The following is a 122,013-nucleotide window of genomic DNA, read 5'->3' as shown; positions in this document are numbered from 1 at the left end:
CGCCGCCATTACCTCATGTTTCATGATCTGTTTCATGATCTGTACCTCATGTTTCACAGATCCTGGAAGCTGAAAATGTCACAGTTCTTCCATGGCCTGTATAATCATCAGACACCCATTGAGCATGTTTGGGATGCTCTGAATTGACATGTACAACAGCGTGTTCCAGTTCCCGCCAATATCCAGCAACTTCGCACAGCCATTGAAGAGGAGTGGGACAACATTCCACAGGTCACAATCAACAGCCTGATCAACTCGATGCGAAGGCGATGTCGCACTGCATGAGGAAAATGGTGGTCACAACAGATACTGACTGGTTTTCTGATCCACTCCCCTACTTTTTTAAGGTATCTGTGAAATCCATAGATTAGGGCCTAATGAATTCCTGTCAATTGACTGATTTCCTTATAAGAACTGTAAATCAGTAAAATCTTTGAAATTTTAGCATGTTGGGTTTATATTTTTATTCAGTATATTTTTCTTGTCTATATTAGCTGGACAGCTGTAGTCATGCCGAGAGTTTTTGAGCTCTTCCATAAACTGTCATGTCGTCGCCCATGACTTACAGCAGATCTGCACATTGTTTGTGTACTGGCAGACAGCATGACAATGCCAGATGGTCAACTTCTGGTTTGGCTTTGTAACTTTAACAACTGCTGATTGCACGATGGTGCGCTGCCAAATAGGGAAGTGGCGTCATGCCATTCAACAAACACTCACTTCAAAACACAGAGAGACATGCTTGTGAGATGGAATGCACTGAATAGTTGCAAATGCATCATTAGCAATTGTAATGATGTGTAGGAATGATTCTGTAAAAGTCCCTCAAGCAGGCAGGATAATTCCATGCAGATCTGTAAAACAATCTGTTCTAGTCTACCCTCTCACTTAGATGATCTGCCCTTAGTTTCATATCACTGAAATCCAGAGCAGCCTGGTGATGAACTGTATTAGAACATGTCTCCTCAATGACATTAGTATTGGTTCTTTAAGTGATAATGCCAGAGAAGCCGGGGGGATATACAGTACTGGCACCGGTGTTGTTCGTGGAGGGCCGGCAAACCATGCTAATATATCCTCCAAACACCGGCTTCGAGGGCATTATCACTTTTATACAACGGGTTATCAACATATTCAAATAATGATTGACATATTTTCATTAAAATATTTATTTTGATTAATTTATTCAGACTATTTCATCCTTCCATGAGATATAGTCCCGCTCCTCCGCTCTCTCCACTGGCTTCCAGTTGAAGCTCGCATCCGCTACAAGACCATGGTGATTGCCTACGGAGCTGTGAAGGGAACGGCACCTCCATACCTTCAGGCTCTGATCAGGCCCTACACCCAAACAAGGGCACTGCGTTCATCCACCTCTGGCCTGCTGGCCCCCCTACCTCTGAGGAAGCACAGTTCCCGCTCAGCCCAGTCAAAACTGTTCGCTGCTCTGGCACCCCAATGGTGGAACAAGCTCCCTCACGACGCCAGGACAGCGGAGTCAATCACCACCTTCCGGAGACACCTGAAACCCCACCTCTTTAAGGAATACCTAGGATAGGATAAAGTAATCCTTCTAACCCCTCTCGGTCCCAAAGCACAAGTTTTCTGGAGACTTGTGGGAGGAGTGCTGATGACCTCGCCCACTGTTTGTGCTTTCGGTAGCCTGATTGCATCCAGACTGAGAAGAAATCTGCACACAATGCATCCATGACCACCTCCTGAAGTGGTCAGCTAGATCTGAACACAATGCGACTTTTGTGCGTCTAGACCCGTCTTTTCAATGCGATCTTTGTGTTCTGATAGCAGAAGTTGCATGTAAGTATCAAGTGTAGACACGACCAGACAGCAAGGTTTATACAAATCTCCGCTATTGAAAACCAATTGCTAGTCTAAAAGAAATGGGAGATAATGTCTAGATGCTTTTTATAGTGGAGATCAAGTTTATAAATTGTCTGGCTGGGCTGATGAGACAGTGGATTGCACAGTGAGATGGAACAGAGTAAATAGCTTTAGCTTTAGCCGGTGGTACAGTGGGGGAAAAAGTATTTGATCCCCTGCTGATTTTGTACGTTTGCCCACTTACAAAGAAATGATCAGTCTATCATTTTAATATTAGGTTTATTTGAACCGTGAGAGACAGAATAACAACAAAAAATCCAGAAAAACGCATGTCAAAAATGTTATAAAATGATTTGCATTTTAATGAGGCCATTCCTCCTCCTCCAAACACGACGAGTTGAGTTGATGTCAAAGAGCTCCATTTTGGTCTCATCTGAACACAACACTTTCACCAGTTGTCCTCTGAGTCATTCAGATGTTCATTGGCAAACTTCAGACGGGCATGTATATGTATTCTTGAGCAGGGGGACCTTGCGGGCGCTGCAGGATTTCAGTCCTTCACGGCGTAGTGTGTTAACAATTGTTTTCTTGGTGACTATGGTCCCAGCTGCCTTGAGATCATTGACAAGATCCTCCCGTGTAGTTCTGGGCTGATTCCTCACCGTTCTCATGATCATTGCAACTCCACGAGGTGAGCTCTTGCATGGAGCCCCAGGCCGAGGGATATCGACAGTTCTTTTGTGTTTCTTCCATTTGCGAATAATCTCACCAAATATTGTCACCTTCTCACCAAGCTGCTTGGCGATGGTCTTGTAGCCCATTCCAGCCTTGTGTAGGTCTACAATCTTCTCCCTGACATCCTTGGAGAGCTCTTTGGTCTTGGCCATGGTGGAGAGTTTGGAATCTGATTGATTGCTTCTGTGGACAGGTGTCTTTTTTACAGGTAACAAGCTGCGGTTAGGAGCACTCCCTTTAAGAGTGTGCTCCTAATTTCAGCTCGTTACCTGTATAAAAGACACCTGGGAGCTAGAAATCCTTCTGATTGAGAGGGGGTCAAATACTTATTTCCCCCATTAAAATGCAAATGAATTTATAACATTTTTGACATGTGTTTTTCTGGATATTTTTGTTGTTATTCTGTCTCTCACTGTTCAAATAAACCTACCATTAAAATTATAGACTGATCCTTTCTTTGTCAGTGAGCAAACGTACAAAATCAGCAGGGGATCAAATACTTTTTTCCCCCCACTGTAACTTGTGGAATAGACACCGTCTGGAATGCGATTTTAACCAATTTGCGTCCAGGATTAGACCCACCTGTTGTATAATATATCTTAATTCTCTTCCACCCTCTAAAGACTATGAACTTTTAAAAACTTTGAATATCCTTAATTAAACATAAGAAACTTATACATGAAAAAGTGTCTCTGAAAATGCAGAGGATCAGAATGAGAAATATGAGATGTAAATGTTCAGCTGTACTCCAAAAGCCTCTGGGCTCTTTGCTCTTGACAGGTTAACACCAATATTTATTAAGGGATCAACATTCCAACACTGACTTCCTACACATGGCGCTAACACTTAGAGGACACTGCCGGGTTTGCTATAAATACACTAGCTCGTACATAAACAGTCCTGTACCCCATTTACATCCCTTCACTGGCCTATTATGAACATGTTTAGAGACAGGTCAAAATGATGAGACATTCCTCATTAACTAATTACCACTACACTGCTTTTTGTTTACCAGATTGGTTCCCAAATTTAATTCAGTTGTAAACCAATAAACCAGACACCTTGTTTTACTGTAGCATCCCAAATATAAAAAAAGGCCTCCCAAATTCATACAGAGTATGAAAAAAGGCTTCTCAAATTCATGCAGAATATAAAAAAAGGCCTCCTCAAATGGATATGACAAGTTCTGATTTCACTCCATCGACTCTGGTTTCAGAGAGGAGAGTTATTCAGGAAATGATTCAGCATGTAATATAATCTGTTTAATCTCCTGTCTGATCTCCTCTAACAATATGGCTTTGTATGGATTTGTGTAGTTTACTGTGTGATCTCTATAGTTATAAAGCATACTGGCAATTTCATCCACCAACACAGTATAGATTCTACCAAGTTTTCACTCCTGTGGAAGATTTAGAGCTCTATTCAATCTGTAATCCACGATAGAAATATCAAGGTAATGTACGATTGAGCCAACATATGCAGTGTTTAATGTGAATGTAGTCTCCGCTAAGGCGGGAATATTACTTTTAAATTTCAATCACGCTGTAAAGCTGAACTTCTGAGATGCGGATTGAATAGAGCCCTTCACTGTCATGATTACCTTTAAATCTTGTCAGCTGTCATCTTTCCTACTTTTCTTACATCGAATCACATAGGAATCAAAACAAATAACGACTAAATTAGATACTTTATTGGACAAAGAGTTAACTCTACAACTGCCAATCAATGAACAGGTGTTACTTGGATTAAGGAAATGCAGTAGTGTAGACTGAATAAAATAAAAAAAATAAAAAAAACAGCTGATGGAAAGTACAGTTCTGTGACCCAAAAACCAAGCATTCTTCAATAAGAAAAACAAAACAAAAAAAATAGCACTTAAGTCGAGGGTTGCATTCATCAATTGAGGCTGAGGGAGAAAGAACATCTTGAAACTATGCTAGGAAGAAATCACAAAAAGGAGAATGTCGAAACTCACATGGAAACTCCTCAAACCATTTCCAAAACAGACATACAACTCAGACCACCCACAGATTCTAAATATCATCTTTCTATTGTATATGAGTGGATTCTGGCTAAGGCGCAACCTCCTTTAGTCTACATCCATTGGAGAGATGGCACATGAACGATAAAGCACAGTAACAATCTATAAAATACAAAACATGTAAATATATTATCCATATTTATCCAAAATGAGGACTGGAGGGTATACTGTAGATGTTACAGTTCTATAAGACAGTCTGTGCCTGGGTATTCTGGCAGGTTCAGATCGTATTTCTTTTGGATGTCATAAGGCAGGAAGCGTCCTGCTAAGAAGTGCTTCCCCGAGAAGCTGGTGGCGCACTTCTTTGGTGCCGTGAGCGAGATGAGGACGTCTGGATTGATCCCATCTGAGGTCACCTGGTCCACATCCCAACCTTTGACAGACAAACGATGATCACCATTTAAATTCCACCTCCATAGTTAGAGCAACAAATCGGTTGACATCTACTGGCTAAATGTCATGTGACATAACAGCAAGGAGAGAGTGAGTATCTCACTTGATCTTCTCCTTTCAACTTTAAATCGGCATATTATATCTTACAGATGAGAAACCTGCTGGCTAGCAGCATTCCAAAAGAAATTGGGAGAGGGTATGATGTAATGGACAGAGCCAGATGCCAAATGGATGTACTACACTAAGCTACATGCTTTACTGTCTCAGTCCATCCAGGTTGGCCTTTACCACTCCTAGCTCGACAGTGTTGAGGTTGACTTGAGGTTGATCTGACGAAACCTATTGCAGTTGCAAATGTGGTTGTGTATTGTGGTACATGTACAGGCTTTTCTTTTTTATTACTAATGAATGTTTAGCTCAGAGGTAAACCCCATTTTGAGCAGTTTTCTGTACATTTGTGGATTTCTTCACATTTTACTGTGTTATAAAGTGAGATTAAAATTGATTTAATTGTCTGTTTTTGTCAACAATTTACGCAAAATACTCAGTCAAAGTGGAATGTTTTTTTATGGGGGGGGTTAATACAAATTAAATAACTAAAATATAGTTGTTATATAAGTGTTCATCTCCCTGAATCAATACATGCTAGAAACACATTTCACATTGATTACAGCTGTGAGTCTTCTTGGGTAAGACTATAAGAGCTTTGCACACCTGGATTGTGCAATATTTGCCCATTATTATTTTCAAAAGAATTGTTGGGGATCATGGGAAGACAGTGATTTTCAAGTCTTGCCATAGGGCGGCAGGTAGCCTAGTGGTTAGAGTGTTGGGCCAGTAACTGAAAGGTTGCTGGATCGAATCCCCGAGCTGACAAGGTAAAAATCTGTCGTTCTGCACCTGAACAAGGCAGTTAACCCACTGTTCCCCGGTAGGCCGTCATAAGAATAAGAACTGACTTGCCTAGTTATATTAAAATGTAAAAATTGATTTTCAAGCAGGTTTCAGTCAAAACTGTAACTTGGCCACTCAAGAACATTCATTTTCTTCTTGGTAAGTAACTCCAGTGTAGATTTTGCCATTTGTTGTAGGTTATTGTCCTGCTGAATTCCTCTCGCAGTCTCTGGTATAAAGCAGACCGAAGCAGGTTTTCCTCTAGGATTTTGCCTGTGCTTAGCTCCATCCCGTTTCTTTTAATCCTGAAAAACTCCCCAATATTTGCAGAGGTCAAGCATACCCATACCATGATGCAGTCACCACCATGCTTGAAAATAAGGAGGCAGTTACTCAGTGATCTGTTGTATTGGATTTGCCCCAAACATATGGCTTTGCATTTAGACCAAAAAGTGTATTCCTTTGCTGTATTTTTTTCCCAGTATTACTTTAGTGCCTAGTTACATACAAGATGCATGTTTTGGAATATTTTTATTCTTCTTTTCACTCTGTCATTTAGGTCATTATTGTGGGGTTACTACAATGTTGTTGATCCATCCTCAGTTCTCCCATCACAGCCATTGAACTCTGTAGCTGTTTTAAAATCACCAATGGCCTCAGTAACATCCCTGAGCAGTTTCATTCCTGTCCTGCAGCTCGGTTCAGAGGGATGACTATCTTCGATGTGTCTGGGTGGTTTCATATATAATCCACAGCATAATCACACACTTGACCATGTTTAAAGAGATATTCTATGTCTGATTTGTTATTGTTACCCATCTACCAATCACGCCACTTCTTCATGAGGCTTTTGAAAAGCTCCCTGGTCTTTGAAATTGAATCTGTGTTTGAAATTCAATACTTGACTGAGGAAGTCAAATTTTACTCCTGAACTAATTTAGGCTTGCCTAACTAAACAAAGGGGCTGAATACTTATGCAATGATTTTTTTTCTATAAAAAATACAATTGAAATTTTCTTCCACTTTGATATAACAGTATATAATGTATTTTTCTTCAACCAAAAAAATGACAAATACATTTTAATTCCACTTTGTAACACAATAAAATGTGATGAAATCCAAGGGGTCTGAATACTTTTGAAAGGCACTAGCTCTCAGCCTTACCTGAGGGCATATCCACACTGGCGATGGGGATCTTGACCTGCTTGAGGGTGACTAGGATGCCAGCATAGGGCTCCTTCACATCTGTGTGGTCAGTCTCTGGCCCCAGGATGGCATCGATCACCAGGTTATAGGCATCGTTGATCAGCTGCACCTGAACACACAACCCAAACTCTGATCAATATCTAGAAAAGAGCTCTACATTGTTCTCACAGCTCCAGCAAGCTCAGCCGGGGCCAAATCCTACAGTGAGATGCAGGTGCTCAACTCATGGTGCACTTGCATAAATCAGTTATATTTGCAAATGTCAAGCTTAATTCAAGGATGAATGTGTCTATAAATGTCTTATAGTCCTTTTTGATGTTGCTGACCTCTGTCGGGAGATAGGAGAGGAATGGGATGTCCATCTTCTCACACTGAACTGTGAAGTCTTGATGAATGGTGTTAGGAGTGCGTTTGGGATAGTAGATGGTGGGCTCGTACTCCTTTTGGAAGGAAGGAGAGATGCGAGAGGGGAGAAAGAGGGGGAGGTAGAGTGAGAGAGGGGTAGGTAAAGAGAGAGAGAGAGAGAGAGAGAATGACAGAGTCAGAGGAAAGGCACTGTAAGTATATAAAAATGAAGTATAGCAATAAATAAATGCCCTCTAACAAGGAGAACATTTATGAGAGGATGTACGTTGCTGTTTTTCCTGCCCTCTCTCTGGTCTGTCTGTGTATAGTATATCAGGGCTGGACAGATAGACAGACTGACAAGGCGCCCCTCTGATTAGCACAGCGCTGTAGGCCTCTAGCCCTCAGGTCTGGAGGATGACTGAATTACACCTCCATGGTTAATGATAGACGTTTAGGGAAAGCCAGAAACCTGTGGCTTGTGTTGTTAAACGATGGCCACCCGTGATCCCCACTGCTAATGGACTTCAATCCCAGCAATAAATAGTCTATGTGAAAGGGCCTCAGTGTGCTGCTGCTGTGCTTTCAGTGGAAGGCCTGGCTGGTTAGATGGTTGCGTAAGGAGGAGGTACTGTAAACTAGGCAGTGAGAGGTTTAGATCTCTCCATCGCTGACTAACTGGCCCTGGTCAGATTCAGATGGGGAAGTGGTCTGTCACTCCAGACGTCAGTCCACACGCTCCTGAGAGACATTAAACCAATCAGACCTCAACATCGGGCCAGAGAGGCCGGGGAACGGGCTACTGACGCCATCTTTCGTTGCTGCAGCTAAAGTACCCAGAGAGAGATGTCCCCTCTGGGTTGGCAGCGACCCCTATGTTGACCGCCTAGTGCCCTGACCTAGAAGAGGTTACAATCATCAACGTCAGACGTACCTCAGGGACGGAGGCACCGTCAGGATGCTCTCTAGCGTCAACAAGCGTCATGGAGCAGGAATACAGGAGACATGAGGACTATGACTACAGGTTACAGACAGGTCACAAGCCTTTTCCTGTTGATGTTAAGCATTCCCGATATTGAACTTCCTCTCACTGAAGGCTAGCATTCTGGTTGGCCATGAAGGAGCATCATCCCTTTAGTCACAGTCCGTTGAGATTCACGTGGTTTTGTCAAATTGGAAACAAAGACCACATTGTCGAATCTCGGGGATTCATGTGTCATGTGATAAACAACTTGATTCTTTCAGGCGTTGAGGCCAAGGTGTTTTTTCTTCATTAGAAACATAAAATAACCACATGATGTTCTGAAAGAACTGTGGAACATCATGTGCATCCTCCCTTGCGTGAACAACAAGTTGTAACGAACGTTCAGTCATAATGAATCATATTCAGACACAATCTGACAAAGATGAACTTTGACTCTTGGATTATTTGTCTTTTCCATATGCAATATTTTGGTTTGGCATTTAACAGTGGAAAGAACCAAGGATGCATGCCAAACACATGCTAGCTCGGTGAACACGGATGGCCAGTTCAGGGCCGCGGTGCAAATCAGTCCGGCTTAGCTAATTTGCTCCGGGGCTAAATAGTCAGCTACTCTCTGTTTAATTGAATCTACAGTTCCCAGATCAGAGCTAAAGACTGTGGTCTTATCTGCTGCGGTGCACTGCCTCTTTAAAACCTGAACTAGCAAATCCTGCAGGGAATAAGAGTAATTCCACGATCAGGAATTCATCGACTGATGATTTGTTTTCTTTGGATCAAAGTTATGTGGAAATGCTTTATGCATTCCTGGGATCCTGGTGTAAAATATATCTGTGTGTTGACCCCAGGCCCAGTCGCTGCCCCGAAAACTTCACAGACAGTCATCTTACAACTTTAACCGATTCTGTCAACATGGTTATAATCAGAGATATCGACGCTCCATAAATCTGGCATCTCAGACACATCTGGAAAAGTTATATATATATATATATATATATATATATATATATATATAAACACACACACACATTCCGTTCCAAGGCAGGGAAACCAAAACACATCTATGGTTTCCACCACATAGAATAAAGATAGTAGATCACTTGTACATCCTTATTCAGATTGTTTTTAGTTAGTGTAATCATCTGTAATATTGCAATTAATGCATTTACACCACAGAACAGCATTATCCACAGTCATGCAAACTAATGTGACCATGACATCATGTTACATTACCCCTGCCAACTGTAACCAGACAGTATTTAACGAGGGTAACGTTATTTAATGAGGGTCACAATGGAATGATGTCATTGACATTTTCAATCCCGTAATGGATCAATTAATCATGACTCAGATTACTATTTATAGGAGTTTAAATGAAAATCTCCTAATACTGCAATTAAACTGTTTTCTGATATTGTCCACATGGCCATGTGTGTGTGATGGCTGGCGGGTGAAGTCTATTGTGGTATACTTACGAATATGCGCAGGTGGCGGGCACACACCAGGCCGATGGAGCCATTCTGGTCAGGACCACAGACCACCAACACTGTCGGCTGCTTCTTAGCCAGGGATGTCAGAGGAAAGGCCTGGAGGGAGGTGATTGAGTGAGTGACGGATGGAGGGAGGGAGGGAGACAGAGAGTGAGACAGACATCACCAACTAGCCTAGCAGACTCATTGTCCAGTGGACAGGTCATTCTATCCGCGAGGCTGACCTTCCATCACTGTCAGAGACTCTCTCCTTCGCGTGCCAGGGAGGCCATGCCATGGCCAGGGGAAATGTCACCCAGGTCTTTTTTTAAAGACAGACAGCCCCAAACTCATTAAAATAACCCTGACAGGAATGGAAACAATTCCAGAGGCGGACTCCGCAGGATGCTCCCTTTAAATAACACACTACTTTCCATCAGGCCTGAGCCATGAGTTTCCCCACTAGGCCACTGGCATCTCCACCTCTCTGTTTTACAGGGGCACAGCACATATCCCAGTAAATCACCTCACACGTCCTTAAATGAGGCAGCAGGTCTCTGCCACTTTCCTGTTGACTTAAGTGGTCTAATCTTCCTCCTCACGCTAGTGGAGGCTGGCGGGAGGAGCTATAGGAGAACGGGCTTATTGTAATGGCTGGAATGGAATAAATGGAACAGGGAGACAAACATGTGGTTTCCATATGTTTGATGTGTCCAATACCGTTCCATTTTTTCCATTCCATTATAATGTGCCCATCCTCCTATAGCTCCTCCCACCAGCCTCCTCTGCTTCACACACACCTAGATAGAACCAGTGGGGGAGTGAATCATGTAGCTAGTGTTGCTAGCTACATCACAGCCAAGAGTGTCTCACCTCACAACGCCTTCAACCAACCAAATGTTGGGTAAAGGCCGCTATAACCGGAACTCTAAATGGAGGGGTATATTACCGGGCAACAAATGGAGCCGTACTCTAATTGCAGTATTCAATTAATACAGACTTGAAAGCATTAATTACAGTAATGATGCTGGGAGAGGGGAGACAGCAGCCATTATCTCTAACATAAATGTTCTGTCTGGGAGCAGATACACTCTAAATTAGATGGAAGAAGGATGGTAATGACAGCTCGGGCCCATGAGTCGGAAGCGAGAGATAGGCTCCATTTCCTTATCTGCGTGGCTGAAACAGTTTCCTGGTGTATCTCCCACTGTGCAACAGGATTTTGATGTGTGTGTATCTCGCTGCGTTGATGTGATGACACCCTCTCTGACCTGTTCCCCTGAGGTAAATGCTAACGCTAATAAGCACAATATAATGACCGGCCATCTTTGATAGGAGTGGAAGTGGCATTCAATATGAATATACTGTGCAGTGGGAAACCTGAGTGCCTTTTACAGCAGCATCCTGTCTCATCTTACCTCACCTTGTTTTAGGATTAGGATTGTATTTATATATGCATATATTATATATTAACATATTATATTATTGAGTTAATGTCAATAATGCACATCCAGTGGGAAACCAGAACAAGCTAGTTTTAGAGGAGCACGATAACCTGGTCTGGGTTTGGCTTCTCTGTCAGGGCCCTTCTGTCCAGCTCCTGGCTTGGAGGAATGCAGATACAGTGCATTTGGAAAGTATTCAGACTCTGACTTTTTCCACATTTTGTTACGTTACAGCCTTATTCTCATTTTAATTATTTTTTTTAGTACAAATCTCATCAATTTATCCATAATACCCCATCATGACAAAGTGAAGACAGGTTACCTTATTTACATCAGTATTCAGACACTTTGCTAGGAGACTCGAAATTGAGCTCAGGTGCATCCTGTTTCCATTGATCATCCATGACATGTTTCAACAACTTGATTGGAGTCCACATGTGGTAAATTCAATTTATTGGACATGATTTGGAAAGGCACACATCTGTCTATATAAGGTCCCACAGATGACAGTGCATGTCAGAGCAAAAACCAAACCATTAGGTCGAAGGAATTGTCCGTAGAGCTCTGAGACAGGATTGTGTTGAGGCACAGATCTAGCGAAGGGTACAAAAAAAAATTCTGCAGCGTTGAAGGTCCCGAAGAACACAGTGGCCTCCATTATTCTTAAATGGAAGAAGTTTGGAACAACCAAGACTCTTCCTTGGGCTGGCCGTCCAGCCAAACTGAGCATCAGAGGAGAAGAGCCTTGGTCAAGGAAGTGACTGAGAACCCGATGGTCACTCTGACAGAGCTCCAGAGTTCCTCTGTAGAGATGGGAGAACCTTCCAGAAGGACCACCATCTCTACAGTACTCTACCAATCAGGCCTTTATGGTAGAGTGGCCAGACGGAAGCCATTATTCAGTAAAAGGCACATGACAGCCTGCTTGGAGTTTGCCAAAAGGCACCTTAAGGCCAGGCACCACAGGCTAATATGGATTTTTTTCCCTTTACTCTCATCAGACTGAAACATTACCAGTTGAAAGTATACATAAATACAATATTATTGTATTACAAGTTTTATTTATAAAACATTTTAAATATGCAAATAGACAAACCCTCCTTAAATGGCGCTAACCTGTTATTCAACACATTGCTTCAAGGCAGATTTTTTGTTTTTTGTTTTATTGTGATAAGACACTCAAATGGTCAGACTTTTACAGATCAGTTCATCAAAATATTGTCATTTAATTAAATTATTTAAAAAACACTTCACATGTATGACGGATGCATATTTTGCACATATTAACACATGATATGACACTTAAAATCAAAATGACACAAGATATAAAAAAAAAGCCTCTGTAAATATGACTATAAGACCCAAGACCCTGTGTGTGGAATCATGTGAATGCACGTCCTTTGAAGCCTGAGAAAAATGAATTGGCGCACAGGGAACATGTCACTTTTAGAAAATGGTTGATAAAGATATGCTAATGCAATTAAAATGTACTTTAAATTTTGTCACATTAATTTGTCACATTAATTAAACTCTTAGATAACTTCTAAACTGACAAGTAAACATCAAATATACATTTTACAAATACATTAGCACATTTAATACATTTGTTTCAAGCAATAGAGCATATGCTTTGAATACTGGTCTGTTGGGCAGTTTTGGGCAAATTCTCATATCACTTTGCCACGTACAAGGATTTTGTATGACTGTTTAAATGTGCAGTACATTAATCAGCTATGCCTGCCCCATATGTAAGGCCCTCTGAGTTGTTGCTGGTGCCGCTTTACTCTTGACTGTGTCATGGGACCTGCGCCCACGCTTGGCACACTCCATTGAAGCAACATCAGCTCTCACAACATTCCTCACATCCTCCTCTCTGATTGCTTCCAGTGTCACCAAAGTGCTGTCAAACCACAATTTGTTCATCACATTTGATATAGCAGTGGTTACTGCCATACTGCCTGCTCCGTCAATGTGACTTTTGCCCACAAAGACAGTTTTTGGGCATCGCGACCATATTACAGAGTTCAGACAACTATTTGCATTCTGGGTTCCTCCGTGCTACATTCTTTTGAGGATGTTATCATTTGACATCCTATGATTTACAGGTACCATTTTCTGTGCAACCTCTCTATTAAAAAATTTATCCCCTCTAAGATTTTTGTGACTGGGTGGATCTTCACCATTTTCTAGGGCTCGCTGGTACCAGCACCAATGCACACACCTATCCCGTAGTTGGAAGTGAATCGTCTCGAGCCAAGTGCCATCAAAGGATACATTAAGGTCTATGATGGCATCCTCATCCAACAACTCTGCTATGTCTGGTTCTATATCTGCATATGCTCTTCTAATTAGCTTTGCAGCACTCTCCATCGACTGTAGCCCTCTCTGAATGTCTGCAACTAAAGAGGGGGGGGGGGGGGGGGATAAAGTACTTATGTCTGTCGACATTACAGTCATAACTGCAGGACTAAATATCAGCATATTACCCAATGTGAATATTAGCATACATTTACTTTATGTAAAGCCATTTTTTTTCACTAATCACATTAGGCTACAGCCCTATGACACTGTAGGCTAATGTGACAGTCTCATTGGATAGTTGTTTTCCTATCACTTTGTTCTATTAACTTTGAATACATTTGCTGGAGCAAGGAAATAAATATTATTTATACACAGCAAGTCACCTGGCAATAATGGGCTACTCTCCCTTTTTATTTATGTGTCACTCTCCGGTAATTTCTCTGATATGAGCTGAGACTCAAGGAAGGAATCCCTAGGACTTTGTTTATTTTCTTTAGATCTGCATAACTAAGTCCAAGTTTGTGGGCTAGAAGAACCATCCTCACATTTATATCAAATGCCACATCTCCCCTGGAGCACTCCTGCAGCCTGGAGGAAGTGTAAAACACTCCTCCTAAATTCATCATGATCACCTTCACAGTCTATCATGACAGAATCCCTGGTTGGTGGGGTCTATGGTGATTTTCACTCCAGTGTTTAGACACTTAGGGCAAATCAAAGCATGTACAAGTTGGTTTATTTGTGACATGTGGAATAAAAGCCACTGTTGGCTGGCTGATGACAACTATCAGCGATCAACTAGATCTTCATCTCAACTATTTTGCGTCTCAACGCGCTGCTGCGGTCTACCTCCTTTTCCTCCTCTACCTGAACTGCCACTGCCTCGATTGGCTGATCAGGCAATTTTTTTATTTCATTCACTGCTTTACTCGCATTGGCTAACTGAGATCGCCTATTTTTATTCACATATTGTAGGTATATTCTTAGAGATTTTCTCATTTAGTCTCTTTACGTGGATTCTTCGCGGGAGATATTTTCAAACAAGGAAGCCGGAAAGGGCCTTCAGATTACCGGAAAGGGCCTTTAAATGCCAGTAACCAATATGATGTCCGAAAATTACTCATCTTTCAGCACGAAGCACTACGTTTACAAAGGATATAGCCATGTATGGACTAGCTAACGATATTCTCCGGAAAACAAGCCTTTAAAAGATATATTATTCAACATGGAGAGTTTCATGTTGACCTTCAACCGCTATCAAGAACAACATTTTTGGTAGGTGTAGTTGACATAGTTGGGATAAAATAATACAAATAAAGTATGTATATACATTATTGCCAATTTATTTGTACATTTTATGAAAGTATGGAAGTTATAGTTGCAAAATATCCCAAAACCTAAAAATTTACAGATTTTGCCTGTGGTGCCTGGCCTTAAGAACTCTCAGACCATGAGAATCAAGATTGAACTATTTGGCCTGAATACCAAGCGGTCATGTCTGGAGAAAACTTTGCGCCATCCCTATGGTGAAGCATGTTGGTGGCAGCATTATGCTGTGGGGATGTTTTTCAGCGGCAGGGACTGGGAGACTAGTCAGGATCGAGGGAAAGATGAATGGAGCAAAGTACAGAGAGATGCTTGATGAAAACCTACTCCAGAGCACTCAGGACCTCAGACTGGGGTGAAGGTTCACCTTCCAACAGGACAACGACCCTAAGCACACAGCCAAGACAATGCAGGTGTGGCTTTGGGACAAATCTCTGAATGTCCTTGAGTTGCCCAGCCAGAGCCTGGACTTGAACGTGATCGAACATCTCTGGAGAGACCTGAAAATAGCTGTTCAGCGACGCTCCCCATCCAACCTGATAGAGCTTGAGAGGATCTGCAGAGAAGAATGGGAGAAACTCCCCAAATATAGGTGTGCCAAGCTTCATACCCAAGAAGACTTGAGGCTGTAATCCCTGCCAAAGGTGCTTCCACAAAGTACTGAGTAAAGTGTCTGAATACTTGCCAAGCATGTGCAAAGCTGTCATCAAGGCAAAGGGTGGCTACTTTAAAGAATCTCAAATATATTTTGATTTGTTGAACACTTTTTTGGTACTATATTTTTTCTTATGTGTTATTTCATAGTTTTGATGTCTTCACTATTATTCTACACTGCAGAAAATAGTAAAAATAAAGAAAAAACCTTGAACGAGTATGTGTCCCCAAACTTTTGACTGGTACTGTATGTTAATGTGATATGTCAATACATTTTTTTTGCAAACATTTCTAAAAACCTGTTTTTGCTTTGTTATTATGAGTTATTGTATGTACATTGATGAGGTGGCAAAAAACTGTTTAATCAATTTTAGAATAAGGCTGTAACGTAACAAAATGTCAAGGGGTCTGAATACTTTCCAAATGCACTGTATGTCAGCTCACCAGGATCCTCAGTCCTATCCTCACACATACACACACACACACACACACACACAGGAGCAATGACTGTATTGCCTCCCTGACATCCGTAGTAATGAGATACATCTGCTCTCATCAACCTGACATTCACACACTACTGCAACACACACATAGACACATGTCCCACTACACACACACACACACACACACATAAATACCTTCATACATAAACTACCGTTCAAAAGTTTGGGGTCACTTAGAAATGTCCATTAAAATAACATCAAATTGATCAGAAATACAGTGTAGACATTGTTAATGTTGTAAATGACTATTGTAGCTGGAAACAGCTGATTAATGGAATATCTACATAGGCGTACAGAGGCCCATTATCAGCAACCATCCTCCTGGCACGTTATGTTAGCTAATCCAAGTTTATCATTTTAAAATGCTAATTGATCATTAGAAAACCCTTTTGCAGTTATGTTAGCACAGCTGAAAACTGTTGTACTGATTAAAAAAGCAATAAAACGGGCCTTCTTTAGACTAGTTGAGTATCTGGAGCATCAGCATTTGTGGGTTCGATTACAGGCTCAAAATGGCCAGAAACATAACTTTCTTCTGAAAACTCATCAGTCTATTTTTGTTCTGAGAAATGAAGGCTATTCTATGCGAGAAATTGCCAAGAAACTGAAGATCTCATACAATGCTGTGTACTACTCCCTTCACAGAACAGCGCAAACTGGCTCTAACCAAAATAGAAAGAGGAGTGGGAGGCACCGGTGCACAACTGAGCAAGAGGACAAGTACATTAGAGTGTCTAGTTTGAGAAACAGACGCCTCACAAGTCCTCAACTGGCAGCTTCATTAAATAGTACCCGCAAAACACCGGTCTCAACGTCAACAGTGAAGAGGCGACTCCGGGATGCTGGCCTTCTAGGCAGAGTTGCAAAGAAAAAGCCATATCTCAGACTGGCCAATAAAAATAAAAGATTAAGATGGGCAAAAGAACGCAGACACTGGACAGAGGAACTCCGCCTGATCATTACACATGTGCACCTTGTGCTGGGGACAATAAAAGGCCACACTAAAATGTGCAGTTGTGTCACACAACACAATGTCACAGATGTCTCAAGTTTTGAGGGAGCGTGTAATTGGCATGCTGACTGCAGGACTATCCACCAGAGCTGTTGCCAGACAATATAATGTTCCTTTCTCTACCATAAGCCGCCTCCAACGTTGTCATAGAGATTTTAGCAGTACGTCCAACTGGCGCACAACCGCAGACCACATGTAACCACGCCAGCCCAAGACTTCCACATATGGCTTCGTCAACTGCGGGATCGTCTGAGACCAGCCACCCAGACTGCTGATGAAACTGAGGAGTATTTCTGTCTGTAATAAAGCCCTTTTGAGGAGGAAAACTCATTCTGATTGGCTGGGCCTGGCTCCCCAGTGGGTGGGCCTATACCCTCCGGGGCCGTGGAGGCTTTACTTGGCTCATCGAGCTCTAGCGACTCCTTGTTGCGAGCCGGGTGCCTGCAGGCTCACCTCGGTCGTCAGTTGAACGATGTTTCCTCCGACACATTGGTGCGGCTGGCTTCCGGGTTAAGCGGGCCGTCATGTTTTGGAGGATGCGTGACTCGACCTTCACCTTCCGAGCCTGTTGGGGAGTTGCAGCGATGAGACAAGTCAGAAATTGGGGAGAAAAAGGGGCTAAAATAGGAATAAATAAATAAGAATTATTTGTAAAAATTATAAAGTGTAAGAAAAATACATACACAAGGATGCACACACACACACATAAATACGGCCACACACTATTAATGAAAGCTGCGCAGGATAATGAATATGTTTTACGACGGACACGTTGACATATTGAACACATCCTGAGTAGACAGAACAGGAACCCAGGGACAACAGACTCCAGCGTTTACTGCGCCGTGGAAGCGGAACATTATTTGTCTCCCCAGGTGTTGAAAGGCTTCTGCCTGCTATCCCAACCCAGGCTGAACACAGGTGCCGCTCAACACGCACTCCAGCCCAGATCACAGAGGAACACACCGGAGATGGACCCGTCATGGCCCGTGTGGTTGCTGCCGGGGGGATTGGATGTCTTTGGACGTATGGGGGGGATTACTTGGTGAGAAATTAATCTATCTGGCAACTGCAACGACTGCAGTGAAATCACAAAGCCCTACTACTGCACTTATTCTTGAATAACAGTGATGTCATGCATGTGGGTGCAGAAGCCCCAGGCCGATCCGGGCCGAGCCAGGCGCTGTTTGTCTAGCTACGGTATGTGTGCTGCGGCTGTGTCCGCTCTGGCCATGGACCATTGGCTGCTGGTGATAATGGTGGTAAGGGGATGTGGTTGAGGTAATCAGACTTTCTCTCTCTCTGAAAGGAAAGTGTCTCATATGTCTGGAATCTCAGGGAACATTTATCACACCACACTGGGTGCCCGTGGAGCAAACGACCGCAGGGTTAAACCAATCAACCGTCTGGTCAAAGGAACCACGTGTGTTCCTGACAGCTCCACAGAGACACACTCCAGACACTGCTGCTGCTACCGCTGACTACAGGCAGTCTGACTTGGAGAACTTACACACATACTCATTACCCACAGAGGCGAACACACACACATACAACCAGACAAACACAAGCTAAAAACAGACACATGATACATAAGCAGACACATACACGTGCTAACACACACACACACACACACACACACACACACACACACACACACACACACACACACACACACACACACACACACACACACAGGTCTGATAAGGGGCATGTGGACTTGCCAGACTAGCTCCCAGCTGAGCAGATCAGTCTCTCATCAGACAATCAGGCCAGATAGTGAACAGAGGCTCTGATGTGCCTCAGGGTTTATGGAGCAGAGACACAGCATTGTTGAGGGGGACAGTTCTCCCACAACTGTAAATAAACGCCCACACTCACTGTTTTTTCAAGAATACAGAGAACAGAACAGTCCCTGTGTGTTCCCTAAATCTCTTCACAGTTCCTACTGTACATCACCAGCTATTAGAACGTTGCATGGTTTTGAAATACTATTAGGTGGAACAGCATCAGAATCTGGGGAATGAGGGATGGATGGATGAATGAATGGATGAATGGTCCCAAAAAAGGTGATTCTTGGCGAGAGAATAGGGGGATAAGGGGTACATACCTTGGTGATGGCGATGGCACAGGCGTGCCCCCAGATCTCTATGAGCTGCTGCTGGCCAAACCTGTAGTCCCTCAGCAGCTCTGTCTCAATGGCTGCTGTCTCCACTTTACTGTAAGGGAAACACAACACAGAGCAAAAGCATTAGCATCATCAATCAGATTCAGTCAATCACAATTCAATGATATACTGTACGGCAGCACTGTTTATGCATCTCTCAGCAAACTGGAAATAAACCTCAAACATATGTTGCTGTGTTGCGTGTTAGATGAAATGCTTGGTTGGGGATTGTCTGAGGCCTGAAGTCTTTCCTTTGAGCGTAAAGACGGTACCAAGTTTAAGTTTATGATGTAGGTATTTACATGGCTCTGAAAGAGGTACTGTCAGGAACAAAATGATTGGCACCCTTGATAAAGATGAGCAAAAACAACTGTATATAATAAATAATACAAATACTGAGTTATGCTAATTTTTTACTAACATAAATTGCTCAGAGAAAGAGATTTAACAAGTAATTAAAAAAAAGATAGGAGTCAAGATTATTGGCACCCCTTTTTTTCAGTACTGCAGCACCCTAACCTTGCGAGGTTAGCGACACAGTATTTTTCTAAAATGTTTAATGAGATTACAGAAGAAATTTGGAGGGATCTCAGACTGTTCCTCCATACAGAATCTTTCCAGATCCTTGATATCCTTCATCTGCTCTTATGGACGGCCCTCTTCAATTCAAACCACAGGTTTTCAATGGGGTTCAAGTCCAGAGACTTTCTTTCAATTAACTATTTCTTTGTGGATGTTGATGTGAGCTTGGGGTTGTTGTCTTGCTGGAAGATCCACTTGCGGCCAACTGCCAGCCTCCTGGCAGAGGCAACCAGGTTTTGGTTAAAATGTCATGGTACCTGGTAAAGTTCATGATGCCGCTGACCTTAACAAGGGTCACAGTACCAGTGGAAGCAAAATAGCCCCATAACATCAAAGATGCACCACCATATTTTACCCTAGGTATGAGATACTTTTTTGCATAGGCTTCTGTTTTTCGACACCAAAGCCACCATTGGTGTGTGTGGCCAAAGAGCTCTATTTTCATGTCATCTGACCATAGCACCACCTGGAGTTTGATAAACGGCATTTACACTTGGATTTGAACCGCTGCATGGTCAATTATGAATTAGGTAGTTGCATGGTTCTGAAACGGGTATATGTCAAGGCTTACAGTTGAAACAGACTGTAAACTGATGTCATAATACTGGGGTGTGCTCGTTAAACCAGAGAGGGAAGAGGAGCATTGAAAACCGATCCTACCGTAGCTACATGGCACTGCATGTGCTTGCCTGAGTGCGTGTGTGTGTTTGTGTGCAGTATGTGCCTCATTTATGTGTGTGTGAATTCTGGATGCATTGTTTCTGTGCTATTTGTCATTCTGTGCTATTTGTCATTCTGTGCTATTTGTCATTCTGTGCTATTTGTCATTCTGTGCGTGCTGGCTGTGTGACTAATGCTGCTGTATCAGAGCGAGGGAGGTAGGCCTGCTGGTTTGCTGCTGGTTTGGCCAGTCAGGTTTTAGTCTGGCTGTGTGTGTCACAGTGGGGCTTGGCCTTGGACAGGTGACAGGGACACTGCTACTGATATGTCCCCTCTCATCCACTACGTGAACAGATCCTATAAGGCAACAAAAAAAATGGCTTGTGTTGTCTGCACGTGAGCTGCTGTAGGCACACAGAAAGTACAGTATTCCTTATCACACTAGGGACACCTGGTGGAGAGCTGGAGTACTACATCACAACTTTCTCTGACTACGATGGAGAACATTATAATCGAAGCATATTGTATGATAGCATATCTAAATGGACATGTTTATAAGGTGTAATAATTTAACACATTTTATTAGAGTGAGAATTGATCGATGCAGTCACAACATTCTAATAACAACAGTCAGTAATGTCGATGTCCTATTTGCCCAAATGTTCGCAGATAAACAAAATGTTCATGTGTTACCAAGACAACATAGATTAATTTAGTTTGCAGAGTTCAGCAGAGAGAGAGGAAGAGAAGGAGGGAAAGATCATTTCCATCAATATACTGTGGAAGCAGCAGGATCGAATCCATTTCATCCAGTTGACCATTCTGCTCTCCAGCTATAGAGCTAACAGTCAGTTTACAGTGGGGGAAAAAAGCATTTGATCCCCTGCTGATTTTGTACGTTTGCCCACTTACAAAGAAGTGATCAGTCTATAATTTTAATAGTAGGTTTATTTGAACAGTGAGAGACAGAATAACAACAAAAAAATCTTGAAAAACGCATGTCAAAAATGTTATAAAATGATTTATCTTAATGAGGGAAATAAGTATTTGACCCCTCTGCAAAACATGACTTAGTACTTGGTGGCAAAACCCTTGTTGGCAATCACAGAGGTCAGACGTTTCTTGTAGTTGGCCACCAGGTTTGCACACATCTCAGGAGGGATTTTGTCCCACTCTTTGCAGATCTTCTCCAAGTCATTAAGGTTTCGAGGCTGACGTTTGGCAACTCGAACCTTCAGCTCCCTCCACAGATTTTCTATGGGATTAAGGTCTGGAGACTGGCTAGGCCACTCCAGGACTTTAATGTGCTTCTTCTTGAGCCCCTCCTTTGTTGCCTTGGCCGTGTGTTTTGGGTCATTGTCATGCTGGAATACCCATCCACGACCCATTTTCATGGTGAAGTTGTCCTGTCCCCTTAGCAGAAAAACACCCCCAAAGCATATTGTTTCCACCTCCATGTTTGACGGTGGAGATGGTGTTCTTGGGGTAGGCAGCATTCCTCCTCCTCCAAACACGGCGAGTTCAGTTGATGTCAAAGAGCTCCATTTTGGTCTCATCTGACCACAACACTTTCACCAGTTGTCCTCTGAGTCATTCAGATGTTCATTGGCAAACTTCAGACGGGCATGTATATGTATTCTTGAGCAGGGGGACCTTGCGGGCGCTGCAGGATTTCAGTCCTTCACGGCGGAGTGTGTTACCAATTGTTTTCTTGGTGACTATGGTCCCAGCTGCCTTGAGATCATTAACAAGATCCTCCCGTGTAGTTCTGGGTTGATTCCTCACCATTCTCATGATCATTGCAACTCCACGAGGTGAAATCTTGCATGGAGCCCCAGGCCGAGGGATATTGACAGTTCTTTTGTGTTTCTTCCATTTCGAATAATCGCACCAAATATTGTCACCTTCTCACCAAGCTGCTTGGCGATGGTCTTGTAGCCCATTCCAGCCTTGTGTAGGTCTACAATCTTGTCCCTGACATCCTTGGAGAGCTCTTTGGTCTTGGCCATGGTGGAGAGTTTGGAATCTGATTCATTGATTGTCTTTTTTACAGGTAACAAGCTGCGGTTAGGAGCACTCCCTTTAAGAGTGTGCTCCTAATCTCAGCTCGTTACCTGTATAAAAGACACCTGGGAGACAGAAATCTTTCTGATTGAGAGGGGGTCAAATACTTATTTCCCTCATTAAAATGCAAATCAATTTATAACATTTTTGACATGCGTTTTTCTGGATATTTTTGTTGTTATTCTGTCTCTCACTGTTCAAATAAACCTACCATTAAAATTATAGACTGATCCTTTCTTTGTCAGTGGGCAAACGTACAAAATCAGTAGGGGATCAAATACTTTCCCCCCCCACTGTATGTGTGTGCGTGTTCGCACGCGGGTGTGTCACTGCTACTTGCCCATGTATTGCATCACGTGTTTGCCTCTAAGGTGACATTTGTGTTGCCAGCAGGAGTATTTTTGTTTTCAGCATAATCTATATGTCAGCTGATGCTTTGCTCACACACATACAATATAAAAGGAGCACAAATAATCTCTTCTTCATTCTCCATTTGTGACTACAGAGACAATCTAAAGCACGTAACAGCATTAGGACTCAATTCAATCCATGGCGCTGAAGATCTGCTTTATAGCGCGATTCACAATTAAAGGCAATGTTCCCACAGTTGCAGAGATTGCATTCAAGGTGAACGCTGCATATGTCGGATCAATTGGAAATGACTTTTAACTACAATGTGCTACGGATTGAATCGAGCCCCTTGGCAGCTCAACAATGACTAAGGAGTTTGTCTCTGATGTCAAACCTTATTCAGACTTACATCTTATGACGAAACGCTTTAATAGTTATTTCAGGTCCTCAGCAGCTGAAAGTCATATGTTGAAAGCATTTCAAACGCTATCACCCTTGCAGACAACGCCACATTCACATCTCCTAACCAACAAAACAGATGGTGAAAAAAACACCATCCAAAGAAAATAAATAGCCTGCAGGCTAACAACACACAGGCATCATAAACATAACCTTCTTTCATCATAACCAGAACCTTAATTTCACTGTAACTAGTTGAATGCTAAAGGTTGGCCCAGCATTTCCTTCTCTTGTGGCTCTAGGATCACTGTGTTAAAACCCACCTCGTCCAACAGGGCTTTTGGCATTTAGCTCAGCCAATAGAGCATCACAGCTGTCACCCAGGGCTAGCCTGGGGCAGACCGCCTGGCTCACTGACACATGATGGTCTTTACAAAGATCACCTTTATCCACGATGTTGGATGGCTGCTCTTATAATAGGGCTATAGTACTTTTACAGTAAGCTATGGAGTATAATTGATCCTTGGTCACTGCCTGTACACCTAACTAAAATGTAAAACTTACCCTTGTCACCTTGGTTAGATGTTGCTAACCCTCACCCAATCCTAACCTTAACCATTAGGGTAGGGTGGGTGGGGGGGCATAAAACTGACCTAAGATCTGTGTTAGTCTGGGAAACATCATCCTACCCCACTGTGTACAGTTCTCTTGGTAGTGAGGAGCTATCACCACTAGGAAGCAGTGTAGAGCATACAGAATCCAAGACCCCTGGTCATGGCATCTAGACCAGGCCAAATTGCACCCATATTGAGTGTGCTGGGTCGACAGAATTCAATATAACTTATTGTATCTCTTTAGCTGGGTCAATAATGAGACAGAACTCCCTGTAGTTCATGTTCCCAGTGAACAGAAAACACACATTAGTACTATAGTCTTTCAAAAAGTATGTGAACCCATTGTAATTACCTGCATTTCGGCATAAATTGGTCATCAAATTTGATCTGATCTTCATCTAAGTCACAACAATAGACAAACACAGTCTGTTTAAACTAATAACGCACAAACAATTATGCATTTTCATGTCTTTATTGAACAGAACATGTAAACATTCACAGTACGGGTGGGAAAAGTATGTGAACACTTGGATTTAATAACTGGTTGACCCTACTTTGGCAGCAAAAACCTCAACCAAACATTGCAGATCAGACCTGCACAACGGTTAGGAGGAATTTTGGACCAGTCATCTTTACAAAACAGTTTCAGTTCAGCAATATTCTTAGGATGTCTGGTGTGAATTGCTCTCGAGTTCATGCCACAGCATCTCAATCGGGTTGAGGTCAGGACTCTGACTGGGCCACTCCAGAAGGTGTATTTTCTTCTGTTGTAGCCATTCTGTGGTTGATTTACTTCTGTGTTTTAGGTTGTTGTCCTGTTCCATCACCCAACTTCTGTTGAGCTTCAATTTGTGGACAGATAGCCTTACATTCTCCTGCAAAATGTCTTAATAAACTAGGGAATTCATCCATCGATGATAGCAAGCTGTCCAGGCCCTGAGGCAGCAAAGCAGCCCCAAACCATGACGCTCCCTCCACCATACTTTACAGTTGGGATGAGGTTTTGGTGTTGGTGTGCTGGGCCTTTTTTTCTCCACACATAGTGGAGTGTGTTCCTTCCAAACAACTCAACTTCAGTTTAATCTGTCCACAGAATATTTTTCCAGAAGGGCTGTGGAACATCCAGGTGCTCTTTTGCGAACTTCAGACTTGCAGCAATGGCTTCTTCCGTGGTGTCCTCCTATTAATACCATTCTTATTTAGTGTTTTACATATCGTATCCTCGTCAATAGAGATGTTAGGATGTTCCAGATGGATCAGATGAGTGAGGTGAGGGCAGAGCCACAGTCGTTACAGACGGGTCCTGTATTCCGCACGCCCACAATTAGATTTACTACAGCACTGCTCCTGCTTGCAACCTTCCACCATTTGGCTGGCAAATGGACCCAATCTGAATGTTTATTTTTGTTTCGTTTCCATGATCAACTTTGTTCCCTGAATTACAAACACAGTCAGTTTAACTTCAATGGATGCCAAATAATTTCAGAGCAATGTCAAGTATTCCCTTTTGGTTCATTTCTGAGGAGAGCTATGTTAGCCAGCTCGCTATTCTGTTCAAACCTTTCACAACCTAACTGGATACACACAAATTACCAGGTTGTTAATTCTGATCGAACCAATTTTCTTTTGGAGCCAAAAGTGGCTTCCCTACTGTGCTACAAATGTCCCTGACAAACACACCTCATTAAACCTTAGAGCCGGCCAAAGACTTTGCGCCATTTGCTGAAGACGCGGTGCTTTGTTGTTTTTCCTCACAAGCAACATCACTTTTTTCTTTGTTTAAATGTAGAATGAAACATTGAAAAACCAAGATCAATTAAAGCCCAGTACTTATGAAAATTAGTGTGTTTTCACGTATTCTGTGGTTTAGGGCAAGTTTTCACTTATAAGCCATATATAAACTACATAATGGGGACATGCAGAGTCCAGGTATTTCAAGTAACAGACAGCAGTTTTTTTTCTAAGGATCCTGTAAAAAGCAAGGCGGTTTGCCCCGACAGCTCAAGAAAGGAGCTCATACAATTTACCCCTGTTCATATAGACTGGTTTAGGTGTCGTATTATGTACACATTTACAGTACGTGACAGAAGAGACATACATTTAAAGGCTTTTTTGTTGAGCTTGATAACTCTCCACTTTCCCAAATCCAACATCCCATACAGCCTAATCCCTTGGCTGTATGTGGATTACCACAACAATAAGCACCAACTGAACGGATGCCGTCTTCAAAGTGTTAAAACCACGTGTCAATGTCAGCATGACCATAAGGAATCATACAGTCATGCATCCAAAGTCCTTCAGTGGACTACTGTATGTGTCTTTCCTTGTGTATGTTCTACAGTGCACTGTGTGTTCTTCAGTGTGTGTGTGTGTTGATTGCCCAGTGGAGCTGACAGTGACCTCCCTCACTGACTGGATCGAGGCGCAGCTGTGCTTTATTCAGGATACCATTCAACCATCACTCGGTGGCAGTGGGAGTCAACACGAAAGGACAGAAAGGTTTGCAGGGAGAAATTGTCATACTTCTAGCAACATCATAAATCTAAAGAGATTGACATTACTCTGAACAATAGTGCAAACCCCAGACCCCCACCCAGTACTAGTAATGATGCTAATGTACAGTCGTGGCCAAATGTTTTGAGAATGACACAAATATTAATTTCCACAAAGTTTGCTGCTTCAGTGTCTAGATATTTTTGTCAGATGTTACTATGGAATACTGAAGTATAATTACAAGCATTTCATAAGTGGCTTTTATTGACAATTACATGAAGTTGATGCAAAAAGTCAATATCTGCAGTGTTGACCCTTCTTTTTCAAGACCTCTGCAATCCGCCGTGGCATGCTGTCAATTAACTTCTGGGCCACATCCTGACTGATGGCAGCCCATTCTTGCATAATCAATGCTTGGAGTTTGTCAGAATTTGTGGGTTTTTGTTTGTCCACCCGCCTCTTGAGGATTGACCACAAATTCTCAATGGGATTAAGGTCTGGACAGTTTCCTGGCCATGGACCCAAAATATCGATGTTTTGTTCCCCAAGCCACTTAGTTATCACTTTTGCCTTATGGCAAGGTGCTCCATCATGCTGGAAAAGGCATTGTTCGTCACCAAACTGTTCCTGGATGGTTAGGAGAAGTTGCTCTCGGAGGATGCGTTGGTACCATTCTTTCTTCATGGCTGTGTTCTTAGGCAAAATTGTGAGTGAGCCCACTCCCTTGGCTGAGAAGCAACCCCACACATGAATGGTCTAAGGATGCTTTACTGTTGGCATGACACAGGACTGATGGTAGTGCTCACCTTGTCTTCTCTGGATGCCCCAAACAATCGGAAAGGGGATTCATCAGAGAAAATGACTTAACCCAGTCCTCAGCAGTCCAATCCCTGTACCTTTTGCAGAATATCAGTCTGTCCCTGATGTTTTTCCTGGAGAGAAGTGGCTTCTCTGGTGCCCCGATCCCGCAGCTGAATCAACTTTAGGAGACGGTCCTGGTGCTTGCTGGACTTTCTTGGGCGCCCTGAAGCCTTCTTCACAACATTTGAACCGCTCTCCTTGAAGTTCTTGATGATCCGATAAATGGTTGTTTAGGTGCAATCTTACTGGCAGCAATATCCTTGCCTGTGAAACCCTTTTTGTGCAAAGCAATGATGACGACACGTGTTTCCTTGCAGGTAACCATGGTTGACAGAGGAAGAACAATGATTCCAAGCACCACCCTCCTTTTGAAGCTTCCAGTCTGTTATTTGAACTCAATCAGCATGACAGAGTGATCTCCAGCCTTGTCCTCGTCAACACTCACACCTGTGTTAACGAGAGAATCACTGACATGATGTCAGCTGGTCCTTTTGTGGCAGGGCTGAAATGCAGTGGAAATGTTTTTTGGGGATTCAGTTCAGTTGCATGGCAAAGAGGGACTTTGCAATTCATCTGACCACTCTTCATAACATTCTGGAGTATATGCAAATTGCCATCATGGAGGCAGCAGACTTTGTGAAAATGTATATTTGTGTCATTCTCAAAACTTTTGGCCACGACTGTAGAAACTGCTTCTCCAATAGAAATCCCAAATCACGCTTGTAGGCGATGTCATGGTGACGTTGGCTCGCTAAACTCATGCGCAGAAACATGTCACCGGGACTAACGGTCGTCTCGTGACGAACTGCGCATGTGCATGCCATTAAATCAAAAGGCATTCCTTCGATATATTTTGTTTTTGACAAATGAAAAGGTGTCAGCTTGTCACTTTCACGAGGTTGGAGTAATAACATGTTCAACTACTTAAGACATTGACTCTAATCTAGGTTGTGCCTTTAGATTTCCAGAAAAGTATAAACTAAGGAATCATTTTAAAAATTCTCTCATCGACCCTGTCTGGTCAGCGGAGTCTGCTACGGAAGCGTTCTCGGAAGTCTCGCGATGTTGGGCCTCTGGGTTTAGGAAGTGTGTGCTATTAAACCTGGTGTCCCTCCTCTGTCTTTCTCTCTGTTCCTCTTCTCTGTCCTATTTCCTCTCTCAACCTCCACTGCCCTCTTTTCTGTCCTGATCTGACCCAACACATCAGAGAATAGCCACATCACATGTGGTAAAAGAGAAACAAGTTAAAATGGAGGAGCGTGTGGTGACACAGTATGTTCTCTCGTTCTCATGTTTTTTCTCTCTCACACACACACACACACACACACACACACACACACACACACACACACACAGCCTGTCTTCTTAATTTCTCCCTGTAGAACCTTGCATTAGCGTTAAGATAAGCTCATAATGACATTAAATGTGATTAAGTGGTGTAACAGCAAAAAGGGTTTGGTCATAAGAATAAAGGCGACCGGGGAAATAGAATATTGGAGTTAAGCAGCACTTAGAGACTCTGATGAGAAAAGCTGTGGAGTTGCTTCCTCTGCTGAGCACAAATTCCTGGGTTACAAATCATGGAGCCTAGTGCAGTGTTTCCCAAACTCAAACAAAACATGCACCCCTTGGGGTCCCGAGCACTGAGTTTGAGAAACACTGGTAGAGTCATCAGTATTCCTTCATTTAGCTAATGCTGCAACCTCTTCAGATCTCGGGATGTTTGACTATTGATCCAGCTATGTGTGCAGGTGTTTGTATGCACTAGTGTGCGTATGCAGGGCTGGTCCTAGCCTTTTATACGCCATTTAGCAAAGCCCCCCCCACATCACAGGCAAAACATTTTAGTGTCCCCCCTCTTGAGAAATGGAATAGAGAGAAAATGTAGCAATTATATAATGATTATCATGCAATTCTACTCATTCCGCCATGGGGCAGAGAGAAACATTTGCAGCTAATTTCGAGTAATTCTACACATTTAGCCATGGTGTGAAGAGAAATGTTTGCAGTTTTAAAGCTAATTTCCTGCGATTCTACACATTTTGTCATGACGTATGCCTTGTTAATATCTGAGTGAGAGTGACTAACAAAATCAATTGGCGGTTTCCCAAAAGCATCTTAAGGCTAAGTTCATCGTTAGACTCTTCACAAGAGCATTGTTAAATCTCCAAACTGTTTCCCTTAAAGTATCATTATTAACGTTGCACTTCACAAAACGCTGTAATCTAAACGCCTGTCGATGACCACTCAGAACAGATGTGCGTCACTTTATACACAGAAGATCCTCGCTAAACATAGAATCACATGGTTTATTCGTCTCTCTGTGACCGCCGATATCTTCAGAACAATGTTGAGTACAAATACAACGTTAAAGTCTTGCAATGGATACAAACCAGAAACGTATAAAAATATGCTTCAAATGAAAACAGAGATGACTGCATTCCAATATAAACGGTAGGCTATAGGCCTATTTCAATCATATTGAAATGCATTTCATGTTCAATCAATTGAGTTATATTTTGCTACTTGTAGGCTGCTGTCTGTAATTTGTCTCAATACATTTCATTGTGTGTAGCCTAACGTGTGCAATGATGTGCGAAATCTGTGATTTTTTTGGGGGGCATTTTTATTGGATGAGCATTAAAATAAGCCACCTCAATATTTGCAGCCATAGATGGTAATATCTCTCTAGGAGCCGATGTGTCATCAGTATTGTGAAATAATTTGAACGTTAATGTAAGATTTCAATGGAGAATGCTGATTTTGAAATTGCACCTTGTGTATTTTACTATTCTATCTCTCAACAGTACGTTGAGACCCAGACAGTTTCTAAACAATAAATATATTGATCAAAAATATAAAACGTAACATGTAAATTGTTTCATGAGCTGACATAAAAGATCCCAGAGATTTTCCATAAGTGCAAAATGCTTATTTCTCTGAAATTTTGTGCACAAATTTGTTAACATCCCTGTTAGTGAATATTTCTCCTTTGCCAAGATAATACATCCACCTGACAGGTGTGGCATATCAAAAAGCAGATTAAAAAACATAACACAGGTGCACCTTGTGCTGGGGGCAGTTAAGGCCACTCTAAAATGGGCAGTTTTGTCCCACAATACAATGCTACAGATGTTTCATGTCAAGAGGGAGCGTGCAATTGGCATGCTGACTGCAGAAATGTCCACCAGAGCTGTCAGCGAATTTAATGTACATTTCTGTACCATAAGTCTCCTCCAACATCACTTTTGAAAATTTGGCAGTACATCCAACCCGCCTCACAACCACAGACCACATGTAACCATGCCAGCCCAGGACCTGCACATCCGGCTTCGTCACCAGCGGGATCGTCTGAGACACGCCACCCGGACAGCTTATGAATCTGTGGGATTGCACAACAAAAGAATTTCTGCACAAACTGTCAGAAACCGTCTCAGGGAAGCTCATCTGTGTGCTCGTCGTCCTCACCAGGGTCTTGACCTGACTGCAGTTTGGCGTCGTAACTGACTTCAGAGAGTAAATGCTCACCTTCGATGACCACTGGCACGCTGGAGAAGTGTGCTCTTCACGGATGAATCCCGGTTTCAATTGTACCGAGCAGATGGCAGACAGCGTGTAAGGTGTCGTGTGGGCGGGTGGTTTGCTGATGTCAACATTGTGAACAGAGTGCCCCATACTGGAGGTGGGGTTATGGTATGGGCAGGCTTAACCTACGGACAACGAACACGATTGCATTTTATCGATGGCAATTTGAATGCACAGAGAAACTGAGACGAGATCCTGAGGCACATTGTCGTGCCATTCATCTACCACCATCACCTCATGTTTCAGCATGATAATGCACGGCTCCATGTCACAAGGATCTGTACACAATTCCTGGAAGCTGAAAATGTCCCAGTTCTTCCATGGCCTGCATACTCACCAGACATGTCACCCATTGATTATGTTTGGGATGCTCTGGATCGACGTGTACAACAGCGTGTTCCAGTTCCCTTCAACATCCAGCAACTTCGCACATCCATTGAAGAGTAGGACAACATTCCACAGACCAATCAACAGCCTGATAAACTCTATGCGAAGAAGATGTGTCGCACTGCATGAGGCAAATGGTGGTCACACCAGATACTGACTGGTTTTCTGATCCACGCCCCTACTTTTTTTTTTTTTTTTTTCAGATACCAACATATCCATATCTGTTTTCCCAGTCATGTGAAATACATACATTAGGGCCTAATGAATTTATATGAACTGTAAATCAGGAAAATCTTTGAAATTGTTCCATGTTGTGTTTATATTTTAATAATAAAAATGTATAATAAAAAAAATATTTGGGATTTTATGTCGCTTAGTGGATAGGGCTGGCCCTGTGTGTGTGTACATACGGTGCATTCAGAAAGTATTCAGACGCATTGACTTTTTCCACATTTTGTTACATTACAGCCTTATTCGAAAATGGATTACATTTTTAAAAAATCCTCATCAATCTACACACAATACCTCATAATGACAAAGCGAAAACAGTTTTTAATTTTTTTTTTTTACATTTGTTAAAAATAAAAAACTGAAATACCTTATTTACATAAGTATTCAGATCCTTTGCTAGGAGACTCGAAATTGAGCTCAGGTGCATCCTGTTTCCATTGATCATCCTTGATGTTTCTACAACTTGATTGGAGTCCACCTGTGGTAAATTCAATTGACTGGACATGATTTGGAAAGGCACAAACCTGTCTATATAAGGTCTCACAGTTGACAGTCCATGTCAGAGCAAAAGCCAAGCCATGAGGTCGAAGGAATGATCCGTAGAGCTCCGAGACAGGATTGTGTCGAGGCACAGATTTCTGCAGCAGTGAATGTCCCCGAAGAACACAGTGGCCTCCATCATTCTTAAATGGAAGAAGTTTGGAACCAAGACTCAGCCAAACCGAGCAATCGGGGGAGAAGGGCCTTGGTTTTAAATTTTTTTATACATTTGCAAACATTTTAAACACCTGTTTTTGCTTTGTCATTATGGGGTATTGTGTGTAGATTGATGAGGGGGGGGAAAACGATTTAATCAATTTTAGAATAAGGCTGTAACGTAACAAAATGTGTAAAAAGTCAAGGGGTCTGAATACTTTCTGAATGCACTGTAGGTATGTATGTGTGTGCGCACTAAGGCACAATGTCACTTAAGGACACACAAAAGACAAAGTACATTTTCCTCATCACTCAAGACGAGTGTGGTTACAGGAAGCATCCCATCTGAGAGAACAGGAAGGGAGAGGAAGAAGAGGCAGGGGTTATTAGACGTTAGCAGTGCGCAGAACAGAGAGAGAGAGAACAGAGATTAGTGAGGCCATCCATCTCTGGCTCAGTCCAGCCTCAGCCTGAGGGGAACAAGATGATTTAGTGGTGTGAGGGCTTTAAGCGAGGAAAGATGGAAAGAAAGATATATATATATTTATAGAGTGCGTGCTTGTGTGTGTGTATGTGCACGCGTTCGCATGCGTGCGTCTGATCAGGGCCAGAGTAGAAAACATCAGGTGTGTGTGTGTTCGCTTTTGGCTGTCGGCAGTCAGTGAAGCCGGAGCAGGTGCTGTAGCAGCCGTGATGTACCCCCACAGCCACACCTACAGCCTCAGCTGGCACAGAGAAGACTGTATTATACCTTCAATTTCCTCAGTTCAAATCTAATAGAAAGATTCAGTTTGTCACACATCTCCCCCATGAACGATGCACTGGGATATCTTGGATATCAGGGTCTTAAATCTATAGTCACAGTGCCACTCACAACAGTGAGTCATAATTCAATTCATTTCAGGGCTATAATGGATCCTGGGGGTGGATGTAGGTATTGTATGGACATTTATGGACAATATACAGTATGTATTGTATGGACAATGTATGCACTCATGACTGGAAGTCGCTTTGGATTAAAGTGTCTGCTAAATGGTATATATTATTATTAATATATATTATTTATATTCCACCAGGTGCCGGGTATCTCATATCCTGATTAATTGCCAGGTGCAGGCAGCATACAGCGTGTTCAGGGCCTTAGCACCTTGTGGTGATCTGCAGGGCAATGACTGATGTTCAGTCAGGTCTACTTAATAAGGCAGAGAGAGTGGAGGGTGTGTGTGTGTCCGGTGCACCTGGAAATCCTATTAGGCTTCAGCTCAGCTGGCTAACTCACCACAGAAGGACTTTTATCTGGATGGATGACTACACAGAACACAAGAGTGAGCCACATCAATAGAGTAATCATTTTAGCGGGCGATGCTAGCGCTAACTTCTGGCTTCTGTTACAATACCCTATACCGATCAGCAGTAACACAATTCATCAGCCACAAGGCATCGGGAATCAACAGATACATTCAATTAAAGACAAAGTCTTGTCACATCCCATAGAGTTAGTGACCCTAAAACAAGCTGCAGGTACTGAACCAGTGAGCAGGATCGCTAACTCAATTTAGAAAGCTATTGGCCTGGATACAGCCGACTGACGATGACCCTTCTCTACTTCTACCCAACCTGAAACATAACAATACGTTTACTGTCCTGTTTTCATGAAAAGACCGTCTGGGTCAGGCTATGTGTCAGTGTCTGAGTTTCTCATTTTCTCCCTCTCGCTGCCGACTCTCTCTCTCTGCTGTGGCTGAATCACTTCTTTCATTATTTTCTTATTTCCCTCTCTCGCTCACTCCCCCCTCTTCCCCCGGCAGTGTTTCCAGACACCCAGGTCTGAGATAAACAGAGAGAAGCCAGACTGTGTGGTGGGCCGTGTGCCCGTCTGGATGGCAGCAGGAGGCATACACCCTGATTAGAGGGGCTGAGCTGGGCTTTCAACCACCACCACTTTGACCACACAACAACCACTGAACCATAGCTGCACTTAACCATGAACCCAGACTGGATAGGTTAGGTCAGGTCGATTTTTGAGAACATTTCCCACATCTGCCGCATCCAATGCTTTCAGATCTATACGTGCCTTTAGAGGCTAGAGTTTGTAGTTCACCAACTGTGCTGCTGGATGTAATTTCAACATCATATTGTCTGATGCAAAGCGTCAATACCGGACTAAGATCGAGTCGTTCTACACCGGCTCCGACGCTTGTCGGATGTGGAAGGGCTTGCAAACCATTACAGACTACAAAGGGAAGCACAGCCGAGAGCTGCCCAGTGACACAAGCCTACCAGATGAGCTAAATTACTTCTATGCTCGCTTCGAGGCAAGTAACACTGAAACATGCATGAGAGCATCAGCTGTTCTGGACGACTATGTATTCACACCCGCCGCAGCCGATGTGAGTAAGACCTTTAAACAGGTCAACATTCACAAGGCCGCAGGGCCAGACGGATTACCAGGACGTGTACTCCGAGCATGCGCTGACCAACTGGCAAGTGTCTTCACTGACATTTTCAAATTCTCCCTGACTGAGACTGTAATACCAACAAGTTTTAAGCAGACCACCATAGTCCCTGTGCCCAAGAACACTAAGGAGACCTGCCTAAATGACTACTGACCCGTAGCACTCACGTCTATAGCCATGAAGTGCTTTGAAAGGCTGGTCATGTGTCACATCAACACCATTATCCCAGAAACCCTAGACCCACTCCAATTTGCATACCACCCCAAAAGATCCACAGATGATGCAATCTCTATTGCACTCCACACTGCACTTTCACACCTGGACAAAAGGAATACCTATGTGAGAATGCTATTCATTGGACTACAGCTCAGCGTTCAACAACATAGTGCCCTCACAGCTCATCACTAAGCTAAGGACCCTGGAACTAAACACCTTCCTCTGCAACTGGATCCTGGATTTACTGACGGGCTGCCCCCAGGTGGTAAGGGTAGGTACCAACACATCCGCCACGCTGATCCTCAACATGTGGGCCCCTCAGGGGTGTGTGCTTAGTCCCCTCCTGTACTCCCTGTTCACTCATGCACGGCCAGGCACAACTCCAACACCATCATTAAGTTTGCCGACGACACAACAGTGGTAAGCCTGATCACCGACAACGACAAGACAGCCTATAGGGAGGAGGTCAGAGACCTCAACCTCCCCCTCAACGTGATTTAGGCAAAGGAGATGATTGTGGACTACAGGAAAAGGAGGACCGAGCACGCCCCCATTCTCATCGACTGGGCTATAGTGGAGCAGGTTGAGAGCTTCAAGTTCCTTGGTGTCCACATCACCAACAAACTACCATGGTCCAAGCACACCAAGACAGTCGTGAAGAGGGCATGACAAAACCTATTCCCCCTTAGGAGACTGAAAAGATTTGGCACGGGTCCTCCGATCCTCAAAAGGTTCTACAGCTGCACCTTTGAGAGCATCCCTGCCTGGTATGGCAACTGCTCGGCCTCTGACCGCAAGGCACTATACAGAGGGTAGTGCGTACGGCCCAGTACATCACTGGGGCCAAGTGTCCTGCCATCCAGGACCTCTATACCGGTGTCAGAGGAACGCCCTAATTATTGTCAAAGACTCCAGCCACCCTAGTCATATTCTCTCTGCTACCGCACGGCAAGTGGTACCGGAGTACCAAGTCTAGATCCAAGAGGCTTCTAAACAGCTTCTACCCCCAAGCCATAAGACTCCTGAACATCTAATCAAATGGCTACCCAGACTATTTGCATTGTCCCCCCCCCCCCCTTTTAAGCTGCTGCTACTCTGTTATTATCTATGCATAGTCACTTTAATAACTCTACCTACATGTACATATTACCTCAATTATCTCGACCAATTGGTGCCCCCGCACATTGACTCTGTACCGGTACCCCCTGTATATAGCCTCGCTATTGTTATTTTACTGCTGCTCTTTAATTACTTGTTCCTTTTATTGGCAGGGTATTTTTCTTAAAACTGTATTGTTGGTTAAGGACTAAGGACTCGTAAGTAAGCATTTCACTGTAAGGTCTACACCTGTTGTATTCGGCGCATGTGGCAAATAACATTTGATTTGACATCAGCTCAAACAGTAGGAAACTACAGGTGTGATTGGGAAAGTGCAAGGTAATTATGGAATATTCAATCTAACTAAATGCAATGGGTTAGAAATCAGAGAGCTAAAATGCTCTTTAATGACATTGCAAAAAGGCTTAAATACCTCCTGCTGGTTGGCACATGGCCCTCTGTGGTCATGTGACTAAATGCAGGAGCAGTGGAGAATGTGTAAGTGGCTTGGTAATGAAAGTAATTGTAAGAAATACTGAGTCCATGCCGGGAGATGCAGAAGCGAGTGCTTGATTCCATGGCAACGGAGGGAGAGAGCAAGAGAGAGAGAGAGCAGTAGAGCGGGAGAGCTGTCAGTGCATGGAGATTTAACAAAAGAGGAGAAGGAAGGAAGGAGTGGGTGAAGGAAAAGAAAGAGAAGGTGTCACTACCTCAAACCCAATTAACACTACCACCTCAGGGGCTCTGAGAATATAAAGGAATTAAAGTAAAATAAGTCAACCAATCAACCTCTCCAGCCAAGTGGACAATTATTCTAGAATTGGCCTCAACAGCTGTGTTTAGATGGGAAACAGCCCCTGGAATACAAAGCTAATAGCATGATTATTCAGGATGCCCTACAAATACTACTAAAAACTGTATTATTGACTGTATGTTTTGTTTATTCCATGTGTAACTCTGTGTTGTTGTATGTGTCGATTTGCTATGCTTTATCTTGGCCAGGTCGCAGTTGCAAATGAGAACTTGTTCTCAACTAGCCTACCTGGTTATATAAAAGGTGAAATAAATCAAATAAAATTGTAATGGAAATTATATGATTAAAGGTTTGACTAAATGATTTCACTCAGAAACCATATAACCTGTTGAAATGTATTAGAAATTACAAGGCTATAATAAGGTGTTAAAGACTATAATCCAATGCTGTGTGCGAGTAGATTTTAAACACTAGGACACTGTTACTACTTCAAAATGAGCAGGGCAGAGTTGATAAGACGACCTTGGGAAAGGAACAGGAGAAGAGGCCTCCCTAGTTAGGGAGAGAAACAACGGCCTGAGAACGGCTTAGCTGTCATGAGATTAGAAGACAGGTTGAAATGTTTGATAATGAATGTATGTGTACTGTGGAAAAATACAGCTGCCTAAAGCGGGGTGGAGTTCTCTAATGATGTAAGTTCATTTGTATGACGAAATGTGTAACATAAAAGGCTGTGTGCATTGTATGGATTTCAGAGCTCTCGTAAATAAACGTTCTGACCATTGTTAGCTGGGCCTCAGTCTGTTTCTTTCAACCGGAACCTTACACCTTCTGGTATACAAACTGAGTAGTTAAATTGAAGTTTGGTTTAAGAACATTGATAACTTAATTCACGTAACAAAAATAAAAATACATATATGAGCTCCTAGAATGACATCCATCCATTGACAGACCAATACACCTGGCTGAACAGCTACAGTTGAAGTAGGAAGTTTACATACACTTAGGTTGGAGTCATTAAAACTCGTTTTTCAACCACTTCACAAATTTCTTGTTAACTTTTTAAGGTATAGGGGGCAGTATTTTCATTTTCAGATGAAAAGCGTGCCCAAATTAAACTGCCTAATACTCGGGCCCAGAGTAAATATTTGCATATTATTAGTAGATTTGGATAGAAAACACTCTGAAGTTTCTAAAACTGTTTGAATGATGTCTGTGAGTATAACAGAACTCATATGGCAGGCACAAACCTGAGAAAAATCCAACCAGGAAGTGGTAAATCTGAGAATTGTAGTTCTTCTTTTGAATCACTATCGAAACTACAGTGTCTGTGGGGTCACGTTGCACTTCCTAAGGCTTCCATTGACAGCCTTTAGAAACGTGTTTCATCCTTCTCCTGTTACTGGGCAGAAAATAGGAGCTCAGTCAATGAGTGGACTGCCCGAGGACAAAGGACTTGGTGATGCGCGAGCCCGCCAGCGCGCCCCTCCTTCTTTTTCTTCTTGAATGAATACGCTATTGTCCGGTTGGAATATTATCGACGTTTTATGTTAAAAAAAAGACCCTAAGGATGGATTGTAAACAACGTTTGACATGTTCTACGAACGGTAATGGAACTATTTGACTTTTTGTCTCTGGTACTGCGCTCGCGCGTTATGCCTTTGGATAGTGATCTGAACGCACAAACAAAATGGAGGTATTTGGACATAAATATGGAGTATTTCGAACAAAAATAACATTTCTTGTGGACGTAGGAGTCAGGGTAGTGCATTCTGACGAAGATCAGCAAAGGTAAGAGAATATTTATAATACTAATTCTGAGTTTAGTTGACCCCAGAACTTGTCGGGTATCTGTATAGCTTGCTTTGATGGTTGAGCTATGTACTCAGAATATTAAAAAATGTGCTTTCTCCGTAGAGCTATTTTAAAATCTGACACAGTGGTTGCATTAAGGAGAAGTATATCTGTAATTCTTGCAATAACTGTTGTAAATTTGATCAACGTTTATGATGAGTATTTTTGTAAATTGATGTGCACATTCACTGGAAGTTTTGGTGGGAATACATTTTCTGAACATCACGCGCCAATGTAAAAAATTGGGTTTTTGGATATAAATATGAACTTTATCGAGCAAAACATACATGTATTGTGTAACATGAAGTCCTATGAGTGCCATCTGATGAAGATCATCAAAGGTTAGTGAATATTTTAGCTGTATTTTTGTTTTTTGTGATGCATGTCCTTGCTTGGAAAATGGCTGTGTGGTTTTTCTTGTGAAGTTTATGTCCTAACATAATCAAATTTTATGTTCTCGCCGTAAAGCCTTTTTGAAATCGGACAATATGGTTAGATTAACGAGACGTTTATCTTTAAAATGGTGTAAAATAGTTGATTGTTTGAGAAAATGAAATTATGAGATTTTTGCTGTTTTTTATTTTGCGCCATGCTATTTCACTGGCTGTTGAATAGTGTGTCCCATAGAAGTTAACAAACTATAGTTTTGCCAAGTCGGCTAGGACATCTACTTTGAGCATGACACAAGTAATATTTCCAACAATTGTTTACAGACAGGTTATTTCACCTCAGAAAAAAAATTGTAGACCTATACAAGTTTGGTTCATCCTTGGGAACAATTTCAAAACACCTGAAGGTACCACGTTCATCTGTACAAACAATAGTACGCAAGTATAAACACCATGGGACCACGCATGCGTTCGGTCTCCTAGTGACGAACGTACTTTGGTGCGAAAAGTGCAAATCAATCCCAGAACAATAGCAAAGGACCTTGTGAAGATGCTGGGGGAAACAGGTACAAAAGTATCTATATCCACAGTAAAACTAGTCCTATATCGACATAGCCTGAAAGGCCGCTCAGCAAGGAAGAAACCACTGCTCAAAAACCGCAGAAAAAAAGTCAGACTACGGTTTGCAACTGCACATGGGGACAAAGATCATACTTTTTGGAGAAATGTCCTCTGGTCTGATGAAACAAAAATAGAACTGTTTGGCCAGAATGACCATCGCTATGTTTGGAGGAAAAAGGGGGAAGCTTGCAAGCTGAAGAACACCATCCCAACCGTGACACACGGGAGTGGCAGCATCATGTTGTGGGGTGCTTTGCTGCAGGAGGAGCTGGTGCGCTTCACAAAATAGATGGCTTCATGAGAAAGGAAAATTATGTGGATTTATTGAAGCAACATCTCAAGACATCAGTCAGGAAGTTAAAGTTTGGTGGCAAATGGGTCTTCCAAATGGACAATGACCCCAAGCATAATCATAAAGTTGTGGCAAAATGGCTTAAGGACAACAAAGTCAAGGTATTGGAGTGGCCATCAAAGCCCTGACCTCAATTCTATAGAACATTTGTGGGCAGAACTTAAAAAGCGTGTGCGAGTAAGGAGGCCTACAAACCGGACTCAGTTACACCAGCTCTGTCAGGAGGAATGGGCCAAAATTCACCCAAATTATTGTGGGAAGCTTGTGGATGGCTACCCGAAATGTTTGACCCAAGTTAAACAACTTTAAAGGCAATGCTACCAAATACTAATTGAGTGTATGTAAACTTCTGACCCACTGGGAATGTGATGAAAGAAATAAAAGCTGAAATAAATCATTCTCTCTACTATTATTCTGACATTTCACATTCTTAAAAAAAAAGTGGTGATCCTAACTGACCTAAGACAGGGAATTTTTACAAGGATTAAATGTTAGGAATTGTGAAAAACTGAGTTTAAATGTATTTGGCTGAGGTGCATGTAAACTTCCGACTTCAACTCTATATGATAAACACAGAGTAGCAGCAGGGTAAAAGAGGGGTTGGGGGGGGCACAATGCAAATAGTCCAGGTAGCCATTTGATTACCAGTTCAGTTGTCTTATGGCTTGGGTTAAAAGCTGTTGAGAAGCCTTTTGGTCCTAGATTTGGCGCTCCGGTAGCGCTTGCCATGCGGTAGCAGAGAGAACAGTCTGTGACTGGGGTGGCTGGGGTCTTTGACAATTTTTAGGGCCTTCCTCTGACTCGGCCTGGTGTAGAGGTCCTGGATGGCAGGCAGCTTAGCACCAGTGATGTACTGGGCTGTACGCACTATCCTCTGTAGTGCCTTTGAAGCCAACTAAACGTTGGTTAAAAGTGGAACGATGCGACACTACACTTCGAGGGGTCACTCAGACTACCTCGCCTCTCACATTGAGAGTCATGCTGAAACTACACTTCCAGGACATCTTGCTCGTTCACCCTGTGTATGTTACCAGCCTCAACTGTACCCCTGCTACTGGGAGCAGACTAGATGGATCGGTTACTCCCATTGATGGATTGGAAAACCAACCAGGTATGGTCACAGGCTACAGTGTCTTCTCCACTGACCACAGTGTCTTCCCCTAACGCTAGCTGCAACGCAGTCATTCACGAGGGGTATCTGTCAAAAGCACCCCTTGGGAAAAAGACGTTTAGAAACCTCTTGGTGCAGAATCCGATCCAAGCAGATATTACGATATCTCGACACATTCCATCAGCCAATCTGATTGACCATTCTTTTCATGATTTTGAGCCAGCTATCTCTGTGAATGAGCAACTTCCCTCCTCCTTGCAGTCGTGCAATACGGTAGTTGAGATGAACTTCTCTTGCCCTTCGGACACTTCCGCAAGCACTGCGGCCATCTCAGCAAGAAAAACATCGATGTGCGGAGTATACTCTGCTTCCGATGATACACCTTCCGCTTTGTGGGGGACTGTCAACCCTTACAATGACACTAATGGCGTCAGTCCAGCAACTGACCCGATGACTCCCACTGGTGAAACACTTTGCGATATCACAGACCGATATCCTCGTCTCAGTTTGCAGGTACTGAAGAGGTTTCCCCACGCGGACGCGGTGGTGACTGACAGACCTCGACAGCCACTAAGGGTGTTGAAGCACAAACACCAGGAGATTTGGTTGAAAGGTTACAGCGATTCTCATAATAACGCGGCCACTGACAACTCGTACATAGGGTCCAAACTTTTTGTTTGCGCCTTGGATACCAACACCACACGCTGGTGGGGGGGTCCCGAGACACAAAGGGGGGGGGGAATAGTAGCCCAGACCCATGATGAGCCTTATCGAGGCCGGGGGGGGGTCGAGCCTACGGACAACACCGTACGAGGCCGCCAGAGCATAAATCAAATCTAGTTGTAAACTCCCCCTTGAGAACAGTGAGGAGCAGACAGGCCCCTAGACGGGGTTTATCTTAGAACACATCTAAGATAGTACTGAGGTGTACCACACTGGTCGTAAAGGAAATCCAGTGGACTTGTCCACCTCCAAAACAAATGGCAACAATAATCATTCCTTGCCATGTGTAGTAGCACCTACAAGACAACTAATAAAATGCTCTAATCATGTATTCCTGTAGGATAACATTTCAGAATATATCGGTAGGACAACTGGACCCCTTGAGTACCAGTACCAATACCACAGTCAGTCCAGCAACACTCAGTAAGAGGATTAGTAACCTCACAAGTTAAATTGCTATTGATAATAGCGACATAGGAGTCACTCAGAGTGCAACACGGGGAAGGGAATCTCCATTGCACTCTTCCAATGGTTAACACACATGTCACTAATAAATAGAACACTCCGTTCAGGAGAAAATTTATTAGAAGTCATGAACCATGATCACACCACGTACGACTGGTCTAATACTTAGAGTACTTCCGTCGTGAGGTTAGCTCCTCCGTGGACAACATAGCTATGAAGTAGACTTCTTCATACCTACCGTCCCTACAATAGTGGAAGACAGTGACTGGTAGTAAAACCACTACAGACTCCCTCGACACCAATTCTGACTGACCTCCAGGCATTGACCTGAAAATTACCTGACTACGTCAGACTCATTCTGAACAAGTTGTAATCTGCCAGGATACTTGGTTTCCTTCCCTTGACATGTGCTCTTGCGTAAGCATAAACGCACATGCACAACGGAACATCCAATTAGGATTTATGCTAGGATCACTTAAGGGTCCGGGCAAAATACCAGCCTTAGTAAAGTTGAACATTTATTTTGAGGCCTTTAACTCTACAGCTACAGCACTCACCAGTTTCTTCTCAGAAGTCCATAGGTCATCCCTGTAGACTGCCCAAAACTAGTGCCTTACAGCTGTAGACTTATCATATAGTTATCAACTTAGGATAGTACCCTAAGCAACACCCCGCAAATTAGGAAAGCCCTAGATATGACATTAGACAATGCCATGATAGGGTCATTTTGCCAAGACCATAGACGTAGATAGAATACAGTCCAATTAGATGATTAAGGTAGCATAACTATATTTTGTTTTGTTTATGCTTTCATTCATTTTGTTTCATTTTCTTCGGCACATAGAAAGTGATAGAGCCATAAACAACTCCCCCATACAACCATCAGTTAGTGCCACAACGCCGCTCATTTGGGAGGAAATGTAATGATATATTTCATGAGTGTGTGCGCGCGTTGTTAACATCTGCCTAAGTTACTACCCAGATCTTTCAGTCTGGACGACCAGACGACGGGTCTGGAACGGCGATCCCACTCCGGACATCCACTGCCCAGCCTTGGAGCGGACTTCTTCATTTGAAGACACCCTACCCGGGTCGACCACCAGAGGGGGGACTGCAACAGCGATCACCAACTGGACATATGCTGCCCAGCCTTGGATCGGACTTCTTCATTCGCATAAACCCTACCCGGGTCGACCACCAGATGGGGATCACAACGATGGTCCACAACCAGGACAACCCACGGTAATTTTTATGTTGGTTTGCAACATGCAGGTTAATCGCAAGATTGAACCCAACATGGGAGTACTGTCATGACGTTGGCCTGTGGGTAAGGTTTATGACCCCCCCCCCCCATAAATACCTTTCTCCCTTCCCTCTCTCTCTCTCTGACTCTACTGAAGGACTCTTGAATAGCCTTTGTTAAACATAGAGAGTATGGGAACATCAAACAAGTGGGGGGAAAGGAACCATATTGCAGTAATAGAACCAGTTGAAAATATGCGTTGGTACTTAATGAATATGATGTCAGTTCGGTTGTCATCTGAGACATTATGACTGATGACAGGACGACATAAACTGTATCTGGGAAAGTCTACACATTATAGTTATCAGATTCACATGGAATTGTTGTGCAATTTAAATGCAACTTAAATGAAACTGTTTGTGAACAGATTAAATTTAATTTTAGCTTCCAAATGAGAGAATTGGGTTTTCATAAGGTTAGAGCTCTGTTCAATCAGTGGCCCGCCCCTGTGAAGAGACATGGGTTATAAACTATGAAACACACCCTTCTCTCCCTCCACTATATAAGCCCTTGACGAAAATGTAACCTCCTGTTCTGAGGACGATAGGACGACGGTCCATACGTTAAAATGGACTAACATGTCAACTACAGAACTAAGCCAACCTCAGTGTGAGCTTTGGTTGTGAATGGTATGAACTCTGAACTCTTATTCACTAAAGAAGTGAGACATCCTAGCCGTTGAGTTAGCAACAGCAGCTGTAAACGTGGGCTAGGAAAGGACGGACGACGTACCAGTCTAACACACAACGAAGATACTACAACGTATCCAATTTACCACCAGAGACATTCTTCAGAGGAAAGGAAGATCTCTGTTGGCCAACACGGCCAGCATCTACGCCAACCTACCGAAGCGCAGTAAATATTTATTACATTTTCCTTTTCCAAATGGGCGGTAATTTAGAATGCATAAGATACTGTATTTATGATAGCACAGCTTCTCCCTTTGTTCCTCAGTCTTCCCGCTCTTTCATTCAAGCCCAACCCCCTTTCTTTGTGTAACAAGCCATCATACAGGTTCCATCCACCAGGGACGTTTTCTGTATGACATAATTTGCATTCTGTGTGATTAGTTAGGTATTTAGTAAATAAATAATTAAACCCAATTTTGTATTGCTGATTCAACTTGTTATCCAGGGTTCGTGAAGATAACCAAGAATTTACAACTTTCAGATGAGACTGAAATAAGGTGATGATTAATATTGACTGCTATTGATGTAAAATATTACTAGGTCTTTAAGAGTTTATTCGGAAGATAAAAGCTCTATAAACACTCTTTTGTGGTGCCCCGACTTTCTAGTTAATTACATTTACATGATTAGCTCAATCAGGTAATATTAATTACAGAGAAAGGATTTTATAGAATAGCATGTCATATCACTTAATCCGGCATAGCCAAAGACACGACACCTGCATTAAAGTCCCCAGCCACTAGGAGCGGCGCTTCTGGGTGAGCGGTTTCCTGTTTGCTTATTTCCTTATACAGCTGACTGAGTGCGGTCTTAGTGCCAGCATCCGTCTGTGGTGGTAAATAAACAGCCACGAAAAGTATCAATGAAAACTCTCTTGGCAAATAGTGTGGTCTACAGTTCATCATAAGATACACTACTTCAGGTGAGCAAAATCTAGAGACTTCCTCAGATTTCGTGCACCAGATGTTGTTTACAAATATGCACAGACCGACCCCCCTCGTCTTACCGGACTGTGCTGTTCTATCTTGCCGGTGCAGCGTATATCCTGCTAGCTGAATATCCATGTCATCATTCAGCCACGATTCCATGAAACATAACATGCTACAAATCAAATCAAATGTATTTATATAGCCCTTCTTACATCAGCTGATATCACAAAGTGCTGTACAGTTTTTGATGTCCCGTTGGATGGAAATTCGTGATCGTACCTCGTATAATTTATTGTCCAATGATTGTATGTTGGTGAGTAATATTGACGGCAACAGCAGCTTTCCCACTCGCCTTCTGCGGATCCTTACGAGGTACCCCGCTCTGTGTCCTTTGTACCTGCGTCTCTTTCTCTTGCCAATAACGGGGATGTTGGCCTTGTCAGATGTTGGGAGAATGCGTCCTGCTTGTTGAAGAAAAAATCTTTCTCTAATCCGAGGTGAGTGATCGCTGTCCTGATATCCAGAAGCTCTTTTTTGCCTCAAGATATGGTGGCAGAAACATTATGTACAAAATAAGTTACAAATAACGCAAAAAAAAAAACACATAATAGCACAATTGGTTAGGTGCCCGTACAACTGCTGACATTTCTTCCGGTGCCATTTTACAGTGGTTTGAAGGCTATGCATGGCAGCCAGGAGATGCTAAAAGTGTTTATGTTAATCAACAGTCAATTACCGTGAGGCCGGCAGTTAGTTGCTTGACAATCACCGGCTTACAAAATTGAATGGCCGCCACAGTCCTAGTTGAACCCGAACCCGGCTTGTTAGCCTTTTTGGTTGCGCTAGCCATCTTACTCAGCCAGTTAGTTCTTCTGCCTGTTTAGCCTGGCTAACAGATTCAGTAGGAAACTCACAAAATCATATACCAAGTTTTAACACACAACGCCCAGAAGAAGCACACCCTCAAGTGGGATTGTTAAGTTAGAGTAAAGCCTGATAGATTTCGGGTTCCCATGTTATTTTAAAGAATGTGAGAAATTGTTCTGCTCAGCTCGAGGTGAAGAGCTAAAGAATTTAAGGAATTAATCCGTGCCTTGGGTTTATCACCGGTGGAAGGCAGGGCATTCGGTGAGGCACGGTGATATTGGCCTTGTCTGGCGTGAATCTAATGTTCTTCATTAGAGTGCGAACTCCCCATAGCTGTGTTGTACTAACTGAAAGGGAACCCCTCCATTTTGTACTCTATTCTTATCTAGACTCTTCCCCCCCCCCCCCTCCCCTCCATCTCTACCTACCTCTCTCCTGTGACATTCTCCTATCCCCTGGCAGTTCCTACTAGAGAAGCAGATTAATATGCTCATTGGGAGTCAGTCCTACGGTGTCTTTCCCCAGTAGGTCTCTGTGTGACATTATCATATCGACTCGTCTTTTCAAACCAAAACAGTCTGTCAATGTTGGCTCATGCTTGCCCATGTGTTCCATTCAAACATATCTGATTTCATGGGATTGTTTATTTTGAATGTTATCTGACGGGTTTTGTGTGAATGTGTGAATAAAAAAAATAATTGTGCGAATCTGAAGAAATTAAAGGTGTTGTCATTCTCAGATATAGCACTGTCAGATAATCCTATGAAAAGGCAATTCCAGATAATCCTATGAAAAGGCAATTCCAGATAATCCTATGAAAAGGCAATTCCAATGCTATGCAGCAAAGGCAATAACACGTCATTCACACAGAACATAACGTTTCCTTTATTCCAGACTCTTCAAGCCACCAGCAGAACGACAACAAAGAGAAAGGTATTGAAAGAGGTGAGACGCGTACTGGGTCCAAAAAGCTTATTCTTTGTCAGGAAATTCCCAGATTCAAAAAAAGAAGGTTCAGAAACTGAGGGTAAATTGCTGCATTTTGATTACTTCAGCAACGCTGAATCACCTCTCTGCAGTACCTATGGGCCTGTATCAAATGCATTTCTCTCATCACTGGCCTTCTACTTTATGGCCCTGTTCGGTTCTGCAGTCCAATCTCCAATAAAGGGGAAAATGTGAAATTCCTGGGTTTGGTCCAGGAGAATGTCTTGGGTGGTGGACTGAAAACCATGCTGGTACAGATACACAGGCAGAACACACACAATACAACCCCCAACACACACACACACAATCACCACACCCCTCCCAAAACACACACGCCAGGTGCTGGGTTTCCTCCACCTCTGCCTGGCCTGTGTATAATTGATGAGAGGAGCAGTAAGGGGGATCATGACAGAGCGCGGGGGCCCGGGGTGTCTACCCTGGCAAGGCGCTGACCTTTGACAGCCGCTGGCAGATGGGTGGAGGGCAGATGGAAGCCAGTTAAGCCACAAAGAGAACAGGACTGAAATGGAGAGGAGAACGACAGTATAATGCTCCAGAGATGCCTGGTATCTAAGGTTTCTCCTATGAGCAATGGGGAGAGGACCATTAGATCTCACTGCATCTAGAGGAGATGTTTAACGTTTCATTGTTAATAGTAGAAAGATGGCGTTGGTGGGTGTGACAGCAAGGCAATCAACTGGTCAACCCACCACCCACACAACAGTGATTCAATACTTGGCCACAACAAGTGAATTACAATTACCTTCCAGGTAGATAACCTTTACATAATCAAATTATGCTTCAAAGAATGTCCAGTTAAAAGGCCTGTTAAAGACCAATTACGATCCTTTTTAAAGTCTGTTCTGCTCCCCTCAACGTATATAAGATGACGGGCGAGAGCACTTGCTGAGAACATGTTTGTACTCCTAACCTTAACCTCAGGGCACCTCTGATCTTTTCAAAGCTCGACTCTCATAAACCTTCTACTAAACCTGTGGTGCTCACTTATAAATGTAGGCACACTTTCCATTAGGACACATTATGCAAAGAATGTCACCAGCAGAGGTGCTTGGGGAGCCAGAGGGGGTAGTAAAGGGGGAGTGATAGAGGGACAGGGGAGGAAGGATCTACCACACCTGGCACCCCTCTGATGATTAGGAGGGGAAGCAGCAGGGAGGGACAGGTACAGGAATGTGTACATCACTTGCCATAGGAGGGGGTACGGCGGGGGGTAGAGGGGTGGGAGGGATGAGGGAATACCTACTGAGCCTGGAACCATTTCCCTACATGACCTGATCTATCATCAGAGACCCAGGGAGTGACATTAGCTCCCATCCAGTGCAATCACCACCATGTCACCACTTCAGGCCCAGCCCCACTGGCCCTTACTCAGGCTGGGAGGATCAGTGATGTAGTGGATACATAGGGTGGTCCCAGGTCCAAGGCCTAAGCCCTGATATGGCTGTAGCCTGTTACATTATTAGATTACAGTTATAGTAGGGCAAGGGCAGCCCCAAGCCCAGAGGACAGAACCTACAGTACAGTATCATTCTGAGTGAGGACGTTTATGGAAGAAACCCAAATCACATGACCTCCAATCCCCAATAGGCCAAGAGAAGATGAGCTAACGCGATTACTCCTCATCTTTCAACAATGACGAAGGCATTGCGTGTCAAAACACTGGTTCAGTCATTCAATAAATATCTGGGAGTGTTTATTTAACCTTTATTTAACCAGGTAGGCCAGTTGAGAACAAGTTCTCATTTACAACGGCGACCTGGCCAAGATCAAGCAAAGCAGTGTGAGAAAAACAACACAGAGTTACACATCAACAAACGTACAGTCAATAACAAAAAAGAACAATAGAAAGATCTATGTACAGTGTGTGCAAATGTAGAAGAGTAGGGAGGTAGGCAATAAATAGGCCCTAGAGGCCAAAATGTAGCATTAATACTGGAGTGATAGATGTGCAGATGATGATGTTCAAGTAGAGATACTGGGGTGCAAAAGAGTAGAGTGTTGGAGGCTATTTTGTAAATGACATCGCCAAAGTCAAGGATCGGTAGGATAGTCAGTTTAACGAAGGTAAGTTTGGCGGCATGAGTGAATGAGGCTTTGTTGCAAAATAGGAAGCCGATTCTAGAGTTAATTTTTGATTGGAGATGCTTAATGTGAGTCTGGAAGGAGAGTTTACAGTCTAACCAGACACCTAAGTATTTTTAGTTGTCCACATGTTCTAGGTCAGAACCGTCCAGAGTAGTGATGCTAGTCGGTTGAAGGGGCAGGTCGCTGCAGGACGTGCTGAGATGTTGGCCAGGGTAGGGGTAGCCAGGGGGAAAGCATGGCCAGCCGTGGAAAAATGCTTATTGGTGGTGACAGTGTTTCCTAGCCTCAGTGCAGTGTGCAGCTGGGAGGAGGTGCTCTTATTCTCCATGGACTTTACAGTGTCCCAAAACATTTTGGAATTAGTGCTACAGGAAGCAAATTTCTGTTTGAAAAAGATAGCCTTAGCTTTCCTAACTGACTGAGTATATTGGTTCTTGACTTCCCTGAAAAGTTGCATATCGTGGGGGCTATTCGATGCTAATGCAGAATGCCACAGGATGTTTTTGTGCTGGTCAAGGGCAGTTAAGTCTGGGGTGAACCAAGGGCTATATCTGTTCTTAGTTCTACATTTTTTGAATGGGGCATGCTTATTTAAGCATTTTTGAAGAGCAACCAGGCATCCTCTACTGACGGGATGAGGTCAGTATCCTTCCAGGATACCCGGGCCAGGTTGATTAGAAAGGCCTGCTCGCTGAAGTTTTTTAGGGAGCGTTTGACAGTGATGAGGGGTGGTCGTTCGACCGCGGACCCAGTACACACGCAGGCAATGATCGCTAATATCCTGGTTGAAGACAGCAGAGGTGTATTTAGAGGGCAGGTTAGTCAGGATGATATCTAAGAGGGTGCCCATGGTTATGGATTTAGGGTTGTACCTGGTAGGTTCCTTAATGATTTGTGTGAGATTGAGGGCATCTAGCTTAGAGGACGGCCAGGGTGTTAAACATGTCCCAGTTTAGGTCACCTAACAGCCAGGGTGTTAAACATGTCCCAGTTTAGGTCACCTAACAGTACGAACTCTGAAGATGGATGGGGAGCGATCAATTCACATATGATGTCCAGGGCACAACTGGGGGCCGAGGGGGTCTATAACAAGCGGCAATGGTGAGAGACTTGTTTCTGGAAACGTGGATTTTTAAAAGTAGAAGCTCAAATTGTTTGGGCACAGACCTGGATAGTATGACAAAACTCTGCAGTAGATTGCAACTCCGCCCCCTTTGGCAGTTCTATCTTGTCAGAAAATGTTATAGTTAGGGATGTAAATTTCAGGATTTTTGGTGGCCTTCCTAAGCCAGGATTCAGGACATCCGGGTTGGCGGAGTGTGCTAAAGCAGGGAATAAAACAAACTTAGAGAAGAGGCTTCTAATGTTAACATGCATGAAACCAATGCTTTAACGGTTACAGAAGTCCACAAATGAGAGCGCCTGGGGAGTGGGAGTGATGCTGGGGACTGCAGGGCCTGGGTTAACCTCTACACCACCAGAGGAACAAAGGAGGAGTAGGATAAGACTACGGCTAAAGGCTAAAAGAACTGGTCGTCTAGTGTGTTCGGAACAGAGAATAAGAGGAGCAGGTTTCTGGGCGCGGAAGAATAGATTAAAGGCCTAATGTACAGACAAGGGTATGGTGGGATGTGAGTACAGTGGAGCTAAGCCTAGACATTGAGTGACGATGAGAGAGATTTTGTCTCTAGAGGCACCATTTAAGGCATATTGAGCAGGGTTGGGGGCTCTACAGTGAAATAAGACAAAAATGACTAACCATAACAGCAATAGACAAGGCATATTGACATTAGGGAGAGGCATGTGTAGCCGAGTGATCAGAGTGTAATAGAGTGTGTGAATATCTTTAGTTTTTCAAGCACTTCACCTCGCCAGCCCCATTCACCAACAGCTTCATTCATCAAACCAACCTCAGTGTAATTGTTACAGGCTTTGGTTTTTCCATTTATGTTTTGAGGTTGGACTTTAGCACGTATAGCTCGTTAGCGCATAGGCCGCACCGATTGTGCCTCATTAGTCAGTATGTAGCCGAGTGATCATATATCATTATATTTTTCATCCTGTGCTGGTTGCCATCTCATTAGTGGGAAGGTGTTTCACCTGAGCTGTGATATTTAAGAGTGGCTGGCCCAGTGCTCCAGTTGTCTTGATAGATGTGGAGGGTTAACACCTTTAGTTGGCACTCCCTATTTTGATTTCCTGACAAACAATTATTTGTCTGATCTTCCCTGTTTTTTTTTGCTCAACTTTGTTGTTTGCTTCCTGTCTTTAAGTTTGGTGTTGGTTTTATTTTGTTTGCCTCTTCTTGGGCAAATTTAGTGGGCGCTAATGGTGGGTGTCTTTTAGGTTCCAGTTTTTGTAGTCAACTTTCAGTGGACACCCCTATGAGTGTATTTCAGAACCCCTCCTTAAACCCCACCTGTTTCGTTTTGGTTGTTATCAGTGACTGTTAGTTCCTTCTGTTTGAGCGACATTATTTGGTTTTCTTGCTGGGGAACGTAATAGTAATATCCACTGACACCTGGGACTGAGAGTACAATACAGAATTAATTCATGTTCATCACAAGTGGGATGTTATTACACAAGTAGGGCCAACGGCATCAGTCAGACAAATTAAATAGCCATATGATATCACAAATGTCAACCGTTACAGCGAATTAAACATCTGCAAAACTACTCTCAACCTCCTTGAAGATAAGGAAACACCCCTCATGTGTTTATATTGACAAGGAGGCAATGGAGCACCCCTTACTTGAAAGAGAGAGAGATAGATGCAGAGAATTATCTGTAATTGAAGGTCGTGCCTGCGGGCTGCTGTAAGACGGTTGTCTCTGGTGTGTTTGAACTGGATAGTAGTCTATTGGTCACGCTGGGAACAGAGAGATGAGCAAAGTCATGGTTAATGGATTGAGCCACAGGAGTACAGCCATGAGGTTATAGTTAGCTTTCCACCTATAGACCAACACCAGTCTATATCGATCCAGACTGGGCTAGAAGAGCTGTGGAGTCTCTCTTGGGCTTCTATGACATTAGGATTATATTTTTCATCATTAGGCAGTAGGCAGATGCTCTTAAACAGACTGCTTAAATACATAAATACAGGGGCATAAAATGTGCCAAAGCTTCAAGGCCCAATGCAGTTTTTTTAATTTCAATATCAAATAATGTCTGGGTAACAATTAAGCACCTTACTGTAATAGTTTTCCATAAAAAATGTCAGTAAACCTTTTTTTCCTCAAGCAAGAATTTTGCTAGGGCTGTCTGGGAGTGATCTGAGTGGGGAGGGGAAAACTTAAAACCTATTGGCAGAGCGGTTTGGAACTCTTTGTTATTGGTTTATTAACTAATTTACCGCTTGGTGATGTCACCAACTCCACCCATGCAAAACAAGCTGATTCTGATTCTGGTCCTATGTAGATTGTATTTTCAACCAGGCCTTTAAGTTTTTAAAAGCAAGTGTTGACAGAAGTTTTCTGACTACAATAAAAAAAAGTGACTTATTAACCCTTAACACTCACGGGAATTGGCCAATATGGCTACAGCTAAATTAAAATGTTTCTTAAGGAAGAAATATGAAATGGATATGCATCAATATGGTAGCAATTGAAAGGAACAGTTTAGAGATAATGGGAAATTATTAGAACAAAGGTGAGTACACAACAGTTCACCTGACAAGACTGAATCCAAACATTACACTGTTGTGCATTTGACATTTACTGTACTTTTCGACGCATTTGTTGATAACGTAATCTGAAAATACTCTGGATACATTCAGTAACATGATAAGACTATTCCTGGAAAATGTGAGGTAGGTGCAACATAAAACAAAAAAATAAGGGTTTGTGTCTCCAAGTGGCCACCTACCTCTCCAAAGTGTGCACAGTTCATACGTCATTTCAATGCACTTTTATAACTCAAAGAAGAGTCTTCAACTGTAAGGTACTTTTTTGACCTCCCTAGCTGTGCCATTGAGGAACTAGAGCAAGCACACTTGTATTGGTTTAATTTGGAACACAACCCTGCATCCCTGCCGTCACACAATTACTGTTGTTTACGAAATCCAAAAACAGTCCATTATAAATCACAATCTGGGTCAGGTGGGCATGATTTTAAAGCGTGTTGTATTGCCAACATGACTAGCTAAGTTATAAAATACGATCTTAATGTATCAGAGAAAAAGATTGTAATTTTGGTGCACATAGAAAAGAGACATGAGTGCATTCAGGTGCATGTGCCACAGTGAATTTTCTTCAAACAAATAAACATAGGCTCATTCTGTTCAGAATAACCTAGGGTATGACGACATGTCATCTTGTAAATGTACATCAAACATAGTGATCATAAACGTTGACACTATATGACATGAGTTTTATGATTTGGGAATTTTAAGTGCACATTTGAACAGGTTTTTGGCTTGCTTGTATTACATAAAAGCGGTATTTATTATAATCCTCACCATCTCATCTTTCAAAATGCACCGAGTCATCTTAATTTACAGCATTTCTCTCACTCAGACAACAAAAAAATTACAAAAGTTGCCAAATTAGTGGGAGGGATGGTGGCAACCTCTTGTCACACGCGGTGCTCAAGTTTAGAACCGCTGTCAGTCAAAACCCATACAGCGCTATTTTAATTTGACCTTTATTTAACTAGGCAAGTCAGTTAAGAACAAATTCTTATTTACAATGACGGCCTAGGAACAGTGGGTTAACTGCCTTGTTCAGGGGAAGAACGACAGATTTTTACCTTCAGCTCGGGGATTCGATCTTGCAACCTATCGGTTGCTAGTCAACTTTCAGTGGACACCCCCATGAGTATCTTTCAGAACTCCTAAAACCCCACCTGTTTCGTTTTGGTTGTTATCAGTGACTGTTAGTTCCTTCTGTTTGAGCGACATTATTTAACGCTCTAACCACTAGGCTACCTACCGCCCCAAATACTCTGGAGTAAAAGCTGTGAAGCGCTGACGTCCTGTATAGCATGTTACTGTACAGCCACTACGTTCCAATTTAGGCACTTATTAGTGCCCAGGTCTTCAATTTTCAACCCATATATGGTTACGAGTGTAAAGGGGTTTAACAACTCCTATGGAATTAGATCTCTGCCAACCCTCTCTGGATTCAGTATTATCATCTGGCTAAACTATAGGATGGTTATTATGGTTTCTCAACTCAGACAGAGATGATTGTTCAAATGAATGACAAATCAGTCATATGTTAAATTGGAATAATATGATGATATGTGAGAACCAACCAAATAGTGAATTAAAATTGTCACTCCCTTGAAATAAAATATTTGAATTTGTGCTAACTGGCATTGATGCTCTATCATGCACAGGCCTGCTTTTAGCACAAGAAAGATAAGGAGGATCATTGATTAACTTGGTTTGAATAAATCCAATTGTGACTTGGCTAGTGGCTATACTACAAACTGTTGTGTTAACGTTCATACCGGCCATTTACTGCAAGCTCATAGCACCTGCTGAAACCTCAAGGCCTGAGCAGCAGTAATGATTATATTCATTCAGCTGGGTGATAAAAGGCTGATGCTCGCTCGAAAAGCTTTAAATGCATCTATTTACTGCCAGAAAACAGGAGAGGAATATGGAGCTCATGCAAATGAGAGTGGCACCTTCCATTCTATGTTAGTCCGACAAATGGCTTATGTAAATAGGGTCCTGCCCTTCACAAGTCATGAGCCGGTATTCCTTGAGCAGGAACAAAACAATGCAACAATCAAAGCTCAGCAGAGCAAGACATTGAACCCAATTATGGGCTCTGTCTCCTGTGACACACACACACACACACACACAGTACAAGACACGTATGCACACACAGTGGTGGAAAAAGTACCCAAATGTCATACTTGAGTAAAAGTAAAAGATACCTTAACAGAAAATGACTCAAGTAAAAGTGAAAGTCACCCAGTAAAATACTACTTGAGTAAAAGTCTAAAAGTATTTGGTTTTAAATATACTTAGGTATCAAAAGTAAATGTAATTGCTAAAATATACTTAAGTATCAAAAGTATAAATCATTTCAAATTCCTTATATTACGCAAACCAGATGGCACCATTCTCTGGAGGCGAAGGTCGAGTCATGCATCCTCCGAAACATGACCCGCCAAACTGCGCTTCTTAACACACGCCTGCTTAACCCGGAAGCCAGCCACACCAATGTGTCTGAGGAAATGCTGTTCACATGACGACCGAGGTGAGCCTGCAGGCACCCGGCCCGCCACAAGGAGTCGCTAGAGCACGATGAGCCAAGTAAAGCCCCTCCGGCTAAACCCTCCCCTAACTCGGATGACGCTGGGCCAATTGTGCGCTGCCCTATGGGACTCCTGATCACTTCCGGTTGTGATACAGCCTGGGAACGAACCAGGGTCTGTAGTGACGCCTCTAGCACTGCAATGCAGTGGGAGGTTCCTGGTAGAAAGCCAGATACGATCCCCAGAGTGGTACACGGGCGTCTCACTGCAGTGGTGGTCTGCCTGCTCCTTTTGATGGTGGACGGGGCGCTGGAGTCTCGTGAGCATCACTCCACACTTCACGCCTGAACCACTCATCAACCGCAAGAGCTTTTGTCTGGCCCGGTGTCCACGGAGCCAGGGCCGGCTGAAAACCCAGAACATACTGGAAGGGGGTCAACCCAGTGGAGGAGTGACGTAGCGAGTTCTGGGCATACTCCGCCCATGGAAGGAATCGAGCCCACTCTCCCTGCCGGTCCAGACAGTGACTCCTCAGGAACCTCCTGGTTCATTCTCTCCACCTGCCCGTTGGACTGAGGCTGGGCGTGACCCCGAGCATCTCCATAAAGGCTCTCCATATCCGAGATGTGAATTGGGGGCCACGGTCGGAGACGATGTCCTCCGGAAGGCCATAATGGCGGAAGATCTGCTGGGATAGTGCCTCAGCGACCTGGAGAGCAGTATGAAGACCAGAAAGAGGGATTAAACGACAGGATTTTGAAAATCTATCCACAACCACCAAAATGGTGGTGAAACCATCAGAGGAGGGGAGATCAGTAACAAAGTCAATGGATAGATGGGACCAGGGACGCTGAGGCACGGGAAGGAGTTTCCCTGCTGGAGCGTTCCGGGGGGATTGGTTTGGGCACATACGGAACAGGAGTTGACGTAACGAGTGATGTCCTGCGCCAAGGTGGGCCACCAGTACTTCTCAGAGATGGATTGGGTAGGGCGAGGAATACCTGGATGTCCAGCGACGACAGCTGTGTGCGCCCAGTTCAGCAGCTGATCCCTTATCGCCATGGGAACGTAGATGCGCTCGGGAGGACAGTTAGTGGGTGCGGGGTCCCTCTCCAGAGCCTGGCGAATGTCCACAAATACGATCCATACCACAGGAGCTACGACTCGGGAGGATGGGATTATAGGTGCATTCTGGACAGGACCCTCTCCCGAATTGTAGAGACTGGACAGGGCATCGGCCTTGGTGTTTTTTTTTACCTGGGTCAGTGTGAAGTCTAACCTTGTGAAGAAAAGGGCCCACCTTGCTTGGCGCGGATTCAGCCTCGTTGTCTGTATGTACTCCGGGTTCCGATTGTCGGTGAGGATGACGAATGGTTCCTTGGCGGTAATGGTACTTTGTGGTGATTTAATTGAGTCCTCTGTAATCGATACATGGACGTAACCCTCCATCCTCCTTGGCCATGAAGAATCCTGCAGACGCAGGAGAAGTGGACGTGCGGATGAAACCTTGTTGGAGCGCCCCTTGGATGTAATCCTCCATGACCTGGGTCTCAGCCACCGACAGAGGGTAGATGCGTCTGCGCGAAGTAGGTTATCCAGACGGATGGCCATCACAATGAGTGCGTCCAAGGAGAGATTGTCGTCTCGACAGGCCAGTTCCTTCTCGCACAGGAGGTCCAGATGGCCGTGGCCCATTCCAACGCGTCTCCCAGACGGCCGTGGCCCATTCCAACGCCCACCCATTGAGCAGAGAAATAACCGTGGCAACCTTGGATCTCTTGGTGGAGGGGGCTCCCATCTGGTGTGTAAAGTAGACGGAGCACTGAAGTAGGAAGCCACAACATTTAGATGGGGGTACCGTCATATTTATCCAGGAGGGACAAACGGGCATTGCTGACCTGAGCGCGTTGCTGAATGGGCTGTTGTGCTGGTTGTAGAGTATCCTGCGCCAGTTGACGGCAACAGCTCCCGGGTATGTTCGAGACGTTGCACACTGTGAAGAACCTCTTCCATAGCCATCCCCAGTTGTGCTAGCTGGTCACAATGTTGACGTAGAAGATATCCCTGCTCGTCGACTGTCTGGGAGACATTCTGTGTTGCTGCTGCTTCCATTCTTGGAGTCAGTATTCTGTAAAGTATACCCTGGGAGTCAGAAAGCAAGTGCAGGTGGTGAGTTTAATAATAATTGGAACATTGAACAATATAACAAGCACAAATAGCGTATAGACATGAAACACAAACCATACTGACTGGGGAAAGAACCGAATGGCGTGTCAGATATAGGGGAGGTAATGGAGTCCAGGTGTGCCTGATGATGACGTCCAGGTGTGCGTAATGATTAACCTCTTACATCTAGATGTTCCGCTAGCGGAACACCGCTCCAATATCCAATGATAGGGCGTGGCGCGAATTACAAACTCCTCAAAAATCCCAAAACCCATTTTTCAAACATATGACTATTTTACACCATTTTAAAGACAAGACTCTCCTTTATCTAACCACATTGTCCGATTTCAAAAAGGCTTTACAACGAAAGCAAAACATTAGATTATGTCAGGAGAGTACCCAGCCAGAAATAATCACACACCCATTTTTCAAGCTAGCATATCATGTCACAAAAACCAAAACCACAGCTAAATGCAGCACTAACCTTTGATGATCTTCATCAGATGACACTCCTAGGACATTATGTTATACAATACATGCATGTTTTGTTCAAGCAAGTTCATATTTATATCAAAAACCAGCTTTTTACATTAGCATGTGACGTTCAGAACTAGCATACTCACCGAAACTTCCGGTGAATTTACTAAATTACTCACGATAAACGTTCACAAAAAACATAACAATTATTTTAAGAATTATAGATACAGAACTCCTTTATGCAATCGCTCTGTCAGATTTTAAAATAGCTTTTCGGTGAAAGCACATTTTGCAATATTCTGAGTAGATAGCCCGGCCATCATGGCTAGCTATTTTGACACCCACCAAGTTTGATACTCACCAAACTCAGATTTACTATAAGAAAAATTTGATTACCTTTGCTGTTCTTTGTCAGAATGCACTCCCAGGACTTCTACTTTACACCCAATGTTGTTTTGGTTCCAAATAATCCATAGTTATATCCAAATAGCGGCATTTTGTTCTTGCGTTCAAGACACTATCCGAAGGGTGACACGCCGGCGCATATCGCGACAAAAAATTTAAAAATGTTCCATTACCGTACTTCGAAGCATGTCAAACGCTGTTTAAAATAAAATTTTATGCGATTTTTCTCGTAAAATAGCAATAATATTCCGACCGGGAGACGTTGTTTTCGTTGAAAGACTGAAAATGTAAAATGGACTCTTCACGTGCACGCGCGCACCCGTGTCATTGTTCTCAGATCGACCACTATCCAAATCCCCTACTGTTTTTCGCCTAGGGACTGCAGAGTCATCATTCCCCGTTCTGGCTCCTTCTGAGAGCCTATGGGAGCCTTAGAAAATGTCATGTTACAGCAGAGATCCTCTGTTTTCGATAAAGAGGCTATAGAAGGCCAAGAAATGGTCAGAGGGCACTTCCTGTATAGAATCTTCTCAGGTTTTGGCCTGCCATATGAGTTCTGTTATACTCACAGACACCATTCAAACAGTTTTAGAAACTTTAGGGTATTTTCTATCTAGTTTCTGGGCAGGAGTAATAACCAGATTAAATCGGGTTCGTTTTTTATCCGGCCGTGGAAATACTGCCCCCTATCCTAAACAGATTAATGCCAGGTGTGCATAATGATGGACACCAGGACCAGTGGTCAGTATACCGGCAACGTCGAACACCGGAGGGGAGGAGCGGGAGTAGACGTGACACCGCCAGATCAGAGGCAGTAGAGATGACCAGGGATGTTCTCTTGATAAGTATGTGAATTTGACAATTTCCCTGACCTGCTAAGCATTCAAAATGTAACGAGTACTTTTGGGTGTCAGGGGAAATGTATGGAGAAAAAGTACATTATTTTCTTTAGGAATGTAGGGAAGTAAAAGTTGTACAAAAATATGAGAAGTACAGATACCCCCCAAAAATACTTAAGTAGTACTTTAAAGTATTTTTACTTAAGTACCTTACACCAATGCACACAAATGATGCACACACACAATCACATGCACAGACACACAGGGGCAGAGAAGAGAGACAGATGAAGAGAAAGAGGATAGTCGAACAGGCAAATGTAATGCAGTGCATGCACCTACTGCAACATAACACACATAACATAACACACTGATGTCCTCCTACTGTCTCGTGTCTTCTTGGACATTGCAGTTGAAGATTACACAATACCACAATGTTCTTACAAAACATACTTGCTTTTATCTTAAACTGAATAACTGTGTTTGACTAAAAAGAATGAAAAGCCATATAGAAATATGAAAGGAGAAAACACACACTTACAACCTACTTTTCCCTCCCCCACCCAACTGGTTGCACGCCCACAGTTCTATGGTGACTCAATGAAATACAACACGTGAGTGGCAAGTGTTAAAAGCTCATAAGATACGACATCTGCTGACAAATGATCTACACAGATCTTATTAACTGATGCCTGCTTCTCTCAGCTCCTGGATGTGTCCTATCTCTCTGGGAAGGTGTGATGTGTGTGTGTGATGGCCATCAGCTACACAGTAGTGGCCGTCAGCTACACAGTACATCAGTGGACAATGCTCTCATTCGGTCAATATGAGAACATCTTGTTGCAGACATTTATTTTTGACCCATTTGGATTATAGTTGCGCTGGTCGGTACGACTATATTAGGGATTGATTGAAGCGCAAGGTTAAATTCAAATCTCCCTACGGTCATATCTAAGCCAATATGACACCAATGTCAATGTAAATTCGCAACACAGATCCCTGCCTCTCGTCATGAGCCGTCCGTCCGGCCGTTACCGAAAACCACTATACTGGATTTTTGACAGGGTTGTTAGCATTAGGGTCGTCATACAATTTTTTGCCCAAACCTAGCTCAAATTCTAGACGTTGGATTAAAACAAGACTACGGTGTCCATAAAATGACAATTAGACTTGGATCCATTTGTACTGAATACGTTTGTACTGAATACGTTTGTAAGTGCAACAGTTTTGATTCAAATGTATAATTAAAACATTTTTAAAAAAATACAAAAAATACAAAAAAGAAAAATCGCTCTCACTTGCACATTTCAGTCCATTAAGAACCAACAATGTGCTGCCTTTTTGTAGCATCTTTTCAGGCGAATCTCAGAGTTCTAAAAACTGGGACCATCAACCTCTGTTGCTGTGCAACAGCAACTGTAGCTAGCTAACACTAGTAAAAATAAAAAAAGGACGTATTGTCAAGTACCAGATAGGTGCAGTGAAAGGGATTGTTTTACAGGGTCAGCTATAGTAGTACGGCGCCACTGGAGCAAATTATGTTTAAGTGCCTTGCTCAAGGGCACAGACAGATTTTCACCTTGTCGGCTTGGGTATTCGAACCAGCGACATTATGGTTACTGGCCAAACACCAACCGCATCTAGAAGCAAGCTACAAACAAAGGAAGCTAGATAGGTAGGTACATTTTGCAATGGAACGTTTTTTTAGATATGGCTGACGTCATCTGTGTAAACTAAATCAAAGCATAAACAAATAAGATAACAAACGTCCTTGACTGCTATTATTGCTAGTTAGCTAGCCATCTAGTAGCTACAAGCCAATGAAACTGTACCATAGCTGTATAGATCGTGCACCAACCACAATTCAATGTTGTCAATATATCATAGCTAGCTACATTCTTCCATAAAGCATAGTTTGCTAGCTAACTAAGTAAAGTTCATAATCAACACCAAACTTTGAGAAACTGCCATGCTGCTAACTTATGATACATGCAATGGGCATTGCTCATCTAGCTACTCCAGCATGATACTTCAGCTAGATAGCTACATGTGCAGCCAGATGTCAGTTTCAGCCCAAATACTGCTAGCTAGCCAACATTTCCTCAACCAATACCAACCTCTCACAACACAGACTGTAGTTGATAAACGAATTGTCTTGCTAAGAAACAGTTAGCTATGTTGAATCTAAACCCGGGCAATGCACATGCAAGTAGCGCTGTGCATTGCATTGAGTCTACACATGCTAGCTAGCTAGCTAATTAGACAGATCAACACACATTGGACAGAAGACACGTCGCTGTTCGAGCATTCAGAACAAATTCCAGCCCTTGCTGACATTGAAGTTTGGTTCATTTTAGGTTCTGAATGAAAGGTGAAAAGAAGGCTTTTCAGGAAGTTTAAAAGATGTATTTTCCGAACATTGAAAATACATATTTTTTTCCGGATGTTAAAAATGTGTTTTCAAGACATTGAAATCAGGTTAATTTTCAGTTCTGAATTAAATGTTGAAAATACTTTTTCTACTTTTTTTATTTTACTGTACTCTGCTCTACTGCAGTGGTTCTAAAACCTCTCCTCGGGGACCCCCAGACGTTTCCCAATTTTGCTGTAGCTTTGAACTAGCTATTCAAGAGAATGAGGATTAGTTGACAACTTTAATCAGGTGTCCTAGCTCTGGAATAGATAAATTACATGGAATGGCCTGGGGTCCCATTGGAGAGGTTTGAGAACTACTACTCTACTGTGCTGTGCTCCAAACTTGTGAAACATAGATGTCTATGATTGGTTCAGATTTGGTCCGAGCCAGACCAACCTTGAGTTGGCTCAAACAAAGTTTGGAACAAGTCTCGGCATGTCCTTGAGTGGCCCAGCCAGAGCCCAAACTTGAACCCAATCGAACATCTCTGGAGAGACCTGAAAATAGCTGTGCAGCGATGCTCCCCATCCAACCTGACAGAGCTTTAGAGGATCTGCAGAGAAGAATGGAAGAAACTCCCCAAATACAGGTGTGCCAAGCTTGTAGTGTCATACCCAAGAAGACTTGAGGCTGTAATCGCTGCCAAAGGTGCTTCAACAAAGTACTGAGTAAAGGATCTGAATACGTATGTAAATGTATATTTCAGTTCTTTCATTTTTAATACATTTGCAAAAATGTATAAAAACCTGTTTTTGCTTTCTCATTATGGGGTATTGTGTGTAGATTGATGAGGAAAAACAACAATGCAATCCATTTTAGAATAAGGCTGCAACGTAACAAAATGTGGAAAAAGTCAAGGGCTCTGAATACTTTCCGAATGCACTGTATGTAGCCTACTGTATTTTAATGCAGTCATCTCGGTTTTCATTTGAAGCGTCTTTTTACCCTTTGCTTGTTTATAATTGCAAAGAGAACAAAGTCAACTTTGTTTTGTAGTCAACTTCGTTCTGAAGTTATCGGTGGTCACAGAGACAGATAAACATTGTGATTCTAAGTTCAGCAGAGACCTTCTGTGTATATAGTAACGCGGAAGGGCAAAAAAAGCAGTTGTTCTGAGTGGTCTGAGGCAGTCAAAAAAATAACACTTGTTTTCAAGTGTAACTTTAATAATAATGGTTTTGGGAAACAGCTCGGAGATTTTACCATGCACCTACGAAGGTTCTAATGATGAACTTAGCCTTAAGATGCTTTTGCGAAACCGGACCCTGGACAATAAATTGTGAGACAAAACACGTTTTTTTTATATCATTTGAAGCGCAAATTACATTTTCAAAAGACACCTTTTGCACGTGGAAATGTTGTATAAATCCCGTTGTAAAAACAATGGAAATTAAAAACAAAAACTACGTTTTAAGTGAGAAACAAGCATTGGTCTGAAGCCAAAAAAGACAGAAAATTCAGAGCACCACAATGCCTACTCCACCCATGCTCTACCAAGGTCTATCATACTTCAAACAATGTGTATGCAGGTTGCTTAGGATTCAAACCTTCTCAAACAGCCTAATTCATACTTTTCAGTTGAATAATCGACTGTGTCCTGCTACTGAGTGTACAAAACATTAAAGAACAACTGCTCTTTCCATGACATCGATTGACCAGGTTAATCCAGGTGAAAGCTATGATCCCTTATTGATTTCACTTGTTAAATCCACTTAAAATCAGTGTAGATGAAGGGGAGGAGACAGGTTAAGAAGGATTTTTAAGCCTAGAGACAATTCGGACATGGAGTGTGTATGTGTGCAATTTAGAGGGTGAATGGGCAAGACAAAAAATGTAAGTTCCTTTGAACGGGGTATGGTAGTAGGTGCAAGGCGCACCGGTTTGTGTCAAGAACTGCAACGCTGCTGGGTTTTTCATGCTCAACAGTTTCCTGTGTGCATCAACAATGGTCCACCACCCAAAGGACATCCAGCCAACTTGACTCAACTGTGAGAAGCATTGGAATCAACATGGGCCAGCATTCCTGTGGGGTGCAACTCAATATTAGGAAGGTATTCCTAATGTTTTGTATACTCATAAGGCTGTATATATTTATAGATTTCGGCCTAATGTAAATGTGTATTATTTTAGCGTTTCCATCTTCATTGCAAAAATAAATGCAAATACACACAACTTTAAGCTACGTATTCATTTGACAGAAGTAATGAACTGTCCATTGATCAGCACAGCAATTAATAAAACAGGACCATGTTAGTAAAACAAGTGTTTCTTAGCCTATGTCAATATTACACAGGGAAGCTAACAGTTCCAGGAATCAGGAATGGAGATAGGCTCTATAGACATCTATATATGAGTGACTGTTATGTTGGGAATCTACTGACCCCAAAATAATTTTCTCGCTGACATGTATTGCCAAAATAAAGGTTTAAGGAAATACAGGCAGGCACCACATTACTACAAGAATAAAAACAGATCAAACAGCTATGCACAGTTTATTAGGTACACCACCCCGTTCAAGAAAATGGTTTGCTTCTACAGACAATAAGTCACGTGGCCGTCGCTTGCTAAATAAAGCAGACAGACGGGCATCGAGGAATTCAGTTACTGTTCAATTGAACGTTAGAATGGGCAAAACTAGTGACCTAAGCAACTTTGAGAGTGGTATGATCATCGATGCCAGGGGCGCCATTTTCAGTATCTTAGCGATGGTTGGCCTCCTGGACTTTTCATGCATGACAGTGTTTCGTGTTTACCGAGAATGGTGCAACAATCAAAAAAACATCCAGTTAGCGGCAGTCTTGTGGGCGAAAACAGCTCGTTGATGAGAGGTCGAAGGAGACTGGCAAGAATCGTGCAAGTTAACAGGTGGGCCACAAACAGGCAAATGGGCGACTGGCCGGGCAACACCGGCCAGTCGGATAACGACAAATGGCAAGACGGAGATGCATCCAACATGTGCCAACGCCATCCAGCCACCGGTGTAGAAAAGGTAAACATTCCACTCTGCGTTTTTCCCAGTTTCTTACGTAAGCTGGCTACCTGCGTAGCCACCTCAAGCCTATAATCCTCGGCAAGCAAACAATAGCCACATTGGAACTCTGAGTGATCCAGGTTGTCCTGAAACAAAGCATAGTAGATACAGCTCCTACAGCGCTGGAACCGTTCATTTACTTCTCCAGACAGAGGGCTACATTGGAAAACTCATCTGGGACTAACTTCGTTAGCAGCTTATCTAGGTTCAAGCAGACTATAACCTGTCAGTTAAGCAGGATTCCGGGACAAAAAAAATAGCAGTCCTAGCTGTTAAAAGCTAACTGCAAAAACAAGTTTGGTATTTATGTTTAACAAAGATTTATTATGTTTTAGTTAAAATAACAAACCAAGTGTTTCCAGTACACAGTGTTCAGCTGCGCACTCTGATGACTTAATGTCGTGAAAGGGGGCAAAAACGTTCCACTCCTTTCAGCTAAAAACAAGAAAGTGTATCTCCAGTTGACCAACACTGGACAATTGAGGAGTGGAAAAACAATAATTTTTCAAGATGGCGCAGCAGTAAGACGTGTTTGTTTTTGTCCCATGTAAATATTCAGTCTTTTTCATTTTTTGTATACATTTCATTATATTTAAATCTCTTTTTTCCATTTTTGAATTAAATATACCTTCCTGCAACCCGCCTCACCCAATGTGGTACGGATCTGCTATTTCCTAGACCTAACAACTGGAACATCCATCAGAAGCTAGCCATCAGAAGCTAGCCAGCTAATTAGCTATTAGCTATTTAGTCATTGTTAGCCACTACTAGAGGTCTTTACCTTTAGCTCAGACACCAGCCGCTTTAGCCTAGATAGCCTGGATAATAATACCTGCCAGTCTGCACAGCGCGATATCAGCCCTGAGCATATCAGACTGCTTTTTTTCTCTACTACATCACCGGATTCCTGCCGCAAACTCTGGAACATTACACCGAATCTTCGCAGCTAGCAAGCTGCTACTGAGTGGCTATTGTGGCTAACGCCCTTGTCCAGAAGCATGCACCAGTTAACCTTCGAGCTAGCCTTAAGCTAGGCCCATCTCCAGGCTGGCAAACGAAGTACACCAACTACAATACCTCTCTTGCCAATTGGCCTAGACCCTTTGTCGACACGGAGCCCCGCCGATCCATCACGACTGGTCTGCTGACGTAATTCGGCCGATGTGCTCTCAACCGGCCTCTGCGTTGTGGATGTTGGTGATGATCCATCTGCTAGCCCCGGCCCGCTAGCTTCCTAAACGCCGTGTCTCCCGCTCGCCTAGCGCAGTAATTGACTACCAAACGTTTCATCTATTGCTGCTCATTGGACCCTATGATCACTCGGCTGCACAGCTGATGCCTGCTGGACTGTTCATTAACACGGTACTTCATTTTGTTTATCTGTCGGCCCCAGCCTCGAACTCAGGCCCTGTGTGTAGCTAACTGACCCTCTCTGCCCATTCATCGCCATTTACCCGTTTTTGTTGTCTTAGCAGTTTACCCATTGTTGTCTCACCCGTTGTTGTCTTAGCTCTCCCAATCAACACCTGTGATTGCTTTATACCTCTCTCTAATGTCAATATGCCTTGTATACTGTTGTTTAGGGCAGCTCTCATTGTTTTATTTTTACTGCGGAGCCCCTAGTCCTGCTCAACATGCCTCTGATAGCTTAATGGGCGCCTCCAGAGATGCAACCCCTCTCATCGTCACTCAATGCCTAGGTTTCCTCCACTGTACTCGCACCATACCATACCCTCATCTGTACACTATAACCTGAATCTATCCTACCACGCCCAGAAATCTGCTCCTTTTATTCTCTGTTCCCAAAGCACGAGACGACCAGTTCTTATAGCCTTTAGCCCTACCCTCATCCTACTCCTCCTCTGTTTCTCTGGTGATGTAGAGGTTAACCCAGGCCCTGTGTATCCCCAAGCGCTCTCATTTGTTGACTTATGCAACCGTAAAAGCCAACCTTCAAACTCAGTGCCTCTTTGCTTGACATCATGGGAAAATCAAAAGAAATCAGCCAAGACCTCAGAAACAGAATTGTAGATCTCCACAAGTCTGGTTCATCCTTGGGAGCAATTTCCAAACGCTTGAAGGTACCACATTCATCTGTACAAACAATAGTACGCAAGTATTAACACCATGGGACCACGTAGCCGTCATACCACTCAGGAAGGAGACACATTCTGTCTCCTAGAGATGAACGCACTTTGGTGCGAAAAGTGCAAATCAATCCCAGAACAACAGCAAAGGACCTTGTGAAGATGCTGGAGGAAGCAGGTACAAAAGTATCTCTATCCACAGTAAAACGAGTCCTATATCAACATAACCTGAAAGGCCGCTCAGGAAGGAAGAAGCCACTCCAAAACCGCCATAAAAAACAGACTACGGTTTGCAACTGCACATGGGGACAAAGATCCTACTTTTTGGCGAAATGTCCTCTGGTCTGATGAAACAAAAATAGAACTGTTTGATAATGACCATCGTTATGTTTAGAGGAAAAAAGGGGGAGGCTTGCAAGTTGAAGAACACCATCCCAACCGTGAAGCACGGGGGTGGCAGCATCATGTTGTAGGGGTGCTTTGCTGCAGGAGGGACTGGTGCATGTCACAAAATAGATGCCATCATGAGGACGGAAAATTATGTGGATATATTGAAGCAACATCTCAAGACATCAGTCAGGAAGTTAAAGCTTGGTCACAAATGGGTCTTCCAAATGGACAATGACCCCAAGCATAGTTCCAAAGTTGTGGCAAAATGGCTTAAGGACAGCAAAGTCAAGGTATTGGAGTGGCTATCACAAAGCCCTGACCTAAAACCTATAGAAAATGTGTGGGCAGAACTGAAAAAGCATGTGCGAGTAAGGAGGCCTACAAACCTGACTCAGTTACACCAGCTCTGAGGAATGGGCCAAAATTCACCCAACTTATTGTGGGAAGCTTGTGGAAGGCTACCTGAAACATTTGACCCAAGTTAAACAATTTAAAGGCAATGCTACCAAATACTAACTGAGTGTATGTAAACTTCTGACCCACTGGGAATGTGTTGAAAGAAATAAAAGCTCAAATAAATCATTCTTTCTACTATTATTCTGACATTTCACATTCTTAAAGTAAAGTGGTGATCCTAACTGACCTAAGGCAGGGAATTCTTACAAGGATTAAATGTCAGGAATTGTGAAAAACTGTGTTTAAATGTATTTAGCTAAGGTGTACGTAAACTTACGACTTCAACTGTATATCCATCCTGCCCTTTCTTTCTAAAGTCTTCGAAAGCCAAGTGAACAAACAGATCACCGACCATTTCAAATCCCACCGTACCTTCTCCACTATGCAATCTGGTTTCCGAGCTGGGCACGGGTGCACCTCAGCCACGCTCAAGGACCTAAACGATATAACCACCATCAATAAAAGACAGTACTCTGCAGCCGTCTTCGTCGACCTGGCCAAAGATTGACTCTGTCAATCACCGTACTCTTATTGGCAGACTCAAAAGCCTTGGTTTCTCTAACGACTACCTTGTCTGGTTCACCAACTACTTCTCAGTTAAAGTTCAGTGTGTCAAATCGGAGGGCCTGTTGTCCAGACCTCTGGCAGTCTCTATGGGGGTGCCACAAGGTTCAATTCTCGGGCCGACTCTTTTCTCTGTATATATCAAGGATGTCGCTCTGGTGCAGGTGATTCTTTGATTCCTTGGCCTCCAACTGCTCTTAAAATGCTAGTAAAACGAAATGCATGCTCTTCAACTGATCGCTGCCCGCACCCGCCTGCCCGACTAGCATCACTACTCTGGACAGTTTTGACTTAGAATATGTGGACAACTATAAATACCTAGGTGTCTAGCTAGACTGTGAACTCTCCTTCCGGACATAAGCATTTCCAATCCATTTTTAAATCTAGAATCGGCTTCCTATTTCAAAACAAAGCCTCCTTCACTCATGCTGCCAAACATACCCTCGTAAAACTGACTATCTTACCGATCCTTGACTTCGGCGATGTCATTTACAAAATAGCCTCCAACACTCTACTCAGCAAATTGGATGCAGTCTATCACAGTGCCATCCGTTTTGTCACCAAAGCCCCATATACTACCCACCACTGCGACCTGTATGCTCTCGTTGGCTGGTCCTCGTTACATATTCGTCGCCAAACCCACTGGCTCCAGGTCATCTATAAGTCTTTGCTAGGTAAAGCCCCGCCTTATCTCAGCTCACTGGTCACCATAGCAACACCCACCCATAGCATGCGCTCCAGCAGGTATATTTCACTGGTCATCCCCAAAGCCAACACCTCCTTTGGCCGCCTTTCCTTCCAGTTCTCTGCTGCCAATGACTGGAACAAATTGCAAAAATCACTGAAGTTGGAGACATGTCTCCCTCACTAACTTTAAGCGTCAGCTGTCAGAGCAGCTTACCGATCGCTGCAACTGTACACAGCCCATCTGTAAATAGACCATCCAACCACCTACCTACCTCATCCCCATATTTGTTTTTCTGCTCTTTTGCACACCAGTATTTATACTTGCACATCCTCATCTGTACATATATCACTTCAGTGCCAACTGCTAAATTGTAATTACTTCGCCACTATAGGCCTATTTATTGCCTTACCTCCTTACTTCATTTACACACTGTATACAGATTTTTCTATTGTATTATTGACTGTACGTTTGTTTATCCCATGTGTCACTCTGTGTTGTTTTTGTCGCACTGCTTTGCTTTATCTTGGCCAGGTCGCAGTTGTAAATGAGAATTTGTTCTCAACTGCCCTACCTGGTTAAATGAAGGTGAAATATATTTATTTCTTAAATCACCTGGTAAGACAAATCCCGGTTCCTGTTGTGTCAGGCTGATGACATAATTAGAATTTGGAGTAACGGTACAGGCTGGTGGCGGTGGTGTAATGGTGTGGGGAATGTTTTCCTGGCACATGTTAGGGTTCCTTGATACCAATTGAGAAATGTTTCCATGCCTGTTTTTGGAGGCGGGGGGGGGGTCCGGTACTAGATAGGTATACATAATAAACCATCCACTGAGCGTATGTATATACCTTACTGGTTCTTATAGGCTTTTGTACAAAATCGCCACACTATTTATCTTTGCCTGGTTGGGCTCTTGTATAAACCCTCAATTGAGAGTACTGAGTTTATGTTTACTGCATACATGATTAAAACCTGTTGGGGATAGGGGGCAGTATTTGCACGGCCGGATAAAAAACGTACCCGATTTAATCTGGTTACTACTCCTGCCCAGTAACTAGAATATGCATATAATTAGTAGATTTGGATAGAAAACACTCTAAAGTTTCTAAAACTGTTCGAATGGTGTTTGTGAGTATAACAGAACTCATATGGCAGGCCAAAACCTGAGAAGATTCCATGCAGGAAGTGGAAATCTGATTTGTGGAATCACCTTCAACACTTTGCCTATGAGAAACACCGTGAGTTAGGATTCATTTAGCACTTCCTAAGGCTTCCACTAGATGTCAACAGTCTTTACAAAGTGGTTTGAGTCTTCTATGGTAGAAACTGACCGAAAGAGAGGCTTGGAAAGTTGGTCACAGGGGGAGGGCCATTACTACTATGACGCGGGCGCCCATGGGTAGCCTCATCTTCCGAAACGTTTAGTAAGACAATGCAATCGTCCGCCTTGAATATTATTGAAGCTCTGGTTGAAAAAGGCCCTAAAGATTTATGTTATACAACGTTGACATGTTTGAACGAACGTAAATATATATTTTTTGCTCTTTCGTGGCGACAAGTCCCGCGCGCTACAGTACATTTTGAGTAGCCTTTGGAACGCGCTAACAAGAAGGAGCTATTGGGACATAAATTATTACATTTTTCGAACAAAACTACATATGTTGTGGACCTGGGATTCCTGGAAGTGCCTTCTGATGAAGATAATCAAAGGTAAGGGAATATTTACAATAGTATATTTGATTTTAGATGGTTCCAAGATGGCGCTAATCTGTATCGCCTAGCCTATTTTTCTGAGCATACCACCTCGTTTATTGCAAAGTGTGATTTCCCAGTAAAGTTATTTTTAAATCTGGCAATGCGGTTGCATTCACGAGATGTTAATCTATAATTCTTTGAATGACAATATTACATTTTAACAATGTTTTCGAATAGTAATTTTGTAAATAGCGCTGATTCACCAGAAGCATTTGAGGGAAAATATTTTCTGAACGTCACGCGCTGATGTAAAATGCTGTTTTTATATATAAATATGAACTTTATCGAACAAAAAAATGCATGTATTGTGTAACATGATGTCCTAGGAGTGTCATCTGATGAAGATTGTCAAAGGTTAGTGCTGCATTTAGCTGTGTTTTGGGTATTTGTGATGCATGCTAGTTGCTTTGAAAATGGCAGTGTGATTTTTTTGGCAGGGTACTCTCCTAACATAATCTAATGTTTTGCTTTTGCTGTAAAGCCTTTTTGAAATCGGACAACGTGGTTCGATTCAGGAGAGGTGTATCTATAAAATGGTGTAAAATAGTCATATGTTTGAGAAAATGAAGTTATAGCATTTATGAGGTATTTGTATTTCGCGCGACGCGATTCCACTGGCTGTTGACTAGGGTGGGACGCAAGCGTCCCAGGTTCCCAGATAGGTTAAATATGGTCAAATGTTTGTTGGAATGGAATGTTGAAAAGGGACAATGTTTTAATCAAAACTGAACCAAAAGACATTCAACTTCAGGCACAGGTTAAACTCTGGTCTTCTTCTGGAGTACAAGACTCCTTGGAAAACGATCCCGTTATACACCATTATAAATCTGAGGTACGTAAAAAGAAAATCAGAGACCTCCCTAAAATAACCCTGGGCAAGCTAGAATGTTCCTGTGCTCACCGTGCTGGAATTTGGCCTCCTGTTGTCATGGAGATGAAAAAAATTAGGGGGGGTGGTTGCTCCCAATCTGTATCCAACTGTTCCCCTTACTGCTTCTTCACACCTCTCTATGCTATCCATGTACACATGGAAACAAACACACATGGAAACACACACACACTTCAGTCCTGCCCACTATCTCTTAAACCCTCTCGTGACGGTACGATGCATTCCACTCTCAGGAAGATATGGAGCTAACAACATGCTGGAGCTGAGAAAACGTCTCTCACCGAGGGAGGTGCTCGTACCCTCCACAAGGGTTGTTACGCAGGCAGTAGCCTGAGTAAATACTGCCAAGCTTTATCCTGAGCCCCTGGCATCAAAGGGACAAGGAGCTGCTCTCATTGGTCCTGCCTGTCCTATTAACCCCACCTATCACTATGCGTAATGTTAGCAGGGGTCCATGCACATACTCAGGTACCAAAACGTCTGCGAATACACTACTACTCATACCGTATTCATGCTAATGATCAAGGAAAAAGGGGTTATGCTGCACTTTTTCCTCTCCAAGAACTGATTCAGTCACTACAGCAAGAAATGTGATATCTAGTCTGCAAGTTTCCATGGAACCAATATATAATGCTATTTCAAGTATCCCACCTTATCAATATATGAAGAGAGGGTGAAAGGGAATTTTAAATTAGTTATTTTTGGTTGGAAGGCACCTCTAAGCTCTGTGAAATCGTCCCAGGCTCTGCACATTATAATGTACTTTGCCTCTTGAAAGTGGAATAATGAGGAGGACACTGATTGGGAGAGGACAGAGAGCAACAACAATGGAGGGAGTATGGGGGGAAGGAGAGGGCATTTTCTCAAGGGCATCTCAAATCACATTACATTTTCCAGGATGTGAAGAGCCTGTACTGAGTTGTTTTCTTCCGTCACAAACAATCTCTCTGATTCCCACTCCTCTCCTCTACCTGTCCCCCGCAGCACACACACTCGCTCTCTCCATTACAAAGACTTAGCCTCTACTGACGCTTATTAGAGGGGTTCGGAAGAGAAAAGAATCTGTCCATCTTACTTATCCTGCTGACTCCTGCTGAGTAGCATCACCCTTTACTTCCTTAATCACCTTCATACACACCAGCCCCCCCCCGGTTTTACAGATTGTCAAATAATGGATCTCTACAGGCAACAACCAAATTATAATCTAGCCTATTGCATCGGCACACACACACAAATATATATACACACACACACACACACACACACACACACACACACCAGGCTAGCTCAGTGTGTCCACGGAGAATGCACACAGGTGTTTTGGCCAGGGCATCATTAAAAAAAATCGGATATTTAGAGGTCAGATAATTCAAATGACTGAGAAAAATCTTGTTTATCTAAAACAAATGTTTGCCTTTTTGAACAAGCTCATTTGTACAAAGAAAGCATTTTCCCTGCCCTTTTCTCATTCTCTTTTTCTCCCTCCCTCCCTCCCACCCTCCCTTTCTCTTTCTCCCTGCCACCCTCCCTCCCTCTTTCTCTCTCTCTCCCTCTCATGCTTTCTCATTCTCTCTTTCTCCCTCCCACCCTCTCTCTCGCTCTCTCTCATTCTCTTGTTCTACTGCGTTGAAAGCCTGGACACCCTGCTGAATGAAGCTTTGGGTCTAATATAAACCAGACTCAGCAGTGTTCTGTCAAGGGTAGCTAAAGAAGACAGGAACTATCCAGAATTTAAACATTCATAAGAACAAAAGCTCCCATCTCAGCAAATGTTGGGCAGCTGTGTCCCTCATTCCACCCTGCCCAGGGGACTGGGAACAGCTAGCTAGCTCTGCCCAGAATGGATGTACTGCTGTTGGCAAAGACAGTGTCCCTCTCCCTGTCTGCGGGTCTCTTAACCCTGCACACGATCAGCAGGCCACAGTAAACCAGAGACTGTATGAAAAACCAGATCAGAGAAGGCATCCTTTTTCACTCCCGTAATTCAATTGAAATGGGCCTATCTGCAGCTCCGCGCGCACCCACACACCCCACCTCCTCACCACACAGCCCACCTCCTCACCCCACCTCCTCACCCCTCACACCCTCTCACTTCAAACACAATAAATCAAGTGCTTGTTACACCTAATTTTACTTTAATGGCCTGCAACCATTACAGATGATATATCATCCCTCTTTCTGAGTTTCCACCCTCCTTCCCTCCTCCTCAGTCTCCATTATTACGTTTGGAACCATCTATAAATAAACCCTTCAGCTCAGCCGCCCCTCAGTCACACAGAGAAATTGAGCTTTATAGCAGAGCTGCTGCCAATGTGGCAACGAACGGGAGGCAAGCCAGAGGAATAACAATCAGGCCTTCGCTGCAGTCGAGACAGATGGACAAGACCGACGGCTGGACAGGCAGGCAAAGCTGTCTGGGACAGCAGTGTTACGCAGGTCGACTGGCTCTGACACACAGAGAGAGAGAGAGACAGAGAGAGAACTAGCCCAGCTGATTAAACTGACAACACTCCACTCTAAACAACATCTATCATTGCCATCACATATCCCTCCCATCCTCGAAGATAGTTGCTATGACAATAACAGTTCCGGTGGTCAGGACTGTACAACACTGGTCCGATCAATCAGAATCCATTCTCCAAGACTGTTTTGATCAGGGGGACTGGAATGTGTTCTGGGTCGCCGTGGATTGATGTCAGTCTTGTCAGTAAACTGAAGGAGAGAGATGCTGCTGATAAACATGGCAAGGTGACCGGGGACAATTGTATGGTTAAACAGTACAAATACGACATACGCAGATTGATCAAGATGGCGAAACACAGGTATAGGGGAAAAGTGAAGGAGCAAATCAGCGGGTCAGACATGAGGCGTATGTGGCAGGGACTTCTAACGATCACGGATTACAAAAAGATAGCCAGTCACGTTGCGGACACCAACACCACCCTACTGGACGAGCTTAGCATCTTTTTCTCATGCTTCGAGCAAAACGACTCTTCACTGTCGAGGAGAGCCCCTGAGGACAATGAGGGCTACGTGCTGACGGTCTCCACGGAGGACGTCTGGAAGTTATTGACACATGTTAATCCTCGCAAGACTGCTGGCCCAGACGGCATTCCTAGCCGCACCCTCAGAGCATGTGCTGACCAGCTAGCTGTTGTGTTTTCCGACATTTTCAATCTGTCTCTAGCTCAGGCTGTTATCCCCATCTGCTTCAAGTTGTTCACTGTCATCCCTGTGCCCAAGAAAGGGAAAGTAACTGAACTGAATGACTACCGACCCGTAGCAATCACTTCCGTCATCATGAAGTACTTTGAGAGGCTAGTCAAAGACCACATCATCTCCTACCTCCCCGACACAACCGACCCTCTCCAATTCACCTACCGTCCCGACAGATCCACGGACTACGCAATAGCCATTGCACTGCACACTGCCCTCATCCACCTGAACAAAAATAACGCATATGTGAGGAAGCTCGACTACAGCTCGGCCTTCAATACCATAGTGCCCTCTAAGCTCACCACAAAGGTCATGGCCCTGAACTCCTCCCTATGCACTGGGTCCTGGACCATAGGCAACATTACCTCCTCCACACTGATCCTCAACACGGGGCCCCACAAGGGTGCGTCCTCAGTCCCCTCCTGTACTCCCTGTATACCCACTGCGTGGCCTCACACAGGTCCAACTCCATCATCAAGTTCGCTGACGACACGACAGTAGTAGGTCTGATTACCAACAACAAAGAGATGACCTACAGGGAGGAGGCATTATGACCGCGTGGTGCTAGGTAAACAACCTCTCCCTCAACATCAGTAAAACAAAGGAGCTGATTATGGACTTCAGGAAGAACCAGGCTGGGCATGCCTCCATCCTCCGAGGAGCTGAAATGGTCAAACCACACGGACACCAGGAGGATGAAGAAATTGGTGTTGCAGGAAGACCAGGTGTTGCAGGAAGACCAAGAAGGTCCTCAGGGACCCCAGCCACAGTCTGTTCTCCCCGCTTCCATCACTCTGGCAGTATAGGAGCACCATGGTAAAAACTGAAAGACTGGCCAATAGCTTCTACCCCGAGATTATCAGGCTGCTGAATAACCACCCTAGTCATCAAAATGTTTACATTCTAGTCATTTAGCAAACACTCTTATCCAGAGCGATTTGCAGGAGCAATTAGGGTTAATTTATTTTCTCTTTATTTAACTAGGGAAGTCATTTAAGAACAAATTCTTATTCTTATTCTTACATAATGCAACCTATCTCTATGCATTATGAAGAGAGTTATTGGTGTTTGGTAAATGAACCACTTTCATCAGCATGGTTATGCGAGTGGCTGTTTCCCTGCAGTATACCTAAAGCCCAGAGGTAAGGACTATAAAAGCAGTGTAATCTGATACTGGCATGGCTTCATATAGCTTAATTAACAGCATTATCCTGCACAGGCAGCAAACAACCAGGGGAGATCAGTGAGACTGGAGCTCTCTCTCCAGGGTATGAGGCTCTATGAGGCTCACGTCTGGAAGGCAGTGGCACAGTGGCACTACAGGACTCATTACAATGAGAGTGTGTTAGAAAGAGTGGCAATTAGGTTTACCATAGGGGACATGGGCAATGTTGAGACAACATTACTCTGAGGCTGAAAGACTGACACTAGTGAATGTGAGGATAATGTAAACCAACCTCACTAGTCTAGTTCATTACATGCTAATGCAGACAAAATGAATACAGCATGGCAAGTAATGCATATCAATGGGCTGTCAGCTACACTATATATACAAAAGTATGTTGACACACCTTAGTGGATCCGGCTATTTCAGTCACACCCGTTGCTGACTGGTGTATAAATATGAGCACACAGCCATGCAATCTCCTTAGAAAATCATTGGCAGTAGAATGGCCTTACTGAAGAGCTCAGTGGCTTTCAATGTGGCACCGTCATAGGATGCCACCTTTCCAACAAGTCAGTTCATCAAATTTCTGCGTTCTCTGAAGTGATGAAACACGCTTCACCATCTGGCAGTACGACGGACGAATCTGGGTTTGGCGCTACCTGCCCCAATGCATAATGCCTTTTCTTGTTTCTGCATGACAATGCCCCCACGCACAAAGTGAGGTCCATACAGAAATGGTTTGTCAAGATCGGTGTGGAAGAACTTGACTGGCCTGCACAGAGCCCTGACCTCAACCCCTTCGAACACCTTTGGGATGAATTGGAACGCCGACTGCAAGCCAGGCCTAATCGTCCAACATCAGTGCCCAACCTCACTAATGCTCGTGGCTGAATTGAAGCAAGTCCCTGCAGCAATGTTCCAACATCTAGTGGAAAGCCTTCCCAGAAGAGTGGAGGCTGTTATAGCAGCAAAGGGGGACCAACTCCATATTAATGCCCATGATTTGAGAATGAGATGTTCGACCAGCAGGTGTACACATACACTACATGACCGAAAGTATCAGGCCAGTAGCGGTGACAGTGTGACAGACCAACCTCATGTTTCATGCCAGGCTAATACATACAAATGAATGCAAATAGAATGTCTGTTGGTAATGCATATGAATGAGCCATAGCTATCAAGGCTGGTGACAGTGTGACAGGCCATCAGGACATAAAGACAGGACACAGGGGTGTGACAGTGACAGGGAGGGTAGAAATCTCCCCAGCATCCATACATTAAGGCTGTAATATCCCCATTGTGTTCTATCCAACACCATGTAATTGACCATATTCCTCACTGACTGCATGGTGCTTAGATGTCAGTATGTGTCAGTCAGCGTGTGTGCGCATTTCTGTTAATGTGTGTCTCTGCGTGTATGTGTCTATGTGCAGCGTGTGTTCGCAAGCCTGTATGTGTGAGGAGAAGCCCCTTCAAAACACCTATTTTGGCAGCGCTAAGCTGCCTCCTGCTCTATAAATAGAGGAACAAGCCCTCTCTGTGTGAACTATGAGGACATGTGGCTGAGTGCAACCTGCTGTGTTGCCCACCGCCAGGTACCATTGTCATGGTCTTATGTAATGGACTGATTAACTAACAGGGCCGATTTACAAGTGATGAAATGACATTAGGATGGCAGCAGGGACATGGTCAGCATAACAACACTGAATTAAACATGAATAGCTGACTCAATCACAGAAACAGTCATTATAATTCAATCAGGCATCTTGATCCCGCTAAAGTGGAAAGGAGGAGGAGAGAGAATGGACCTAGCTAGAACACTCGCAGCAGATTTTCTAGGATGGGGGGGGGGGGTTCCATGTCTCTGCCGAAGTCTAATCAATGTCAACGCCAGGTCGCAGTTGTAAATGAGAACTTGTTCTCAACTGGCCTACCTGGTTAAATAAAGGTGAAATAAAAAATTAAATAAAAACATGTACTAAAAGCAATGCTCAAAAGATAATTGTCTGCTAATTGTCTTTAGAGAAACCATTTGATATTCATATATTCAAAAAAAAATCCATATATTTATTCATCATAATGTAAATTATACAATACATTATCTTAGGGGATTTGCTCATGCAACACCTCTATAGCCCTACCTATGCACTGTAGCATAGGCATCCTCTGTGTCAAGTCACAATAGGGAGCCAAAGGTTTTTGGACACACGTTTATCTTTCATTCCAACACAGAGTGTAGGTAATTACAAATCAGCCTGGAACTTTGTCTTTTGTCTTAGACAGACAGGGGATCTCCGGCAGGTGATTACACATCCTGCTCCTCAACAGTACCTGACAGGCAGGCAGAAAAATCAAGCACCAGCAGGTGTCATTGCAGCCTTGATTTGAGCCCCTCATCTCTTTCTCAGACACCGTCTTGTTTGCTCTCTTTTTTTCTCACGCTCTCTCTTTCACTCACACACACACACACACACACACACACACACACACACAGATGCGGAAGGCAGAGATAGAAATATGAGTTGGTACGACAGGTTCCGTTATCTGTTGCATACAGTGAGGGAAAAAAGTATTTGATCCCATGCTGATTTTGTATGTTTGCCCACTGGCAAATAAATGATCAGTCTATAATTTTAATGGTAGGTTTATTTGAACAGTGAGAGACAGAATAACAACAAAAAAATCCAGAAAAATGCATGTCAAAAATGTTATAAATTGATTTGCATTTTAATGAGGGAAATAAGTATTTGACCCCCTCTCAATCAGAAAGATTTCTGGCTCCCAGGTGTTTTTTATACAGTTAACAAGCTGAGATTAGGAGCACACTCTTAAAGGGAGTGCTCCTAATCTCAGCTTGTTACCTGTAAAAAAGACACCTGTCCACAGAAGCAATCGATCAATCAGATTCCAAACTCTCCACCATGGCCAAGACCAAAGAGCTCTCCAAGGATGTCAGGGACAAGATTGTAGACCTACACAAGGCTGGAATGGGCTACAAGACCATCGCCAAGCAGCTTGGTGAGAAGGTGACAACAGTTGGTGCGATTATTCGCAAATGGAAGAAACACAAAAGAACTGTCAATTTTCCTCGGCCTGGGGCTCCACGCAATATCTCACCTCGTGGAGTTGCAATGATCATGAGAACGGTGAGGAATCAGCCCAGAACTTCACGGGAGGATCTTGTCAATGATCTCAAGGCAGCTGGGACCATAGTCACCAAGAAAACAATTGGTAACACACTACACCGTGAAGGACTGAAATCCTGCAGCGCCCGCAAGGTCCCCCTGCTCAAGAAAGCACATATACATGCCCGTCTGAAGTTTGCCAATGAACATCTGAATGATTCAGAGGACAACTGGGTGAAAGTGTTGTGGTCAGATGAGACCAAAATGGAGCTCTTTGACATCAACTCAACTCGCCGTGTTTGGAGGAGGAGGAATGCTGCCTATGACCCCAAGAACACCATCCCCACCGTCAAACATGGAGATTTAAACATTATGCTTTGGGGGTGTTTTTCTGCTAAGGGGACAGGACAACTTCACCGCATCAAAGGGACGATGGAAGGGACCATGTACCATCAAATCTTGGGTGAGAACCTCCTTCCCTCAGCCAGGGCATTGAAAATGGGTCGTGGATGGGTATTCCAGCATGACAATGACCCAAAACACATGGCCAAGGCAACAAAGGAGTGGCTCAAGAAGAAGCACATTAAGGTCCTGGAGTGGCCTAGCCAGTCTCCAGACCTTAATTCCATAGAAAATCTGTGGAGGGAGCTGAAGGTTTGAGTTTCCAAACGTCAGCCTCGAAACCTTAATGACTTGGAGAAGATCTGCAAAGAGGAGTGGGACAAAATCCCTCCTGAGATGTGTGCAAACCTGGTGGCCAACTACAAGAAACATCTGACCTCTGATTGCCAACAAGGGTTTTGCCACCAAGTACTAAGTAATGTTTTGCAGGGGTCAAATACTTATTTCCCTCATTAAAATGTAAATCATTTTATAACATTTTTCACGTGTTTTTCTTGATTTTTTTGTTGTTATTCTGTCTCTCACTGTTCAAATAAACCTACTATTAAAATTAGACTGATCATTTCTTTGTCAGTGGGCAAACGTACAAAATTAGCAGGGGATCAAATACTTATTTTTCACTCACTTTAAAAGTAAGGTGAATGAATGCAGCCACTGGCAGGACTGCTCTGGACACCTGTCTCTACACAGAGAACCTCTCTGGATGGAAAACTGCGTCACACACCCAACTTTGTCTACCACATAAAAACATGCACAAGAGCTCATACACCATCAGCGATCAAAGGTCAGTTCATATTTATAAGCAGGATGCAAAACAGAGTTCAGAAGCCATAATAAACTACTGCCAGAGGGTCTTGGAGAATTTAAGTGAATTGAGAGCAGGAATAGCTGTGTTGTCCTGATTTTGTTGGTGCCTACCTGAGATAGCGCAGGGGCTCGATGGTCTCCGCCGGTTCAGTCGAGCTGTGGTTCATCTTGTCAGCCTGGGAGGATTCAGCACAGAAGAAGAAGAAGGGAAGAATGAGCTGCACTGCTTTACAGAATACACTCTCTTGTTCTCTCTCTCACTGCCTGCTATCTCCCACTCAGAACCTTCCTCTCTCTCTCTGGCTCCTGTTCTCTCTCTCTGTGATGAAACCTGCTAGCTGTTTGTATCAGTAGCCCTTCTCTAGAAGAGGCAGCCAATTAAGAGGCAGGGAGACACGGGAGTAGCCAGCTTATTGGCCCAGCCTCCGGTGAGTCATAGCAGCTCAGTCAGCCAGAAAGTGGCTGAACCAACAAACCCTCTGTGGAGAAACGGGAGCAGAGTGGGGAATGACTTAAAGCTCTGCAAGTGGCACTCACACATAATAACAATGCCAATCACTTTATAGAGGAGGCAGGAAATGCATATGGATTTAGATAGAATAATTAGAATTGTACATATTTGCTGGCATTGAACATAATGTAACATTCACAAGGTCATATGTACGGTATATTCTATCATACTAGATAAATGTATTGCATTTAATTAATTTTTGGATTCCTCTGCATTCCCTGAAACTTGAAATAGATGGGATTTGACATCAGGTTTAAATGTGTTTGAAGCATCAAAGAGAAGTTAAAAAAATGTAAAGGAAATCCCCAACAGCACACATACACACAGCCACACATTATGCATGCAAGTGTATGACACAGACACGCAGAACCTCCATAAGCAAAATTGTATACAGTACAGTTCACTCTCATAACTCTTGCCAATAGCTGCCAAGCCAAGGGCTGCAGCTCCTAACTGGGTCATGTTAACAAACAATAGCTCACATTCTTCAGGAAAGGTCAGTGCTGCGCTCAACATTCTAGCCGGTTTGTTCAGCGTTCTAGCAGGCCTGCTCTATGAAATCTGCTCATTTTATGAACAATTGAAAGGCCAGTTTTTTTGGTCAGTTTGTAGAGTGGTGAGTGAGAGGACAATTGGAAGACACTCTTCTGGACACCAATTTTAAGGTCAATTTAGATTGGACTACATCCTTTTTGTTCCTCCTATTGAGTTATGTAAGCCCTTGTTAAAAAGGAACCCCAAACAGCTGTACCAGTATATTGAGAGAGACGTTGATAAGGCGAAGGAGATTCTTGGTGCAGTCTGCCATCTTGAGGTCATATGAAGACATTACAGCCAACAACAGTATCCAATTATCGGAAGTCTACTCTAGACGATGGAATAGGACTGTCATTTTGTTTCATTTCATACAGTTAAATAGTCCAAATAAGGTGATAGAAATGTAGTTATTATTGTTCAGATACAATAAATCATAACACGAATATAGTACTGTAAGAGAGGAGGACTACAGCAGCCTAGGCCCGCCGCTGAAGCTTAGCGACTCTCAGAATGCCGTCAGGGTTTGTCACAATGTCGTCATAATGCAAGCGCTAACACGCCCGTGACCTTATTGATAAGTGTGTCTAGTATATCACAACGTTGTCACCGCCACCTGAGAAACATCCCAACGTTCCTCAAATTGGTCGAAGAGCTTGTGACCACTCAGGGGTTTATGCCCTGATGGAGCAGCAGCAAGACAAATTTTGAAGAGCAGTAAGTCAACCATACCTTTTTGAAAATGTACACAGAGAAAGTTCTGCGCGAGATGGGCTACAAGTTGGGCGCAACAATCGGCGAGGGAAGCTACTCCAAAGTGAAATTAGCCAGCTCCCAGAAACACAATTCTGAGGTGGCCATAAAAATTGTGGACCGCAAAAAGGCTCCCCACGACTTCGTCCACAAGTTTCTACCCAGGGAGCTGACACTTTTGAGGGGAGTGAGACATAACAATATTGTACATGTGCACGAATTCATTGAGATTTGCAACGGCCGACTATACATAGTGATGGAGGCGGCAGCGACAGATCTTCTCCAAAAAATCCAAGAGGTCAATTCCATCCCCATAGCCCAAGCCAAGACCATGTTTTCCCAGATTGTCAGCGCTGTGAACTATCTCAATCAAAACAACATCGTCCATCGAGACATGAAATGTGAGAATGTGCTGCTGACTAGGGACAACCAGGTGAAGATCACAGACTTTGGTTTTGGGAGGTTTGCTATGGGCTACCCTGAGCTGAGCAGCACCTACTGTGGTTCAGCGGCCTACGCCCCACCGGAGGTACTCCTCGGAGTTCCATACGACCCTAAGAAATATGATGTGTGGAGCTTGGGTGTGATTCTCTATGTCATGGTCACTGGGTGTATGCCCTACGACGATTCCAATGTCAGCAAACTCCCGCGGGCTCAGCGCAAGGCCTTGGTCTACCCGGACGACGTCACGGTGGAAGAGCCATGTCAGCAGTTAATTGCCTATCTGATGCAGTTCAGCCCTTCTAACCGCCCGACAATCCAACAGGTGGCAGAGCAGTCTTGGTTGCAATAAGCAAGAGGCCAGGCCAATGTGAGTAATTAAATCATGTGCAATTGAAAATCTCTTGACTTTCGTTTGTTCCCCATGTAGGCTAATAAAAGTTATTAGCGGTCAGCTGCTGGAAATATTGCAGGTCTAGCCTATTCATCACGGACAGTGATTTTATCATCTCTCAAACAATATAATGGTATAAGTAGACTCGGGAGACCAAAAACACTGCAATCTAAAAGTAAAACATTCAATAGTTCGTAGGTCTGGCTACTTTGCCTAGCCTACTTTTTTCATCCATTCATAATCAACACACATGGAGCAAACCGTTCACAGATTAACTGTTAACCTGGCAACTGTCCTGTTGAAACAGAAAACGGTCTAATTCCATGGTAACAATATCTGAAGGTTCGTTTACACCTGTAAATCAAAAAGGATGACAGATGCACTGGCCGCGTTGTCTACACAGGCACACGCCACACCTTCAAAATGTCGAGCACAGAGAGACGCAGGTCTCTTACCTTGAGCCAGAAACATGCTCACAAAGCGAACCCAAGAACGCACGGCAGGTGGAAAGATACTCTGCTTTGGAGCGGCATGACCAGACGGCCAACGCGTACCTCTCCAAACGGGCGAGTATTTTACGCACACCTATGCGGTCTTAATATTGATGGAAAATGTAGATTCTATGCTGAATTCTAAATCATGCCTTTAGATCATTTATGAATAATGTGCTGCTGCACCTATTTGATGGATTTCCAAGATAACGACAACAGTTGTACTGCCTTTTTCCATATACTGTTTCTAATGAACTAAGACCCAAACATCTGATCACTAATCATTTAAACATCTATGGTAACTCTTGGGCAATTTCAATGAGGTATGTGAGTGGTATAACATTAAATCCCTGATGACCTTATATGGTTTTGAAAAGGACAGGGCAATAAGCCTGATCATGTTATAATGAACTACAAGGTAATCCAATTAGGTTTTGTATAGGCCTACAAAAATCATTAAAACATTTCAGTCAGGAAAAGTAATTCAAATCAACATTATTCAATCTATAACAAAGCCTGGAATAAAAAGTAAAAGGGGTTAAATTGTTTATTTTTTACTTGATAGAGCAAGAAAACAATTCTAAACAAATAGGAACATTTTTTTTTTTTAGGGTGAGGCGCTACACGGTAAACAGTGCTAGCACCCCAGATAAAACGGAATGGTGTTAGTCGTCAAACAGCAGCAGGCAGTAGTCAGGACAGCACACTAATGGCTGCTGCACCTGCAGCCTGGAACCAGAGAGATAGACAGAGGACTCATCTTTATCTGTGCCATTATAGTGTCTGTCATCATGGGCAGCACCATGGAGGCTCTCTCCATTTTGAAGTAGTCAATTTATTTTCTTCACAATTAGCTGATCCCTCTAGGTGACCCGGTTGGACATGACTCCAAGTGTCACCAGGAGGGATCAGCCAGTTAAGTTGGAAGTCCCACTGAGTTGACTACATTAAAATGGTGGAAGCCCTCAATGGCGCTGTGCATGCTAATATAGCCTTTTGGCGACTTAGAGGCCTCAATCATTCCCTATGCCTGGAACGCAGGCCAAGGACCTCAACCATCATGACTCTGAGCAGGGCTCCATAAGATGAACAGGCAAATCTCAAATGACACCCTATTCCCCATATAGTGAACTGCTTTTACCCAAAGCCCTATTAAGTAGTGCACTATATGGCGAATGTGATGTTCGAGATGAACGCCCATTTATCCCTCTGAAATCTAATAGGGTAGGTATGGAGGGGGGGAAAAAAGCTCAATCTATAACAATGGGAGATCAGCCAAATAGCTTGGTGGTTACAGAAAACAATGAGATTCATATGAAAAGGACAAGCTGGGGAGTTGCTGTATGAACCAGCACTTTATTAATTAACACTTACGGTGTCTCATTGTTAACACAAACACACTTGGTTTATCCGGAGGTCTGGAACACCACACACTGCTATCAAAACATATTAATCAGGGGAAAGCATACTCCACATTTGTTGGAGGGGGGAAAAAAAGAAAGTGTGGCAGCACAAGATGGAACCTAAATTCAAAGCATTGTTTGATCATTTCCTTTCAGTTTAATTTCTATTAGGCCACTGAACTGTTGTGTAGCTCTGAACCATGTTTGGATACAGAAGCTCGACCTCATAAGACCTCATACTGACACAGCACCATCTTATTCCTTCTGAGAGGGAGCTTTGTAAGCATGGTGCATATTTCAACACTTTCTTACCCTGTACTGCACCACCTATATAAATGCAATACCGCTGGCCTTTCCACCAGATGGGCTAGCAAGCTAGCTAATTAAGGGATCTGACATAACTCATACTCTCGCTTGTAAAAGAAAACACAAATAAAAGTATAAATGTCTCTAGGGTTTCGCATAACTACATTCTGAAAGCTGTCCAGCTTTTTAGACCAATGAATGGGTGCGTAGAAAACACTGGACACACAAGAAAATAATCTAAAGTGGAGATCCATTGGAACTGTGGGCATAAGCATACATCTTAACTAGTGACCCTATAAATATACCCAGAGACAGCATGTCTGTAAGAAAAGTAATGCCCCACAACCTATGACTAAAAGCAAAATGGCTTCATAAAATGAAGTCCCTTTCCCAACCCCTTTTGCATTTCAGAAAAAAAGCACATCCTGTCTATTTTGAACACCAAGGGTTTAAAACAAGAGTAGAAAGAAAAGATCATTTGGGCTGCACTATTTCTTTGGAAGGTTCCATTTTTAGTTTTTTTTTTAACCATTTACAAGAATAGTCCTCCCACAATGTGTTCCGTGTTTGTACATATTAAAAGTCAAGTTAGTTACTTAATCCTTTTTCAGCTTAGAAAACAAAGTCTTTCAAAATGAAACACTAAACCAACAGATGTAAAACCACCTCAACAGTAACGTTACCTTTCAAACAAACAGACCTCCACGAAAAAGTCCAGTTCCAAAATAGAAGGGAGCAGAATCCTTTGACTTACAAAAAAAATATTCTAACATTCAGCCATACAAAATAACCAGACACACTCCGGGCTGCTCCTCTGTTCTGCACACAGTCAATTCAAAGACAAGGCAGTCTAGTCTGTGGATAGATTTTGTTCTTCTTCCAAAAGTCTTTATTTTTGCAAAGCTGAAGCTATTTTAGTATTCCTTGGATGGTCCTCTAGGCTCACACCTTGATCACACCGATAGTGTCATTGCGCAAATTAGTACGCAGTATCATCTGGATGTGTGCAACAAAAATTCAACATTCACCTCCTACCATTTCTGTCAAGCTGTCTATGTATACAGTTTGATGCATAAGTTAAATCCAACGTATGCACCACACAGAACGCACTGCAACTGCCTCTGCAACGCTGCAAGGCAAATGCAGCGTTCCATTGGAAATGAATGTACTTCTGGTGTAACAAAATGCAAAAAAGCTGTCGGTGTGATCGAGGCATCACCCACAGTCCCTGCCATGACATCTGTCTGTCTGCAGTCTTGTGCCACCAGCCCTGCCAGGCTTCCACTGAGGCCAGAGAGACCCGGTCCTGGCTCTCCCAGGTAGAAGGGGGGGAGATTAAGTAAGTCGCATCATTCACAGTGGACAATGTTGACTGTCGCGTCACCTGGATAGCCAATCAGAGCCACAGACACAGCTGGACTGGGACATCCCTCCCTCTCGGTGCGAATGTGAGAAGATCAAAACTGACCAGGAAAGAAAGGGGGCACCAGAAATGTTTGAGATTGATTAAGTCCATGCCACCCTTTTGGATGTAGCATCTCATAGCCCTGTAGTCTCCCAGTACAACACCAGTGCTCCATACTAGAACTGAAGACTCAAAGGAAGATAGATGGCGGAGGGAGAGAACATAAGGAGAGGTGCGTTTTAGTTTTTATTTCATTGGTCGATGGTAGATTATGTGATATTGTTTTCCCGAGAGGAGTCCTTTGTTAAATTGATAATGAGTGACTATTATTCAGATTAATAAGGGTTGATAGAGGGGTGGTGCTATTTCCATGTGTTGGCTGTCTGGGAGATGGAGCGGGAGGGGATCATGTCCAGGAGGTACTCTCTCTGGCGCTCCAGGTTGGCTGAGGTGGTGGTCTTGTTGACAGACAGGCTGGGGTTCACATAGGCCATGGTCAAACCTAGAAGGAGACAACCACAGCAGTGAGTACAGAGGACTGGAACCAGGGACACAAAACATCTCAAACACCCTCTACCATCCTTTAGCCTGTCTGCAGCCAGTACAGCAAAAATCAAGGACACACATTTTTTTTATTGGAATGAATGGATTCTGCATTTTAAAAACACAAATGAGTTTGATCCACAACCAGGGAAAAAAAACGAGAAGGCAAAGAGAGAGAAAGGGTCAGCTAGCTAAAGCCTATCTACATCTCAGACTAACAGTCACCCCATTTGTATTTATTTATTTAACTACGCAAGCATACAGTCACCCCATTGAAGTAGTAATGCACCTTCCACAACCTTTTGTGACACTAGAATGTATTTTAGGTCGCAAGGGAGAGAGAGAAGAGAAAGAGAAGCACGTGTGCAGGTGAGGACAGGGTCTTGTCTCTGTCCTGTAGAGGTTCATCTACCTGAGTTCCCGGTGGTCTGCTTCCTCCAGGCGTTGGGGTTGGCCGAGGGGTTACTGCTGCTGCCCTTTGTCCCCTGCGCCGGGCGCATGGCATGCTTACCTGGCCTGCTGGCCAGCGCGGCCGCCGTCACAGCGTTCTGCAGCTGCTGAGAGGATGTGGGGAACGAGTGACTGACACTGCGAGACCCCACCGCCTGCTGCACACTACGGGACAGTTGACCAGGGCTCTGAGAGAGGGAGAAAACATTAAGTTTAGTAATTAACAAATGTGTTAATATAATTAAAAAGGATGCCACCGGTTTTTTAAGGTATCAAAATGTACAGACAAACTTCCCCTTTCGTACAAGTTAGTTGTGTGTAGTGTTGCGTCCCAGTGCTGACCTGCTTGATGGAGGAGTGGTGGCGGGCCACAGGCGTGCCTCTATGCTGCTGCTGAAGTTGGGCTCTGGCCTGCTTGTACTGCTGTGACACCAGCACGTGCTGCTGGTGCTCGCTCTTCATCCCAGAGGAAGAGGGTGTTTTGGAGACGGGGGAGGCGGCCTGATGGAGGATGCGCTGCTCTATCTCCTGCTCCTGCTGCAGGGCCTTGACGAAGGCCGCCTTCAGCCGGTTGGTGTGCTCTGCCTTCAGGGCCTTCTTCAGGTTGGACGACATGCAGTGGTCGCACAGGACGGGGCCGCTCTTCTCCGAGCGCCAGCGCGACGTGAAGTCAGTCTTGCACTGGGCGCAGGTGTGTGGCTCCTTGGGGACGGGGGTCTCTGGGGCAACAGACTGACCCTGCTGCTTGCCTGAGAGAAACACAGAAAAGTGATATGCCAGTATTACGTACCTTATGCCAGCAGCTTTCAAATAGAGCAAGGGAGGTAGAATGAAAAGAGATTAGCTACTACTACTACCATTAAAGCATATAAAACTGCTGATGCAAGGAATCAATATTTCTGAATGAAAGTATAAACTCACCCCGTCCCAGTGTGTCCAGCAGGTTCTGCACCACCTCCTCCAGGCCCACCAGGTAGATGAACTCGTTGTTGGCTGCTGACGGCAGGAAGTTGAATTCAGGGGCAGGAGGTTTGGGAGGAGGGATATCCAGCAGGGTCTTCTCCAGCTGCTTACGCAGAGCCAGCTTGGCAGCTGCCTGGCGAGCAGCCGGGGACTCGTTGGCCTGGACCGTGGACACACTGCTGCCCATCCCGGCCTGGGACGTGACGGAGGAGCCCTTCTGAGAGCCCTGTGGAACAGAGACACATATTAGTCAAGATGAAAAGCGATGGAGAAGTAATGCTGTTGGAAGTCGAAGGGGTCTTAATGTAAGATGCTGGCCAGTACGTTTAGTGACCTGTGTTTCTGACTGTCCTGGATGATAGTGGTCTGACCTGTGGTATGTTGACCAGGACGTTGGTGTTTGGGACGTTGGCTACCCTGATGAGGCCCTGCTGGATGATCCTCTGGCCCTGCACCTGGACGTTGGGGACCGAGGCTCTGGGGGCCAGCAGCAGGGGAGGTGGGCCCGACCCAGAGTGCTGCTGCTGCTGCTGCCGCAGGGACGCGATCTGCTGGGGAGATACCGCGATGGGCTGACAACGTCACACACACACACACACACACACACAGGAAGATAGGGTACAGCATGGACATAAGGGAGAAGGGAGTCACACACACAGGGAGAGGGACAGAGGCAGGAGAAGGCATGGAGAGAGAGATTGAGAGAAGATATGCAAAATATCATTGTAAAATGAATTTACTGGAAAAGACTGACAAGCGTGCGTGTTATGCATTTGGTCTATTGGTTGCAGAGTTCACATCCAAGGAATTTGTTTAGAAAGCAGCATAGAAATGTATGAAAATACACACTGATCATACAAAGAATGTTAGAATTCGTATTTCTTCATTTTTTTAATGTATTTAACCTTTAACTAGGCAAGTCAGTTAAGAACAAATACTTATTTACAATGACGGCCTACCGGGGAACAGTGTGTTAACTGCTTTGTTCAGGGGCAGAACGACAGATTTTTACCTTGTCAGCTCGGGGGATTCAATCTAGCAACCTTTCGGTTACTGGCCCAACGCTCTAACCACTAGGCTACCTGCCTTATTAATAACTCACATTGCACAAGTACCAAAGGGGCATACTCAACAGACAACAACAAAAGTATGTTTAAAAAAGGTAAGTACCAGAGTATAAGTTACCTGCGCCCCTCTGACCAGGGGTGGCATGGTGGCCTGGGAGTTCTGCTTGGACGGGACATGCTGCCCACCCCGGACCAATGGAGGAGGGATCACTGTGCCTGAGCTACGGACTGATGACACCTGGACACAAAAACAACAGGGTTTACACGCAACACAACCACATGATGAACCCATACGATGAGGGACGATTCCCAACTCAAGATCCACACGTGTAACTCAGACCTTTGGCTAAATCATGATTTAATGGCAACGAGATTTGCCCATGAAAGCATCACGTGCTGATATCACATGATCAGTGTTGACATTTGCTGGCAAGTGGCCAGTCCCTGTCATGTCATATTTACAATCGATCTGTCAAGTCACATAAAGTAAATGTTAAACAGAGCCATTTCACATCAGCTGTAGTGTGTCACCGCTAACTGCATGTGATTACCTCAGACAGCACAGCATGGTTGAACAGATGACACACTGACAACAAGCTAGTACAGAGAGCGTGAATGTGCTTAGTGGCTGAATGGATGCACTGGTATACTATTATAAGGAGCGTGAATGTGTTGTACACAACAGCAGCAATGCACATCTGTATGATTGCATTGTGTAGTGGTGGTGAGCAGTAGCTGCCTGTACCTGTAGCACTCCTTTGCCTGATGTCATGCTGCCTCTGACCAGAGGTGGAGGAGTGGCTACAGAGCCAGAGGTTGGCTGGAAGAGAGAGAGACCAGACTATTCAGCAATCTAGGGGTTTAGCGCAAACAGTGTGTGTGTGTGTGTGTGTGTGTGTATTTGTTTAGATACCTTCTGTACAGTGCTCTCCTTCTGTGTCTGGCTCTGTCGTAGTTTCTTCAGCAGCACCAGCTTGGCCTCCTGTAGTCTCAGCTCCTCCATCAACTGTTTGATGATGCACTCCCTCTCATCTGGCCTGCTCTTCTACACAAGGGAAGACAGCAGTGGGTCATACACACAACTACATTAGAATTTATTTGCATCCATGGTAGATAAAGAAACATTGTGAATAGTACAAAGGAGAGGAGTCGCTGTGTGTGTGTGTGGTCATACCATGAGCAGGTCAGTGTCTGTCTTCCTGAAGTGGTTCAGGCCGTTCATGACGGGGCTGGACGGCTCGTTGTCTGACAGCACTATGACCTCATTGTTTGGTGACAGGGGCTGCCTCTCTTTCTTTAAATCACTGGGAGAATAGAGAGAAACAAACAATTTACTTTACAAACTAAACTCTACTAGGCAAAATGTAAATATGGAGAGCAAAACCCCCCTTGAGTGACAATCCCTCTCCTCACACAATTTGGAAATTCATTTGAGTGTGATCATACAACACTAATCACCTAGCAAATGAGAGCCACTTGGGCGTGTATGCAAAAAGATACACAGTAGCAAGATGTGTCCAGTAGAGGGCGGTGAATTCTAACATTTCAGTGGTCTATGAGTGAGCAGCAGTGGTGGGACACCCAAGTTGATCTGAGATAAATAGAGCCGTCATGGTGGAGTGGGAGCTCTGTTCAGAGCCCTGTCTGAATAACAAGCAGACTCCAACTCCTTACAACTGGAATATAAGAGGAGAAAATGCATTCAAAACGGAGCCAAAATACGTGAGCTTCTAGGCCCGAGCTACAAGTTGCAGGCTTAGGCCGGCTGTGTGATTAGATCTGGCCTCATAGCTCCCTCTGTTGCTGTAGCTAGCTGTTGTTTCCTCCAGCTTGAGGAGGACAAAGAGGAGCAGCAGTATACAGCGTGGAGCCTGTGACGGAGAGGGGGAGTGAAAGGCCGATGGAGGAGATCGCTTGCTGGCCCTTACACAGCAGGCGTCCCGCTCGTACCCAGTGGGGGAGTGAGGCTGGGAGGTGGATAGGTGACGCTTTGTACGGACAGTAGCTATGTCTGCAGCCCCACCCCTCCCAGCTGCTGACACCAGAGTTGCAGAGCAGAGGCCCGCAGGAGACACTGGAGGGGAGTGAGAGGGGTGGGGGAGGGGAACATGGCTAGGACAGCCTATTGTATACACCCTGACTGTGTGTCTTGGGCTACGATGCAGAGGGTAGGACACAGGCATATCAACAAGGACAGTCATCCTGGCTGGTGCAAAACATCCCAGGGCCCTGCGGTGGTAACAGGGCTGAGGCCTCGTTGTTTAGAGGGCAGGCCGAGAGAGATACAGTAGCTATGGTTTACAGTCACACCATCCACAGCTGATGATACAGAGGGCTTGTAAAGCAATGGACTAAGTAGGGCAAAAAGTAAACCAATGGATAGGACCACACACACACAACCTAACCAGGAGAAACTCCTAGCCCAGGCAATGGGCAAAGCGAGGGTCGTTATACACACACACACACACACACACACACACACACACACACACACACACACACACACACATGACGAGGTGATCATCTCCACCCTGAAAGCTGATTAGACAAGCATAAACAACAGCCAAGTACGTGGTTACATAAGATCCAGTGGCCACGGCTTCCGTTTCTACAAGCTACTAACTTTACTTCTCTGGAATACTCAGCAGTGTTGACTCACACTTCCTCTGAAAGAGTAACCTCATGGGAGGTAGGTATTCCTACAAGTACAAACCACTAGTAATGAAACTGGACATAGACAAATGTCATCAACCGATTGCTTTAGCCTATAAAAAGGTCTATCCGGCCAAAATAAGTGTTTTTAGATCTTTCTAATTCAATGACATTGGAAAGCAATGCATATTCTATTACTCGGCACCCAGTTTCTGAAAGTTTGATCAAAATGCTAGATTTTGATCTTGATCTGCAAACACAAAGTTCTACAAAAAAAACATGGAAACAGTAGCAGCACAGGCTTAGGGTGAAGAAAAGGGCAAAGGTGACATGAGGGTGAACTTCTACGATACATAACTGCAAAGCCCTTCCTTGGCGGCTATCTTCCTTGCGTACTACTGCTCTCACCTCCAGTGTATATTAATGACTACCAAGTGAAGAGATCACATCATGACATCAGGCATTTGGTCATGTGACACACCCACTCAACAACGGCCCCTCCTTTCCCCAACTGCTCCTTCCAAAGTGGAAACCATGGCAACGACCGGCTGGAACCAGTTTGTGACACATAGCCTTCATTTTGTGTGAAGTGAGGCAGAGTTCAGGTGCTGGAGAAAATGGAGCCCGTCAGCCAGAGCCTCAGACTTCTCAAAATGGGGGCAGGCCACCCGGAACAGAGGGAGCACAGACATGCACTTCCTGTGTGAGAAGCCCACTCGCTAGCTAACGCAGACAGCAGTTCAAACACACCTACACACAGTCGTTGCAACACATACACTGTAACAGCCTAGGCTTCAACTTGTCAAAGAGTACAACTTTTTTCCATAAACAACCAACCCCCCCACCATCAACAACAGCACATGACCATCCATGCATACCCTCATAACTCATTTTAACCCAACCATATCTGAAGATCTGGACATGGCCTCTCTCGCATACTGCCTCAGTAGAGACATACAACTTTCAAAAATTAACCAAAAACTTAACAGCTGGATAATCAATTCAGGGCATTATCAACATCACCCCATATTTGCCTTTTTGGATTTACAATGTTCCACTTTTAAATGGTATTTTGAACTTGCTTTCCAAGAATATGTCCCTTTCCAGTCATAACAAAGCACTACATTTCCTAGTCACCAAAATGCACCATGTGCAGACTCGGAGACAACCCATCATATTGTAAACATGCACCAAAGGCCAGATGGGAAAAATAACATTTTAGAGCAATGTTCTAAAACTAAATCCAGAGAGTGATGGTAATATTATTATTAACAAAAATAGACAGCATCTGAGGGTACCACAGTCCAGTTAGGCCTTGTTCAAAATGTACAGCCAGAAAGAGTGTAGGCTTAGACCGTGTGCGTAATCAGTGTTCTTCTCACCTCTTGGACGTGCTCATGTCGACAGGCCCGTCCCCGGTCTGCACCTCCACTTTGATGGTAGCCTTGACCTCGTCGGTCTTCAGGATGCTCATGCTGGCCACCTTGGCTGCCTGCTCCGTCTTCACCACATCTCCTCCCCCCACAGCCACTAGAGCTATAGGGCCGTCTGCTGCAGGTGGCTGTTCACAGTTCTCCAGCTTCACCTTCTTAATGTCCAGCTCCCCCCCGGGGCTGCCAGGGGCCACCACGTCCCTCTCCAGGGCCCGCTTCTGGCTGCGCGTCTGACGCACCGCCTCCTCCGACATCGCTCTACCTGGGGACACAGAACGAGAGATAGGGGGGTTAAAGATAAGGATAAACAAACACACAGGTCTGTGTCAGCGGCGGGCAGGCTTAAGTAGCATCGCACCACCCCAAGATGAGATGGAAGTTGAACACTGGCTGATAATAATGAGTGGTCATGCAATGCAAACACCACTGTCGGGGAAAAATAAACAAACACTGGACCAATTCAACAGTGAGGCACTTGACCAATGAAAACTGCATAAATCTAGGCCTAAATGCTCACTGGGGCACCATATCAGTGTGGACGTGTGGTAGCGGGCCGGTCAGTAATTCCTCCAGCTGTGCTGGAGAGGGGGGCTCTCTGTCTGACTGACCTGACTGCAGCACAGGCCTGCCTCAGTGCCAGCTCCCCAGATGCTGACCCAAATCCCCCATCATTAAAGTAATAGCAGAGGATGGAGCGGGAGGGAGACACGCTCAGCTTGAACATCAGCCTGACCCACAACTATGGCACTACACCATGGCTAAAGCATACACTCACACAGACATGAACATCTCACAGATGCACAGCTTATGAACTGAAACAAGAATCAGAGTTCAGTGTGTACTTGACAGAGTGTGTGTGTGTGTCCTGGACTAGAGTTGAAGTACAGGGAAGGGGGGGGGGGTTGGAAGACCATTAGGCCTACTCTTATCTCCTTTCAAGCCTGCTGACTCCAGCACTTCTAGTCTGCAGTCTCCCCTTAAGTAAATATAATTGCCTCATCTCTCCCCTTATAGAGGTTGTAAACAATCATTGGGGCAGCCACTGTATAGGCTACTTGAGTGTACACAGTTCTACCATCAGATAAAGAAGGCTGACTCAAGGTCTTTCTCATCCACTGTGACATCACCAGAGCAGAGCTCCACATTACCCTTCCCAAGATTCCATGGGAGACACAAAGCCTTTCCATGAGAACCGGTTTAAACCAGTCTGAGGGTTGAGAAGAGGCTGGAGGGAGCAGGTTTTAACCCAGAGAGACCGACTGGCAGCCCGAGAGGCCACAGCCTCCTGCCACTGGGAGATTTTTTTTTTGGGGGGGGGGGCAGAGATGCTGTCGCCTGCATTCCAAAACACAAATGTCTGCCAGAGAACAGGAGGCGGACAGCATCACAGACACCACTGAAATATTTACAGAGACAACTGAAGGACGCAAAATGGCAATCAATCTATAACACTGAACCAATCACTATCAATAGTGAAGTGATACATGTCCATAACATGTCAACTTTATTTAGGTCTAATTGCTTAAAACATTGACTGTCAATGACACACACACTGAATCAATAGATTCATTCGGAGAAACGAAAGGAGACTATTAAGAGATTCGAAAGCCTAGACTTCAGTATGATCTAATTTAATTAATTAATTAAGTAATTAATTAATTAAAATTCAGTTGGTGACACAATATGCTGAAGAATAAAACATCCACCAGTACTCGTTTACCCTTTCACATCTGGAAACCATAACGTTGGCCATGTTCAATTAGTGTCATAAACTGTGCCCTATAAAATGTGCTGGCACATTAGAATCAGGGCTTTACAAACTTTGTACGCATGAAAACATCTTTGCTACGGCTCACATCAAAACAGCTCAATGGGTGAACCACACCTCGGGTCGGCCTGTCAAGCAAGGAACTGATTTTCACACTTGCGTACCTTGGAGTGTGTACAAGGCCAGCCTAAACCCTCAGTCACTCAGGCTACTTTCTGCAAAAGGGCTGTTGTAATGTCATCTTGACACAAGCACAAAAACACATTCACCAGTCAAGGTTAAGGATTAAGGATAAACATGTCGAGTAAATTGCTTTGATGACTGTAAACTAAAATCGATGACGCTCACAAGGCCCATAAATTAATCTAGGGCTTGTCAAGTGTATGCAGTTCACATTGACAAACTCACTTGTGACAAAAAAAAAACACAATACTTGATTGCCAGTTTATTGGACCTGTAAGTGAGTTGAGTCTGAAATTCTCCAATGTTGGTTGGGACTCAGTTCAATTCCCACTGGACTTAAAGCACACATAAGAAAGAAAAAAAACAGATGCTTGGACTTGAGTTTTAGTGAGTCATTGGTAGCTGAACACACACACATTTCACCCCAGGAGACCAATACCAGCCACTCCTAGCACTGATGCTTAGACTACGTAAACAGCCTCAAACAAGATTCAAATTCTGCAGGAGTATCTCCAACACCCCAAAACTCTCAAACATGAGAAGTAGTACAGCTGGGCAATACATCTAATGAATGTTTTAGCAAGATATTCCAAATGCCTGTATCGCAAGAATGTAGCTCTGATTGTTCTCATCTCCTTCACTCTTTCTGCTGTGACTGCACCTTCCCATTCACACACACACACACCAAGCCCCCCCCCCCCCCGCTACACATACACACAAGCTCCTCCCCTGCTACTCAGAACAACAAAGATGAAAGATCACTTCTTTCTCTCTGACAAGTGGTTTCAACTCGCTATTTGCATTTGAGGTTTGGTCAAATAGAAATCGGTCATATGAACTAGAGGTCGACCGATTATGATTTTTCAACGCCGATACCGATTATTGAAGGGCCCCCCCAAAAAAAGCTGATACCGATTAATCGGCCGAGATTATTTTTTTTATATATATATATATATATAAAATAATGACAATTACAACAATACTGAATGAACACTTACTTTAACTTAATATAATACATCAATAAAATAAATGTAGTCTCAAATAAATAATGAAACATGTTCAATTTGGTTTAAATAATGCAAAAACAAAGTGTTGGAGAAGAAAGCAAAAGTGCAATATTTGCCATTTAAAAAAGCAAACGTTTAAATTCCTTGCTCAGAACATGGGAACATATGAAAGCTGGTGGTTCCTTTTAACATGAGTCTTCAATATTCCCAGGTAAGAAGTTTTAGGTTGTAGTAATAGGACTATTTCTCTGTATACCATTTGTATTTCATATACCTTTGACTATTGGATGTTCGTATAGGCACTATAGTATTGCCAGCCTAATCTCGGGAGTTGATAGGCTTGAAGTCATAAACAGCACAATGCTTGAAGCAATGCTTGAAGCAGGAAAGTGCTGTTTGAATGAATGCTTACGAGCCTGCTGCTGCCTACCACCGCTCAGTCAGACTGCTCTATCAAATCATAGACTTAATTATAATATAATAACACACAGAGCTACGAGCCTTACACGGAACCCAAACCGGTGCGCGAGTGCGTCATCGTGTGCCATCGTGCATAAATGTATTTTGTCACCCTACACCAAAAGCAATCACAACACGCAGGTTAAAATATCAAAACAAACTCTAAACCAATGACAATTTGGGGACAGGTCGAAAAGCATTAAACATTTGTGGCAATTTAGCTAGTTAGCTTGCACTTGATAGCTAATTTGTCCTATTTAGCTAGCTCGCTGTTGCTAGCTAATTTGTCCTGGGATATAAACATTGAGTTGTTATTTTACCTGAAATGCACAAGGTCCTCTACTCCGACAATTAATCCACACATAAAACGGTCAACCGAATCGTTTCTAGTCATCTCTCCTCCTTCCAGGTTTTTTCATCTTTGAACTTATATGGTGATTGGCACCCTACACTTTCATAATATTCCCACGACAACCGGCACAACAGTTCGTCTTTCAATCACCTACGTGGGTATAACCAATGAGGAGATGGCACGTGGGTACCTGCTTCTATAAACCAATGAGGAGATGGGAGAGACAGGACTTGCAGCGCGATCTGCGTCAGAAATAGGAATGACTTCAATTTTAGCCCTTGGCAACGCAGACGATCGTTGGCGCATGCAAGCAGTGTGGGTGCAATAATTGAATAACATGGATTTCTAAATGTATTTTGCAACGCTCGCGTACATGACGTGTCCTGTCTGTTCAGCATGTTAGGTCATTAATATGGTAAAATCCGGAAACTATCATTTCGAAAACAAAACATTTATTCTTTCAGTGAAATACGAAACCGTTCCGTATTCTATCTAACGGGTGCCATCCCTAAGTCTAAATATTGCTGTTACATTGCACAACCTTCAATGTTATGTCATAATTATGTACAATTCTGGCAAATTAATTACGGTCTTTGTTAGGAAGAAATGGTCTTCACACAGTTCGCAACGAGCCAGGCAGCCCAAACTGCTACATATACCCTGACTCTGCTTGCACAGAACGCAAGAGAAGTGACACAATTACCCTAGTTAAAAGAAATTCATGTTAGCAGGCAATATTAACTAAATATGCAGGTTTAAAAAGATATACTTTTGTTTTGATTTTAAGAAAGGCATTGATGTTTATGGTTAGGTAAACATTGGCGCAACGAGTGCTTTTTTCACGAATGTGCTTGTTAAATCATCACCTGTTTGGCAAAGTAGGCTGTGATTCGATGATAAACTAACAGGCACCGCATCAATTATATGCAACGCAGGACAAGCTAGATTTTACATTTACATTTTAGTCATTTAGCAGACGCTCTTATCCAGAGCGACTAGATAAACTAGTAATATCAACCATGTGTAGTTAACTAGTGATTATGTTAAGATTGTTTTTTTATAAGATAAGTTTAATGCTAGCTAGCGTCTTACCTTGGCTCCTTGCTGCACTCGTGTAACAGGTAGTCAGCCTGCCACACAGTCTCCTTGTGGAGTGCAATGTAATCGGCCATAATTGGTGTCCAAAAATGGCAATTACTGATTGTTATGAAAACTTGAAATCGTCCCTAATTAAAATCAGCCATTCCGATTAAATCGGTCGACCTCGAACATGGACACCGAAACACATTGATACATCATTTCACTGTAATGGAGGACAACTGAACCTTTCTAACTATAGTCTTTATGTCTCAACTCCTCAAACTACATGAAGAGCAGACCCCTAAAAACAGACTATCAATGAACATTGATTCTGGAAAATGAATGCAGCAGTTTAGCCACAGACCTATACTAGCTGTCTAGTCTGTGTTTTATGTGCAATGATCATAAAAAAATATTATATAAGGAATTGGCAACTCGTTCTCATTCTGAGAAATAAGATGTTGAAATCAAGTGGCCTATCTGAACAAAGTGGACAGGCTAGCATGCTGTTCAAACAGTTGGATGGACAGAAGGGTGTGTACATAACAATTCAACTGTTCTACTGTGTTAACTAGCAAATAGATCCAAGTTGGCTAGACTTTAAATATGAAAGATTATCTGGCTACTCACTAGCACGTGGAATTATGCATGACAGATCGTTTATGAGACCTAGCTGTGTTCATTTTCTACAGCTAATGCCTGCTACGAGATGCATGGTTCTGGCAACATTTCTAACAAGGGTATGTTCATAGACTTGAAAGCCAGACCAGTGATTATTACAAAGAAAAAGCAGATTAAACTACTTTACCATTTAGCCGATGTATAATTTCACAGGTCCTGATTTCATTAGATTATTGCTGACTGTTTGAAATGCAGCGTATTTTACCTGTAAATTGTACAACAAAGCTTATTTAGAAACAATATAATACATTGATATATATTGTGAATCGCCATAAGTTTGAAAAAAATCTAAAATAAATAGATTATTTTTAGACCATATCGCCCAGCCCTAAGAGGAACCAGTTGGCCAGGCTGCTGAAACTGGTCAGCTCAGCATTTTTCGCCCACTCAGCCCTTGCATTGCCACAGAGCTATAGTGATTCATAATATCCCCCACATCTGCTCAGTGTTTCACTAAAATCTGCCTATTTTCCAGGAAGGCAGGGCATTTTCAACTAAAACAAACGGAGGCCAGATTTAGGTAGCTCAAGCAACGATAACAGAACCAACGGAGATGGGGGTGGAGGGCACGAGAGGTGGAGGCAAGAGGGACACTGCCTATAAAATGGTGGGGTGGAAACACTGTTGCGCTAAGAGGGACTGAGCACTGCGACATAACAAGGACAGATGTGCCCCGTTTCTACCCATCCATGAGCACAAAGGGCATCTATCTGAAGGGGGTGGAGCATGCATAAACCACAGAGCACACAGCTCTTTACCATCATGCCCTGAGCTCACACATTCACAAACACATTTAGTGACACTGGAGGGAACTGGTAGTCGCTGAACTTCCTCCCTGAATGCAGCCAGGGCCAGCAGGGCCCAAAATGGCCACAGGGCCTGAGTGGCACAGCAGTGTAGTATTACCTGCTCTTGACGTAGGTCTACATGTGAATCATAGGAGCCAGAAGGCCTCTGCAAATCCCTCCCTGCTGATGACATCCAGTAGAGTCATCTCTAAGGGAGCTATTCTTGTGTGTAGCTCAGGCATGCATGACTCGTCTCATAGTAGATGGATGGCATCATGAAGACGCAACATTTGAGAGACTTATGTGCCCGTCCTCAAATGTCACGTCACACTTCTACCTACCACCCTGTTGAAGCGCATTTGCTATTCACCAAGCAATGTCTATCTATAGCTAGGTTTCCATCCAATTGGCGACAGATTTTCATGCAAATATTCAAAAATCTGCATTAAACAATATGTGCATTTTCCCATCACAGATGTTTTTCCATCAAATTGACTAAAGGCTGTGCGTGGTAACGTAGTGCACATAAAAATAACTTGCCGTTAAGTTCCCATTTACTGAATTAAAGTTCAAATGCATTCCCATCGCATTTTTCAACTCTGATGGTTGTCACAAAAATGTCTGCCGTTATATAGCAAAATGTGCACACTCTGGTCTTGGCACGTGCACTCTAGCCAACAGCTTGCAGATACAGTGCGGGTAGGCTACCTACATGATGAGATTATTATGGACAAAAGAGCGAGATTAATTTTATTTGTCAAACGTCAGCCAAGCATCAATCACCATGTCACCAGAATAAGACTCAATGTTTATTGGATAGGAGCATCAAGCTCATCACCGTGCACTATCATTTATTTTATCTGTAGCCTAATAAACTGCATGCTTTCCATAGTCGTAGTGGGAGGACCACACAACAGATCACGCGATTCCAAGTTTACTTCAAGATGGTTATTATATCAATATTAGCAAATAAAGGCATTTCCACAGCAATTTCTAGCATAGTTAATTTTACAGATAAAAATATCCCACCTTAGCATATTTATCCCACCTCTAGCGTATTTTGTTTTGACGACATTAGGAACGCCAAATTTGCTGTTTCCATTAGGTCTGTCTTGACATGTAATTTATTTGCATAAAAACGGTTGAATGGAAACCTGGATTATGTGAGAAAAATCAGGATGTTGCATTAGACAACCTCTGGGATGACATGAAAATAAATCAGACAGAGCAATAAGCAGTAGAGTACAGCTAAAACGTATATACTAAAAGGCCAAGTAGGAAAGTGAGAGTTTATCCATTCACTGCCATTGAAAGTAACACCAGAGGGATTGATTGGGGAATAACATGGCAACAGTACTTCAACCAGTCATCTGCACTGACACGGGGCTGAGAGAGCGCTTTGGAAGCAGGTGATGGCAGGAAGGTACCAGGAAGGAGTGGAATGAAGAGAGCGCTTAGAGCCCATACAAGGACAGATTGATGACATTTCTTTCTCCCTCTCACTATAGGGTGTCAATCAGGAGACTGGGCTGTGAGAATTGAGCCTTGCTTTCAGTCAGTGACCTCCATTCAAGAAAACAAAAGCATTTCATCATGAAAAGACAGGAAAATACGAGTTCAGGATTTCTTTCATTACTTGAAAATGGCCAGTACAAAAAAACACTGAAAAACATGTTTAGTTTGAAATAGAGTGGAGATCATTCTTGCTGTGGGCAGAGGGCCAAAGTATGGATCTAGAATCAATGATAGTGTCATTAGGCATTATCTGGCAACTCCAGTGTGAGTCAGTAAAATACAGTGGAATTTGGAAGACAATTTCATCTCACAAATAACCCCAAACTGTCGATCAACACCTGTACTGTTAAAGGAATCAACAGGTCCGACTGAAGTAGGCTATGCATTTCAAGCAAGCAAAACACCATGTGTGACATCTCAAAAGTTTGTTTGCCTAAAGTGCGGGTGGAGTGTGACAACCTGGTCTCAGAGTATTTTGTATTATTCTATATGTAAATTCGAGACACTCCATTTAGTATGCTAGGTTATGTTTCGTATGGTTACATAAGGAAGATGGTTACTTAAGGCAAAAAAGGAAGGTGGTTGGTCAGGGTGGATGGGTCGGCGTATAACGCAAACTTCTAGCAACCCAAAGGTTTGCAAGTTGGAATCTCATCACGGATAACTTCAGCATTTTAGCTAATTAGCAACTTTAACTACTTACTACTTTGCATGTTAGCTAACCCTTCCCCTAACCCTTCACCTAACCCCTAGACTAGCTAATGCTAGTGAGCTAGCTAACGTTAGCCACCTAGCTACAATTTGTAATATATCCTCTAAAGGCTAGGCGGGACGAATTCGTCCCACCTACGTAACAGCCACTGCCAGCCTGTGGCGCGATTTTCAAAACCTTAAAAATCCTATTACTTCAATTTCTCAAACATATGACTATTTTACAGCCATTTAAAGACAAGACTCTCGTTAATCTAACCACACTGTCCGATTTCAAAAAGGCTTTACAACGAAAGCAAAACATTAGATTATGTCAGCAGAGTACCAAGCCAGAAATAATCAGACACCCATTTTTCAAGCCAGCATATAATGTCACCAAAACCCAGAAGACAGCTAAATGCAGCACTCACCTTTGATGATCTTCATCAGATGACAACCCTAGGACATTATGTTATACAATACATGCATGTTTTGTTCAATCAAGTTCATATTTATATCAAAAACCAGCTTTTTACATTAGCATGTGACGTTCAGAACTAGCATACCCCCGCAAACTTCCGGGGAATTCGCTAACATTTTACTAAATTACTCACGATAAACGTTCACAAAAAGCATAACAATTATTTTAAGAATTATAGATACAGACCTCCTCTATGCACTCGATATGTCCGATTTTAAAATAGCTTTTTGGTGAAAGCACATTTTGCAATATTCTAAGTACATAGCCCAGGCATCACGGGCTCGCTATTTAGACACCCGGCAAGTTTAGCACTCACCATAATCATATTTACTATTATAAAAGTTTGATTACCTTTTGTTGTCTTCGTCAGAATGCACACCCAGGACTGCTACTTCAATAACAAATGTTGGTTTGGTCCAAAATAATCCATCGTTATATCCGAATAGCGGCGTTTTGTTCGTATGCGTTCCAGACACTATCCGAAATAGTAAAGAAGTGTCGCGCGCATGGCGCAATTCGTGACAATAAAATTCTAAGTATTCCATTACCGTACTTGAAGCATGTCAACCGCTGTTTAAAATCAATTTTTACGACAATTTTCTCGTAGAAAAGCGATAATATTCCGACAGGGAATCTCCTTTTCGGCAAACAGAGGAAAAAAATCCCAAAGGCGGGGGCGGTCGGGGTCACGCGCATAAGCCCAGTGTCCCTTGATCGGCCACTTGAGAAAGGCGATAATGTGTTTCAGCCTGGGGCTGGAATGACGACATTCTGTTTTTTCCCGGGCTCTGAGCGCCTATGGACGACGTGGGAAGTGTCACGTTAGAGCAGAGATCCTTAGTAAATGATAGAGATGGAAAAGAAGTTCAAGAAATGGTCAGACAGGCCACTTCCTGTAAAGGAATCTCTCAGGTTTTGACCTGCCATTTGAGTTCTGTTATACTCACAGACACCATTCAAACAGTTTTAGAAAATTTAGGGTGTTTTCTATCCATATGTAATAAGTATATGCATATTCTAGTTACTGGGTAGGAGTGGTAACCAGATTAAATCGGGTATGTTTTTTATCCAGCCGTGTCAATACTGCCCCCTATCCTAAACAGGATATCATACGGTAAGAAAATTCATAACATACTGTACATAATGCAAATTCGTAACATAATAAATTGTAATTCTTAAAACAAATATGAAATGGGTGATGGACATCCATAAATTAATACTTACCATATCATACTAAATGGAGTGTCTCAGATTTATGTACAGAATAATACAAAATGCTCTCAGCACATCACACGATATAAAGTGTTATCAGTTTGCAAAGGTGATGGTAACATAGTAAGTATCAGAAAACAAATGCTTTAATTGGTCTCGATAACTGGCTTTGTAATGTACAACGTTATCTACACATTCTAAAGGCAAACCATCACCTCAGGTTTCTAAATGACGTGTGCTCATACATTGCACTCTACCCATTATCAACAGGGTTGGAAAATTACACCCTCCAAATTCTTGGCCTCCAACCGCAAGGCACTACAGAGGGTATATACCAGGCGGTGTCAGAGGAAGGCCCTGAAAATTGTCAAAGACTCCAGCCACCTAGTCATAGACGGTTCTCTCTGCTACTACACGGCAAGCGGTACTGGAGCGCCAAGTCTAGGTCCAAGAGGCTTCTAAACAGATTCTACCCACAAGCCATAAGACTCCAGAACATCTAGTCAAATGGCTACCGAGACTATTCACATTGCCGCCGCCACCACCCCCCCGCCACTCTCTGTTGTCATCTATGCATAGTCACTTTAATTAAACTCTATACATACTACCTCAACTAACCGGTGCCCCCGCACATTGACTCTGTACCATCACCCCCCTGTATATATTGTTATTTTTTACTGCTCCTCTTTAATTACTTGTTACTTTTATCTCTTATTCGTATTTTTTTTAAACTGCACTGTCGGTTAGGGGCTTGTAAGTAAACATTTCACTGCAAGGTCTGTTGTATTCGGCGCATGTGACTAATACAATTTGATTTTAATGTATTTCACCAGCCACTTTGGCGGGTGGTCACACAAACTATTTGGTTTTTAATCCAAAGGCCACATGTAGAAGTTGGTCGAATTGACAAGGCTACTAAAGTGTGACTTTGCCCTCGTGTTTCTTGGCCAGTTATATAGTAATACATTTATTGTTTTAGAAAAACAGAAAGCATGCTCATTTACCACTTTTGAATCAGATTGAATTAGTTTAGGCCCATTCCATTTTCAGCTATAAACAATGGATCGATAACACAGTTGGCTAGAACAATATGGAGAACCTGGTATGACTCTCCTGTGAGCACATTCTATTTTCATATGAAGTCCTTCAGGGGTATAGGATCAATCAAAATGCTCCATTTCCTCAGGCTGCTAGCTAACCTCTTCTATCTGATATGTAAATTACCTTCCCTAGGGATTGGATTTAGCGAGCTAGAACATTAACAGCACACTGACGCTTTTAAAACGGGCTCTATTGGGTCCAGTGAGAGGGAGACAACATAATATTGCCCAATAAATGGGCTGCACACAAAGCTATTAAATCTCCTTCCTATGCAATTAGTGTCCATCTGTTCCCTGTGATACACATTTTAAAATCGGCATATCGTCCTAGATATGAATAACGCACAATACATTTGTTTAATTATTCATTTAAGCACTACAGATCGTGTTTTAGGTTAAGAATGACGTCAACTCCTAATATGAATTTAGAAAGAAAGTAAAACTGCAACCCACTGCATTTTCTTTGGAATATCTGATTGTGACAAAAAACACATTGCTTAATCTGGTTCCACCAAGCTGAGTACATGGAGACTAAACAGAGAGAGAGGGAGAGAGAGAGCATAGAAAGAAGAGTGAAAGACAGGGAGCCAGCTGACTGGGTGGTGGGGGAGGGTAGAGCGGCTGGCCATAGATCTACTGTACACTGATAAACACTTTTCCTCTTCAGCGTCCTCATTCTCCGTCTCCCATTGGTTGTAGCAGCATGGAGGCAGGGAGGGTGCCCCTACTGGTTCGGTCCTGAACACCAAGGGTTAAGCCCTGCCATTTTAACGCAAATGACAGATCAGGCCATTAGGGTGTTACCTAACAAAATGGAGGCCTTTAACCCTGCATCTACCAGAGTGAGGCTCCACCTGGATTCCCCTTAGCAACCGGACGACGACCGACGGCACGCGCAAAGCCTAAGAGGTGCAGCCAGCCCCCTACACGTGAGCACAAAGGAATGTGCACGTACGGAAAAGACTCAATCACAAACACCAAGCACACTGCCACCAGTCAAACATATGTGCGCATACACACACACACAATCCCCGTTTCTGAGAGGAAGAGGACTACTTTACATTAGTGTTTGCAGTCACGATGCAGGCCGATCTAGCCGCAGCATGCATTGGGACATTAAGAGCAGATTAGTTCATAGATCATAATTAGTATGAAATACCAGCCGCTGTACCTTTGATTCCATTAACCATGTGGTCTTCATGATGATACAGCCAGTGGATAAACTGATCAGCTAGACTAGACTCGTTTTAGCTTGAAGTAATGAATTTGAATGGCAGCTCTGTTGAAGTTGAGTTTACCCTGCTCAATAGGCCAACTACAGAACCCTGATTTCTCCAGAACTCAAAGTGAAGGGTTGCATTATAGGTCTGTGCTGACTCAGAGTACACAATGACTAACTACATTTAGAAGAACTTCCCCGTCACAGGGGTGGGCAATTCCAGTCCTCTGGGGTCTGATTGGTGTCACAGTTTTGCCCCAGCCCCGACTCCAATAATCACCTAATCATGATCTTCAGTTTAGAACACAATTTGATTAAATCAGTTGTGTTTGCTAGGGATGGAGAAAAAGTGTGAAACCAAATCAGGCCCTCAAGGACTGGAGTTGCCCACCCCTGCGGGCAAGCACATAGCCTACTTGAGGCAATATGCTGGTAACAATATTTGAACGTTATTCTTCGGCACAGGCTATCCGTAGCCTAGAAATTATTTCTACCCTAGTATATGGAAAAATACCCTTCTTAAAAGGGATATTTTATCCCAATCATATAATGAAAAACACATCACCACACTATTTGCTTTGTATTGAAAGTGATACATCTTCTAAACTTGCGGACATGTAAACTAATGAACAAAATAATCAAAATATGTCTGCATAAAATATCCCTTTAAATCTCTACTGTTATAAGGTGTTTGTGAATCCTGATGCAAATTTCCTTAAAGAGATACTATGGGATTTTGCCACGAACTTCCTTCCTACTGGATGCAGAGACTTAAATGGTCTCCATGAGTTCATCTGACTCGGGGAAGTAGATAAAAAGGGCCTCATTGCTAAAATCCCGAAGTATTCCTTTAAATCATACAGTACACAATCTATCAACATCAGGGATTCATCAGGGACACCCGCCAAATGCTCGGCCTCCAACCGCAAGGCACTACAGAGGGTAGTGTGAACGGCCCAGTACATCACTGGGGCCAAGCTTCCTGACATCCAGGACCTATATACTAGACTGTGTCAGAGGAAGGCCCAAAAACTTGTTAAAGACTCCAGTCACCCAAGTCATAGACTGTTCTCTCTGCTACCGCACCAGAAGCGGTACCGGAGCGCCAAGTCTAGGACAAAAAGGCTCCTTAACAGGTTCTACCCCCAAGCCATAAGACTGCTGAACAACTAATCAAATGGCCACCCAGACTATTTACATTGAAACCCCCCCTGCTCCCTCCTTTGTTTTTACACTGCTGCTACTCGCTGTTTATTATCTATGCATAGTCACTTTACAAATTACCTCGACTAACCTGTACCCCCACACATTGACTCGGTACCGCCTGTATATAGCCTCGTTATTCAATTTTTTTTTCACCTTTATTTTATATAGCCTTGTTATTAGTTATGTACATTTATTGTGTTTGTTTTTACTTTATTTAGTAAATTTTCTTAACTTTCTTGAACTGCATTGTTGGTTAAGAGCTTGTAAGCATTTCACGTTACGTTTTACACCTGTTGTATTCAGCGCATGGGACAAGTAAAATTAGATTTGATCCGTTTGGGCTTCCCCTCTATGATGCTCATAGGCCGAACAGGATATGTTAGAACTGAGAGTAACAAATACCACAATTTGGCTCTCATAAGAATATAATTGAATAGCCCCGTCTAGGCTCTTCTAAGGATAGCTTTCCACTCCCTATTTAATCTTGCTCTTGTGACTGACTTGGTTCGAACAAGGTCTACTGCATGTCACAAGACTGTGTTAGCTTCCTGTGGGCTTTAGATAAGTGGGATAACAAGCCTCCAGCTAGGTTACTCTTCAAAAAGAGTGTGGTTCGTCGAACCACCTCGTTTACATTTCACCCGCCTTTGACCTCATACTCAGAGATCACGGCACAAATATAACTGACTGTGCTCGAAACCAGGCCTACTGCAAAACACCACCACTTTCTGTGGCAGAAGGATCTCAGAAAAGTTACTCATCACACAAGCATGGTCACCAAACCACCGATGTTACACTTCACCCCCCTTTGACCTCCTCCATGAAGAGACATTTCACCCCCCTTTGACCTCCTCCATGAAGAGACCCATCCAAGTCACAGGACCAATGCCTGGGCTTTAGCTCAGCAGGCTAACACAGTCAGTCACGTTACCATTATAATGGCACCCCAATGGTGGAACAAGCTCCCTCACGACGCCAGGACAGCGGAGTCAATCACCACCTTCCGGAGACACCTGAAACCCCACCTCTTTAAGGAATACCTGGGATAGGATTACGTAATCCTTCTAACCCCCAATAGATGTACTATTGAAAAGTGGTTGTTCCACTGGATATCATAAGGTGAATGCACCAATTTGTAAGTCGCTCTGGATAAGAGCGTCTGCTAAATGACGTAAATGTAAATGTAATGACTACCCTTGCTGGAGACTTGAAACGAACACGTCTCAGGCAAGGTTGCTTATCACATAAGCACAGATTACCAAACCCACACTATTTTGATGAGTAACATTGCTGGATCTTGAAGGCTTGTATTAGTGTAGCAGATGGGGATCTGTGGAACTCACTCCTCAGCCTGAAGTGTTGCTTGCCCCTGTCGCAATTGAAGGCGGACATTTTTAATACTACGATGGGTAGGAATGCTTTAGGAGGGTGGTCACGTGTGTTTGAGGCAGTGTGTCCAACGTGTGTCCTAAGTTCGAGTCTCCGAATGAGCTGAATCAGGGGGAAGCAGTACCCGTCAAGCAAGCAGTGTGTCGTCCTTTTCAGGAAGTTCATGTACTTATCCTTATAGGCTTTAGCTAAGTGGGCTAACACAGTCTTGTGACATGCAAGAGACCTGATTCGAACCCAGTCAGTTACAAGAGCAAGATTAAATATGAATTGGAACGGCTATCCTTAGAAGGGCTATGACAGGGCTATTCAACTATAATCTTATTGTGGCCAAATTGTGTTTCTTTGTGACACTCCCTTCTTACGTGTCCGTCACAGCCTGTGATCATCAGAGGGCAGCAGAAGGCATTAGAGGTCGAAAGATTATGATTTTTCAACGCCGATGCCGATTATTGGAGGACCCAAAAAAAGCCGATACCGATTAATCGGCTGATTCATTGTTTTGTAATAATGACAATTACAATACTGAATGAACCCTTATTTTAACTTAATACATCAATAAAATCAATTTAGCCTCAAATAAATAATGAAACATGTTCAATTTGGTTTAAATAATGCAAAAACAAAGTGTTGGACAAGAAAGTAAAAGTGCATTATGTGCCATGTAAGAAAGCTAATGTTTAATGTTCTCATGTTCTGAGCAAGGAACTAAGAAAGTTGGTGATTCCTTTTAACATGAGTCTTCAATATTCCCAGGTAAGAAGTTTTAGGTTGTAGTTATTATAGGACTCTTTCTCTCTATACGATTTGTATTTCATATGCCTTTGACTATTGGATGTTCTTATAGGCATTTTAGTATTGCCAGTGTAACAGTATAGCTTCCGTCCCTCTCCTCGCTCCTACCTGGGCTCAAACCAGGAACATATCGACAACAGCCACCCTCGAAGCAGCGTTACCCATGTAGAGCAAGGGAAACAACTACTCCAAGTCTCAGAGCGAGTGACGTTTGAAACGCTATTAGCGCGCACCCGGCTAACTAGCTAGCCATTTCACATCGGTTACACCAGCCTCATCTTGGGAGTTGATAGGCTTGAAGTCATAAACAGCGCAATGCATTGCGAAGGGCTGCTGGCAAAACGCACGAAAGTGCTGTTTTGAATGAATGCTTACGAGCCTGCTGGTGCCTACCATCGCTCAGTCAGACTGCTCTATCAAATCATAGACTTAATTATAATAACACACAGAAACACGAACATTAGGTCATTAATATGGTCGAATCCGTAAACTATCACGTTTATTCTTTCAGTGAAATACGGAACCGTTCCGTATTTAATCTAACGGGTGGCATCCATAAGTCTAAATATTCCTGTTACATTGCACAACCTTCAATGTTATGTCATAATTACGTAAAATTCGGGCAAATTAGTTCGCAACGAGCCAGGCGGCCCAAACTGTTGCATATACCCTGACTCTGCGTGCAATGAACGGAAGAGAAGTGACACAATTTCACCTGGTTAATATTGCCTGCTAACCTGGATTTCTTTTAGCTAAATATGCAGGTTTAAAAATATATACTTCTGTGTATTGATTTTAAGAAAGGCATTGATGTTTATTGTTAGGTACAGTCGTGCAACGATTGTGCTTTTTTCGCAAATGCACTTTTGTTAAATCATCCCGTTTGGCGAAGTTGGCTGTCTTTGTTAGGAAGAAATAGTATTCACACAGTTCGCAACGAGCCAGGCGGCCCAAACTGCTGCATATACCCTGTGAGGTGACACATTTTCCCTAGTTAAAAGAAATTCATGTTAGCAGGCAATATTAACTAAATATGCAGGTTTAAAAATATATACTTGGGTATTGATTTTAAGAAAGACATTGATCTTTATGGTTAGGTACAAGTTGGAGCAACGACAGTCCTTTATCGCGAATGCGCACCGCATCAAATATATGCAACGCAGGACAGGCTAGATAAACTAGTAATATCATCAACCATGTGTAGTTAACTAGTGATTATGATTGATTGATTTTTTTTTATAAGATAAGTTTAATGCTAGCTAGCAACTTACCTTGGCTTCTTACTTTATTCGCGTAACATGCAGGCTCCTCGTGGAGTGCAATGTAAAGCAGGTGGTTAGAGCGTTGGACTAGTTAACCGTAAGGTTGCAAGATTGAATCCCCAAGCTGACAAGGTACAAATCTGTCGTTCTGCCCCTGAACAAGGCAGTTAACCCACCGTTCCTAGGCCGTCCTTGAAAATAAGAACGTGTTCTTAACTGACTTGCCTAGTTAAAAAATATTTATAAAAAAATATATTATATATAAAAATAATAAAATTAAATTAAATAATTTTATTTTAATTTAAAAAAAAATTAAATAAATATTTATTTTAAAAATTAAAATAAAAAATAAATAAAAAAATGAGATTTTTATTTATTTATTTTTATTAAAATAAATACATTTTATTAAAAACATTTTGTAAAAAATACCGATTGTTATGAAAACTTGAAATCGGCCCTAATTAATCTGCCATTCCGATTAATCGGTCGACCTCTAGAAGGCATGTCCATGCTCCAGTGTCTTAGCTTTCAGGAATAGGGTCATAACAGCTTATAGCCAAAACGGTTCAAACGCTAGAGGCAAATTCGTCAGAAGAAAATAAATTCAACAGGCAAAATTGGCTTCAGAAATAGCCAGAAGCTTCCATTTACCACAGAGAGCGTTTGATTCTCTCTTTTCTCCTCTACCTTTCCTGGCTGGCAAAGTACTAGAATGTTGTCTCTGGTTTTGAATCTGAATTTAGATAACCGAAACCGTCGGGGAAGTTGAATATATTACATTTTGATCAACTTGAAATTATATTTTGTAAACTTGATACACAGACAATGAATGCAATATCTACAATATTGAAACTGAATATATCAATATTGAATATTACATTTAATTTAAAAACAATGCAATGTCCATTCAATTCATTCAATTTATGAATTCAAATGATTCAATTTGTGCATTACAACAAATATTTTATTCAAATTCAATATCCAAATACAAATTCTAAATCATGGAATTCAAATCACTCCATAGGGGAACTCTACAAAAGTTCCACGTATTTGTTAAGTCTGACAAACAAGTTATTTAGTAACATTGATCTCACATCAAACCTTGAAGGAATCCCCAACAAGGGTAATGTATATTGCCACATCGCATAAAAATGTTAACTTAACAAGGCTGCTAGGGATGAACTTCCCAATAATGAGTTTAACCGTCAAACCACACGTGTTCCTGGTGAAAGGGGCTACGTGATCTGCACTGACTATTCTACAAGTGATCTCCCATTTCAGCGAAATTGCTTCAAAACGCTCATCACAAATCCCCAAAAGCTAGACAGCCATACCGACATAGAAATTCCCTACAGAGTCATACCAGATTACTTTTGTTGGAAATGGCCTGTGGGGGGGGGGGGACTTGTGGCCATAGAAAAACATCCAAATCTGAGCAGACAATTGCAGAGTTCTCTCCCACAGCACTGAACAGATAGAGGGGATCCCAACAAACAAAAGTCAATACACTCCTTTTGTGCCACATCAACAGCTACCAACAAAGCCAGTATCTGACCTACAGTTCTACTACCTACCTGGAAGCCCACTCCTGAGCGTTGACGCAGGCAGCCATGTTTAATTAAACACCCTCTGAAGCTGTGACGGTCAAACACACTATAGGTGTGCTAGATGACACGCAGTCAGCACCTCTACTAGTGTGACGTCAGCTCAGCAAACATCTAGCTGGCATGCTTGCGACACAGGCAGGCAGCAGGGCATCTGGATGCTTGGTACCCCTCCTGGATGAGTGCCTTGATGCTGTATTCGTGTGGCTGCCGCACTGAGTTCCAGAGTTGCCATGTCAGCGCTGGCCAGTTAAAAGAGACAGTGGGAGCTATTGTTAGGAGAATAACTGGAATAATGTAGCAATGCCATAGCGTCTTCATCCACGACTCTTAATATACCCAGTCGAAAAATGATTTCGAGGCATTCCTGAGAAGTATGTGAGATCATATTTTGAAACAGTTTTCAGGAGTTTGACGATATGTATGATGTCGCAAAAACAACTCAACGCATTATTCATGTGAAAATAGGACACAAGGATAACTGTTGGCAGACAGGAAAGTAATGTGGTTCCCATAAAAAGTCACAACTCAATAAAATATATAGAACACGGTAGACAAGACACTTCATAATTGTTGAATAGCCCCTATGGCCTACCTACCTGGTTAACAGGTGGCGAATCTCCTATGGAATACCAGCACCAACCCCCTGGTCTGATGTCTGACCAGCTTTACAGCTCCATGTTGAAAGACAGGAGCCTCTCATTTGTGAATTCACAATAAGGCAACACAATGAGGAACCATGCTTGAATTGAGCTAGCTGCCTGTTGACCTCCGGGCTATGAGTGAGCAGCCATGTTGGAGATGATGGCCTCCACTAAGTATACTACTCAGTCATCAACAGCCAAAGGGGGCATTTCAATAAACTACTTTTCTCTCCTAACCTCCCTGATCTGAAATAATAGGTCAAGTGAAAGCAATTTCTTGGTAGAAATCTGTCCTGTTGCTTTCACCTGTCAAATCAGTGCAGAGTCGTCGAGGAGAGGAATATACTGTTGAGACGCACTAGAAGCAGAGTACTCACTTCTTCCTGATACTAAGGCTCATTTATACTCACCTGATCACCAAAGTCCTAATCTGTTCTGGATTACCAGATGAGGGTGGAATCCAGCACAAACACAGCATTTTTCAAGTGCTAGAGCTGTTCTGGTCCTGACATGAGGAAATGGTCAACTTGACACACACACACAGTTGAGTCAACATGAAGTCCAACTAGGGCTGGCGATATGGCAAAAAAAAAAAAACATCTCTATTTCTTTCTAATTTATGGCCGATTCACTCACACACATACAATATCGTGTTTTCTCTAAATAAACTTTGTTGCACAACTAAAGGTCAATACACTGCATTTTACAACTCAATAAATTGTTGTAAATGTGAACTTGTTCTCAACTAGCCTACCTGGTTAAATAAAGGTGAAATAAAAAATACAAATTCAAACTGTCAGGAATAATCAAATAAAATCAGGGCTTGTAAAATTATACCTAGGCTAAATAAGCCTTCCACAACCATAAGACCCACTAATAATTTAATTATTTTTATCAGAATTGTTTAACCTGCTTTGTTACAATAAATATGTCTATGAAAATGCCCTTTAGGTTACAAATGTAACCAGAACCATGCACAATACTCATGCCCTTATAATGACCAACTTCTGGTAGAGGCATTATAGAACATTAACACAGGTCTCAAACAATCTCTCAAGCACAAACCCACATGCCAGTGAGTAGCCACCTAATCTTTATATTTAGTGGATATATTTGCTTGATAACAAGGTAGAACATTTTACTCCACCCTCCTGTCCATCTCCAACTGTTAGCCTGTTCACTTTGTTTAGATGTTGAAATCAAGTGGCCTAACTGGATAAGATGCTTATTTCTCAGAATGACAATGAATTGCCAATTCCTTATATAAAATGTGTATTTTTATGCACGTGGCACATTTGCTGGACCAAACGTCAAATGCTAATAGAGAGATGAAACTGCCCGTTGTCATAGAGGCAGAACCGATATTTCGTCTTTGTTGTTGCAAGTTGCAGGGGGAGTGTTGCATCTCGCTCATCTCAATATCCTTAACTTGGAAAAACAGCAAGCGACAGCAGCGAAGTCCAGTATGGCAATAATTTGAGAAGTTAAATGAGAAGGAAATGCAAACTTTGCGAGGTGGAATGGAGGTACAGTAATTGATAAGTCACCTTGTCCTAGAGAGATTTACACAGTTATCAAAACTTCACGCCAGGGTAAGCCTACACGAAACAAGTGTTTCTAAAATCCCCTATGGGAAAAATGAATGGTGGGAAAAGATTAGAACCATTTCCTTGTTTAACCGCTAGGTTTTATGGGTATTATGACTCATACTGTGGTACGCTATACTCTTAGTACAAAGGAAAACATGTGGATGGACAGGATCTGTACTCCTAACACACTGAAGATGTCACTAAGACATGCCCTAGAAATGTACACAAAAATACCACCACAGGACGGATCCGAAAAGAGACAACCTGACATGTTCCCCTCTGGAAAATTATGTAACAGATATGAAAAATTCATATTTTATCAATTATTGAACAGCGCCACATGTGAGATATCATAGGGACATTTTGGCATTTGCTCCACTCCCTGGAGCTCAAGTCGTGACATGCACACAAAATTTGCTAATGAAGTGTCTTCTGAAGATAATATGAGCATGCGTATCTTTAGGCTGGCACTACCTTGTACTACACATCCTCATTTGAATGCCTGCACTGGCCCTGTATAGCCGAGTAATAGCACAATTAATCTGAACCCATCCTCCACTCTACCTCCCTATAGTGTCAGGAAGCTGGTCTCAGGGAAACTGAAGCCTCTGACTGGTTTACTCGGGTCACGTGTCGCCTTCCTGCGTTTCCTGTTTACCACTCTGCGACGCCATACAATTCCCTGGCCAGCAATATCAACAGAGAGAGGACACCAGCCCGCTAGCGAGCCATCTCATCTGACCGGCTGCCATTCCATATTCATCTCTCTGTCCCTTATAACCTCATCGCTCAAGATGACCACAGCCTGATCTGTTCAACAATCACTCTGTTCCAACGCTCACTGCAGTCCTTGAAGGTTCCCTGTTGTGCTATGACAATACATCAGCCAGACATGTGAATGGATGGAAACAATATTCACCCCTCCATAGAGTGCAGTAGGCTTCTAAATGAACTATAAATTGAGGAGCATTAGAAGAGACCGATGCAGAGCTGAACATTTTATTATCACACAGAGACACTTTTCTATCTGAGAATCTCCTTTCATTCATCAGATGAAGAGCGGCTGACATCTCGCTGTGAAATCAGACATCCAGCTTGCTCTCTGCTCTCTGTCAACTGTGGTGCTGAAATGGATGCTAATTTAGCACTAAACACAAAATGTTTCTATCCCATGCATTCTGTAACATTTCTCAACAATGGATGAACATACTAGGCCCATACCAGCCCCCCACTCCCAGACCCAAGGAGGTTAAATGACAGAACAAGGTCGATGGTGTCCATAGCTCATCAATCTCATGGGAAAATGTAAGCCAATCTGGTGGCTCAACTGACAGCAATGAGACAAAGTCCCTTCAGAAAGTCACCACAAAACAATTCACAGTCACACTGAAACAGAAATTCTGTTACTTTGTGGTAACACTGAATTCTGGCAGACAGACACACTGACTTGTAATGAAAGTGAAAGTCATCACCCATTTGAGGCATTGGTAGCGGTCTGAAGTGCAATCCAGTCCTCTAATCAAGTTCAATGCAGCTTCATTTCTCTAATGATGGCTGTAAAGAAATTGGCTACTGATCCACAATACCTAAATTCCGTTTTGAAAAGCTTATCTTAAATCCAGGAGTTCGAAAAGCTGAGGACTGTGTAGATGGAGGGGTAGAAAACAAAACTAAGAGTGAGTCCAAATCTAACCTTTACTCATTGAAACTTTTCTTTCCCAATGTGGTCTAGTCTAGTAGTTAGCTCTAAAGTTCTACCCTGATGCAGCACCCGTGGATGTCAAGTCAGCCGAGTCATGCTTGTCTGATCGCATCATTCTTTAAAGGGTTTTTCACAAGGGACACCGCTTCTCGGGCAGCTCTATGGCCCGTCACAAGATGCAAAGTGACATGTCTCCCACCACTGGCCAAGGGTGCCCAGTCTCTATGGAGGCCGCTTGGCAGGAGGGGGAATGTGCACTGCTATGGTACCTAATCTGGAGGCTATTGACCCCCACAGAGGCAATTACATCTGGAAAAAGAGCACTTTCAAAAATGTCCACAAGGCCATGGAGTGCAATGTAATACATTGGCATGACATATATAAATACCTTAGACCAGCCTTTTCAAACCTCTCCTCTGGGACACCCAGACATTTCACAATGGCGGACAAGAATAAAGATGACGGCCCCCATGTATTTACCACAAATGCCTCATTCGCTAAATTTGCCGTATTATACAGTGTTCGCCATTACTCTTTTTTTGTATCTGCATTAGCAGTTAACTTGATCCCAATTCTAATTCCAAGACTTCAATAAAGTAATTTATTTGCATATTGAACCATGTTGCACACAGTAGTTTAACAACTCTGTGGTAGTGCTAAAACAATGATATATCTGAATTCCTCCATCTTTATGCACCTTGGACATGTTGGTGTGTAGCCCTGAACCAGCATAGATGATTCAATTAGTCAAGGGCCTGATGATTAGTTGACAAGTTGAATCAGGTGTGCCAGTTCTGTGGTCATCAATGAGAGGTTTGAAAAAGTCTGCCATTAGAACAACTACCAGGCAATTAGTCTTGTCTCAGGACTTGAGCAAATAGCTTGCCTTGCGCAGAACTTTATTGCAGAAAGGAAATAAAGTCCAAACAACTATTTAGGTAAAATGGCAAATGGGGTCTTTTTGATTATGGCAGTCGCGTGGGGTCTCACACCAAGGGACACTACCATCTTCCACCATTACGTACGCCTCCAATTTCCCATCAAAATAAAAACCACTCAAAGCAATTATGAGAGAATGCCGGCTTCTTAAATGTGCTGCAACTAACATATACAATTATTTAATGTAATTTGTTATTTAGTGAAAGTAAAAACCCAAAACTTTTTTTGTCGCTCAGTAACAACAACCTGTCTCCCACAGTCCAACTGACTAGCTAACGTAGTAACATAAAGCCAGGTCGTGGGCTAGCAAGCTATCGAGTTAGCATAACTGCCATTAGATTCATACGGTGATGAACATTGAAAACGTCCTGAGATCGTATGGGTTCAATTTCTTATTACAATGTAGAATAATTCGTATGTTAAACAAGCAAGTGGTGAGACTGGCCCAATGACTATAGGGATTGACCAAATTCGGACACCAAATCCACTCTCCTGGCTGGCTAGCTAACGAACTCCCGGCCTCGGACACTTGCAGACAGAGACAGACACTCCGGATTCGGTCACAAACAATCGATGTGTGAGAGTCGAAACTAAAATGTTAGTTTTTAGACTGCTTGAATGGATGTTGTAAAGAAAATACTTGTCTCCGACTTTTTAAACATCAACCGGTACAAGTTTACATGCATTCTTTGACTTTTGAGGCGGTGTGTTCTTGGCAGTCGCTAGGTAGGTGTGTGTGGCTAGCTAATTACAGCTAGCGAGGCACACACAAACCATTACCTAGCACTCACTCAGCAGTAAGCCAGCTAGCTAGGTAGCTATGATAGCTAACGACTAGAAAAAAAAACTTCAAGTTGTCGACTTAATTAAATTCAAAAATCAATATTACTTTTACCCATCAACTGAAATTATATTTTAACTTACGGAGAAGAGGTGTCCCTTTTGCTTTTCACTTGTTTTGACAGACAATTTACACCCGTAATTCGATGTACAAAAAGAATAAATCCCGGGGATCCCCTCTTCAGCCCTGCCCGCTGCCACTCTGACCGGTTGCCAAATAATGAGCTGCTCTCACACATGGAACAAGGCGTCACTTCACTATCATGTGGTCACACAAGGGACAACCGAGTCAGCATACATTAGGACCACTGATCATATCATACATGTAAAAAGTCCACCGTTTTCAGTTGCATCCTCTGTCTCGTCATTGCAATGCTTAGCCCCCCATCTAGTTTTGAATACTATAGTTTCCATCTCAGTCTACACCACACTGCTGTTTTGTCATAAAACAATTAAATTATTGTCTGAGAAAATATATATATATATATATATATATATATATATATAAGCCGTAACTATGAGAAAAAAATGTAAAAGCATAGGCCAATAGATAGTCATTGAAAACGGTTATTGATCTGTAAATATTTCTTATTGTCTTCATGGCACATGACAAGTCAGTGCTTTAGTTTGAAATCTCCACAAAACATTAATGAGCAGCTTGAAAGTCAATACAACAAACAAACTAAATACTGGTGCATAGCAATGTGGGACATACCAGACATATGAATGTGCCATGTGATGTCTCCACTCTCTTTCAATGAGTCCTGACCAATACCAATAATTCTCCAGATCATGTCCTTGGGGGTATGCAGATCTTGGAACAGTATCTCAGTGCAGACTTATTGAGAGATAGACTGGGAATGGGATGCAAGTAATATAAGTGAGAATTTATATCAGATTGTGTCAGATTGTGGGCTAGATTGTGGGCTCAACCCCTGAATATCACTATAATTGAACCTTATCAATATCACAATCCCACTGCAGTGGTCCCAATACTTCCCTGTGACAGAGTCATGCTGTGAACCTAATTCCAATCTGAAGTGAACCAAAACTTATACTGATCAACTAGGCCAGGCTTTCCCAAACTTGGTCCTCGGGCCCCCCTCCTGGGTGCACATTTTGTTTTTTGCACTAGCAACACAGCTGATTCAAATAGCCAAGTCATCATCAAGCTTTGATTATTTGAATCTGCTGTGTAGTGCTAGGGCAAAACCCAAAACGGGTACCTATGGGGGGCCCCAGGACCCGAGGGGAAACCCTGAATAAGGCTGATTGAAGTGTCTTCACACCTTGGTGTCCTCATAACAATCAGTTATAAATTAAAACATGAAATTGGATACATTGACCAAAAGTCTATGTTATGCCTGGACCAAAAACAAAGCATACATCCAACTATAAATAGCTGAGGGCACCAAAAGCAATGCCCTTGTCTAGCCACTGCATTCTCAATAACTCGTTTTTTGTGTGAACTCAAGAGTAGTTCAAAAGAACACCTGTGGCATAAAGCTGGCATCCTCTTCTGAATGAGTTGATGACATTCCCTTTCCTGGATGGAGCAGTGGGGGAAAACACCCTCAAGAAACAGGAGCAATTATACAGTACCAGTGCACTCTGCTCAATCCTTTCTATTTGGGGCCAAATGTCAAGCGATATGTCAAGTGTCAGAAATCTGGCCTTTAGAGAAAAGGAAAATTGATTGAATCCATTGCTTCAAACCAGTACAAAGGAAATATATGGACCATGTGTGACACTGGCTGTAAACAACAAGGCACTATTAACTTAATCCCTTCTAAAGTACAGTCTCAAAGCAGGAAGTACCACTCCCTGTCATGATCAACAGTACTCACTATTTGGCAGGAAGCAACTTCTTTCAGAACTATTTATGCTGACACTTATCACCTAACAAGCATCACTGCCCCAACAGCACTTATGAACATAGCCAAAATCCAACAACATATTACTTTCTAAAATGACATACAAAACCGAGAGGCTGATTGGTGTAAAATGATTGTAGTTTGTTGGGTGTCCAGCAATTGTTGTAAACTTGTTGAGTGTGCAAATCATATCAGAGGAAAGACAGCCATAACAACTGCATGGCGGGCTAGTCAAAAAGATAGTCATGTGACCATTACTGTAACACTGACCCTGAGGTCAGTATTTATCCCTGCAGTAATTCACCATCAGGAGGGCTTCAGCATTCCCCTGGATAAGGAACACCTCACAAGGACTACAAATCAGACTCATCCGTCAAGTCAAAGGGAAAGGGTAGTTTAGAAAGGTACCCTCCTCTATCCTGTGCCTGAATGATACTCTACCCAAACTAACTCAACTTTGAATCTCACATTAGACCCACAAAAAGCAAGGTGTCTTTTCTGTATGGGATCATGTATTGTAATGTGCATGTAGGCCTTACAAATGTAAAGCATGTAGTTTATCACAACATGGTAGTGGGAAAAGTCATGATGATCTCAATTTAGTGTTCAATATAGAACTCAGTTATAATAAACATCTAAGTACACTTCCTGACAAACATTTCCAAACACTTTGGTTGTAAACAATCGTGTTTGTTCAGACTTTTATAAAAATAAAAATAAATAAAAACTGTGTAATCAAAAAAACACATGCATAGAGTACTCAAGCTTTGTGTCCATATATTTTTAGATTACCACATGGTACACCTTCCTGAACTGTGGCAATTTCAAAAATAGTTTGGGATCTACAGTACCGGTAAAAAGTTTGGACACACCTACTCATTCAAAGGTTTTTCTTTATTTTACTATTTTCTACATTGTAGAATTAGAAAAATAGTGAAGACATCAAAACTATGAAATAACACATATGGAATCATGTAGTAACTACATTTGTTTTAAAATATATTTTAGTAGCCACCATTTGCCTTGATGACAGCTTTCCACACTCTTGGCATTATCTCAACCAGCTTCATGAGGTAGTCACCTGGAATGCTTTTAAATTAACAGGTGTGCCTTGTTAAAAGTTAATTTGTGGAATTTCCTTCCTTCTTAATGCGTTTCAGCCAATTTGTTGTGTTGTGACAAGGTAGGGGTGGTATACAGAACTTGGCCCTATTTGGTAAAAGACCAAGTCCATATCACAGCTCAAATATGCAAAGAGAAATGACAGTCCATCATTACTTTAAGACATGAAGGTCAGTCAATCCGGAAAAGTGCAGTCGCAAAAAACTTCAAGTGCTATGATGACCGCTACAGGAAAGGAAGACTCAGAGTTACCTCTGCTGCAGAGGGTAAGTTTAGATTCCTCAGATTGCAGCTCAAATAAATGCTTAATAGAGTTCAATTAACAGACACATCTCATCATCAACTATTCAGAGGAGACTGTGTGAATCAGGCCTTCATGGTTGAATTCCTGCAAAGAAACCACTACTAAAGAACATCAATAAGAGGAAGAGACTTGCTTGGGCCAAGAAACATGAGCAATGGACATTAGACCGGTGGAAATCTGTCCTTTGGTCTGATGAGTCCAAATTTGAGATTTTTGGTTCCAACTGCCGTGTCTTTGTGAGATGCAGAGTAGGTCAACGGATGAACTCCGTATGTGTGGTTCCCACCATGAAGTATGGAGGAGGAGGTGTGATGGTGTAGGCGGGCTTTGCTGGTGACACTGTCTGATTTATTTAGAGTTCAAGGCACACTTAACCAGCATGGCTACCACAGCATTCTGCAGCGATACGCCACCCCATCTGGTTTGCGCTTAGTGGGACTAGCATTTGTTTTTCAACAGGACAATGACCCAAAACACACCTCCAGGATGTGTAAGGGCTATTTGACCAAGAAGGAGAGTAATGGAGTGCTGCATCAGATGACCTGGCCTCCATAATTATCGACCTCAACCCAATTGAGATGGTTTGGATCGCAGAGTGAAGGAAAAGCAACCAACAAGTGCT

The 122,013-nt window shown here is 43.1% G+C and overlaps 3 protein-coding genes across 7 annotated transcripts; 1 reads left to right on the top strand and 2 right to left on the bottom strand.

Annotated features, from left to right (window-relative positions):
* Positions 1–4,242: 4,242 nt before the first annotated feature.
* LOC106613737 (yjeF N-terminal domain-containing 3) lies at positions 4,243–81,590 on the bottom strand. 2 transcript variants are annotated; one of them, XM_014216300.2, is made up of 7 exons: positions 81,503–81,584; positions 80,352–80,416; positions 19,253–19,361; positions 9,911–10,021; positions 7,435–7,548; positions 7,067–7,217; positions 4,243–4,988 (listed from the first exon to the last, which is right to left on the bottom strand). In XM_014216300.2, the coding sequence occupies exons 1-7, from the start codon at positions 81,578–81,580 to the stop codon at positions 4,792–4,794; spliced, it is 825 nt and encodes a 274-aa protein (XP_014071775.2). In that variant the 5' UTR covers positions 81,581–81,584; the 3' UTR covers positions 4,243–4,791. The 2 variants fall into 2 exon arrangements, with proteins under 2 accessions (XP_014071775.2, XP_045543426.1); XM_045687470.1 differs by lacking the exons at positions 4,243–4,988; positions 7,067–7,217; positions 7,435–7,548; positions 9,911–10,021; positions 19,253–19,361 and adding an exon at positions 55,550–57,504 and having other exon boundaries at positions 81,503–81,590.
* A 436-nt stretch (positions 81,591–82,026) lies between these two features.
* On the top strand, positions 82,027–83,052 carry LOC106613736 (testis-specific serine/threonine-protein kinase 6-like). Its single transcript, XM_014216299.2, has one exon. The coding sequence runs from the start codon at positions 82,028–82,030 to the stop codon at positions 82,829–82,831; it is 804 nt and encodes a 267-aa protein (XP_014071774.1). The 5' UTR covers position 82,027; the 3' UTR covers positions 82,832–83,052.
* An 841-nt stretch (positions 83,053–83,893) lies between these two features.
* Positions 83,894–118,467, bottom strand: LOC106613735 (transcriptional repressor p66-alpha). Of its 4 annotated transcripts, none has more exons than XM_014216292.2 (11): positions 118,176–118,467; positions 93,536–93,848; positions 90,676–90,805; positions 90,415–90,546; positions 90,247–90,321; positions 89,605–89,739; positions 88,806–89,006; positions 88,393–88,660; positions 87,814–88,220; positions 87,434–87,659; positions 83,894–86,980 (listed from the first exon to the last, which is right to left on the bottom strand). In XM_014216292.2, the coding sequence occupies exons 2-11, from the start codon at positions 93,838–93,840 to the stop codon at positions 86,841–86,843; spliced, it is 2,019 nt and encodes a 672-aa protein (XP_014071767.1). In that variant the 5' UTR covers positions 93,841–93,848; positions 118,176–118,467; the 3' UTR covers positions 83,894–86,840. The 4 variants fall into 4 exon arrangements, with proteins under 4 accessions (XP_014071767.1, XP_014071771.1, XP_014071769.1 ...); XM_014216296.2 differs by having other exon boundaries at positions 88,806–88,982; XM_014216294.2 differs by having other exon boundaries at positions 89,620–89,739.
* Positions 118,468–122,013: the final 3,546 nt, after the last annotated feature.

This window comes from Salmo salar, chromosome ssa10 (genome assembly GCF_905237065.1).
Source record: "Salmo salar chromosome ssa10, Ssal_v3.1, whole genome shotgun sequence".
NCBI classification, from domain to species: Eukaryota; Metazoa; Chordata; class Actinopteri; order Salmoniformes; family Salmonidae; genus Salmo; species Salmo salar.
This window is presented reverse-complemented; position numbering and strand designations above follow the sequence as displayed.

Bases quoted from the DNA above. Each gene is read 5' to 3' on its own strand.
- LOC106613737 (XM_045687470.1), bottom strand. From the start codon at position 57,105: ATGGGTGGGCGTTGGAATGGGCCACGGCCGTCTGGGAGACGCGTTGGA.
- LOC106613736 (XM_014216299.2), top strand. From the start codon at position 82,028: ATGTACACAGAGAAAGTTCTGCGCGAGATGGGCTACAAGTTGGGCGCA.
- LOC106613735 (XM_014216292.2), bottom strand. From the start codon at position 93,840: ATGTCGGAGGAGGCGGTGCGTCAGACGCGCAGCCAGAAGCGGGCCCTG. The intron at 90,806-93,535 runs GTGAGAAGAACA...CTATTCTCCCAG, and splicing joins GACATGAGCACGTCCAAGAG to TGATTTAAAGAAAGAGAGGC. The intron at 87,660-87,813 runs GTCAGCACTGGG...TCCCTCTCTCAG, and splicing joins ACCACTCCTCCATCAAGCAG to AGCCCTGGTCAACTGTCCCG.